The sequence below is a fragment of the Mytilus edulis genome, chromosome 5 (assembly GCF_963676685.1).
Source record: "Mytilus edulis chromosome 5, xbMytEdul2.2, whole genome shotgun sequence".
Taxonomy (NCBI): domain Eukaryota; kingdom Metazoa; phylum Mollusca; class Bivalvia; order Mytilida; family Mytilidae; genus Mytilus; species Mytilus edulis.
The window spans coordinates 28,918,317-29,062,495 of NC_092348.1; the positions used below are offsets into that span (position 1 = coordinate 28,918,317).

The following is a 144,179-nucleotide window of genomic DNA, read 5'->3' on the forward strand; positions in this document are numbered from 1 at the left end:
TCTAATAAATGTTTTTAAAACTTTAACTGCATACTGTATGTAATGTTAAATGGAAGAAAAACTACGTCCATTTATAAGTAAAATACAGATACACTGGTACAAAATATTAACAAAATTTCCTTCCAGATACTGTGTTATGATCATAAACAAGCTTCTGCCCAAGTTTGGTACAAACCCCAGGATAGTCTAAGAAAGTAATTAAAATTTTAAAAACTTCAACCACAGAGTGAATGGAAAGTTTCCCCGCAGAAAACTAAGTCCATTTATAAGTAAAATACGGTAAAAAAGGATTTTTTTTTACAAAATTTACTTCTTGATACTATCTTTTGATTATAAAAAAGTGTTATAAATTTGTCTGCAATTCCAGCATCTTCCATAAGGTAGATAATAAATTAAAAAATTGTCTGAAATTCCAGCATCTTCCATAGGGTATATGAGAATGAATTTAAAATTTGTCTGTAATTCCAGCATCTTCCACAAGGTAGAGAATGCATCTAAAATTTGTCTGCAATTCCAGTATCTTCCATAGGGTATGAGAAAGAGTAAAAAAAAGTGTGTCTGAAATTCCAGCATCTTCCATACGGTATATAAAAGAATCAATATTTGTCTGGAATTCCAGCATCTTCCTTATAGGGTATATGAAAGAGTTATAATTTTGACTGGAGTTCCAATACATATCTATAGGGTATGAGACGCAATTAGTTTTTTTTAGAATTCCAGCATCTTCCATAGATATATGAAAGAATTAATAAAAGTTCGTCTGCAATTCCAGCATCGTCCATAGGGTATGAGAAAGAGTAAAAAAAGTATGTCTGGAATTCCAGCATCTTCCATACGGTATATAAAAGAATTAAAAATTGTCTGAAATTCCAGCATCATCCATAGGGTATATGAAAGAATAAAAAATGTGTTTTGAAATTCCAGCATCTTCTATAGGTTATATGAAAGAATTTTAAGTTTTTTTTGGAATTCCAGCACCTTCCATAGGGTAAATAAAAAACTGTTAAAAATTTGTCTGGAATTCCAGCGTCTTCCATACGGTATATGAGAATGAATTAAGAGTTTGTCTGGAATTCAAGCATCTTCTAGAGGGTATGAAAAAGAGTTAAAAATTTGTCTTGAATTCCAGCATCTTCTATACGGTATGAGAATAAATTAAATATTTGTCTGGAATTCCACCATCTTCCATAGGGTATATGAGAATGAATTAAAAAAAATTCTGGAATTCCAGCATCTTGCATAGTGTATTAGAAATAATTAAAAAAATATATTTAGAATTCCAGCATCTTCCATAGGGTATATGAGAAAGTGTTTAAAATTTGTCTGGAATACCAGCATCTTCCATAGGATATGAGAAAGAGTCAAAAACATTGTCTGGAATTCCAGCATCTTCCATAGGCTATATGAAAAAGTGTTTAAAATTTGTCTAGAATTCCAGCATCTTCCATATAGATAAGAATGAATTGAAAATTTGTCTGAAATTCCAGCATCTTCCATAGGGTATATGATTAAGTGTTAAAAATTTGTCTGGAATTCCAGCATCTTCTATAGGGTATATGATTAAGTGTTAAAAATTTGTCTAGAATTCCAGCATCTTCCATATATATATAAGAATGAATTGAAAATTTGTCTGGAATTCCAGCATCTTTCATAGGGTATATGATTAAGTGTTAAAAATGTGTCTAGAATTCCAGCATCTTCCATAGGGTAAATGAAAGAATTATATTTTGTCTGGAATTCCAGCATCTTCCATAGGATATGAAAAAGAATTAAAAATTTGTCTGGAATTCCAGCATCTTCTATAAGGTATGAGAAAGTTTCAAAATTGTCTGAAAATCAAGCATCTTCCATAGGGTATGAGAAAAAGTTTAAAATTTGTCTGGAAATCCAGCATCTTCCTAGGGTATGAGAAAGAGTTAAAACATGTGTCTGGAATTCCAGCATCTTCCATAGTAGGGTATGAGAAAGAATTTCAAATTTGTCTGGAAATCCAGCATCTTCCATAGGGTATGAAAAAGTGTTGAAAATTTGTCTGGAAATCCAGCATCTTCCATAGGGTATGAGAAAGAATTAAAAATTCGTCTGGAATTCCAGCATCTTCCATAGGGTTAACGAAAGAATTATTTTTTGTCTGGAATTCCAGCATCTTCTATAGGGTATGAGATTGAGTTAAAAATGTGTCTAGAATTCCAGCATTTTCCATAGGGTTTAAAAGTTAAAATTTGTCTAGAATTCCAGTATCTTCCACAGGGTATGAGATAGAAATCATTTGTCTGGAATTCAAGCATCTTCCATAGGGTAAATAAGAATGAATTAAAAAAAATTCTGGAATTCCTTCATCTTCCCAAGGGTAAATGAGAAAGAGTTATAAAAATTGTCTGGAATTCCAACATCTTCCATAAGGTATGAGAATAAATTAATTATTTGTCTGGAATTCCACCATCTTTCATAGGGTAGATGAGAATGAATTAACAATTTGTCTGGAATTCCAGTATCTTCCATAATGTATTAGAAATAATTAAAAAATATGTTTGGAATTCCAGCATCTTCCATAGGGTATATGAAAAAGTGTTTAAAATTTGTCTGGAATTCCAGCATCTTCCATAAGGTATATAATAATGAATTGAAAATTTGTCTGGAATTCCAGCATCTTCCATAGGGTATATGAGAATGAATTAAAAAATGTTGTCTGTAATTCCAGCATCTTCCATAGGGTATATAAGAATGAATTGAAAATTTGTCTGGAATTCCAGCATCTTCCATAGGGTATGAGAAAGAATTAAAAATTCGTCTAGAATTTCAGTTTCTTCCATAGGGTATGACAAAGAATTATTAAATTGTCTGGAAATCCAACATCTTCAATAGTAGGGTTTGAGAAAGATTTGAAAATTTGTCTGGAAATTCAGCTTCTTCCATAGGGTATGAGAAAGAATTAAAAAATTGTCTGGAATTCCAGTATCTGTTATAGGGTATGACAAAGAATTAAAAATTCGTCTGGAATTTCAGTTTCTTCCATAGGGTAGGACAAAGAATTATAAAATTGTCTGGAAATCCAACATCTTCAATAGTAGGGTTTGAGAAAGAATTAAAAAATTGTCTGGAATTCCAGTATCTGTTATAGGGTATGACAAAGAATTATAAAATTGTCTGGAAATCCAGCATCTTCCATAGGGTATGAGAAAGAATTAAAAAAGTGTCTGGAATTCCAGTATCTTCCATAGTAGGGTTTGACAAAGAATTATAAAATTGTTTGGAAATCCAACATCTTCCATAGTATGGTATGAGAAAGAATTAAAAATTTTGTCTGGAAATCCAGCATCTTCCATAGGATATGAGAAAGAATTATAAAATTGTCTGGAATTCAAGTATCTACCAAAGGGAATGACAAAGAATTATAAAATTGTCTGGAAATCCAGCATCTTCCATAGGGTATGAAAAAAGAATAAAAATTTGTCTGGAAATCCAGCATCTTCCATAGGGTATGAGAAAGAATTAGAAATGTGTCTGGAATTCCAGCATCGTCCATAGGGTATGAGAAAGAATTTAAATTTGTCTGGAATTCCAGTATCTTCCATAGGGTATGACAAAGAATTATAAAATTTTCTGGAAATCCAGCATCTTCCATAAGGTATGAAAAAAGAATAACAATTTGTCTGGAATTCCAGCATCTTCGATAGGGTATATGAGAATGATTTAAAAATTTGTCTGGTCTTCCAGTATCTTCCATAGGGTATATGAAAGGATAACAAATGCGTTTGGAATTCCAACATCTTCCATAGGGTGTGAGATATAGTTAAAATTTTGCCTGGAATTGCGGCATCTTCCCTAGGTTATGAAAAAAAAATTAAATGTGTCTGGAATTCCAGCATCTTCCATAGGGTATATGAAAAAGAGTTAAAAATATGTCTGGAATTCCAGCATCTTCGATACGGTATATGAGAATGATTTAAAAATGTGTCTGGTCTTCAAGTGTCTTCCATAGGGTATATGATAGGATAACAAATGTGTTTGGAATTCCAGCATCTTCCATAGGGTGTGAGATATAGTTAAAATTTTGTCTGGAATTCCGGCATCTTCCATAGGTTATGAATTTTTTTTTTTAAATGTGTCTGCAATTCCAGCATTTTCCAAAGGGTATATGAGAAAGAGTTAAAAAATTGTCTGGAATTCCAGCATCATCCATAAGTATGACAAAGGATTAAAAAAAAATCTGGAATTCCAGCATCTTCCATAGGGTATGACAAAGAATTAAAAAAATGTCTGGAATTCTAGCATGTTCCATAGGGTATGAGAAAGAATAAAAAAAAATTTTCTGGAAATCCAGCATCTTCCATAGGGTATGAGAAAGAATAAAAAAAATTGTCTGGAAATCTAGCATCTTCCATAGGGTATGAGAAAGAATTAAATATTGTCTAGAATTCAAGCATCTTTCTAATGGTATGATAAAGAATTAAAAATTTGTCTGGAATTCCAACATCTTCCATAAGGTATGAGAATAAATTAAATATTTGTCTGGAATTCCACCATCTTCCATAGGGTATATGAGAATGAATTAAAAATTTGTCTGGAATTCCAGTATCTTCCATAGTGTATTAGTAATAATTAAAAAATATGTTTGGAATTCCAGCATTTTCCATAAGGTATATCAGAATGAATTGAAAATTTGTCTGGAATTCCAGCATCTTCCATAGGGTTAATGAAAGAATTATATTTTGTCTGGAATTCCAGCATCTTCTTTAGGGTATGAGATTGAGTTAAAAATGTGTCTGGAATTCCAGCATCTTCCATAGGGTATATGAAAAAGTGTTGAAAATTTGTCTGGAATTCCAGCATCTTCCATAAGGTATATAAGAATGAATTGAAAATTTGTCTGGAATTCTAGCATCTTCCATAGGGTATATGAGAATGAATTTAAAATTTGTCTGTAATTCGAGCATCTTCCATAGGGTATATAAGAATGAATTGAAAATTTTTCTGGAATTCCAGCATCTTCCATAGGGTATGAGAAAGAATTAAAGATTCGTCTGGAATTTCAGTTTTTTCCATAGGGTATGACAAAAAATTATAAAACTGTCTGGAAATCCAACATCTTCAATAGTAGGGTTTGAGAAAGATTTAAAAATTTGTCTGGAAATCCAGCATCTTCCATAGGGTATGAGAAAGAATTAAAAAATTGTCTGGAATTCCAGTATCTGTTATAGGGTATGACAAAGAATTATAAAATTGTCTGGAAATCCAGAATCTTTCATAGGGTATGAGAAAGAATTAAAAAAGTGTCTGGAATTCCAGTATCTTCCATAGTAGGGTTTGACAAAGAATAATAAAATTGTCTGGAAATCCAAATCTTCCATAGTAGGGTATGAGAAAGAATTAAAAATTTGTCTGGAAATCCAGTATCTTCCATAGGGTATGAGAAAGAATTATAAAATTGTCTGGAATTCCAGAATCTTCCAAAGGGTATGACAAAGAATTATAAAATTGTCTGGAAATCGAGCATCTTCCATAGGGTATGAAAAAAGAATAAAAATTTGTCTGGAAATCCAGCATCTTCCATAGGGTATGAGAAAGAATAAGAAATTTGTCTGGAATTCCAGCATCGTCCATAGGGTATGAGAAAGAACTTAAATTTGTCTGGAATTCCAGTATCTTCCATAGGGTATGACAAAGAATTATAAAATTGTCTGGAAATCCAGCATCTTCCATAAGGTATGAAAAAAGAATAAAAATTTGTCTGGAATTCCAGCATCTTCGATAGGGTATATGAAAATGATTTAAAAATTTGTCTGGTCTTCCAGTATCTTCCATAGGGTATATGAAAGGATAACAAATGCGTTTAGAATTCCAGCATCTTCCATAGGGTGTGAGATATAGTTCAAATTTTGCCTGGAATTCTGGCATCTTCCATAGGTTATAAAAAAAAAAAATTAAATGTGTCTGGAATTCCAGCATCTTCCATAGGGTATATGAAAAAGAGTTAAAAATATGTCTGGAATTCCAGCATCTTCGATACGGTATATAAGAATGATTTAAAAATTTGTCTGGTCTTCCAATATCTTCCATAGGGTATATGATAGGATAACAAATGTGTTTGGAATTCCAGCATCTTCCATAGGGTGTGAGATATAGTTAAAATTTTCTCTGGAATTCCGGCATCTTCCATAGGTTATGAAATTATTTTTTTTAAATGTGTCTGGAATTCCAGCATCTTCCTTTGGGTATGAGAAAGAATTAATAAATTGTCTGGAATTCCAGTATCTGTTATAGGGTATGACAAAGAATTATAAGATTGTCTGGAAATCCAGAATCTTCCATAGGGTATGAGAAAGAATTAAAAAAGTGTCTGGAATTCCAGTATCTTCCATAGTAGGGTTTGACAAAGAATTATAAAATTGTCTGGAAATCCAAATCTTCCATAGTAGGGTATGAGAAAGAATTAAAAATTTGTCTGGAAATCCAGCATTTTCCATAGGGTTTGACAAAGAATTATAAAATTGTCTGGAAATCCAAATCTTCCATAGTAGGGTATGAGAAAGAATTAAAAATGTGTCTGGAAATCCAGTATCTTCCATAGGGTATGAGAAAGAATTATAAAATTGTCTGGAATTCCAGAATCTTCCAAAGGGTATGACAAAGAATTATAAAATTGTCTGGAAATCCAGCATCTTCCATAGGGTATGAAAAAAGAATAAAAGTTTGTCTGGAAATCCAGCATCTTCCATAGGGTATGAGAAAGAATTAGAAATTTGTCTGGAATTCCAGCATCGTCCATAGGGTATGAGAAAGAACTTAAATTTGTCTGGAATTCCAGTATCTTCCATAGGGTATGACAAAGAATTATAAAATTGTCTGGAAATCCAGCATCTTCCATAAGGTATGAAAAAAGAATAAAAATTTGTCTGGAATTCCAGCATCTTCGATAGGGTATATGAAAATGATTTAAAAATTTGTCTGGTCTTCCAGTATCTTCCATAGGGTATATGAAAGGATAACAAATGCGTTTAGAATTCCAGCATCTTCCATAGGGTGTGAGATATAGTTCAAATTTTGCCTGGAATTCTGGCATCTTCCATAGGTTATAAAAAAAAAAAATTAAATGTGTCTGGAATTCCAGCATCTTCCATAGGGTATATGAAAAAGAGTTAAAAATATGTCTGGAATTCCAGCATCTTCGATACGGTATATAAGAATGATTTAAAAATTTGTCTGGTCTTCCAATATCTTCCATAGGGTATATGATAGGATAACAAATGTGTTTGGAATTCCAGCATCTTCCATAGGGTGTGAGATATAGTTAAAATTTTCTCTGGAATTCCGGCATCTTCCATAGGTTATGAAATTATTTTTTTTAAATGTGTCTGGAATTCCAGCATCTTCCTTTGGGTATGAGAAAGAATTAATAAATTGTCTGGAATTCCAGTATCTGTTATAGGGTATGACAAAGAATTATAAGATTGTCTGGAAATCCAGAATCTTCCATAGGGTATGAGAAAGAATTAAAAAAGTGTCTGGAATTCCAGTATCTTCCATAGTAGGGTTTGACAAAGAATTATAAAATTGTCTGGAAATCCAAATCTTCCATAGTAGGGTATGAGAAAGAATTAAAAATTTGTCTGGAAATCCAGCATTTTCCATAGGGTTTGACAAAGAATTATAAAATTGTCTGGAAATCCAAATCTTCCATAGTAGGGTATGAGAAAGAATTAAAAATGTGTCTGGAAATCCAGTATCTTCCATAGGGTATGAGAAAGAATTATAAAATTGTCTGGAATTCCAGAATCTTCCAAAGGGTATGACAAAGAATTATAAAATTGTCTGGAAATCCAGCATCTTCCATAGGGTATGAAAAAAGAATAAAAGTTTGTCTGGAAATCCAGCATCTTCCATAGGGTATGAGAAAGAATTAGAAATTTGTCTGGAATTCCAGCATCGTCCATAGGGTATGAGAAAGAACTTAAATTTGTCTGGAATTCCAGTATCTTCCATAGGGTATGACAAAGAATTATAAAATTGTCTGGAAATCCAGCATCTTCCATAAGGTATGAAAAAAGAATAAAAATTTGTCTGGAATTCCAGCATCTTCGATAGGGTATATGAAAATGATTTAAAAATTTGTCTGGTCTTCCAGTATCTTCCATAGGGTATATGAAAGGATAACAAATGCGTTTAGAATTCCAGCATCTTCCATAGGGTGTGAGATATAGTTCAAATTTTGCCTGGAATTCTGGCATCTTCCATAGGTTATGAAATTTTTTTTTAAATTTGTCTGGAATTCCAGCATCTTCCATAGGGTATATATGCGAATGAATTACAAATTTATCTGCAATTCCAGCATCTTCCATAGGGTATGAGAAAGAGTCAAAAAAAATGTCTGGAATTCCAGCATCTATCATAGGGTATATGAAAAAGTGTTAAATGTTTGTCTGGAATTCCAGCATCTTCCATAGGGTAAATGAAAGAATTAAAATTTGTCTGGAATTCCAGCATCTTCCATAGGGTATATGATAAAGTGTTAAAAATGTGCCAGGAATTCCAGCATCTTCCATATGGTATGAGATATAGTTAAAAATATGTCTTTACTTCCAGAATCTTCCATAGGTTATGAAAAAGAGTTTTAAAATGTGTCTGGAATCCCAGCATCTTCCATAGGATATATGAAAAATTAAAAATTTGTCTGAAATTCCAACATCTTCCATAGGGTATGAAAAGAGTTGATTTTTTTTGTCTAGAATTCCAGCATCTTCCATAGGGAATGGGTAACGGAATTCGATGACACTGTTGTAAAAGTGAGAGGTTTAGCGCTATAAAACCAGGTTCAATCCACCATTTCTTCATTTGAAAATGCATGTACCAAGTCAGGAATATGACAGTTGTTGTCCATTCGTTTGTTTTGTCATTTGATTTTGCCATTTGATTATGGACAATTGCGGGCTGACAAAAAAAACCCAGAAAATAAAAAAAATAATTGTTAAAATCATTCATTATTTAAAAATTAAATAGCACTGGTTCTTAGTTTTACCAACAAGGTGATTAATCATAATGGCAGCGTGTTTTCGATATTTAAATCGGTTAAATATCTCTGAACGGTACCCAACTCCATTGCACACGTTATGCCAATGCTTTACAGATTTTACTTGCTACCATGGTATTTTTGTAACTTGACGGAGACTCTATTGATAATGAGTATAAGAATGATATACCATACCTTGGTGACTTGTCGCAAGAAGTTCACAGATGGAAAACTTTTACGTCTTTTAAGGAGATTGGGTCAAAATATACAATAGAGCAAGCAATCAAACACATGCAGTTCTAACCAAATATAAACAAATACTATCGCTTCTGCTAGCCTGGGTCTTGTGGTTGTGAGAGTTCGGTTTTTTTGCGCTACGGCACCTTAAAACATGCATGGAACAGGTCAATGACTGAAGTCAGATTATGTGGTCTTGCTATGCTACACATACATAGAAGTGACAATGTTGGCAATGTACAGAAGTGTTAAAGAGATGGGATTCGTCCGGTCACAGAAAAGAATCGCCTCTGCATTTGACAATGCCTAACCGAATAAAACTTTCAGTGTGAACAAACAGTGTTACGTTATTAACAGTAATTAACGGTTCTGAACAGGAGGCAGTATAACTGTTGCAATTTGTAATAGCACCAGCTTGTTTTGCCAGGTTAGCGATACCTTGCAAAGGTCCTATGAGCTTGTTTAGGTTTTAGCTTTAATAGGATTCTAAAATTGCACTTGCTTGTAACCTGGTTAAATTGCGGACGTATTTATTGTTTCTCTCAAAAGGTAAATGGCTATATGGTTGTATTTTTAGTGATGTTCAAGAGGGATAGTAAACACAAATAAACAATTATTCTATTTATTATCATCTTTCAAACTGTGATTACAGATTATGACAGTTATGAGTAATAATTCACAGATTAAGATAGTTGTATTGATTCACATCGGAAAGGATTCAGTAAAATCTACTGTAAATCATTTAAATTACAAATTTCATCCTGCTTAATTATGTCTATATCGAAATAATCTTGAAATTACAATAAAAAAGTGATAATGAAAGATTGAATTAGGGATTACTGACTTTATTTATCGGTTATATGATACCCAAGTATAAATTAAATGCTTAATAATTCAGAACTAGAGTCTCCAAGGAGTTGTTTTATTTCGCTCAAGTTTTTTATGCATAATATAGACCCAAGCAACCATTGAAACAGTTTTGGGTTTTCTCAATTAAAAAAATAATACTTGGGTCTGCATTGGTACTCTACTTGAATTTTGTATTGGAACTTAAATCAGTTGGCAAAGAAATACATTATAAGTTATAACCATCTTTAAATAGTACAGACTTAATCTGTAAAACAATATTATCGTTTAAGTGTTTATATATTTCATACCAGTGATATATAATTATTTGTATAATATGTCTCTGGTCACACATATAGGGGTTAAACAGGGAAGAAACATATGATATACAGTTACATAGATTGTCTCTAGACAGGAACAAATGACTGAGGGGACATGCAGTTGGAGTTGGGAGCTACCCGGGGAAAGGTGGAGTAAAAATAGGGATAAACTGGAAAACTGAGACTACTATAACAGTGTTATTATTTTATGTTTCTTTAATCACTATATGTAATGTTTATGTCATGTTGTAATTAATGTTATGCTCTTAATGGGCCCTTTAATTTGGAAAATAAAAATATTGTATTGTATATTGTATTGTATTGTACATAGTTTCAATAGAAATGTTTCTTAGATCGATTTTCGTTTTGGAATATATGGAAGGGAATTAAAGTAGCAGGGGGTCTGGAACCAGGGACCCCTGTCTATCCTCCCCTTTCACATGCGAAGCATTTAAAAAACACTGACATATCTTGATTGAATTCATCTATTGTTTCACACTGTGTATACTCAAACTACACTACATACAGTGAGATGTCAGCCTAAGTCATCGGACATTTTTTTCATTAGAGACATGAGACAAAAAGGCTTTATTTAGAGTCGGTATATGCAGTACAAGTACAAACAAGCAGTGACGTAACTAGCCTCTTTTGATAGTGAGGGAAAATATATTTGCCGAGCGTAGCGAGTCGAAAAATTTTTTGGCGAAGCTCTTAGAAAAATAACGCAAAATCGTGCATTCTGAGCGTTTTCTAGACTCTCCTTGCATTGAAACGGCTTAATTAATTTTTGGCTAATTTTTTTGGCTATTTTTTTTCGAAAATATTCTGGTCCCAAAGCAAAAACATAGATTCATTGTAATTTAAGACTTTAAGGTTCTAGATACAACATTGAAAGACCGATATGAAGGATAAAGCAAAAATTGTAATTCTCATAATTATTAAATACCGGATCTGTCTGTCTGTTCTTGTCTTGTATTGTGCTTAGACTTGGGTGATTTTTTTTATGACTAGATTTAAATATAGTGACAGTGCAGTATTATACTTTAAGTACTAGTTATGCTTAAGTCCACACTAGGGACAATACTTCACCTTGTTTTAAGGTATTAATGATTCTCTCAAAGTATTGTTGTAGACCCTCCAGCAACTATCAAGATGAAGAACAGAAACAAAAACTTTGACTATTGATCATTTGTATTCTTTCTATGCATTGACTTTGTGTGCGATTAGGTCCTCTGAAAGTGTACTCCATATTCCCAGTTTATTTTCTCAACACGACTTAATGCAAGTTTAACCCTTCAATGTAAAAGGTCATATATGGCAATACCTTGTTGTTTTTTTTTCAAATTATTTGATACCGGGTAATATGTGACCTTACTTTAATTCAAACCATATCAGCTATCTAGTTTTATTTACAAAAAAAACACCCTATTTTGTATTCTTTGATATCAATTATCCATGCAGAAAGGACCATTTTTTTTGTGTCCAGTAGCATCGTATATTCTAAAAATATTTTCTCGCACAATGTCTGAACATCGGTGGACATGCAACATTGCAAAACCACGTTTACAAATGAAAATCAACACTTAGACTATAGTCATAAAGTAGGACAATAAATGAACAAAAGACAAACCCGGGACACAGAAGTACAAACATTTGACCATTAACTCTGAAAACTCAGAGGAAAATAGAAACATGGATATAAAAAAAACATGCAGGGGCGACAACAAAGAGTGAAGAGAACTTGCGTCTTGAATGACACTTTCCGTGAAAAACAATTTGATATAAAGACAATCTTTTGTTTCAGTTTTTTTTTTTTTTTTGGGGGGGGGGGGGGGGGGGGATTTCTAACACGAGGCATTTGCCTCATTTGCCTCAATGAAGTTACGGCCCTGACAAGAAGCTCTTCAAAATTGGACCAAAGTATTAAGAAATAATGTGTACACTATCAAATGCATAAAACAAAATTAAAAAGATATTAATAGAGGGCGATGTGTGTATGCCATATACGACCATGAGACAACATCCAAACAAGGAAATCAAAATTTATATATTGTGCACCAGTCAAAACCAATAAGCCACAAGTGCTGATAAATTCGTGAATAAATCCACCAGGCGGTTAAATATTTGACACCACTATCAAATTTTGAAAAAAAACCCTGGGGAAAACATGTCGAGCGTGACAAAGGTAACTACTGACGAATTTTCCGACAGACTGCTCTGCTCTTTTTGTCGAGTCTTCGACTTTAGTCGAAAAAGCAAGACATAGCGATCCTTCATTCTGTCGGCGGCGGCTGCGTCCACAAATATTCACTCTGTGGTTAAAGTTTTTGAAATTTTAATAACTTTCTTAAACTATCCTGGATTTCTACCAAACTTGAACAGAAGCTTGTTTATGATCATAAGATAGTATCCAGAAGTAAATATTGTAAAAACAAATCCATTTTTTTCCGTATTTACTTATAAATGAACTTAGTTTTCCTGCCAGGAAACGTCACATTCACTCTGGTTCAAGTTTTAAAAATTTTAATAACTTTCTTAAACTATCCTCGATTTCTTCCAAACTTGGACAGAAGCTTGTTTATGATAAAAAGCTAGTATCTATAAAGAAATTTTGTTAAAATTTTGTTCTTGTTTTCCGTATTTTACTTATAAATGGAATTCAGTTTTTCTTCCAGTTAACATTACATACAGTCTGCAGTTCAAGTTTTTAAAACATTTATTAGATTCATTAACTATCCTGCATATTTATCAAACTTGGACAGAAGCTTAATACGATTAAAAGATAGTAGAGAGAGGAATATTTTATTTTTTTTTCACATTTTTGTTGAGCCTGCGATTAACAGTAAAAGTAGGCGAGACACTGGGTTCCGCAAAATTCTTACGAATTTGTTTCAGTGAAAATACCCAAATATCTTCGGGTCAGTCATTTTTTTCCATTATCAAAATAAAAAAAAGAATCTTTGAATTTTTTTTATTTAATGCTGTCAACTACGATCAACTAAAACAATCCAATGATAAAACTTCGTGGATTTTCGACATGTTTTAGGAGCAGGTATTTTGTTTTCAGGTACAAGTATAACTTATTTATCTCCAGATGTTTATTCCAAACATAAAAATAATTTGTGCACAGCAATAGCATGGTATATCTAAAATATGTCAATATATATGTTCCTGGTAAAAATTGGTTCCAGCCTTACAAAAAGAAGTTATGGCATGTTTGGACTGACCATAAAAGTTTGAAGTCTTTTGAGCCATGTATGACACGAAAGTCGCAGAATGTTTTTCACATAACCAGAACCAATTTTTCTGCACCAGATGCGCATTTCGACAATCAATGTCCCTTAACTGATGCCCCAGTCCAAGATCAAAATATATGAAATGCAAGCGGCTTTTTAAAAAGACGAAGGGCTATCAACCAAAAATGACCAAAATGTAGCCAAGGCCAGGCATTAAGAAATCAGAGCTTTGCAAGAGGGAGATATGCTGCTTAATCTAAAATAATTCCAAAAAAATTGTCACAGCAAAATTTTAGCAACACAAAATCCATATTTCATGCCAGTATCGAAATACTGCCTACCGGGTGATCTCTTGGGAACTACCAGTCCTTCAGCAGAGTCATCTACCCAGTAATAGCAAAATAATAAACGGAAACATTCTTTTCTGCACCAGATGCGCATTTCGACAATAAAGTGCCCTCTAGATGTCTTTCGATTAAACCTTCTGTAAGCGACTTCACGAAATTACAAAACGATACGCACAGCAGGGACTATCTATACTAAAGTCCCTGGATACAGATATATACAAAAGAAGATGTGGTATGATTGCCTATGAGACAATTCTCAACAATAGACCAAAATGATACAGAAATTAACAACTATAAGTCACCGTACGGCCTTCAACAATGAGCAAAGCCCATTAGGCATAGTCAGTTATAAAGGGCCCCAAAATGACAATTCAAACGAGAAAACTAACGGCCTTATTTATATTAAAAAATTAACGAAAAACAAATATGTTTTAATTACACTTAAACAAACGACCACTGAATAAAAGGTTCGGTTTGCTTGCTTGCTTTGTTTGTACGAATGTTTGCTCAAGCATTGTAATAAAGATTGACATCTGAAAATGATATAAAAAGGCGGAGCTAAACTTGTATAAACTATACTTTAAATTTGATTAGACATTTTCAAATAATCAAATTTACCTATATGCATGTTTAACTCTGATTACGTATATTGTTTACAGATGTCATTAGAGAATTAATTATAGTATTTCACTACAAAAACTACAACAATTTTAATATTATTTTTTAATTTATTAATTAACTCCTTCATTTTGGTAATTTTGAGATATCTACTATAGTTATTCAAGTTATGCTTTTAAGTCTGTTTTCTTTTATCATAGAGAAACCAATTTGTAAATAACCAACAGAAACATGTCGAAATTTAGTTGATTCAAAAGGTTTTTTTTTCTAACTCTACCAATCCATCATAGAGGGGGGATAGGACCTTTATCGGGACTCCGGGATCGAGTGTTTTTAAGCTCGGGATTTCGGGATTGACCCTTTCGGGATCCGGGAATTCTTTTTAGCGAATTTCGGGACCTCGGGATTTTGTGTTTTTAAGCCCGGGATTTCGGGATTTAGTTTTTTCAAGCCCGGGATTTCGGGATCAGGACCCCTCCTATCCCCCCTCATCATAGTATTAATAATCCTTAACGGACTTATACATAGTGTAACTTTCTCTAATAAGATCAACCGACCCGGCATTTGATAAACCTCAAACAGGTGCGCGCTGGTCATAGTCTTTAGTGCGTTTGAAACAAGTGTAAACAAAAAGGTCAAAAAGCGTTTGACCTTTATGCATCCGCGTATGGTGTATAATTCATTATATACCATTTATGATATCTTTTAGTCAAAATATTTGCAATAAATTACTTCCTTAATGAGAAGTTGGAAGTAATTTAAAGCGAAAAAATGAAACTGATAATTGATTAATGTATCTTATCGCAAACTATTTTAAGTGTAATGTTGTGGGGACCGATTTTTAACCCCTGACCATGTCCCTTTTCCCGCCATAAGCGTGTGTTTGACCTAGATTGAATTTGACGGCCATTGTTGATGAAATTTACTACGACCGGAAGAGTTGTAAATTTTTAACCCCGAAAATGGGTCTTTCAGAGGACGGCGAAGATGCCGTAGAAAGTCAGTTTGAAGAACTATGCCTAGATCTTAATATGGACAAGAAAGCAAGGGACGAAGCGTTAGAAAACTACCAAAAAATATTAGAAAATTATTCCTTAGAGGCATGTTTTCTTAGCGCAAGTTTAGACAAAATATTTATACACCCAGACACTGCTTACTCTCACACACACCACAAATCATCAGAATATTTTCATTAAATGTTCAAGGATCATGAAAAAACGATGAATTCACTCAATGTAAGGTGGATACAGAGAATTTCATATCTTAATTCTGATTGTTCTTCCCTTGTATAAAATAGTGCAGTATGAGTAGATCTATCCCCTCTCCATCAACTGTGGTGTACTCCCTCACCTCAGTTGATAAAGCGTAGGCTTGGTCTTCTATGGTCCAGTTTCAAATTCAAGCATTTTGAGGTAAATCACACCACATCTCTTTGTAAGTCCTGTGCAGTTGCATAATACAGACTTGGTACCTCTACCATCATTTGAAGAGGATCTCTGAAGCTTATTTTATCACATGCTCTGATGCTTAACATCTTTCTATGTGCTAAAACACTATGAACACAGAAATTGCCATCATGGTCTGTCACCGTCATACATGTCGATCACATTTTATCTGATGCCAAACATTAACATGTCTCTCTGACATGAATGACTAGAGAGCATGAATTTTATTACAAAATTGCTTGTCTCCACTGGGAATAAAAGCTGTGACCTCAGTGTTTTAAGGCAGCGCTTACACTAACTGAGCTAAAGAAGAACTTGCTAAGCTCAACCCCTTATGGCTGACTAAGTTTATAATACATTTACTAAGTGATCAATGCCATCACACTTTCCCCATCCCATTATGACTCTCCAACAAATACCTAGCTTAAATTCATTTTAAACCAGGGAGGATTTTTCAGTTCAGCCCACATGTAACTAGAGAGCATGCATTGCATTACAAAATTGCTACATTTACTAAGGTATCTGACCTTGACCTCATTTGTCTATGAACTTGAAAAATGTTAAGTTTATATGATTCTAGAAGTAAACCCTTCATCTTCAAGACTTTGAACATTAAATCATGTCATTTCAGCATGTGCAATCTTGTTATAAATATAATTAATTTCTATGTCTTCATATACATGTATCTGTCAATTTTATAAAACTTGAGATGGAATTTTATTTGTGATAGAAATCCCTGTCCTCCCAAATCATTCAAATAAATGTTTTTTTTTAATGGATCCTGATTTATATAGTTTGTTATAAAATGCATAAGTATTATGTATGTAATTGTGAAGAAAGCACATTGATATTAGCTTCATGTATATATTAAGTTCAACCTGTGGCTTTATAAATGTTGTTCTTTTTTTGTAGGGAAATCAGTTACATTGGTTGGTGTGTGCACTCTATGAAGCATGTAGAAGGAGCGTGATTCCTACAGTAGGAAGAGGAACTGTGGAAGGAAATTGTGTGTCACTTACAAGGCTATTACGTTCTTCAAAATTCAGGTAGTTATTAATTGTTATGAATTGTAAACCTATGGCTTCCTTTTACAAAAAGGTTGTTAGCAATTGTTTTAAAGAGGACATTAGCTGTCAAATTCTTGTTCACTTATTTGACTCAAAATCTCATATTTGATTTAAAACATGCTGAAACATATATCCTAAATTACAATAAAACCGAAATAAACAATCAACAAAGCATGGACTTGTTAAAATATATCTGCATTTTGTGTGTATTTTATTCTAGACTCCATCTAATTAACCATAGAGATGACCTCCAAAGACTGCTGTTGGTCATATAGATTGATATAAACATAAATAAAAATAGTGAATTCTTGTAATTGGATCTCTAGTTCCGTTTGATTTCATGTTGCAGGTTGAGACAAAATAAGTTAAACATTGTTTATAACTGTATAAATATGACTTTTTTGTAGATCGTATCAGTTAGCGAAATGGTTGTTTAGACATTCGTTTCCTCTTAATCATAGCCTTACAGAACTAATAAATGTGTAAATTATCCAATCTCTAACTAATGGGTTAAATTTAAGGTACATTTGTAACATGAATACAGATTCAATGAGGATGAATTATTCTCTTTCAAGTGAATATTTCATCAGCAATGTTTCTTGGCTTATTTTGACAAAATTGATCTAAACTTACTGTAAAAGTGAAGCATTATTTCACTTATTCACTTTCATTTATGATTGATAAAAAACTCATTTTTTTAATTTCGTAGAAGATGCTCCTTTAATGAAGCAAAATTTGTTAATTTATTGGGATGTATTATGAAGATAAGTAACTACTATTTTACAAGAAAATGTGAAAAAAAATAATTTGTTAACTTTTAGATTACATAATTTTGTAATAAATAATTGTAACCTAGAATTTTATTTGCAGTCTGATACAGTTTTTTAATAAGATGAAAAAGTGGTCTGATATGGCAAATTTAAGGAAAGAGTTCAGAGATAAGATAGATAGACTGGAGAGAAATTTTGCAGTTTCAACTGTTATCTTTAAGAAATTTGAACCAATATTTTTGGACATCTTTAGAAATCCAATGGATGAACCTGCAAAGCAGAATAGAAGTCGGAAACAGAGGTAAATTCTGAAATAATAACTATTATTTAGAAGAAAAGGTAATATCAAAATATACAACCCAGCTTGGCAAATGTTGGAAAAAGCTTTGTGGTTTGGATGTTATATTTTTGAAAAAGAATGTTTTTTGATTTATTGCTCATCAAATAAATCTGATAGACAAGTACATGTAATACGAGTTGCATTTTATGATACCATATTCTTCATCTAACATAATTACATATAAAATAATTCCAGCATTTTGAATTTTTTATTTAAACAAAATTAAAAAGTTGTTGTGCTTACAGCTTTATTTTTTGCATTATTCTTTTTAAGATTGGATGCATGTCACTTTGATTATTTTTCCGTTTGCATAAATATCTTAAAAACTAACACCAATGGCTTCCTTAGAATGAAGAAAAATTTGAATGTCATAAAAGGAAGTTTCAATAAACTTGTAAGTCGAAAAAAAATGAAGTACATTGACGAAAAAACAATCAAAAGACAAACAAGTCTAAACTACAAGTGCAAAACAGGACATGGAAAGCTTAAAAAAATAAACAATTGTTTATAACCTATGATTAAGTGGAGTTATGCCCCTTATAACAATTAATAAAAAATAAAATCTTTGAAATATCTTAATTAAATATATTTGAATTTTGGATACTCAGTGCTCTTCAACTTTGTACTTGTTTGGCTTTATAAATATTTTAATATGAGCGTCACTGATGAGTCTTATGTAGACGAAACGCGCGTCTGACTTACTAAACTATAATCCTGGTACCTTTGATAACTATTAACAGACTATTTTGTTTTTAGGAGGTTACCATGTTCCTCGTCAGAAGTTTTCAACTTTTGTTGGACTATGTTTGTTCATGTTAAAGGTAAGTTTTGAATAATAAGCATGATTATTGAGTTTATGGATGAACAAAAATATATACTACATGTAGTTGCAAAAAAATAAAAAATTGAAAATCTGATATTGTACCATTATTTAGATACCCAATTGTCTTATTAAGAGGTGATCCTACTTGCAGAGGCTCATAGTCTGTAGAGGTTAATAAAGTGGTGTAATTTTGTGGAGCTTGCAAATTTTTGCATAGCCATCCTACATTCAGTTAGTTTGTTCATAAAATTTAGACAAAAGACATTTTCTAAACGAAAAAACATATTTTAAATTTTCCCACTTCCCACAATTGGAAAAGTATATTTCCCACACAGCTTTATTTTGTAAAATTAGAAAAAAAAACCGACTTCAAGAGGTTTTTAGTCAAGAGTCAAATCTTGACCCTTTAAATTGTTTCAGCATTATTTTTCTGTCATTATATCTATGGTAAAATATGTACACAGGCTTAACAAGTTGGACACAGGGTTACTTTATGATGCTTATGTTTGTAATAAAATTTTAGATGCAGAAAACATTAATTGTTGGTATTCATCTATGAAATATGTACTTCAATCACTTGATATACAAAATTTAGATACAAAGCTCAATAAATTAGTTAAATTTGTAAAACGTAAACTTTGTAATAGTTTCAAAACATTTTGGTTGGTCAAAAGATCTGAAACCTTATCACAAGGTAATAGTAAATTAGAGAATTATTTCAACCTCAAGACTGACTTTGTAAAGGAGGCCTATTTATCAATTAAAGATTTTAGTATAAGAAGAGCTATATGTAAAATGAGAATAAGTGCTCATGATCTTAAAATTGAGAAAGATAGATATAATAAAAAATACATAGAGAGAACTCAACGTCTATGTCATCACTGCTTATCACATGGATCAAATTCTATTGAAGATGAGACCCATTTTACAGTAAATTGTCCATTATATGATGAACAGAGGAAATTATTATTTGATAAAGTTATAAGTTTTTGTACTAATTTTAAAGAACTACCTAATGATAAGAAATATTTCCGGCTGTTCACAAATGAGCATTTACCAACTCTCATGTGCCTAGGAAATTACATTATTAAAGGGTTAGAAATAAGATCTAGATGTAAACAAAATATATGAAGTAATTTAGTATTTTATTGTTATAAGATTTAATATAATAGTTACAAATATATAAAACACATGTTGTGTTAGGCTCTGATCCTGTTCATAACCTTAAAGTATGTATTAGTTTTCTGTTTTGCTTTTTCCAATCATATTGTGTTGTAAAATGATGCCCTTTATGGGTTCTTGATTGGACTAATAAAATTCTTATCTTAAAAAAAAAAAAAAAAATACCGATTGCTTATCAAAGTTGGGGACAATTATTCCCAAATTCTTGTTGATTTTTGTTGTTAGAATAAAGGAAGTAGGAGAAGTGTTGCCTTCAACTGTATCATTATTGACAGACGGAACAAAACTATCCATACCTGTTTCATTTTTATGCACCTGTCCTAAAAATAGTATAAAGACAATAAAAGCTAAGATTGTGCAGCTAGGTCTGAATGAATTGAAGATTTGACTCTGGTGCATCTCAAAAGATTTTTTCAAACAAAAGTATGTTTTAAATTGCTCGCAATTGTGTGTAATAAAATTAAAGTGAGAACCCTTAAAAAAAATAATATCATGTGGTCCGAGTACACAGTTATCGTCCTTTGATTTTCGTTGTCCACGAATATAGTCCTTAGTGTGGACAGTGTGTTACTTGCCAATTTTTGTTATACCCCTTCCAAATTTATTTCTCCATGTTTTATGCCTCATATAGCAAGTTGGGGGTTGAAATGACACTGTAAAAAAAATTGGATCATAAATATTGATGTAAAGTAGTGATTAGGTCTAGCTGAAAAAGGTCAAAAATTAGCACTTCGGAAGCTGTCAAAAGATTTCAAGACCCCCTTAACATAAAATTGTCCATATTTTGAGTTAGAGCTGATGAAGTTTTCTATAATTTTGATATAATTTGTCCCAAAAGTAGTACAACACACTGTAAAAATATTATTGAGAAAGCGCAGGTGGGATTTTTTTAATTTTCATTTATTGTCTAAAAGAAATGCACTACGAAATAACTGTGTACTCGGACCTAAGAGGTGAAATCAGGAAATATAGAATCTGTACTTTGGCAACTTCCCTGAATGATTTGATGGTGTCAATTTGTCAAATAGCATAAAACTAAAGGATTTAAACTTTTATTTGATAGAATTTCTGCAAAAATGACCAATTTTGGCATTATATGGTCAAAATAAGCATTTCATAGCTTTTTCAATGTTGATGCATAAGTGGCATTTTGACTTTCTATCTGACATGTTTTCATGTGTCAATTTTTGTGTTTCTATGCTTTAATCCAGTTTTATTACTCATTTGTGAACTCTGAATCTACAGAGAAGAAGATTATCTCAGACAATATGAGCAAAATGTGTTGTATAAATGACCCTCGTCTAACGCCCTGTTTGGATCAAGTTAAATGTGAGGAGCATGGCACATAAAAGTTGAAGTCCATAATAAAGCCCTCACTAAATTTGTATGAAAAGCACTTAACAATGTCTTTTGTACCTGTTTCATTTCACATAATATCTTTCTTTACTTCTGTAGGATAGCATGTGGTTCAAATATAAGCCTGTTGAGACTAAAATTGCATGCAAGTTTTTCACTAAAAAGTGAAAAATCATTGTATCAGACCATACTGTCTGGTAAAAAAGTTGAATGTAAGAGCCTTTTTGTGCTCAGATTTATTGTATCATGTCACCTGAGTATAGAAATGATAGAAAAGACACAAATTTTTATTTCCTATAGCTTCAATATGCATTTTTAAATGTAAATATGTGCTACGGCCTAAATTGACCCTAAATTATTTTTAGTCTTACTTGGCCTAAGACCCTTTTAAACTAATATGATATGTTATTTGTAAGTTTTCTTTCCATTTAAAGTACATTAAATACATATGTTAGGATTATTTATAATCAAAAAGCTTCACAAATTTAAAATTGCTGGAAAATATTACATCTTTATGTAAGGCCCCCCTTCATTTGAAAACCTCCATTTTTAGGCACAGGCTCATAAATTTGACTTTTGAATAATTATGCTAAGTCTGATATATCAAATGAGTACTCCATTGCTTTAAATACATGATATATTATATATTAAGGCATTTTAAAAGTATTTTTTTGCAATATTTAAATTTTAAAAGCCCCAAATGTTGATAGTTGAAATTTCTCAATTTTAACGTCTAAATCTAACACGCAAAGTTGAATATAGAATTAATCATATTGTCTATAATATATATCCTATTGCTATGAAACTTTGTAAGCAGTCTTATAATATATTAAGCTTTAGTCATACCAAGTTTTATTAAGATTGGTCAACTTTTTCTATCCTATTAGGTCCGAGTACACAGTTATCGTCCTTTGATTTTCGTTGTCCACGAATATAGTCCTTAGTGTGGACAGTGTGTTACTTGCCAATTTTTATACGCCCGTCGTCTTTAGACGGGATGTATTATGGTATACCGTTGTCCGTCTGTCCGTCCGTCCGTCTGTCCGTCCTTCCGTCTGTCCGTCCGTCCGTCGTCCACACTTCGGACAATAACTCAAAAACACTTTCACTAATTTCCATGAAACTTAAGTGAATTGTTTATATCTATTGACGTAAGCTCTCTTTCGTTTTTTTTTAATTTCAGATTTTAAGTTTTGGATTTATGGGGCTTTATTCATAAAAAAGGGGGGATTTTCAACACTTCGGACAATAACTCAAAAAGGCTTTCACCAATGTCCATGAAACTTTGGTGAATTGTTTATATCTATTGATGTAAGCTCCCTTTCAATTTTTATAAATTTCAGATTTTAAGTTTTGGATTTATGGGGCTTAATTCATAAAAAAAGGGGGATTTTCAACACTTCGGACAATAACTCAAAAAGGCTTTAACCAATGTCCTTGAAACTTTGGTGAATTGTTTATATCTATTGATGTAATCTCCCTTTCAATTCTTATAAATTTCAGATTTTAAGTTTTGGATTTATGGAGCTTTATTCATAAAAAAAAGGGGGATTTTCAACACTTCGGACAATAACTCAAAAAGGCTTTCACCAATGTCCATGAAACTTTGGTGAATTGTTTATATCTATTGATGTAAGCTCCCTTTCAATTTTTATAAATTTCAGATTTTACATTTCCGTGTTATGAATTTTTATGCTTAAAAAAGGGGGGATTTTCCAATTTTGGGACAATAACTAACACTTTCACAAAATTTTATGCAACTTTGATAAATTGTTTATATCTATTGACATAAGCTCCCTTTCCATTTTTATAAATTTTAGATTTTACGTTTTCTTAAGTAATGAATTTTTATACTTAAAAAAGGGGGATTTTATGAAACTTTGGTGAATATATTAATGTAACACCCCTTTAATTTGTATATATATTTCTAGTTGATCATATAAATTCATTTAAAGCATAAAAGACAAGTTAAAAGAGCAACGGGCGTATCATGCGCTAAAGCGCAGCCCTTTATTGTTATACCCCTTCCAAATTTATTTCTCCATGTTTTATGCCTCATATAGCAAGTTGGGGGTTGAAATGACACTGTAAAAAAAATTGGATCATAAATATTAATGTAAAGTGGTGATTAGGTCTAGCTGAAAAAGGTTAAAAATTAGCACTTCGGAAGCTGTCAAAAGATTTCAAGACCCCCTTAACATAAAATTGTCCATATTTTGAGTTAGAGCTGATGAAGTTTTCTATAATTTTGATATAATTTGTCCCAAAAGTAGTACAACACACTAAAAATATTATTGAGAAAGCGCTGGTGGGATTTTTTAAATTTTCATTTATTGTCTAAAAGAAATGCACTACGAAATAACTGTGTACTCGGACCATGTGCGATTGTTTACTGTATTTTCCTGAATAAGGTGGTTTTCCTGAAGCAAGTTGCATAAAAATAATGTGAGAAAACTTCAACAGTGTTTAATTATGACAAGATCACAAAAAAAAACATTGGAAAAGTTCTGACCATAAAAGGAAGGTTGGGTTTGATTTTGGGAGTTTTGATCCCAACAGTTTTGGAATAAGGGGCCCAAAGGGTCCAAAATTGAACTTTGTTTAGTTTCATCAAAAATTGAATAATTGGGGTTCTTTGATATGCCGAATCTAACTGTGTATGTAGATTCTTAATTTTTTGGTCCTGTTTTCAAATTGGTCTACATTAAGGTCCAAAGGGTCCAAAATTAAACTTAGTTTGATTTTAATAAAAAATGAATCCTTGGGGTTCTTTGATATGCTGAATCTAAAAATGTACTTAAATTTTTGATTATTGGCCCAGTTTTCAAGTTAGTCCAAATCAGGGTCCAAAATTAAACTCTGTTTGATTTCATCAAAAATTGAATAATTGGTGTTCTTTGATATGCCAAATCTAACTGTGCATGTAGATTCTTAATTTTTGGTCCCGTTTTCAAATTGGTCTACATTAAAGTCCAAAGGGTCGAAAATTAAACTAAGTTTGATTTTAATAAAAATTGAATTCTTGGGGCTTTTTTGATATGCTGAATCTAAACATGTACTTAGATTTTTTATTATAGGCCCAGTTTTCAAGTTGGTTCAAATCAGGATCCAAAATTATTTTATTAAGTATTGTGCAATAGCAAGAAATTTTCAATTGCACAGTATTCAGCAATAGCAAGAAATCTTCAATTGCACAGTATTGTGCAATAGCAAGAAATTTTCAATTGCACAGTATTGTGCAATAGCAAGAAATCTTCAATTGCACAGTATTGTGCAATAGCAAGAAATTTTCAATTGGAGTTATCTTTCTTTGTCCAGAATAGTAGTTGAATCAACTTAAATCATTGTTTTATACAATATACAATGTGTATTCACTTTTACTACCAACTGATCAATTTAAACAATCTTTACCATTCAGTGATAACAAGCACCTTTTGTTACATTTTAATATTTTATGATGTATTTAAATGAGTAGTTACTATTGCAAACTCCATTAGAAATTTAAATTGAGATCAGTTTTGGAAAAAGGGAAAGGGGGATGTGAAGAAAAAAAAAATGGGGGGGGGGGTTAAATTTTTCTCATTTCTGATTTCATGAATAAAAAGAAAAGGAGTAGGTCCGGTAAGGACCGATTTTGGCCTCAAATTTCAGGTTCATCTGACGAAAGATTTTGAAAACTTTTTAAACACTTAAGTGTCTATTTCATTTGATTCAATTAGTTAATGTGAAAGATTTTATCTGATTTAGTCATTAAAAACGATCCGATTCAAGCTCAAATATGAAAAATCTACCAAATATGCCGAAAAAATGTCACTTTTCAGATGGTTTTTGCCAAAAATAAAGTGGCCGCATCCGTGTTCATCCTCAACCTTTATATATGTTATGTATTATCATAAAATACAACTTGCATTTCAATATTAAGGATGAACACGAATGTGGCCACTTCCGTTTTACACGAAAACCGTCTAAAATTTAACTAAAATGGTAGAATTGTGAAGATTTCAGTAATTTAGCATGACTTAATGGTGCTAGTACCTGATATATGTGCATTCTATTGTAAAAAACAGCCCATTTTTATGTAGCAGATGCATTCTACTGTCCAATAAATAACTAAAAGTTTACATTTTAACAATTTTGTAAAACTGCTATATTTTGAGGCCGAAAAGGGGTCTTACTGGACCTACTCCTTTCTTCAAACAATTTTTTGAGAGGGTTAATATTCAACAGCATAGTGAATTGCTCAAGGGCAAAAAAAATATTTTAAGTTCATTAGACCACATTCATTCTGTGTCAGAAACCTATTTAATCACAATCCAAATTTAGAGCTGAATCCAGCTTGAATGTTGTGTCCATACTTGCCCCAACCGTTCTGGGGTCAACCTCTTTGGTCGTATAAATCTGCGCCCTGTGGAGCATCTGGTTTATTATGGAATTTGCTTGATTTCTTGTTATTGAAATTTTCAATAAATTCCACGTTTATTCTATACTGAAATGTTCTGTGCTGCGCACAACACTTTCTATTACAAAGAAAATAGTATTTTTCAATAGAATGTACTGTGCCGCGCACAACACTATCTAACCAAAATACATTGTATGGAAAGTGTTATTAACCGCTCAAAAGATCATAATACCAAATATTACATGGAATTTATCAAAAATTTAAACACAAGAAATTATGCAAATTCCATAATTAAAAATACTTCCAAGTTCAAATAATAGCCTGTTAGTAAAGAATTAATTTCCCTTCTGGAACAACTACTTCAATAGTGCGGATTAAGATAAAAAAAATCATGAACTGGCTGAATCAGCCATTTGCACATTGCCATACCCAGATCTTTTTTTTTCTAAATGGTCATTGTGGGGATTTTTGCGTCCTCCTTCATTAAAAACTGGCTACTTTGATATTGTTAAATCTGCAAAAAGTGGTGTTAAGCACCAAAAATCAATCAGTCAACCCCTGACTTATGAAGTGCATGTATTCACTGTGGCCTCCTGTCTGCAGGCTACAGAAAGCTACACTCATAAGCATATGATATGTCCTGCATGGCAAATATGATATAAAAATGGCATAAAGTTGTCAACGTAAAATCCTAACCACTGATCAACATGGCACCATTTTCACCTCATCCACCCTGCCCCATTATTCACTTATATGCTAGTTTTATAAGTACATTTTGTACCATTAAGCCCGGGCAGCAAGGTTTTACTTATTTGCTCATAATTTTGAGAGCTTTTTAGAAGTAAAAGAAAATTTTCAAATCGTGAATAACATTAAACATGTACAAAGATGGTGATTAGGGGTGCTAATGAAAAATTACTAAAAAATTATTATTTACATTGCATATATCATGGTGATAGAAAGATTGACCATGTTTCATTAGATGAAGGTCATCTTCAGTCTCCTAGGATGAAGATTGTTATCAATTTGGGTCAGTAGATGAATAATCAAGACTAAAAATAAGATAAAAAACAAATCTAGGGACATTATCCTAAGTGATTTTATTCTATTTTAAACAGAACCCTAAGGGCTCTCTAAAATGTTTTGTTTTGTATTTACTCATAAATAGTACCCATACCTTAAGGGCTCTCTTAAAGATTGTTTGTTTAGCATTTACCCATAAATCAGGCAGTACATTTAAAGTGAAATTTGTCAGTATAAATACAGGTATAATATAAATCTTAATGGTATCAATCAGCCCCACTAGACTCTTAATTGAATGTTAAATTCATGTAAATGAAATTTGTCTTATCAGCCTAGTAAATCAGGGTATGAAATTACAACTTATTGGTATGAATGAAGATAGCGACAAGAGGGAATTTCTTTAAGAGCATGTTTGGTTGATAAAACCTTGTTGATTTCCCGGGGACAATCAATGACTTGGTTTCTGTTGTGGATACAGTTAAAATATTGTCATCAGCGACTTTATAAACATATTGATTTGCTATTTTAAATGATCTGATATGTGCAATTAAATGAGAGAAAATTTTCAGTGATGGAAATTTTCCAAGATGTTAAAAAGTATGTCATTTGAGGGTAATACCTAAGTTATGTAGGTGAGCAAGGATAGATGTTAATTTGCAATGGAAATTGTTCTGTTTTTATACAGATTTGAATAATAGAATTGTACTTTTGTTTTGTTATCTGAACCAGGGAAAGTACATACATTTATTGTTTATATTAACCCCATATAGGTAACTGTGCCAAATCATTCCTTTATTGTTCATTTGGCGAATGAAATAATAGTACACAGCCAAAGCCTTTAATCTGATTGATGAAAACAGGACTTTATTATTTGTCTGAACATGGAATTGAATGATAAAATGAAAAAGTTTTGTATAGTTAGTTGTCCTTATAAGAGAATGGGGCAAAGCAAGAAACACATCTGATCCCAGTAATCCAGCTACATATACAGATACAGATACTAAAAATTCAGAAGTGTTTAGATGCATTAATTATTGTGAATGTTGAGCAGTGTATACCAATTCTTGATGAGTTATTGCAATTTCACAAAATATTGCATACCCACCAAGAAAAAAAGCTTTTAAAATTTGTATGCAAGTTTAAATATTTTAAACACCTATATTTGGGCAGTTTATGATATTGCAAACAAATACATTTTTTTTGACAGTAACTGGATTGTACCATTCTTGCTATACAAATTTTTAGTGTAAAGTTGAATGCACTCGACTAAAAATATCTTTCAATATTATCAGTTGTCAACTTGTGGAATGAATATTGCTTGTGTCAGAATACCACAAAATTTGCTTAGAATGTTTTTTACAGAATTTAAATTCTGATCCGAGTGATTGTTAAGATTTACCGTTTGTTAATCACAACGCTTTAATCCAATCGAGCTAGAGATAAAGGATACTACAGATACAGTTAAGTCGGCCTCATATCTTGACTTACATCTAGAAATTGACAATGAGGGTCGGTTGAAACAAAACTTTACGACAAAAGAGATGATTTCAGCTTTCCAATTGTGAACTTTCCATTTCTAAGTAGCAACATTCCAGCAGCACCTGCATACAGGGTATATATCTCCCAATTAATACGATATTCCCGTGCTTGCATTTCCTATCATGATTTTCTTGATAGAGGGTTGCTGCTCACAAGGAAGCTATTGAACCAAGAGTTCCAAATGGTGAAGTTGAAATCATCCCTTCGTAAATTTTACGGACGCCATCACGAGTTGGTTGACCGTTATGGAATAACCATTTCACAAATGATATCAGATATGTTCCTTACGTCGTAACTACAATCCCCTTCCCTTTCATGAATGTGACCTACCGAATTAGACTATTTACCGGATTTGTTATCACATAAGCAACATGACGGGTGCCGCATGTGGAGCAGGATCTGCTTACCCTTCCGGAGCACCTGAGATCACCCCTAGTTTTTTGGTGGGGTTCGTGTTGTTTATTCTTTAGTTTTCTATGTTGTGTCGTGTGTGCTGTTGTTTGTTTGTCTTTTTCATTTTTAGCCATGGCGTTGTCAGTTTGTTTTAGATTTATGAGTTTGACTGTCCCTTTGGTATCTTTCGTCCCTCTTTTAATATTTAAACTGGCAGATTTTTTGCAGAATATTTTATTTTTTAAAGATTTTATAAAGATTCCAATAAAAAAGAAGTGATGGTACAGGAGACACTCCTTATATATTAACTTGATCTTTTATTTTGATGTATAAACTTCAAATGTATTTTCTGTCTATATTTATAAATAAACTTTAGTTTCATATCAAAATAGAAAAAATAACTAATTGAATTCTTTCATCAGGTAATGAAAGATGTCTGATCTGTACTTTGTAATGTAAGACTTTTCATGAGTTAATTATGGTAATCTTTATCAGGAATTCTTGTACATGTGGAATTTCCAAGTTGATTTCAGATGATGCAAATAGGTTTATACTTTTGTCAACCTTTATAATTTCTCAAAGTCATCCAAATGTCGTTTTGAACGCTGATTCAATGTCTAAAACTATAGATTAATTTCTATGCGTCATTATTTTGATGCAATAATACGGTCAGTATATAATTTATATTTGGAAAATAATATGTATATACTTATAGATTATTGTTGGTTATCTCAACGAGATTGATTTTCTCGCTTGAGCCGGTAATGACGAAAGCGAGAATAGCAATCGAGTTAAGATGACCAATGATAATCTGTTTATCGCTATTTTACCTATGACGACCTTGTCAATTTCATTAGCAACGCCACATGGCTCCTTAGTTTTTTGCGATAATTTTCCATCTCAAGTGAGTAGCATGATATGAAAAATGATCAAAGGAAAAATGCACAAAATAGCGATAAATTAAAATTTTGTTCCACGCTTTTAAATCTTTTTTTTTTTTTTTGTGTGGGTGGAAATTTTGAAGCTTGTATCGAACAATTCTAAGTCAAATTTAAGGTACATGTATATAAAGTATATATTTAAAAGAATTCTTAATAATAATAAATTAATAGTATAAACAAGTTACTGTAATGAACAATAATGGGTTTCATTTATCTCTGGTAAAATCAACTACTTTTTCAGGAAAATAACATGCATGTGAATTCATACTATTTTACCTATATCACACATACATACAGGGTATAGTGATTATCTAGTGAATGGTAAGCCATATACCTATCACGATACAATATTTGTATGTATCATGTATGTAGCAATTTTGTATTTGTATGACAGTCCATCTGTAATTTTATTCAAATTCTTTTCTATTGTTGCAGGTCACTTCCCAGCCATTAGTGATGATCTTGTGAACTCTTACCACTTGTTGTTGTGTTGTATAGACTGGGTATATGCCAACAGTATACTGGGTGGAAGGAAAGATCTATTAAACTCAGATTTTCAAGGTGATTATAACTCCTGCATTCTTCTCTGCATTTCTCTTATAGCATAACTTGTCACCTTGTTTGAATTAATTCTGCATTTTCTGTTCAAGCACAGCCAGAAAAAAATCATTCTGAGATCCTAATAAACATTATTTAACAATGTACATAACTTTTACAAAAGTCAATCCAACAAATGATAGGAAGATAATATTGGTTCAGGTAGCCACAAACCTCAGGTCAAAATCCAAATTCCTGTTGCATCCATATACATGATATGTTGAATGATTCAAAATACTATTCAGTGTATCAATATAGGGTAATCATTGAAAAGATATACATAAGAATGATCTGTTACTTTGTGATGATGAACAGCAATAAAATTACTATTGTGTTAAGTGTGTGTAAGGATCTTGTCATTTTATGGTACGTATGATGGTACCTTTCTTTTGTGATGTTTACTATTGACATTGGGAAAACAAAAACACAACTTGTTATTATAAGTTAGTCTTAAGTCTTGGTTTCAGTGAGCAATAGCTATAATGTCAAAGTAGGCCACTGTTTCAGAATATTTTTTTTTTAAATGGATTATTACAATTTCTTGTTATTACAAATTGTTCACATTATATACTTCAGCATTGCCAGAAGATTATGAATCCAAAGACTGGAAACCTCCTGTAGACCCCCCTTGTATTATAAAACTTCTATGTGAGAAACATGAAGGTTTGGAAATAGAAGCCAAAGTTATAAAAGAACATTGGTGGAAACCACACATAAGAAAACTTTTTGAGAAAAAGGTTGGTATTCATTGTGTGTTATTTCCCTTAAATTCATTATCAAAACTGTTTTAATGATACCATGGAAATATTTTCGTAGCTACTTTTGCAAACCAGGGAAATATATTCATAAAACCTTTTCAATCTTGAAAATATAATGAAGTAAGTTAAAAATGGTTGCAGTTTTTTTTCTGTAAAAACTTCAAATAATCTGGTAATTGTTTTTAGGAAATTGTGTTTTAAAAAAAAGATCTCAAAACTTGACAATTGACTCTTTTGTAGGTTTTGAAAGGAAAAACAGACACTTTGTCCGCAGTATTAGAAATTGGTAATTTTGAATTTAATAGGTAAGTTCAAATACATGGATATTTATTTTGATATACATTTATGTAGTGTGGATGTTTTCTTATAATGTTACAGTAAAACTCTTTTTCAGTAAATGTAGTAATTCACTTGTAGTTCATAGATTGCACTGCATGTATCAAAATGTATTCAAAAGAACTCCATAATATACTATAAAAAAAAATGATAGTTTTCAAAAACTTTAAGATTATTCATATTACAGCTAATTTCCTGATGCTTGTAGAGTAAAACTTTGGTAGGCTTGCTTGCCCTGTTTGTTTAAATGTTAATTCAAGCTTTGTAATTAAGATTGCTATCTTCAAATGATATTTATAGGCATATTTTAACCTGTATATATCATATTTTATTAGATTGGACTTTATCCCAACTACAATTGTTTAATATACAAACAAAGCAAGCAAGCTAACCAAATTTGATTGGACTTTATCCCAACTACAATTGTTTAATATACAAACAAAGCAAGCAAGCTAACCAAAGTCTTGCTTAACATGCATCAGAAAATTACCTGTAAAAAAAGAATTTTACTGTTCTTGTGTGCTGTGGTGTGGTTTGCTACTTTTGATTGCTGGGATTTGGTTTGCTATTCTTGAAGGCTGTGAAGTTAGTTACTGTTTTGATTGCTTTGTTTAAATTGCCTTCATAAATAATACTAACTGACAATACCTGTCTTGACGACATTACCTTTGGAAAATATACATCATAACTTACAATTACATTATTCACTGCAGTTGAAATTTCCAGATTTTTTTTTGTGTGTATTCAAGAAATGCATAAGAAATGTGGTCATTTGATGAGGGGTTGTAAGGGGTTTACCTTCTTCAAATACACGTGTATCTCTTCTCTCAACTTCCAAGCAAGAACATTTTTTTTGCCAAAAGATTTTATTTATTTATCTTTTGTATGTTTTTGTTATATCAGTATTTAAGTCTAACGTATCTTGACACTATAGAACACATTTGTATTCCACCTTAAATATACTTTTCAAATATTATTTATATTTAACATTTTGTCTTGAAAGATAAACATTCAGATAATTATGTCTTAGTTACTGAGACCCATGGCTGTCAACTAATAAAAAATCGTTATTTCAGAATCCAATTCCTTTGTAATATTTCAAACAACAACACTTGATGTTTGGTTGAAAATGTCTTATATTTGTAAACTATGGAATTCGTCCAATGAGGTAACAATGCTTTCAAAACAATAAAATTGCCAATATTCCAAAAGATTCTATAATTGGCAATTAAGCAACAACTGACTTGCAGGCATTGCAGACATTTAACGTCTTAACAACGCAGCTTGCATGTTCATGTTGCTCAATTACAAGCTCAGTTGGTCTTTTTCTGTCGCCCAAATTGTAAATTAAAAAAAAAAAAAATTCTTCTCTAGAAACTACTTGTCCAAAGTTAACCCTTATGTTTTAACAATTTAATATAGCCAATTATCATACGGGTGAGAGGATCTGTTGTCATTTAATGGTATGTTTTCATCTCAAAAACATAAATGGATAGGTACAGTGTAACGATAACTGTAACCTGCCTAATCGGACACAGTTTCATGGTCCAAACATAAATGAACAGGTACAGTGTATCCTGCCTAATCCGACACAGTTTCTTGGTCCAAACATAAATGAATAGGTACAGTGTAACCTGCCTAATCCGACACAGTTTCATGGTCCTAACATAAATGGATAGGTACAGTGTAACCTGCCTAATCCGACACAGTTTCATGGTCCAAACATAAATGAATAGGTACAGTGTAACATGCCTAATCCGACACAGTTTCATGGTCCAAACATAAATGGATAGGTACAGTGTAACCTGCCTAATCCGACACAGTTTCATGGTCACAACATATGCCTATCCTTGCAGAAAAAAACTAGCATTCTGACACCCTGCTCAATCCAACATGATTTTCTGGTCCTCCAGCGTGTTGGGTTACACATGTTACGCTGTATAAACTAAAAAAATGATCCTCAATGCAAGACCTACAAAAAGGTCATTAAATAAGATCTTCAAATAATCCAACATAACTAATTTCCAGAAAGGAAAAAAATAATAAATATCAAAATAGCATGTTTTTTTTACTAGGGTCAGGAATTCAGGGTCTTTGGAGCCTCTTATTGATTTTATAAATAAGAGTGGTTAAGTCAATTTGGAAATAAAAATTTGGATTTACTTGAGTAAAAAAAGTTGATGAGAGAAGGATAAATTATAACCAACACTATTTGTATAAATGATAACTTCCTTCTTTGTGATCGATAAACGTTTTTTTATCAAGGGACTCTGACCTGTATAGAATTCAATTTTTATAGCATAACAATAAATATGTTGCCGCACATCCTTTGTAGAATTAGGTTTAAAAACTTTTTATATACAACAGGAAATTAATTGTCGACAATGCTTTTTACCTCATACAACTACAAAGTAAAATTATTTGATGTCAGAGAAAGAAAAAAACTTTGATCTGTTGACTGCATTAACAACATTAAATAGAGCAATGAAAATCACACACTTCATCAGGTTGATGAAAAAGTTTTTATTTGTTTATATTTTTTTTTATTGTTATATAGATTAGAAACTATCCATTTTAATGGGCTAAAGATTGCTGAAGCAATTAGGGCATAAGTTCAATATGTAGATTTTATCTGGATGGATAATTTTTTTCAAGGTTAGGGAAATAAATATTGGTAGAAATCAATAGATTTTTGTTTGAATTGTCTTCAGTAATATTACACAAGAGCTGCTTGAATTATTCCTCGATGGCATATTAGGTTGCTGATGAAAACATTTGGTTTCTGATAATGAAGTATTCTTCCAATTCCAGTGTTTTGTTGAGATAAAAATGTTATCTTTTGTTTGCTTATATAATTTGATTGGGAAAAAAACAATTTTATGACTTCAGTGTTCTCCCCAGAAATTTTGGATAGCATCACATTGGCGTAAAAAAATAAATTGTATTTTTTTCAATGTAATTTGTCGCATCGTGGCAATGCTCTATTTCCTTTATGTTATACGCTATTGTTTATTACAAAATGTATTATATTGTTTGTATGCTATAGGCCCTTATTTGGTTAATAAAATATTCTATTCCACCCTATTCTTTGTGTCTATATTGTTGAATTCATAACTGAGAACACAATTAAACTATAACCATGATAACAGTATTTTCAGTTTATGTTTTCTATATTCATTTATAGTTCCAGAATTATTTTTTTCCTCTTGGGCCAAATAAAAAATATATGTGTGGTTCCAGTTACCCTACCTACCCAGCTAAATGAATGAATGGTTTATTATAGTGCAACCTGTATAGATACGATTGCACTAAATACGTAGGAAAAAACACTGGTTCTCATAAAAAAAAAAAGGGAAGAGAAAGTATCATATAGCAATAAAAATTAAAATTAAAAAGTTTTTCTTTAACATGTCTATGAAATATATTGGTTCATGGTACTCAATGAATTAGTCCTAGTTGTTTCTTTTTATCAAAATGATACATATTTTTAAAAAAGTTAAAGGGATAGTAGCTACGATTTTGACAAAATTATGAACAAGTTTTAAAGCTGCTAAAATCAAAGATATGTACTAAATATAAGCAATAAGATCGCTAGAATGTTTTCATAAACTACTGAAGTGTTAATAACTGATAATTCATATCGTGTTGTGTGCCTATTCATCTCATTAATTATGCATCGGGTTTACTTCCCGAACTTTGCCGACATAGCGAGTGAGCTAACCAAGATATATATAGATACGAACACGTGCTTTTTGTTTTCTTACATATAGATAATTACTCTTTATTAAACGTACATATTTGACGCCATTTATCAAATTATGTAAATAAAAAATATAGCAAATACCGGCATATTATTCCAACCCAAGATTCTCCAACAATGGCGATATTATACACTTGTTATTACAATTGTATGACCAAACCATGCCGATAATGTACACACTTGTTTGTGTGTTAAATCGGGGCCTCCATGAAGGATACACTTGAAGAATAATTCTAAAGCTTAGTAAGTTGATTTCTAATTTCTTCTAAGGTGGGAGATTACTGCATGTTAATTTATAAACATATTTTTGACAATTACGAACACGTTGAGATTTTTTTTTCATGTGATCTGGAAAATTTAAGAAATGTAAACATTACGCAAACCGTCGGCTACTTCTGTTTGACTTTGCCTGCGTCGCAGGTGTTTTGAGTGATTTTAATGACCTGTCTCATCGACGTTTTTAATTTTTAATTTACAATAACTTGTCTGCATCTCTTTTTTGTTTCTTTTCTCGCTGAAACTGTAAATTAGCGTACCATTTCCGCGATAACTTTCCCTGTTCGACCATTTCCCTTCGAGGCACAATGTGCGATTGCGCATTGGGAACTGAAGAGTAAAGGTCATATGAATAAGGGTTGGGCTTAACATCGAATTATTATCTATAGACAATAAATAAATGTAGGTGTTAAACATTAAAAAGCTTCTAAATGCGTAACCAGTAATTGTTTTAATCATAATTATTTCACTTTTTGTACAAAATCCGGCATATAGATTAAAAAAGTAATTTTAATGAAAATTGTAGCTACTATCCGTTTAACAAATAGTCCGTTAATGCTTAGTTTTCTCTTTAGGTATCATTGTTTTCCGTCTACTGTGCCATTTGTGCATATGTAGTTATTATCTTAAAAAGCGTATTTTTTCATATCTGGTCCAGTTCCGATCAGTAGTTTACACTAAAATATTCAATGACTGCCGAAAGCAATGAAAAATACGAAAAAGAAACAATGTTTGACAAGAGATTGGGAATGAATATGGCGTTTTCAATGCATTAAATGGATGAAACATAAACTAAAGCCAATTATGATCACTTTCTAAAGAAAGTACAAAACTTATTTAGCTCAAAATCAAAATTTTAAAGTAATACTAATATTTTGAAATTCATAAAAAGATACGACTCAACCTCTTTTTAAAAGAGAAAAAATGTTTGTTTCTTCGAATTTTCATTTTGCAAACATATATTTCGATTATCATTTTGCAAACATATATTTCGATTTTTTTTATGATTTTCTGATTACATTTTCTCCTTGCGATTGCAGACCATGTGGTATTAATCATGTCTCACAAGTGACAGCTTGGGGTATTCGTATCCAAACAGTTATCACCCAAAGGGCAATTAACACCTATTTCATCACTCTAAATTGCCTCTATTGTCCTACTTGAGGGGATTACATTTAAAGGTGATAAAAATGTCCGACTTGAGGGGATTACATTTCAAGGTGATACATTTTTTTTATGATCACAAACGGTAATTAGATGAAAGTTCAAAATTTAGGACATGGCTTTACCATATAGAAACGAGAAAAATAACATCGTGAAAATAATTATAGCGTCGCGGAAATTATCAAAGCGTCTTGGGAAGAAAATATAGCGTCACGGTACCGCGACGCTAAAACGGCTGGGGAAGAACACTGGACCTGGTTCGATTTATGACCTTGTACGATCAGTGCGTTATGTTATTATCGTTATTTTGAAATTTGAACTTTTATTGACAATTTATATTTTTGTTAATTTGAAAACTAAGAAAGGGTAGTTAAATAAATGGTCCATCACATCACCATAAAATGAGTACAGGAGGTAAAGTGCAACTCCTCAACAAATAGAGAGATGTTAATGAAACTTAAGATATAAGTAAGAGGTTGAGCTAGCTATAAAATCGGGTTTAGTCCACCATTTTCTACATAAGAATATGGCTGTACCAAGTCAGGAATATGACAGTTGTTATACATTCATTTGATGTGTTTGAGAATTTGATTTTCCATTTGATAATGGACTTTCAGTTTTGTATTTTCCGCAGAGTTCAGAAATTTTGTGATTTTACTTTTTACACACTAGTAGAACCATACTTGAATTGACGAAAATGGCAGATCTTTGATTGTTACTGTCTAATTTAACCAAAATGTATATCAAGTCAGGCTTATTTATTATTTATAGTTTGACATTGTATAGACTTTGTTGCCCTCATATATGATTTGTTTATTTGTATTTTTAAAGCAATTGCTTTTATGCCGTCGCGTATGGCCATCTTTGTGACCCAGATCAGAGACTCCGCCCAGATCAAGCCATAGTATTTTGTTAAACAGGCTCCTGGTCAGTCATTCTTTAACACCTATGTATGTTTTCTAATGCAATACATAGCTTGAAACTTTAAAAAAAAGTTAGTTGATTTAAGAAGTTTCAGAATATGTTCTTGTAGATGTATTTTTGTATTTAAAGGGTCAACCGTTTGACTATCAAATAACATAGAAGTCCGAGTGAAAAAAAGTACATTTTTATAAATGCGATTCCGTTTTCCGCCGTTCGTACGATGTTTTAACAAAATATGGATTCATTTCAGTTGTTGATTTAGTATTGAAAATTTAACTGAATTATCTCCTAATAAATACGGTTTTTTATGTTTAATTTGTGTTTCTTTAAGAGGTCAGGTGCTCTTGTTCATTCAAAAAATTATCGTTCATTCATACATTTATCGTAAAATCAAAATCACTACACAGGTTAATGCGTAGTGTCAAATTATTACCTGTAATCTAAAAATAGACAAACTTTATTTGCGCAAATAATTTAGCGGAACGAAACCCTTGTTGAAAACACATAACAATAAGTTCGTTTTCCTTTTCTGTCAAAACTCCGTAATATTTATCGATCACCTTACTAATGAAATGGACCCGTCCAAACGTAGTAGATGCCAAGTCGGTCCAGATGAAGAGATATTTACAATTTGGAATTTTCTAGTTTATTAATACATAGATTGAAAAAGTACGTCTTTTTAAATATCATGATCAAAACTGGGTTTGCATAACAAATGTCAGATGAAACCATTATCCTCGTCTTTTCAGTGAACAAGTCTACTACGTTTGTTGACACTCGACGGTCCACCGTGTTAGCAATTTTATTTCACATGTTTTCGAAATATTGAAGATCATTTTTCGCAATGTTTCCTGAAAATTGATAAATATCAAAGCAACGTAGAGCTGTTTGTTCTTGTTCCTATAATAAAATTGAGAATGGAAATGGGGAATTTGTCAAAGAGACAACAACCCGACCATAGAAAAACATACAACAGCAGAATTAAGGTCACCAACAGGTCTTCAATGCAGCGAAAAATTCCCGCACCCGGAGGCGTCCTTCAGCTGGCCCCTATACAATATATATACTAGTTCAGTGATAACGATTTAATGTCATGTTTGTCTGTGATGACCCCCCTTTTCGGGATTGCATGAGAATTGTAGTTATCTCGTACCGCATCAGAAGGACACATATCAACTGAGCAATAATGTTTGGAACTTAGTTTTAAAAATGATGACAAAGTAACATTATGAAAATATTTTTATTAAGCTGAAATATACATTTATTCTTTACATGTTTATGTCTTGTAAGATATTTTATTTCTTTCCCGTTTTTTAACATTTGCGTCTGGAAAGTTGAAATGTTTTAACTTAATCATTTGTGTTAATGGTTAAATATGAATTAATAATGAAAATTGTTAAAATTAAATCAATAAAGGAAATTATTGCCAAGGAAGTTACAAACACTACCAGGGGATAATCCATGATGATTTCTTTTTGAGTTATATGTTTCAGCACATGTATATTTGACCCCAACTTTAGCCTGGTAAACGTGTTGTCTCCTTGTGAAATATAAAACATTAAAAATGACTTTCTGCTAAAGTCTTTTATTTATATAAAGTTAAAACCTTCTTACTTTTAACTAGACAACACTCATGTCAGGTTTAATTCTTGTATATATGTGGATGAAAAATAAAAGTCCCCAAACATTAACATGGCAGCAATTGCTTTTACAGCCTTTAAGGCTTTGATTTTTATTGTTGCCACAATTACTTTCACGACACATCTATTATTCAAATCTATCTCATTGGCAATGATGATGACCTCGGGTCGAAAGGAGTGCATGCCTAATTTGAACATTCATCATTTTCTTTTGATTTTAGTGCCTGTCGACCAACAAATATAACCTTTATTAATGATGGACCTGAATTTACATGATTTTACAATTACATGTATACTAAATATGATGACAAATATTTTGGTATAGCAAATTTTTTTTACTGTTGTGAGAATTATAACACTAGATAAAAAAATCAAATATTTGCAAAGCACTGACTTTGAAATAAGGAGCGGCTTGACACTGGAAACAGGGCTGTTAATTTACTGTGTGAAATATTCTATGCAGTTTCATGTTAGCCTCTATTTGTTATTTCTTAAATTGCCAAGTAAAATTTGTATTGCTTATAATTTGATATTTCTTAGGCAAATCAGTTATTGTACATGATATTTATGAACCTTTCACTGCTTATCTAAACTTGGCTTCTAAGTATTTTTGATAAGATTTTGTAAAAATCCTGCAGGATCTCTAGGCCTGCCATTGGGCTCTATTTATCTGAATGTGTTAAAATCCTAAATAGATACCATACTATCATTGGTAAACAGCTTTTTCTTAGTTTATTTAAAGCACTGTTTACAAAACATGTCCTTAAGAACTAGCAAAGAAAAACATTGTCTGCAAGGGGGGCAAACATTTGGTAATTATAAATTTTTGAATTTAAACCATCTTGAGTTATGTCCCTTAAACAATTTACAAATTGCACTGTTTATATTCCTTCTGATGATACTTTAAAGTATTTCTGTATTTGTGTTATTATTTTATTCTCCCCTTTCAATTTGAAGTCACATATCTTATAGGAAAAGGTATATGCATTACAAACAAATTTCTTCCAAAAAAAATTCTGGGGTGTAGCTATGAAGTTAAATGTAAAAGCAGGACAAAGATTATTATGAGATATATAAATAGAAATTGTAGAAAAATAATTCTTGCTCAAAATAAATAATTGAGAGGTAATTTACACAAGTATGTTGAGTTTGACATCGAGGGAAAATGTTGACATAGAACCAAATTACTTCATAAAGTTTTTAAAACAGACAAGAAAAATTATTTGCACCAAGGTGAGACATTTTAGTAAATGGTCCAGAATATATCTTTTGTATAAAAGTGATGGATATTTTGAGAATGAGCCTTGTGATAAAAGTTTACACCCTCTTTATAAAGTCAGATCGTAAATATGTCTGTAAATTAAAATAAAGCAAATAAAATTGTATAACATTATTTTTGAGACAGATTCTTTGGTTTTCGCAGCCCTAAGGATGAAAAGAAAATAGAAAAAGGATTGCATGCTCACATGAATTGCATCATAATTTACATTGAAAGATGGGAATGAATATACTCATCTTTAATTTGTAAAAATCAGAAAGCACTTTTATACCTATCTGTTAAATGAAGTTTTAAAATTAAAATTATCTTGAGTACATGTTTACATTAAATTCTTATTGTTTCTTGTCTTCCTTCCAAAATAAATATAAAGAGATATCTATTTATATTGTGTATTCATGAAGTCTGTTCTCCCATATATATACTATGGTCTTGTATCTCTAGTACAAAAATGTTGAATATATAATGTTTATCATCTGAAGGGTAGTTGGGTGTAGAAAATTAGGAATACTCAGTTTTGCCACTCATCTTTGATTGAAGCCCATCCCAAAGAGGTGGATCAGTTCTGTAGAGATTAATTTGATTGAAATCATTTACAGCCTAGTCTTGAGGGAAAAGGGTTCATGATAGAGATATGAAAATATTATGTCCATACAAGTTTTTTTTATGTTTTCATTGTTTAATCAAAATTACAATGCTTCTATAACTCAACCTTTCAGTCTAGAAGAAATTTGTAACTTTTTTTTTCTAGTCCATTATTTTAATTTATGATTTATTGACTTTTGTTTATCCTGAATATGGCCAAGTTAAAGAATTCATCATTTAGTTCATCTATCTTATCACTAAATGCTGATCTGTGTGAATAGGTCCATCTGTCCATGTTTTTAATAAAAATTCCACAAAGAGAAAACATGACGCAAAAAGACCTGTTCTACATACTGGATTTTTGTGCTCCGAGCACTGAGCAAAGTTTGATGACTTCAACCCCTGTTCTACATCATTTGTTTGCATTTTTTCTTAGTCTCTCTGTTTTTAATTTGGAGATTTTGCCAAAAAAAATCTGACCTTATTTAAAAGTATATCAGTGCTTTATGATTTAAAGTATATTTATTATTATTACAAATCAGGGTTTTATCAATATTTTTTTCTTCATTCATATATTATGAATAAATTCTCGTGTATGTTGATACTTACATAGAATGGAAATAAAAACAAAATTGTAAAATGATAATTATGTCTACATTTAAACATAATCAATAATATAGATCCTTGCAAGAGAAAAAAAGCAAGTCATACACCGTGTATAATATATATTGACAAAACTCTATCCAAAATTATGAAATAATACGCAAAATTATTAACAATTCATTAAGTAGTTATATTATTTGGATTGTAATACTTGTGTCAACATGCTCATGGTAAAGAGAGGGAAAAAGATAAATTTTCTTTGTTTCTACAGTTGAGAGATTTTGGCAAGGTTACAATCTTTAATTTTACCCATGAAGTAGGATCTTCAAAAGCCTTTCTAATTAAGATAAAATTTAAAAGGATAGAAATATTATATATACATGTAGTGTAGACACGTCTTTGTTAAAAACAACATACTGCTGAGTTCTAGGTTAGGTCAAGAGTCCGCAGTATCATAACAATGAGAGAATTAGGGTTTAAAGTACGAGAAGAGAATCATTGTCATATAGATAGGTAATGTCAATTCTCAGTCGGTTCTCAATGAGAACTGAACTAAATTTGATAGGTGTTTTAAACGACGGGAATCAATTTCATTTGAGAAATGCGCACTGTTTGTCAATTGGATTAATTCTTTGTTCAGCATTTAAATGATCATGAACATGCATAGATCATCTTTGAACCTGCCTTTCGTTCTTTGTCGTTCCTCTGTCTTCTCTTCAGATTTCTATCATAAAGATGTAAAAATGCTATTAGAATTTGAATACCAAGATTTAATCTATCACTTATAGTGTTTTCTTTGCTCATTTACAGAAATTCAAATCTGCCAGAAATAATTAATTTTCAATTAAGAATTCTAACATATGTATATCATTCTTTAGAAGTTACTGTCTTCCAAAATCATGTAAGTCTACAAACTGAACTGTAATAATGAAAGTAAGAATTGATACTAAGAAATTTAAGCCTTTTGAATTCCTAATAAATACAATTACAAAAGATGATATCAGTTCCAGCAAAATTGTAAAATAATCTTACATATACTGTAAACAGTATATTTTTCGTGATTTAAGTGCAAGAACTTTGCATACTGGGGTAAAATTTGTGCATTAAACAACAAGTTCACCTTTCACATCAATAGTGTTGCTTTCTACAAACTATTCATGCAGGGTATATCTTTGCACAGCTCATATGCTCGCCAAATAAGCTTATATAACCCTTAAATCAAATATCCATGTTTTTTGTAAGTATGAAGGTTATAAAAAATGAAAATATCAAGATTGGCTTAGATTGCAGCAAGCTTTTGCAGTTCTGCATATGACCATGTCTTCAGGGGAGTAGTTCATTAGGTGGAAAGGATTATTAGGAATATTATAATGTGAATATGAATGAGAATAGATAATTTCACACTTCGTCCAAAAAGTGTTGCTTTTAACAAACAATTTATGCAAGGGACATTTTTTTGCACATTTCGCATTTTCACCATATAAGGAAATCAGCCAATATAACCCTTGAACCAAAATTTCCACATTCTCAGTCAATCTGAAGGTCATTATAAAGTAAGATATCAAGCTTGTGTGCAGCTCTGCATATGACTGACTTGGTCTTCATGGGAGTAGTTCATTAGGTGGAAAGGATTATTAAGGATATTTGATTTGATAATGAATGATAAAAGACAAGTTCACCCTTCATGTCAATAATGTTGCTTTCCATAAATAATTCATATAGGGGATATTTAAGCACATTTCACATGCTCGCCAAATAAGCTTATATATCTCTTGCATAAAAATTAATTTCACAGTTTAAGTAAGTCTGTCAGAAGAACATAGAAAAAGTAAAATATCAAGCTTGTGCAGCTCTGCATATGACCGACTTTGTCTTCAGGGGAGATGTTGATTAGGTGGAAAGGATTATTAAGGATATTTTAATTGATGATAAAGTAGAAAACAACTAGGACAAGAGAAAACCAATCCTTTGTACAATATAAAAGAAAAGTATTATAATGACATAATTTTGTAAGATATGTGCCAGTTTTTTCCTTCCATACAAAGAACATAAGTATCTATTTGATAAGTATGGATTATATTACTTTAAATCACATTTTACTTATGTCTATTTTATATGCTGTATCATCTTTAAAAGTAACAAGTCTTTGACTGACAATAAGATTTTAAATCTAAAAGTACCGATCAGTCCCTATTGTCATGTATTGTCATGTTAGTTAAATATTCTGTCATTAAAGTTAGCTACCTTCAAAGGATAAACTGCAAATTATCTTTAATCAACAAAACGTTTGTAGTATTTGATAATGATGTGACTTTAAAAGATATAATAGTCAGTGGTATTAACGAAATATTTGAATAAAATGGTTTTTTAAAGAAAACATTACTGGTAGTGATAAGTCACAGATTATTTCTCTGTGAGAGGTGAATCTTTTGTTCTGAATTTCTATTGTCATTCTTTTGCGCTAATCTTTTATTTGGTGGGGTAATTGTTTGATCTGTTGATCAGGTCAATAGATCACTTAATTGCTGTCAATAAGAAATTTTGGTGCTCCTTTTAGATCCAGTTTCATGTCACTTGAAAATTAAAATTGTTGAAGTAGGAAATAGTGGAATTGATCAACCCTTTCTTTTTTGACATAATTAATGATTTTAGAAAGTTTCAACTATTTTTATTTTTTGCCTTTTAAGAGTATAATTTGAGTATTTTTAATTCATGAATTAATTATATTCATATTATTTCTGATCTAGTAAAATATTCAAGGTCAAAATCAAAATTTGGTTTATTATTGTGAGTGTGTAGCAGTTTGATTGCAGACCTATTTCCTATAGTACTTCAGCTACATTGACTCATTAACGACTTTGACAACCTGACACATTTGAAAGGTATATAATTGGTTCCAAGATATTCTAACCTTTTTGGAGCATCCTGTGTCACTCATAGTTTTGATAAGAGTTTGTGTGTTGCCCGACGCTGTCGTGTTATATATAGTTGAAAATTGCACGTCTTTTAGTGTTCACATGCATTGAGCCAGTTCCTCTCATAAGTGTTTTCTTGTGAATTTATTTTTTGCTTTCCCAAGCAAGTTGATTCTATATCTTTTACCTATTTGTTGTACCTTGGTCCCAGGTACAGAAATGTATATTTATTGAGATAATTAAGGTGCTAATTGCTGTCTATTACAATACAAATTTTACTAATAGATTTTCCGTAGATGTTAAAAACAACGATTAATAAGTTCTTTTCATCTCCGATTTCTAATTTTCTTTTATTGAAAGAGGAAAATACATCAATAACAATTTTAAATAAGTGTGCCTTTGCAGAGGGTGACACTGCATCGCATTTTATTTATCCATCAAATAACTTATTGATAAAGTATAAAAAAGGTGATCAATTTTAATGTATTTAAGCTGCGATAATGATGAAAAAGGCATTCAAAGGAAGTTGAATATAGATTTTACCTTGATAACAATAAATTATAGGAATATTTATGATTGATCTAATATCAAACTGCTAAAGTGATATTTATTACTGAATTGTCAGAAATGTAATGAATAATTGTGTAAATCTGCATAAAAAGAAATATTATATTTGCAATCAATTTTTGTCAGTGTCTTAAAGTTATTAAAACATATTAGTGGTATAAAGGTCAATATATACAAAATGGATTTTTTTTTTTTTTTTTTTTTTTTTTTTTAATATAGTTTTCCATTTCTGTAAACAATAAAAATTTAAACAAAATGTAGCTGAATGTCTGCATTTGATTTTTTTTATGATTATGTTATATCAACAAACTAAAGACTTGACCACTTCTTGCTCCCCTTTCTCTAGACCAGAACTCCCTTTTAAAATTTTTGGGATTGGCATGAATGCTGAAAATTCAATAAATTAGCTGGAGACTGGAGTTGAATAATTGTGTCAAAAGGAAAGGGCAAGCCAGTTTTCATTTCATCAATAAAACTCAGGCAGAGTATGCAAAGCTTTGGTTACATGAGAAGGCTTATAGTAACACATGACATATGACACCATACGTCACCACAGTCTTCTTCCTAGCAGAAAAAAATATATGACAAGTTGACAGCATGAAATGACATGTTGACTCAAGTTTCACAGCATTACAAAAGAGGAAAAAGCAATACTTTAATAATGATAAAAACTAAATGTTGCATTCTGTATGTGTCTGTTCCAAGTTAGGGGCCCGTTATTCAGTGGTTGTCAATTGTTGCTGAATATCAGATTTGTTTTTTTCGTTTGCTGTTATTTACATAAATCTGGCCGTTTGTTCTCTCATTTGAATTGTTTTACATTTTGTTATGTCAGGGACTTTTGAAGCTTTCAATGCAAGTATGGGCTTTGCTCATTGTTGAAGCCTTTATGGTTTAAATCTGTGATTGGCAATCCTGGGCCTGGGGTCACAAAGTACTGATCAGTGCTTGAAGTACAAATTTGTGCTCGAAACCCCAAAACCAGTCTTTTGATTGGTTAAAATCTGTGTCTGAAAACAATAATCGTCCTCCAAATGGCTGCATGGCCTGATCATACCACATCTCTTTATTCTTGACTTGATGGTTAAAAAGTTTTTTGCATATGAATATATTTCTCGTTAAGGTCCAGATCTATGATGGTGTCTTTATTTGGTCAGAATTTTGTCCTAGATGGAAGTGTGTTTATCAGATAGCATTGTTATTTAATTTCCTTGTAAATGTCCTTTGATAGTGTTTTAATGGCTTTGCTGAAATATGGGCATTAAGCCATCTTTTATTGCCAAGATAATGTTCAATTGATGATTGTTAGGATGTTTAATTTCTCTGACTGTTTTATCTGGGATGTATTTTATATCTTCTGTTGATTGGAAAAAGATTATATTTTAAGCTTATATGATGTTTACTTAGATTTTTATGTTTGAGAGAAGTTGCTTGTGGGGGGTTTTGGCAAGTGTCCCATTGAAAATTCTCAATTGCTGTTCACAGAAAAAACAAAGATGTAATTGACTTTTCGACAAAAACTGCTGACACAGCAGTATTATTATCCTTGATGCAAAATCGATAAATTAGTCATCATGAAATGTATTCGTTTAAATCTAAAAACTTTCAAATTAAACGTAAAATAGTATTACAAATTTTATGAAAGTTAATGCAGATCAATTATAGGTGTTAAAAAATTTCGTGCCATTTGAAGGATCTAGTTATAGCTTGTTGGTGTTGAATTGTATACAAGTTTTATGGTTTGTTTATGATTTTTGAGGCATTTCATATCATTATTGACAGTAACTTTTACATGTAGAAAGGTAAAATCAATTTTATAGGTTGAAGACTTACAAGCTTATTGCATTTATCCACATGATTACTAGAATGGGATGTTTAATAAAGTGTCATAAAAAGTATCTATCAAGATATTTTATTGAATATTGTAATATCGTCCAAATTGAAAGGTATTCTTAAGTCAATAAAAAAGATATTTATACGTTACAGTTACGTAGCAAAAGAAAAATGTACTAGACATGTAGATTTATTTTTTGCTTAATCGTCATCTTTTTTACAAATATAAATATCGCTAAAAGGTATTTTATTATAATCAAAATAATCCTCAACTTAGTCAATTAATTTAGTGGTTGCTTTATATCAAGGCTTTATTTGACGTATTGAATCTTTGTTAGGATCAAGTGATTGTTGTTTGTTAAAATAAACATTTGGATGAACTGTGAATTCATATAGATTTTCCCTTTGTCCCTGCAGGTTTCAAGAAGTTAGTGATATATTACTTGCATTATATGCCATGTGCCGTAATATTTGTTTCGTAATTGAAGTTTACCTTAAGGAACAATGTAACCCTGTATCCTAGTAAAAAAAGTAGTTCAGGTGTGGGCTGAATTCTACTTGTTATTGAGATGTGGTGCCGGGATACAGTAGCTTAATTCACTTTTTCATGTTCTATGGAATAAAGAATGAAATATCTGAAAGACTAGTATAACAAATCCTGTATAAAAATAAATACCCATGTATTGAAAGGTCTTTAATGAGTATTGTTGGTCTAAATAAATTGCCGAACCTCAACCCTTAAATTAACATATATATTAAATTTAGAAGTTTCGTATTATCTTTTAATTTTGCTGTACATGGATACAGTATCGTTTTAATTTCTAACGGATTTGAAATCTACGTTGTTTGTGATGTCTATGACTCTATCATTTGTTTACGTTTTGCAAGGAACTACTACCAAGGACATTGTCATTATTAAATAAGAATTCTTTTTAATCTTGTAATTTGAATTTGAATGTAAGAATTAGACTAAAGTCCCGTAGAAATATTATTAATTCTGGATTACATCTTGTAATCTGAAGCAACATTGTCGGTGAGGAGGGAAATTAAAATAATGGACAAAAGTTGATGCTATAATCACAGCAATTTGACAAAATTGACCTTGACTTATACATGGTATAAGACTTCATTAGAATTTATACAGCTGTTTTATTTATGTTTTTGCATGTTTGAAAAATAATCTTTGAATTGGTGCTCTGCACATTATACCATATTGCATGAGAGTTCACTAAAAAATGGAGAATTGTTAAATTTACAAGACGTCATGGATGTAAATTGTTGGCTCTTGGTCATAAAACCATACTTGGTACTAACTTTGTGCTCAACTCAGAATCCAGTTTATTGAGCAGTTGAATTCTGAGTCTTGGTACAAAATTTAATTACAAATTTATGCTACCAGAATCAAAATGTATCATTGTATTAAGACTTTTATTTTGAACCTCAAGCTGGGTCATTGATATTTTTCCCCTGGATTGAAGATGATCCTTCAAGCATCAAAATAAAAAAAATCATATCATGTATTTGTATGTTGTACTCTGCTGTCTCTTGTCTCTTCTTCATTGCATCATACTCCTGCATTTTGATGTTGTTCATATATATCATCATTGAGTTTTCACCTGCCTTATTTCAGTCTGGCCATCAACAAAGAACATCAAAAGCTAGCCAAGAGATTAGTCAGGTTAGTTAAGGCATGATGGTTCATTGCTAACTGTTCTCTCCATATTAACATCATCTTCAAAAGTGTACGAAAATAGCTAACATTTGTTACCTTCAGTTCATTTCATTTTGAGATATTGGACTTTTTCAAAGCTCTTCAACTTTGCACATAATTTGATTTTTTTTATTCAAGGGTCATTGATGAGTCTTTCAAAGAAGAAACAGGCGTCTAGCGTACAAAATTTTAAGCCTGATGCAGGTTTTTTTTAGAACTATTTAAGACAAACAATAATTGAATAAGCCACTGTGTTGTAGTTGGTAGTTAGCCATATCTCATCTATAAAGATAAATGTTGGTTAATTCAAGATTATAATAATGAAAATAATATTCCATACAAGTTACGATTTAACATTTGTACTATTTTTGTACACATTTGATAATGTTGACAATTTTTGCACTAAAAATACCCAAGTTTTCACATGTTTTGTTAGTATTCCAGACTGCAGCAAAGAAGTTTCTGCAATTGGATATTTCACATGATATTAAAATGATTGTTTGATTTGCATTTCAGTAAAGCTGTGAATAGCGAGTATGAAGAGTTTGTACTTAGTGTCGGAGATTTTGACGAAAGGATTTTCTTAGGAGACGACGCTGAAGAAGAGATAGGAACTCCAGCTAAATCTAAAACCGTGTCTGAAGAACTAGATGAACGAATAAAACTGAAGCAGAATTTAGAACAACATTTTGAAGAGGTGAGTTAAAATTCTAGTAGTGTTACACCACAGAAAATATTTGAATTATACATGAACATGAAGGTAATTAAAGTATCACTTGACCAAATCTTCTTTCTTAAGTTGAATGCAATGTCATGAATTATAAAATACAAGTCAAATTCGATTTTGATAGTTTTGACTTTCACAAATTAAGAGTTAATTCCCTTAGTTACAATAAATTGTATAGGATAATGAAAATATTGTTTGAGGGATAGATAGATGGCTGTCCAATGCACCATACTAAATTTCAGACATATTAGTCATTTTTTGGAATTTTTGTTAAGACACATTAGAAAAATGTTGGAACATTTTGTTTTGGACTAGTTGTTCGAAAAGATTTAAGTAGAGACTAAATTTGAACATACGAGTTCCCAAGATAACAGTATGCAGGAAGACATGTCACTATACCCAGACACTTTATTCTTTAAGCTAATACAGTTCAGTTGCAAGAAGTAAATTTAGCATCTTGATTTTTTTTTAGCTTTCACTCTCAAATGAAATGTTAATCCTTATGAATAAAATGTTAAAATACAAATATCTGTTTACATAGAACAAACAAGAAAGAGACATCAAAGGAAAGGTCAATGAAATGGATATGAGAGAAAATTAATTAACATATTTTATCCGAACTTGTTCTCCTTTAAAAAAACTATTCACAATTTTCTGTGTTTAACTTTCTTATTAAGGATATCAAAATTATTTTTTCAGAATGTACTTGAAAATAATTATCTTATTTAATAAAGAAAAAAAAGCTGGCTTTGATTAGGTCAGTTTATTGTTCAAAACACACTTCATGACAAAGAACTTAAAAATAACCTCTTTATCGGGACTCTAAAGAGCAAGGATAAAAAGCATTTTATCCACTTGTATTTCTGTTTGTCTTTTTCAAGTTGCATGAACAAGTATTTTAGAGTCCTTTAAGTAGATAATGAAGTTAGAAATATTTTTAGTGTTTAGAGAGTATAATGTGAAGCCTAATTTTATGACACTCAGACTGAAAAAGGAGAAATATATATAGCTGGTTGAAGTTTTATTAAATATTATTATATTTTGGCTCGAGAACCTTGAAGTATAGCTTACTGTAAGCATTGGAGCTCTCAATCAATTTAAAATGAAGATAAACCCACATTTTCAAAACCCACAAAAGGAAATCAAGAAGACATTAATATATGATCAAGAAGTTTTTGTTTGATTTGGCGTCTGACAGTTGAAATATGACATGTATTTTGTCCACTCGTATTTGTTGATTTATAAACAAATACACGTCTTTATCATACGAATTTGATTGAGACCTCTGACAATTAGAGAACAATCGAATTGGTAAGATTTGATCAAGTGCCAGATAATCAGCTGATTTTGTAATAGTCAGTTAAACATAGCAGGTATTATCTTTTTATCTCCGCTGAAATCTCTAACAGTGTCAATATTTAGTTAAACAGATATTGTCAAAACAACAGTTATAAAGTAAACTTTATATTTGAAGAGAGTTTAAAATGTATGATTTGATAAATGATATTTCATTTTTGATTAAAAAGTTTTATATTTTGTTAATCTTAATAATTCTATGATCCAAGAGAATATTTTCCCTCCTTTATTTCTTTCCTGATGATTTTGACATTAATCCTCTTAAGATCTTCGAAGATCTATCACGGTTTGTTTAACAATGATAAGGCTAATTGATATGTATTGTGTTTTTTTCTCACTGGCATCAAGCCAGCACCTGACTTTTGCCTCCTTTTTCCATTGTAATCTATTAGACAAGCTTTTACTAGTTTTGGCGGCTAGGACCTCAGTCAATATATTCACCTGTTCTATATATTAGAAACGCTAATTTAGATCTGAATTGATTGCACTAATTCTTTTGGCAATATGTGATATTGTCTATTTTTGGCTTTTATGATTTACAAAGGTGTTTGATTTAGTTATTAATTGTAAATAATAATCATGTTCGATAAATCATGCATGAATTAAGAACACCTTTCTTTTTTGCTTACATTTGTATCGTTTATGTTGAGATCTCATAAATGCAATTACTTTTTTGTTGAATTAATGCCTTGTACCTGAAACTCGCTATAAACCATGAAGAAATTGATCTGTGCCATACATTATGTCATGTCAATATGACATCAGGTTGTTACGACCAGGTGATAGAAAGTCCTCAAATAAAAACAAAAATAAGAGAATACAACCCAGGTGTTTGATAGATTTATTTTATAAGACCACCAGTGAGTGTCTCAGTAATGTAAGATTTAGTAAAGTAGATACTTTCATAAAGGTCTAATATAACACTTTCTACTAATCTTTTAAAATAACAACTGAAAAATTCTTACATTTCGGGAATTGACAAAAGTTTAAATTTGGTTTTTACCAAAACATATTGATCCACTTTGGTGAACAAAATTGAACTGAATGCAGAGGCTCTACATCTGAGAGGAAAAAGGGGGAGGGGTGCACTTCCTATATACAAGGTAATAGGATACCACTTAAATAGGTAATCTTTTCAAGCTTTGTCTGTCATGTTTCTTGGTATTTTGGGCTGTGTTATTTATGAACTCAATTTTCTCTATTTTAACACTTTGGTATTCCAACCTTACATTTCAAACCCCCATGAAATCAAATTAATATTGGAAAAGGTATACATTTTCTCAAATCTAAATTATGTGAAAAAATAGTGTACTGTAGATTCATTATTATATGTCGGATACCAATTTTCGTGGATTTTGTGTGTAGACGAACCATGAATTTATAAATTTTCTGCAGGCCTTGCATGTACAGATTGGCAAAAGCATGAAATCAAATATCCACCAAAATGCAAGTTTTTTGCAATCCACGAAAACTGATACCCATGAAAATAAATGATTCCTCAGTAACAAAAGCCCAGCGTCACCCACCCCTATCAAGTATCGAAGATGATAGTTTTTAGGGGGGTGAATCTCAACTATATTATCTGTATGGCATATTCAAGTTCCAGATTTTACAAAAATGCATTGATAAAAGTTCTGGAACTGTAGCTTACGTTTTCTAAATGAGACCATATTGTTAGGTGGGTGTATCATTACAGTCCTACATACATGCACGCTTCAGTAGCTGTTATTAGGGAGCAACCTACAGAAATTTGACAAAAAATGTTGATGATTGAATAGAAAGCACCATTACTTATTATCTTGCAAGTTCAGTTTTAAAAGTACACAGGTTTAGACTAAAAGGAATTTCTCCCTACACATTATTAAGTTTTAAAGTAATTTGATATTGTGTAACATTAGCATGGCAAAATTAGTTTTAATATCTGTTTATATTGAATAACATATTTAGACACAATTTAATATGAATTGTTGTTATATTAAAGTGCATGCGAACTACATTAAAGTATTAATAAGCTATATATATATATTGATTGCACACCAACAATTGAGTATATGTAATAAATAATGTAACTATAAATTAAAGATTCATGTTAAATTTCTATAGTTGATATGCCATGGTTCAATTTTTCATTTGGTTATTATTTAGATTTAATATGTGCATTCAGAAAGTTCAAATACTGAAGAAACAGTAATGTATAGTTTTAAAATTTAAGATAGACGTAAAAAATCGGTCAATTGTATTTTAAAAAGAAGAATGAATTTAATACTTCTATATGAGTAAGGATTTAATCAGGTGAAAAATTAGATTGAACCATATTTTTTTAAAGGTGCACAGCATCCTACGCTGTTGAATACTGTCAAAATTGTAAATGCTTGTAATCTGCAACATCAAAAAAATTATATGCGTAGTTTAAATATGTGAAATTCAACAATTAATAAATTAAGTATAAAGGTCCACTGCCCTGCCACAATAAATGTAACAGTGGTTAAAGCATGATGAAAACAATTTGGAGTGTAATTTCCAATTGAATGATTGATGTGCAAATACTAAAATATTCTTTTGTTTTTTTATTTCACAAATTGCTATGTAGTACAAATTGCTTATAAAGCACTTTTTGGAGTGGAATTAAATAAATACTACTGTGAAATTTTGATTTTTACTACATCTTCAATTTAACAAATAGAATTCATTTAATTCCCCTTTAATTGAATATCAAGTTTGCAATTTGTAAAACTGACAGGTGCCTCTGTCGCTTAGTGGTTAAAATAGTGGAACTTCTTTATCACTGGCTTGTAAATATTTTTCGAATTTTGCATGTGGCAGTTGTGTTTTTCTCAAATTTTAATTGACTATGATTGTCAGTAATTATATCAAATTTTGGTGGTTCCCTCTCCAGCCACACCAGTTCCTCAACCAATAAAAACTGACTCCCTAAATAGTGTAAAAGTGCTGAAAGTGGTGTTAAACACCTACAAATTAATCTATCAATCAATGTAAAGCCCCTCCCCCCCAAAAAAAAATACATTTCTACAAAACATGCCCCCCCCCCTTTTTTTCCTCAAAAAAAAAATCAGATTTAAAAGTACAACTCTTTGATTTTCATATATGTTTAACTTTAAATAATACAACATATTTCCTTCAGCATTAAATTGAAAAGAGTCATTTTAGTGGTAAGATATCTCAAGTAAGATATTGCTTTAGGAAAATACTGAATCTGCCCTTTTCAATAATAATATTGAGAATTTTAATGCATAAATGGGTCCTTCAATTAGTCTTGTGAGTGCCAATGAGACAACTCTCCATCATATATCAGAAAAGATCTTAAGAATGACCTCTTAATATAATTTGTGTGGTTAAAGCAAACTTTAGTTTTAAAATAAAAGTTCCATGTTAGACATAGACTACCTGTGTAATGTAAAAAAATGTTTAATTTTTGTTAGCATTGCATAATGCTATTTATAGATTTTCGGTTTCCTTTGATCCTCATGGATGTCATATGCATTAGATAGATAAATATATATCCCTTAGGTAAATATATGTCAGAAAGGAGAGTCTGCTAAAAACTATAAGTCATGATGATTAAAATAGATACAGAAAAAGATAGATAAAATAAAACTATTAATAGTTAAATTAAGTTATAATTAGGCAATACACTAAAAAATCAAAAATGTATTTCTACGATTATTAAATCAAAACAGATAACATGTTGAGTAATCAGATTTGATATTTAATGACGATGTAGCACATTTAGAGAAAGCTACCTAGGTGTTACAAAGAGAAAGAAAAATAACAAGTTGTAACTTGTTTCTAGTTTCCCTCAATACTTTGTATATATAGTGCACTGGAACAAAGAAATACAAGTAAATGGTTTATATCTGTGATCGTGAAGGGATTTAAATCGTAGGGAAGCTGAAATACAATGGATAAATAGTGGAAAATTAAAAAATATATCTGTATAATTTTTTATGAAGGATGCATGATTAATAATTTGGTAACATATGGACTGGATAATGAGATTAATAGGAAGAAATGTAAACAAATTTAAATCCCTATGTATGAATGAATGAAAACAAATTGGTTTCGATTGAACATTAAAAATTGATTATTTGAGACAATTATGTGGATATTCCTGCTAATTTGTGGTTTGAAAACAGGACTTAAAAACTAGGACTTTGAACAATTAGTCATTAAAAAAATCAGATGGATAAAAACAATGCTAGTGCACCCGATAATGCGAAAGGTTTATTTTCGTAAACGTGACTTGTGTGTATGCCAACAGAAAAACAGCTGGCCTTATAGTAAAAGTCCATGTTATTCTTTATTTTTTGATCAGACCAAATCTTTGGCACCTCTAACGCCGCTGACGGGGAGAAGATATTTGAAAGACAAAGACCCTTCGATAACACCAGTGTCAACAGCCACTCAAAGCGTGGGTAAATTACAGTTGTTGTTGTCTGGCAGGAAGACTAGTCCTTCGGATGCACTTATAGAAATGTTCAGGTAAGCCAAATTAATTAGCTGTCTGTCCCTTTTAATTCCTCTTTATGTCAAAAGTAAAACAAATAAAATGGGTGAAGATCTGGTATGTAATAAGGAAGTTAAGACTCCAAATTTTGAAGTAGTCTGATGTGGTCTTATATAAATAAATGTATAACAATGTTCAAAAATGTCATTATAAAAAAAAAAGATGTGGTATGAGACAACTCTTCACAAGAGACCTATTGACACAGATATTAAAACAACTATAGTAATTAGTCAATTAAACATATAAGCATTTCAAACCATGAAGAAGTTGTATTACATCAAATATCATATCTGCAAGCATAGTATATTTGAAAGGCAGGGTCTAATCTAAAGAGAAAGGGACAAAATACATTTTATGTTGCACCCTCATCCTTAAAGCTTTGGGAGGCAGATTTTACGAAGGTTTATACAATAGCACTGCAAGACTGAAAAATCCCTATTTCATACACAGGAACTTAGTGTACTATATACAGAAGAAACATGAAGTGATGAATTGCAAAACTTTTTCTTTTTCTTTAACCATTGAAATAAAAAGTGTGGAAAAAGTCAGTCTCTCTAAAACCCCAGTTAAAAGATGCAATTCTACAATTCTCATTGTAACCTGTTAAAAATCAATATCAATTCCATTAGTTAATTGTTCAATCATTGTATGAAAGGTTGGGTGTCACTTACAGGATAGATTAGTATGTAAATCTAATGAAGGCAGGCGTAAATTGCTTCTTCAAATACATTTTTTTCCCATTTCTACAACTATGAGAGTCAGGATTTTTGTTACAAAGACTTAGGTTTTGGTTTTGATAACCTAAATGAATATTACAATACCCCAGGGGTTAAAAACCTAAATGAATTTAACAATACCCAGGGGTGAAAAAAATCAATGTGAGATCAAAGGTCCTGAAACTTGTATAATCTTGTTTAAGTACATTTCATCTTTATTACATGGAAGGTCAATATACCTTTTGAGTTTTGAACAGAGATTGATTTAAAACTTTGATTTTAATTTTTGGTGAAAAAAGTAAAATAACAAAAAATACCAATCTCTGAGGAAAAATTGAAATGAAAGTCCTTAATCAAATAAAGAACTGAAGAAGGCCAATGGTCTAAACGTCGTGAAAAATTGGTTTATTGATACAATTATATATAGTATGTTCCCTATTGGAATTTTGAAAACAAGGCCTTAATCAAATGGCAAAATTAAGCTCAAATACAACAAATGACAACAAATGTCATATTTTTTATGTAAAAAATGGAGGATTAAACCTTGTTTTATAGCTTAATTTGCTAACCTCTCACTTGTACGACAGTCGCTTGGAAGATGGAAATACCTTTTGAACAAAGATGTATCCAGAAACTTTGATTGAAATTTAATAACTATAACACAAATTCCCATATGTTTCGCCCATTACAGCCTTCTTCACTGGAATAAATTACAACAATATATATAGAGAGAGAGTAAAGTTTTCAATAGATTTTTTTTTTGCATTTTCAATTTTTTGTACAATTGCAAAATAAGGTAGCCTTAGGCTTTCTCTCCAGGAACAATTTAAAGTTAAAAATGAATTGATGCAGCTAACACTTTCAATTTCGACCTTGATACTGGTGATCATTGATATCATCATTCATATTATAGATTCGAAAAAATGCCTGGGTTAGATGGGAAAGTAAAATTAACATAGGAATTTGGTTCAAATCTTATACACTATTTACTTTTATTTATATACATGTTATAAGATAAAGATGGTTAACTTTTTGGTTTTAAATGTTTGTAAGATAGTCATTTAAATTTACAATTTACAAATTATAGTAGGAGTATGAAATTTAAAAAAATCAAAGGATAGGATGTATTTATGAAAAACATTAAAAAAAAAAAATCTATATTAAATATCTTATTAAACCTCAAGTTAAATAATCTTCTTCTTTGTGTTAAATTCTGATTAAAGCATTTAATTTTGTTCAGACTAAAAAACAATTTCCATCACTTTTCTAGAATATTTATTATGAAGGGACAACAATTTTCAGTTGGGAAATTTTTTTTTTATTTTGCCTTGGTCATTTGGAAAAAAGGGATTATACAGTGTAAACTTTGTATAAAGCTTTATATTTCAGAAGGTAGAAGACCTGCATACTTAACATATGTATAGCGATGCTAAAGCTTCTGTCTGGCATATTTCAGGTGTCCTTCATCTCATTTTCATGGTTTAGCAACTGGTTAAGGAACAGTTATTCATAAGTCAAACATAGTGGTGATGTAGAGAATCATTGCAAGGTACAATGTCAGACAAGGTTCACATGACCTTGACCTGATATCATTGATTTGTGATGAATTTTGATGAAGTTTTCATCATTAGTTCGGTCTGTTTTGTTTTTATTCCAATAGCAATATGTCAACTGTATTTAATACAAAGAATGATTGTTAGAGATTCATGGCCGTCTGTTTGAGTCATATGACTTGATCTCATTTTTATGGTCCATTGGTTACATTAAGTTTTTGTGATTTAAGTCTGTTTCTTAAGCAAAGATCAACTATGTTTGGTGTATACAAAGATTGTAAGGTGTAGTACATGTCTATTTTAAATAGTTCATGTACCTTGAACTCACTTTCATGGATCATTGATACTTTTAAAGGATGTGAAACCTGAAGTATGAACAGGGTTCTAAGACTTTGAAAACATAAAATGCACTAAAAATCAGTAAGATTCTTGTGTGAGCTTTTATTTTATGAATATGAAGGTCAAGGTCTTGACTAGTCAGTGTTCACACTATTTTCACAGTATCTTTTATGTTTAGACTACATTACATTGATGACCATTCATGGATTTCTGAATATAGTGTTTATACCATTTTGCCTGTGCATTTTTTACCAGCACATTGTAGGTGTTTAATCAAACATGCTTCTCAAATTCATGTTTATTGAATAAGTAGAATTGACCCTATTTATTTCAAATATGGAGGTCAAGTGTATGTCAGTCCAGTCAAATGTCTATGTACAATATCATCTAAGTTTTAAAGTCAACAGAGTTGAGCTGTGTATTTTAAGGTTACAGGTCAAACTTAAGTTGAAGGTCTAGTTTAAACTGATTTAGCACCATTCTGACTAAACACTTTGGTGTTTGTTAAACTCAATATATGAAATGTCTCTGTCATGACCTTTTGATTGTTAAGATATTTTGTTTGTGAATTCATGTAAGAAAAACACTTCATTTGACATTGACCGCAGGTTCAAATTTTTTAGAGTCCTAAAATATTTCAAATGTTATAGCAGGTGGGACATTTTAGTGTTGTTTATTCCCAGCAATCTTTTAAATGGATGAATTCCGATAGAGTTGTATTTAGATAAACAAAAGCCTTAGTAAGTAATGACAGGAGAGAGAAAAAAAATTAAATCCACCCCTTGTCCTTCAAAGGACAAAAGTGAAAACATGAATTAGAAAGCTTAATACAAAGTTTAAGGTTATGACTTTCATCTGAAAATCTTTATATTCATAATTGTAAATAAATACAATTGTTAAAAAAATTTGAAATTGAACAGACTAATGTCCTCTATGATACAAAGTTGAATAAAACAGAACAAATATGTTTTTCGCTCAAACGTCAAAAAATGTCAACAATTTGTAATTGCCAAATTGTAATTACTTATAGTAAATTGAGATTAAAAAGAAATATCTGTCAGTTGAAATTTTAATCAATTTCACTGTTTGAAACTTCTTAAATACTTTTTTTTTCTTTTGAATTGTTTTGTTATAGTAGTTAATGGCAACAGGTGCAAAAATTAAAATTTGATTCAAACGTAAATTGCTACTTTCCCACCTGATTGAGGATAAGTGTATAAATCTTTTCAAATCGTTACTCAAAAGAAACAGTAAACTTAATTTCCGATTTCCTTGAGACGCTTGGAAAATTTAATTTCAGGCATATTACGAAGATGAAAAGAAGATAAACCTAATTTCTTTTATATAAAAGAAAATAAATGTATCTTTAATATACATCGATATAAGAATGTGATTAAATAAATGATTTGACAGTACTGTGTTAACAGTTGTAATAGTTCGCTATTGAGTAAAAGCAGTGTCGTTTTTAAAGCCCTTTGACAGTAGTTTACAGGAGTTCTTATTCAATTGAGAAGTCCTTTGTTAGATGTACATTTAAATTAACAGCATGGAGAAAAAAATAGTGATTTATTAAAAAAGAAATCGACTTGAATTGAGAAGAATAATAGATGATTATAACCTTTAGATGACATAACATTATATTTTAAATTGGTTACTCGACTTGTAATATGATTAAATTGGTGAATATTGGCTAGTTTAGCATTGTCTGATTTAAAAGATACTTAATTCGTTCAAAAATCCAAACCAGAAAGAATTCTTTATACATTTCAAATAAAAATGAGGTTTTATTAAATGGATTTTACAGTAATTTGACTGTGGTTGGTTTTGTAGCAGTATGACTATGCCCTCTTTCCAATGTTCTAAAGATAATTTTTAATGCTTTGGAAATATTTCCAAAAGATCAGAAAAAAAAATCAGATGTTGGGAGAAATAAGGAGTGATTAGTGCATTTCTGCAAACACAACAATTTCATTTAGAAAATGTAGAATGTGCTAAACACAATTTTGGTCCCTGCCCATTATAAAATCCTGAACCCATACTATCTCTTTGGCGCTGATCATTTCTCCATGACAATGATATGAATTTTATAATTTTAATGTTCAGGGTCGAACTTTATTTGATAATCTACCACTTGGTCTGTGATAGAAATAGCAGAGATCAGAGGTTCAGAAATTTCTATATTGAGTGTTCTTTTCTTCATTTGAGTTGGCTTTCTTGCACTAATGGAAGTTCAGTGAAACATTTTCAGCCGATTCAGAAAAACATGAAATAGACTGTCTTCTCATATAATTAAGTCAAGCTAACAATTTTAGGTGGGCCTTTGATTTCCGATTTGAAATTCTGAAAGATTCTTGCAGAACAACATAGGTTTAGGACCTTTGGGCCACACATTTCAGAATATCTTATTGATGTAAATAGTCACATTAATAATTACCCTCAGCACAGCCATAACAATATTTATATAGAATTCACATACAAAATTTTACTTTAATTGCCAATGTTTTGTATATTTATATTTTTTATTGCTGTAGAGAGCTGTTTTAAAATCAATTCCCACTTGCTAGATAATTACTTGTATTTTATACAAACAAATTTATTGGGTAGTAGGAGGCAGTTAATTTATAAGATGTTGAAACTTTTCCAAAAGATGAAAAGGATTTTGTATTAGGTATGGTTAAATGTTTTGTTCCATGGGTTTTAAATGATTTTTTACGAGGAATAATTTATAGCTTTTCTCACAAGATGTTTTATTTTTTAGAAATGATTCTCTTTATGAAATATATACCAAAATAGATATTGCCTTCGGATCATAACTGTGAACTGAAATACTTTGTAATGGGGTTGTTAGTCTTCGAGACATGAAAATTTCTCACAGACATACAGGAAACGCCTGCTTTTGTTGTGTCTATGAATTGAAATTTTGTATCATCAAAATCAGTTGGTTATACTACAAAAATTTCCTCGATTATTGTACAAACTCAATGTTATCGAGCCAAATTTTAACCAATGCCTTATTCAAAATATATCTTTATTTTCTTAAAAAATACTTATTTCTGCATATTTTTTGCCGTTAATGGGTACCAGGACCAATTTCTTTAATTTTTAATTTTCATGGATATATGTTTTATTATGTTAATATAAATCAATTCATGTTTATTATAAAAATTTGAGTGTAAATTGGTGAACATGAATTTCACAACTAATGCCCCTTTAAATTAAAACATTTGCTTTATACTATAAAAATTACATGTATATACAGGTGAAATATATCCCTCTTTATTTTGAAGATTGCGTATATTTGGAAAATATTCACAATGGTGGGAAAAATATGCCTACTTAATGAGATTTGCTTAATTTAGAATCCAGGGGTCAAGGTTCTGTTTATATCAGTCAATAAATACATTGCTTGAATTTCAAACCATAGTATATAGAATAACAGTCATTGGCAACTAGAACTTTATATACCCAGACACAAGAATCAACAATTAAACTCCTAAAATAACATTTTATAATTCAAGCAGTTATAGTAATGAAAAGAACACTTTAAATTCAATGAAGAGTTTTAGATATGCAAACATTTTTAACGAAACTGTTGACTTGAAATTGTTTTTACCCAAAACATACAGATATAAATTTAGAGATTCTGTGACCAGAAACCTATAAGAGTATTTAAAAAAAAAAAAAAAAAAAAGATGCTGTGTATACTGGTACATTATATAGACAGCAAACCAACAACTCAATAACATTATTTACACTTGCACAGTAGCGGATGAAGAACAACATTAACAAATGCTATTCTATTGAGATATGGTTACTTTCAAGTATTTTACTTGTATTTTTGTTGAGCCTGCAACTTTTGTTGCACAAAGCTCGACATAGGGATAGTGATCCGGCGGCGGCGGCGTTAGCTAACTTCTTAAAAGCTTTATATTTTAGAAGGTGGAAGACCTGGATGCTTCATACTTTGTAAATAGATGCTCATGTTACGAAGTTTCTGTCAGTCACATGTCCAATGTCCTTGACCTCATTTTCATGGTTCAGTGACCACTTGAAAAAAAAAGTTCAGATTTTTTGTAATGTTGAATTTTCTCTTATTATAAGTAATAGGATAACTATATTTGATATGTGCGTACCTTGCAAGGTCCTCATGTCTGTCAGACAGTTTTCACTTAACCTCGACCTCATTTCATGGATCAGTGAACAAGGTTAAGTTTTGGTGGTCAAGTCCATATCTCAGATACTATAAGCAATAGGGCTAGTATATTCGGTGTATGGAAGGACTGTAAGGTGTACATGTCCAACTGGCAGGTGTCATCTGTCCTTGACCTCATTTTCATGGTTCAGTGGTTATAGTTAAATTTTTGTGTTTTGGTCTGTTCTTCTCATACTATATGCAATAGGTCTACTATATTTGTTGTATGGAATGATTGTAAGGTGTACATGTCTTTCGGGCAGATGTCATGTGACCATGACCTCATTTTCATGGTTCAGGGGTCAAATTTAAGTTTTTGAGTTTTGGTCTTTTATCTAATACTATATGCTATAGGTCAACTATATTTGGTGTATGGAAATATTTTATGATCTTTATGTCAGTCACGCAGGTTTTATTTGACTGTGACCTCATTTTCACGGTTCATTGCACAGTGTTAAGTTTTTGTGTTTTGGTCTATTTTTCTTAAACTATAAGTAATAGGTCAACTATATATGTTGTATAGAAGCAATGTTAGCTGTACATGTCTGCCTGACATGGTTCATCTGACCTTGACCTCATTTTCAAGGTTCGTTGGTCTTTGTTTAGTTACCTTGGTTAATGTTAAGTTTATGTGACAGTTGTAATAAAGCTTAGCTTTATACTTAGACCTATCAACATAATATCAATGACTAGTATAGAAGGCGAGACATTTCAGTGTGTGCACTCTTGTATATTTGTATTAGCAAATATGTGTTTGTAACTACTAGCTAGATCAAGTCTGAAAAGAAATTTTTGTTTAACTTCAGAGATCTTTTTTTGAAGCAATATTTTTTCAAAGTTTTTTTAAAAGTGGAAAAATTTTGATCATTATAAAAGCCATTGTTTATTTCTGATATCAAGGTAAACTTATATTATACTTAATCATCAGATTTTATGTACATTGAAATTGAAGGTTCAAATTTCAGATCATTGTTCGTTTAAATTCTTTGTTTATTGTTGAACAATACATGTGCATGCACTTGTAAGTGGAATTTTATGATTTTACGTATTTGGCACTTTACCCATCACTCCTAAGATCACCTGATATGCAAATGTTTAGCGTGACTGGATCCACTTTCCAGTATAAAGCTATTACAATTTAAATTGTAAAAACGATTGAACATTTTTAAATTGTTTTAGACCACAAGAAATGTAGAAAACCACTTTGAAGTCATTAGGTTCATTAGGACATTAAGTAGGAATGCATCTAAGCAAATAAGTACAATTTAATTGTTTTGTGAAATTAATTGGTGAACAAGATATTTTTTTTATGTTATTTTGCTGTCACAATTTAGAACAAATTTATAGTACATAAATATAAAAGTTGTTTTATGCCTAGAAAATATAAATCCTTAGCAGACAGGACAGCCAAGAAAAGGATTTAATCAGGTATCAAAAAAAAAAAAGAAGAAAGGCAGCTACTTTATAAATTATTTAACAAATTAAATCATTACTAAATTCCTTTCCAAGTGAGCTATTTAAAAATGTTTCATATTTCTTCTTAATTAAAAATATTGTAATTGAAAAGAGGAAAATTTCAATTTCAGATTAGAGATTATAAAATATAATTATGAGATGTTTAATCTGTATTATCTTTTATATTGCAGTGAATGTCCCAAAGATCCTATAGATGGCATTTTGTCACGTGTGCGAGAAATGGGAGAAGTTTTCTGTAACCAATATGTTCAGGTAATCTTGATATTTATAAAATATGATATATTACTTACTATACATTATCAGATCTTTAAAAATTGATATATAACAAGATGCACTGAATATACATATAAGAAATACAGAAACTTTTAAGGATGGAAATAAATGAAAATAAACCGCAAAAAAGGAAAAAGAACTATAAATAATTTTGGATTCTTAAAGGCACCTGTCAGACTTGACAGAATGAAGGTTGCATAAAATTCATTTCTTTTTATTCATCATTTCTTTTGCAAAGAATTTTAATTTTATATTAGCTTCTTTGAAATCATATTCTTAGGTTTCAACTTTTTGTGGGTTGAGAAATTGTATTTTCTTGGATATAGGATTTCATGGTTTAGCTAAAGTCAGCATACAATCCAATAGATAGTTTCTAAATCATTAAAATTGTGAATGGAAATTGGGAATGTGTCAAAGAGACAACAACCCGACCATAGAGCATACAACAGCCGAAGGCCATCAATGGGTCTTCAATGCAGCGAGAAACTCCAGCACCCGGAGGCGTCCTTCAGCTGGCCCAGAAAAACAAATATATATACTAGTTCAGTGATATGGACATCATACTTAACTCCGAATTATACACAAGAAACTAAAATAAAAAATCATACAAGACTAACAAAGGCCAGACGCCATTGAATATTTAATTTTATTTTTAACTTATACAATCCTCAATAATTGAACACCCTGTGAAATACAATGATCCACAGTATTTTTTCACATAGACTGTGTGGAAGGAAAGAGGTGCTGCATTTACATAAATGTAAGTTCTATCATTTTTGTAGCCAACAGATGAAAATCCAGGTGCCCACATAGACTTTGCCAAGAGACGGTTACAGCTTGGAGAGAGTCTTTATTATAAAATATTAGAAAGTATTGTAGCTCAAGAAAAGAGAAGATTAAGTAGTAAAGAGGCTATATTTGTAAGTATAAGCACCTACATACAATATTCACAAAATTTGTAGATGAAATTGTCATAAAAAAACATGTCCGAGGTTTATAGATATCTGGTGTCTGTTACTTGGATGATTATTCATTCATTCAACTTAAGAAAAGGGAGAATTTTACTTTTAGTGTACATTCTGTAATACCTGGTGACCATGATTGTGAAATATTTCACTTGCTGGAGTGTTCAATTCTTGTAAACAAAAACTAACCATGTTTTCACAAGGACTTTGAGGCTCCTCATTTAGTACATGTGTCAGTAGTAAATGAATTTATGATGTTAATTTTGTACATAAATTAGGCCATGAGTTTTCTGGTTTGAATTGTTTTACATTTGTCGTTTGGGTGCCTTTTATAGCTGACTATGCGGTATGGGCTTTGTGTTGTTATTATTGTTAAAATGCAGACATAATAGGTGTTGCATTAATAAAAAGGTTGCATCCTAAATTTTAATGACATTATTTGTATTTATCATTTCCTGAACTCACAATGATTAAACTGGCAGAACTCACAATGATTAAACTGGCAGTAGTGTTGATTGTTAAGAATAATAAATTTGCAGACAATAATTTTTGAATGTACCATATTTATTTAAAAATTAATAGTGTGTAATGAAAGTTCCTTTTATACCAGTGTTTAAATATATATTTACAGAATTTATTGGAACATGATGCCTTTCACAGATGTTTATTTGCTTGCTGTTTGGAAATTGTTATATTTTCTTATAATTCACAAAGGTAAGTTATTATTAAAATATTTCCTGTATTTTATTCATAAAAAATACCATAAACGCCTATGAGGTATTTCAGGGCCTTTTCATTACAATATATTAGGTCATATTTCAACCTTGAAATTCTATATCTCTCATTAAAATAAGGAGATGTGGTTTTACTACATATCGGATAACTGTCCAATATAGGGCCAAGGACAAGGATGGTATCAACTATAGGGTACCATACTGCTTCAACAATGAGCAAAAAATATACAGTACAGTAAGCTATATGACTTAAAAGGACTTAACATACACCCTAAAAAAATATGGCTTGACCATTTAGAATTACTTTTGTTTGTCCGCATATTTTACACTTATCATTCCCAGTTTCATTTCACTTCTGAACAAATTTTGTCTTATAAATTATAATTATATGGTTCTATATTTTCAAATACTTATATGATTTTGTAAACACTTAGTTGACATCACTGTGATGTATTTATACACAATACAGCAGGAATCTTGGGGTTCAACGAAAGTTGAAATTTATAGGGAAAAAGACCCAAATGTTCCGAGTATTCCTGATATATTGATAAATCAAATTGAAGAGAGTAACCGTAATATTTACATAAGCTTAATTTAATGCTTGATCAGAAGATCTTAATATATATATATATATATAAGGTCCGTCTTGTAGTGTTACTTCATATTTTTGTTTATAACTATCTCAGTTCATGTGTCTGTAGGTCGTTTGGGATAATAATAAAAAAAAAATGAGATGATTACAGCTGATTTCTTAATGCTTGTAGAGTAAAACTTTGGTTTGCTTGCTTGCTTTGTTTGTATAAATGTTTATTCAAGCTTTGTAATTAAAAGGGTTGACATCTTCAAACAATATATATAGGCATAGTTAAACCTGTATATATTATATTTAAATTTAATTGGACGTTATCCCATTATTATTGTACAAAATACAAACAAAGCAAGCAAGCTAACCAAAATCTTGCTCTACATGCATTAGGAAATTAGCTGTAAATATTCTTATTTCAATATATTTGCAGGAAATTTCCATGGATTGTAGAAATCTTTGATATTTGTCCTTATTATTTTTACCGAGTTGTGGAGATTATTATACGTGCTGAAGATGGTCTTTCAAGAGATGTAGTCAAACATCTTAACCATGTGAGTTGACATAAAAAATAAAAAAGTTACTGTATAATTTTACACAAAATTAATGTGCACAAGGAAGGCCTAATGAAGTAAATCAATAGTATACAATTGACAAAATCTCATATTATCTTTTTATGCCAACTGCTTGATATCTCTTTGAAGATGATTTCTGCAACATTGCAATATTTGTATTGATTGGAGAAAACTTAATAGTTAGAATATGACATAAGTGTTAGGATGAAGAAAATAAATTAATGATCATAAAATTAATACTTGATTGTCCTGAACATGCATGTTGTTTACTTATTACATTAAAAGAATTATTATTTCTTAAGAATTATGATTTCTTCTGGTACAAATGATGTGGAAATCATGGTTTAGGAAAGAACCTTGTGTATAATTATTAAAGTACAAACTTTCCTATTGCCCACAAACCTTAAATTCTAAAAAAAAAATTATTTACTGCAATATGTAGTATTTCATATATCTTGATTTATGTTATTGTTTATAAAAGGTAGAAGAATGTATTCTGGAAAGTCATGCCTGGAAACGGGATTCCCCTCTGTGGACAGCTATCCAAGAAAACAATGGGGTACCAGTTTGTGAAGAGGTTTGTAGATTCTTTGATTGCAATGAACATTTTGAATAGAACAATTTGAAAATTACACATATTAAGGCAAAAAGTCCTTCATTTTATTATTCTTAAAAAAATCTGTTTCTTTATAACAGAGAACACTATTGGACACTATATTCAAAGTTTTGATATATATTTATATTGTGTTTTAATTATTTTTATCAATGTACAAAGTTGCAAATGGATATTAAATTGAGAATGTGTTAAAGAGACAACAACCTGACCAGAGAGCTATCCAAGGCCACTAATGTGTCTTCATCACAGCTAGGAAGTCCTGCACTTGGAGGCAGACTTCATGTTCTCCCTAACAATAATGTATACTAGTTCAGCAAAAATGGACTTCAAACTAAACTCTGGAACATAGATATGAACTGAAATTAAAAAAAAAAAACAAACATACAACACTAACAAATGCCTAAGAATAGTTATAATTTGAAATTTTGAAAATCGATTCAGAAAAGAAAGGAAAAGGAAAAGCTACACACACATTTCTATAAACTTATTTATCACAAAATTATTTTTTTGAATATAGGTTATCTTGCCAAGTTTGATAGACAGCAATTTAAGTTCAGGGAATAAAGTGATGCAACATCCTGCAGTAAAACGATTGGTTGATGAAGGTCATGGGGGCAGAAAAGGTTTGTTCTGTTGTTATTTCATTATGCTTGAGTAAAATCATGATTTTAAATACATATGTCAAGGAAACCGCAACCGAATCACAATTTTTCAAAAATAGATGTCTATAATTGAATGGTAATGCTTTTTCCCCCATTAAGAATTTATTTATCAATTTTCTAAGCATTTATTGTGATCAGTTATTGTTATTTCCTTGGAAACCTACCAAAGATTGGTATGAACAAGAATATATTGAAGAGTTATGTTAATAAGCAACCACCATAATGAAATAAGTATTTGAAATGGTTGGAATAAGACATTATTTAAAGTCACTAGAAAGATAATTTAAACATTTGAAGAAAATAATAACAACCTAACTGATGATTTTAATTTAGTATCTTTGCGTATAGTATTTTCGACCTACTAACATATTTTTCCGAATTTCCCTATTATATGTTTGAACATAGACATACCTAATATTTTGAGTCACTAGTATACTTGTGCATTAAATTAATTGTATCAGAAATATATTTCGATCTTTAATTTATTTTTTAATTTGAGTTCATTAGATCAATGGCACCTTTGTTGACAAAAACAAGCGTATTGTGTTTTCGACCTATCTAAAAAAAAAAAACGGGTCAAAAGTCGGAAACGACATGTCGTACAAATCCGGAATTGGTTATAAATTTGATACCAAAGTTTATATCAAAGTGTTAGAGGCGATCAAACTTATGACTTAATGAATTAAATGGTTAAATATACAACTATAAGATATAAAATATTATTTTGATCAAGTTGTACACATTTTAGAATGAGGCACTTTGGAAGCCTTGCATGGTCTTGTTTGTTAATTACTTTGGTTAATGCATTGTGAAGTGAGGTTGGTGAGAATTGTCTGTAATTTCCTCTGACAGACTGTTTTTTCTGTAAATAAAAATTAATTAAATAACTGATATTTTATTTTTTCGGTAAAAAGCTGGAACGAGCATGCATATTTCCGTATTAAAATTAACTTTAAGTATTACAACTAACCACCTGACAGTCATGTGACTTAATGACCTTGAAGTTAACTTTGCATGCAAAAAGACCTCTGCCATAAGTTTAGAAAATTTGTTTATTTTAGACCGATTCTTTTGGAAGGTAAAACTAGTATTAGTGAAAGGGTACAAAAATGTAATATCAAATAAAAAAACGTAAATACTTAATTATAATAACTTTATTTGAAAAATCTTCACCACACGTGGTATGATTTGCTATTGTATAAAATATAGCAGCCGAATATGACTTCATGCGGGCATGCACAGCATACGGGAAGTGAAAGTAGAATTAGGTCGAAAACGTAAGTCAGTCGAAAACACAATACGAGACGATATGTTTCACTAGGAATGATGAAACATTTATGGAGGAAATTAAAATATTTTTTTTTTAGCTTTCATATTAAATCTTCTCACAGAGTAACTACATATATTTAAATTACAGAAATTCCTCAGTCTCCGCCAGGACCATCAGCTGCTGACAGATTTAGTTCCCCATCACCAGGGAGTGCCAAAAGGAGGCTGTTTGGAGCAGGTGGAGGTACAAGTTCTGCCACAACACAGACAGGCAACCAAGACAATCAAACAGTAATAGCATTCCAACAGGCACAGACGGAAGATGGCAGACAGGTAAATATATTTATAGATATAGACTTTACAGTAATTTTCAGTCACATATATAAAAATGAAATATGAGATACATAATAAGTTATTAATTGAAATGAGGTTTTACAAAAAATCCAGAAAATAAAACAAAAACTCTGAAAGAAAATTGATTAGTCTTGTTGCAGAAGGTTTTCAAGCAGTTAGTACACAGACCTAAACTGAATCCATCATATTTGATTTCTTTGGGAGGGTAAGATAGTTATTGTAGTAAAAAATGTATTTTATAATGTATACTCTAGATACAACCTTGTAAAAGCCTTGATTCATTTTTGAAATTGATGTTGGTATTTGCTGTATCTCAAATGTCATTGTTTTATTGCTTTTTCAGATACTGATACCTCTACATACTACTGTTGTAAGGACCTCAAACAATACAAATAAACAGGACCAGAACACAGCACCTACAAATCAGACAGGGAATCAGTCACAGAAACCTAAGAAAACTGGTTCTTTGGCACTCTTCTTTAGAAAGGTAAATTAGTTGCTTTAATTTTAACCCTTAGACTGCTACGCGTGACTATTGTCGTTCCGATAAGACAGTCCGCTACTGCTACTCGCGACTATAGTCGTTTTCCGTACTCGTTTGTTTACACAGTTACCATGGAATGGGCGGAGTCAATATTCGTGAGATTGCGGCAGTTTCGACTTGTATGGATTCTGATTGGCTTAAAATCTGCGTTCTTTCGAGTGTCTCTTGACTTTTAATCAGGTATAAGCGATAAACCGAAAGTGAAAATTTTTGATGAAAAAAGTGACAAAATGGCGGACATTGTTTGGAGAAATGGCCAACACGTTCAGAAGTATTTCAATGATAACGATTTAACAGCGGCGGACGATTAAAAGGATTTGGACGAGAACCGAAGATATAATAGACAGAAATGGAAGTATTCTATCAAAACTGCAAACAGAAGACTTTTAAAGCGAGAATTACAGGGATTCCCAGACATTGTTCAAAATGGATGACATGAAACAGGATTTGCGATGTTTATCATTTCGCCTTTCAAATGTGAATCAATATTGACTAACATCGATAGACCCGAACTTTAAGTTTGTCAAGATTTTATATTGATGAAAGCTTTAAAAATGAACTTGTCGTATAAATATATTTGTACATGGAAGTAAAAGTCGGTGCAGTGAAAGTTGGAGGAAAATACCGGAAAATATTTGCATAAAAAAGGCCGTTGGTCTGAGAAGAAACTTTTATTTTTTGATAATCACAATGGAACTTAGTTCTTAAAAGAGATTTTAAACTATATTGGTTCAATTCTGAAGTCATGGATACTTTTACATTGATGGATCGTTTAATAAAACATAAAAAAATAAGTTTACCTTTGTTTACCTATTTTCGCACCTGTACAGGTAAAACATGACCAGAGACTCACACAAAAATAAAATAAATTAAAAATACAGAATCTAACAATACTTTTTTATATAACTTTTATTGATGAATATTCAATATTTACAAAGATACAGCAATTGTAAGTGAACATGTTTATTTCATCAGTGATTAAAATTTTACTCAGCATTACACAAAAGTACAATAGAAATCAATGCAGCAGTCTAAGGGTTAAATGAATTATTATTTGACAAGATTGAAAATTCTGACAATAACATATATCATATTTCGATGCAGTGACCTAATTTTCTGAAGAAGAAGTCTTATGCTCACAAGGCACATAACATAATTCAATATAAGACATTAACAAAAAAAAAGAACAGTCTAGTATACATACAAACAAAAGAAAAAAACATTTTGGAACACCATGAACTACACACATACAAGTATACGTTCAACAGTGTTTCCCTCCTTCTCAGGTTCACGCCAAAGTATAGACCTAAAATTTTGATAGAAATTTCTTGTTCTTGAACTGAATTAATTTGAAGTTTGTTGTTTATATTGCAGTTATATCATATGTCATCTGTGAGATTAAGAGACTTATGTGAGAGGTTACATATTGAAGAAGAGGATGACCTTAGGAGAAAGATATGGACTTGTTTTGAACATACACTTGTGAATCACACTGATCTCATTGTTGACCATCACATTGACCAAATTCTTATGTGTGCAATATATGTGATGTCAAAGGTCAGTTATTTTCCTTGGAATTTTGGTGGTCAGTTATAGGACAGAAATGACTGTCTTTTTAAAAAAGAAATAGTTAACCCAGTGTTAATTGTCAGTCAAAAATCAACAACCAATAAGTTGATTGCCTGAACTAAATGTGGTAAATTATAAGTGGAAATTTTTCCAAATTAAGCTGTTCCTGCATGATGAAATTTTCCTGGTCATGTTTAAATTATCAGTTATTATTAAAAGTATAACAAAGAAGGCAAAAATTTGGCAATCTTCTGATAATTGATGATGAAATGATTGCCTATAACCAACCAGCATTTGTAAAAATAGTAACCACACAAAAGTACTTTTCAAAGGGAGATAAACTGTCTATTTATTATGAATAAAAAGTATCTGCCTATTCACTTAAGATTTGAAATATTAAGGTTGAGAAATATTTTTCCATTGGAATAAAACATGTGTAAGCTTTAATCGTCCTGAACATGTATGAAATATTTGCCACTAGATGTTCAGCAACCAACAATTAATCAATAAAGCTTTTACTTCATTTATTCCTCTGTTGTGGCTGTTTAAGGTTATCACTGGTTTGCTTGGTATTTTGCAGGTTACAGGGAACTCTCAGTCATTCCAGAATATAATGAAATGTTATAGAATGCAGCCACAGGCACAAAGTCATGTAAGTCAAGTAATTAATGCAACAATTAAATAATTAATATTATCAAGCAGACTGCAGTTAGAACTCTTGACACAGAAAATATGTTGGTGGAAGGATTTATTCCTTGGCACTGTTAATCTTCTAAGCATGCATTAAAAAAATCTAGATCAACAAGCAAGATAAGTACGAAGAAGGATTTATATTCATATCCAATAGAAAATATTCCACATTCGAAATTGGTTTAGATATTAAAGTTTCTTTGTCCACATATCTTTCTAAAATCTGAGAGAGGTGAACATTGTTTAGATTGAAGAAAAGTAAACTGATAGATTATTTATGAAAATTTATTGTTGTATTAGTTAACTGTGATGATATTTACATTATTTTACAATGAACCATCAACTTCCATTACAGGTTTACAGAAGTGTGTTGTTGACAGGTCGACGTAGACACACATCAGGTGGAAGTGATGGTAGTAAAAATGGTGCCAGTCGCTCGTCATCTCCCACAAATAATACAGGTACGACAGGTAAGAACAACTTCAGATGGTTGATTGACTATTGTGATTATTAATATTATTCTGTGGAAACTGTTTCAAGTTTTGGGTTACAAAGTAGTAAAGAAAATTATGAATCTACAGTGAATTAGGAGCAATAATGCCTTTATTTCGGCCGAATGTTAGTGTAAATTGAAAAGTTCCCATACATATTACTAATTTTGTTCAAAATTGCACTAAGGTACAAGGTATTCAGAAAATAAAAACATAATTTTTCATCAAACAAGTTTTTTTGCGAACTACAACAATATTTGTATATATTATAAAATTTCTAGATTATCTTTGTTTTACATCAACTTTTAAGTGTACTTGTATATTAGTTTGGAAAAGTATATGCACACCTAAAAACAACTATATTTGATGAGAGGATGTCAATAGTTGTAATAAAGCTTCACCTGCATTATTTTGTTTTATCGTGAATGTGCAAGATGTTTTCACAATGCCCCTGCTCACTACTTCAGAAGAGGAACTATTTTCCAAGCTACATATTAAGGTGGTACCAAACACTTTAACTAAAATTAATTTGGCTCGTTTAGTTTTCTTAAAATTTTGACAAAGTATTTACTTTGACCCTTTTACAAAAATATAAAAATTTCAAAAAATTTGAACCAACCGTTTTATCAGAAAAATTACACTGGTTATATAGCAGTTTGACAAACACTTATTTTGATCACTGAGAAGCTTAATATTCCCTTAACAACACAATGTAATTAAAACGTTTATCTGATTTTACAGAGTTATCTCCCTTTAGTGTTAGGTACCACCTTAAATTGGTACAAGATTCAAACATTTACCTTGAAAATATAAATTTTCTGTTTTAAAATTGCATACATGTAAAAGTTTTAGTACTTGTATTTAAGATCCCACATGTTTTGTATTTACTGATAGAATAAGTTTTATTCTTTGTTTTTTGCAGAAAAATCAGAAAACCGAGATTTGATAAGGTCCACAAGCACATTACCTGTGCCTCACCCTGGGAGTCATCCTCCTACGCCAATCCACCTGACTTTGGGAGGGTCAGGGTCTGAGGCTGAGGAGGAAAGAGGGGATCTCATTATGTTTTACAATCAGGTAAACTTTTAAAATAACTTTCAAACTTGCATTCATGTGCTGGTTTATCTGTGTGATGTTAATTTCTTTCAAGGTATGGGTAATTGGACAGCCTTACAGTATTTTTTTCTTCTCTTGTCTTTGATCTTTGAAATACAAATTTTGTAGGCCTTTTTTTTTAAAATATTATTGTCAAGGTTTCATTCTTATTTTTGAAAACAATGTTATTGTCACGTCTATTTATTATATTTATACACATTATGAAAAATTAGACATGAAATTGTGATTTGATTAAAAATGTCTGAAGGAAAATTGGATATTGATTTGGGGATGAACAGCAGAAGACGGCTGCCAAACAGTGTCCATTCATTAAGATGAAAATGCTTTGACATAATTTTTCAAAGTTAGATATGTAGTTGCCTGTGACTATATGGAGGTCGAGTTTAATTTTAAACTTTTCATGATTTAAGCTTTTCTCATTGTTGAGTTATATCTCTTTCCTCTAATAGTCGAAAGTGGTACTTGTGATTGAGTTATTTCCCTTTGAACAGCAATGGTTAATTATATCTTCACTTAGCTGAGTTTTATAGATTTTTATAAGACATTGTTAAATGTCTTTTTTTTTGGGGGGGGGGGGAATTGATTTCAACATGAATTGAATATATATTTTGTTCTTTGTAATGCATAACCTAAACCGGTACTTATTTTCATTATCAATTCGGAAATACCAAATTTTGTTTTAATCTATCAGAAATTTAATTTTTGGGGTTCTTTGATAAGCCGATTCTAACAAAATATTTAGTGGGTTCTTTGATTCAGTTCTTTGACCACATTCATTTTGTGTCACTAACCAATGTTGTGTCAAATATTTAATCACAACTGTTTTAAGCCAAAATGTCTTGTATAATTTAAGGAAAATGTTTACACGTGTAGCTATTATGTTTTGCAGATTTATATATCAAGATTGAATAGTTTTGCAAAGAGATTTTCAGCTACAGTTCCTTCTAGGGTAAGTAATTTACTTGAATACTTCAGGGCAAATAATTGATGGTTAAACATTTAGAAACAGTAAAAGTATTCATCTTTTGATATTTGGATTATTTCAGTTATTTCTGTTTAGTTATATACTTCAATTCTATGTCATCACCTGGTTTTTTTTATAACTTTCAATATATGTTAAATTTTACCTTTCACCCTTATGAAATAGACTAGTGAATATTTTTGTTGATTTACAAATATTTACTGATTTTTGAAAAAATGAAAAATTGAGTTGCTGAGTAGAAAATAAATGTTTTATCTGTTTTTGTATGGCTTTTTCAAATCAAGTAAAATGAATCATTTTAGGATTGTCCAGCTTTGTCTCCCTTACCGATGATGAAACCTCAGACATTGTCACCAAGACGAGTATCCTCGAAATATCCAGTATACATATCTCCACACAAACAGATTAACCTGAAAGCAACTCCTGCTACAGGGAGAATGCATTATTGTTTTAACCGAAGTCCGGCAAAGGTATGTAAAAAAAAATATCTTACATCTCTTAGGCATTAACAAAATCCTACCTTAGAAAATTAGATTGAACAATTAACATATAGAGAGTTAATGTTTTACTACATGATGACATCTTTTCCCTAATGCTTGATAAAGGTAAAGCAGGCTGTTTTGTAAAGCAACTTACCTACTGTTGATTTATTTATTTTCATGGGTATAATTTTTCGTGGATTCAGTAAACATAGCATCTTATGGATATTTAATGTCGTGGTTTTTGCCAAAGTCTACATACAAGTCTATAGAACATTTGTATTTCATTGCACATTTCAATTCATGGTTCGTTTAAACCAACAAAATCCACGAAAATTGATATCCCACGAATAAAAATGAATCCAGAGTGGGCAAAATATACAAGTAATTGAATAGAATTTCTAAAAGAGTTTATGACCCATAAATATCTACCACATCCATATTACTGTCCTCTTTATTTAGATGCAGTTCAAATTTCCAATCCATCATCGGTCAGAACTTCTCTCTGTGATTTATTGTTCAATTTGTTCTTGTTCTGAAGAGGCATGAAATTGCCACTGGACATTGCACAAACAACAATTAATCATGAAAAAGTTTTCCAATAGTGTAAAATAATTGATTTTATTTATTTACTAATCTAAATATTCTACAAAAAATTATAAAGAAAATTGAAAATGGAAACCTTGATATGTCAATTAGACAACAACCTGACAAAAGAGCTGACAATAGCCGAAGGCCACTAATGGGTCTTCAACACAGCGAGAGAAAAAACATCACCATCTAAAAATGCATAATTAACAATGGGAAAAAAATCATCTCTTTTATCAGAAATTCATGGTAAATATTTTGGTACATGTTATTGATTAAATGTTTTGGCTCTTTGAAGGATCTGCGTGCAATAAACAACATGATAAAGATGGGTGATAAGAGACCATCGTTTCTGGGCAAGAGAAGTTTAGGGGCACTTGATGTAAATGGCGATGAGGAAGGAAGTGAAAGTCCAACTAAGCTGAGACGACAAGGTTCCTCACCGATGTTCTTGAAGAAACTACAGTCTCTTGGTGTTGAGAGGAGAGAAGCCAATGGGAGCATGTAGCTTCAGTGAAGAAATAGTTAACTTAATAATGGATATTTTAAAACATTGTTGTTGTCTTTCAAAAAAAAATATCACTTAATTATTTTAAAATTTATTCATAAATCATTGTCTAGTTTACATTAACTTAAATTTGCCATGTTAGAACTATGAAATGAATTTATATATTAATCTGTTTAAGAAGGGGACTTTTTGTCTTTCTTATGGATGGAATTTCAATTTTCCTTGGATCACCTGCTATGAATTTAATTGCTAAAGTGAAATAGGCACTGCAAATTTAGTTAGACTAATAATTTGTGAAGGTATGACTCACTAAATTTCAGATTTAATTGTAAATTTCAATATTTTAAAATCTTATTTATGTATAGGTTGGATTAAAATGAATTTTGACCTGTAGTTTTGACTTACGCTGCTGACGATAATGTGATATACAGAAGATATAGTGCTCATATTTATTGTCTATATACTTAAAGATATTCCAATTTATTGAAGTTGTATATTAAAATAGTAACCATAGAAACCAATGTAGCACTATTTATTTACTCAAGGTCAAGGTGTTTCGAGCTGACAGAAAGAACTTTTTTCTGGTGCATAAAACTTTAAAAAAAACTGTGATAGATATGGCTTCCATAAATTTTTGATTAAGTTAATGAGTGATTGTCAGTAAACTTTACAGTATTAGTTAAAGATACTGTTGTGAATGTAGAAGTTGAGCATTTCTTTCTAAAATTCTGTTTGATCTGTAGCCAAAACTGTTTTTCTTGTAGTTTCAATTATTTAGATTTATATGGAATAGAAAAGTGATAGAATACTGGTAAAAAGTTTATTATCTAAATTTTATTGTCGTTTTCACTTTACAAAAAAGCAGATGCATTGCTAACGTGTTGATGGTATTAAGATGATAGTAAAAGCATTAACAATTCATTTATAAACAGACTGAAGATGATGAAAAATTGCAATAATTATTTCACAAGGGAAATAAAAAATTGTTATTTATTAAAAACAATTGATAAAAACCACACAGTTGTTTTATTTTATAAGAATATGTTTTCATCATATGTTCTTCTTTTTTTTTTACAAGAAGACAATTTTTGGTATGTAAAACATTTTATATTTATTCTTATTGAATCAAGATTTTCTGGAAATCCACTCATTTTAAGAATTCTCACAAAATGGATACCATATTGGAACAGAGTAAAGTTTCTATTCTGAGAAATTATGCTTTTTAGATTTCATATTATGATTTGTAATCTTATTAAGCGTTAATTTTTATAAACATTCTGAATTTTAAAAAACTTTTATATCTGCTTGCTTGTTGAATGTAATATTTTAGTATTTTATTTTTTTGATAGTGCAATCTTTTTGTAAATATCAATCTATGTGTAAATATCTATTGATGACAGATAGTCACATTTTTACAGCCTCTTTGTAACCTTACTTTTACTTGACCTTTCACCTTTAGATGATGTTTTACAACTTTCTAATATCTTATTTTCTTTTAAGCAGATATATATTTTAAGACTTTATACTGTTGCTACACAAATATTGACATTCTTATATATAGGTATAGTGGTGACTTTTCCCAGGATATTGAAATTTGTATTATATTTGAAAAATCAACTAAAGATTTTATTCTAGGCAATATCAATCATGTTAAAATAAAACTTTATCAACATCATATGCATTTCATATATTGTAAATTCTGAAATTTTTGCATGAAATTATTTTTGCAATTGTTGATTTATAGACAAAACATGGGAAATTAATTAATTTGACTTGAGAAAATGTATTTTTCAAACAATAAAATGAGAATGTAAAATGTATGATATGATAAACAAATTCCAATCCAAATCAATTTTCTACCATGTTAAAAAAACATTGCAGCAGTTTCTGAATTTACAGTACTTAGATGTTGTTACTTTAGAACTAGAAATTTCTTATTGACAAAATTGCATTGCAATTTAATAAACATGGTCAGCTTGGAGGGATGTGAATGAAAGAAATGTCTGAAAAATTAGTATTACCAAATTTTGTTGCCTTTATATTTAGAAAATGTTTCTGGACTTTTATATGAAATATAAGGGAATAAATGAATTTTAATATTTTTGACTGCAACAAGACATATATCTATAACAAAAAATAGGCATGCAATATTTATATATGCACTAGTGCAAATATAGCTTAAAATTATCGACATTATTAGGGAAAATATTTTTTTAAACATTTTTCTAGCTTTGCTATACAATATCAGGTTTATTGCTTTGATTTAGATATGAAAATTTTAAAACAAATATATGAAACAAGAATGAAAAAAGAATGGCAGCTAAATGGGTTATAACAGTTAGTATATAAAATTTAACTGAAAGAATGAATGAATCATCACTAAAAGGAAGAAACCATCCAAACTGACCGAGCCTTATTTAGGGTACATTGTTAATCTTTGTAACAATCTAGTCATAATTCATGGTAAACAATGTTATTTGTTGTTTGTTTTGTAGGATAGATAAATCATATCAAAACTTTATTGTTATGTAAAAAAAAATATGGCAAGTGAAATATAAATGAACTATTAAGATAACACATTGTGAATTTTATAAAATTTGTAATTTTGTAGATTTTAAAATTGGTTGATGATTTGTTTACTATCGTGGGTCAAGTTTGGGAGGTTGTTGATTAAATTTATAACTTTACAGAGAAAGTGAAAATTTGACATTTTATAGATCAAAATATTTTGTAAATAAAAAGCACACGCTGGAAGATTTTTTTACTATGGTAATATGATATAATGAATTGTATTCTTTAGTAATCAGCAATTTTTGAAAAAACCTTTTTATTTTGCTATCATTCGTGTGAGAAAAAAAACCCACTGAAAATAAGCAATAAGCACATTATATAACAAAATTAAATCAGTGAATATGGTATATAAGTAAGGATCTGTAAATATAAAATGTTTATAGAAGACTACATTATAAATGTAGATTTAAATATATATTTTGTGATGTCTGTGTTGGGGACTTTTTGTCCCTGGTCTGTTAGTGTCAAATTTTTAGATGCCAAATTTATTATTGTACAGTGGTTATGCATGCCAGTCATATTATGTACATTATTTTAATTTGTACAGATATAAATGTTGAAATACATGTCTACACATCAAATCTAATAAAAAACATGAAAACTTAACTGGATTTTATTTTTCAACTAAGCATCTTGTTTAAGCTGTTAATCCTTTGTCATATGGTATAATGCCTTACTTTTGATAGAATAATAGGTCAATTCTTATCTGGACTCTTTTATCTTCAATTGGAATGGGTGACATAAACACTGCCTAAAATGAGAGAGGGGATTGGGTTCAACCCTAGGACAGAATCAATTTCGTAAAAATTTCTGAACTGTTGTATTTGCTGCACTGTTGAGTACAATACATTTGGAATTTATATCAAAGGACATTTGGCTCAGAGTTCAGGAAGGGTTACATGTACTTCAGCAGATTGTTACCTAATGGGTTAGTATATTAAGTATCTGACCAAACATGTTGTCTAGTACCAGTGAGGAGAAGTATATTAAGTATCTGACCAAACATGTTGTCTAGTACAAGTGAGGAGAAGTTTATTAAGTATCTGACCAAACATGTTGTCTAGTACCAGTGAGGAGAAGTATATTAAGTATCTGACCAAACATGTTGTCTAGTACCAGTGAGGAGAAGTATATTAAGTATCTGACCAAACATGTTGTCTAGTACCAGTGAGGAGAAGTATATTAAGTATCTGACCAAACATGTTGTCTAGTACCAGTGAGGAGAAGTTTATTAAGTATCTGACCAAACATGTTGTCTAGTACCAGTGAGGAGAAGTTTATTAAGTATCTGACCAAACATGTTGTCTAGTACCAGTGAGGAGAAGTATATTAAGTATCTGACCAAACATGTTGTCTAGTACCAGTGAGGAGAAGTATATTAAGTATCTGACCAAACATGTTGTCTAGTACCAGTGAGGAGAAGTTTATTAAGTATCTGACCAAACATGTTGTCTAGTACCAGTGAGGAGAAGTTTATTAAGTATCTGACCAAACATGTTGTCTAGTACCAGTGAGGAGAAGTATATTAAGTATCTGACCAAACATGTCTAGTACCAGTGAGGAGAAGTATATTAAGTATCTGACCAAACATGTTGTCTAGTACCAGTGAGGAGAAGTATATTAAGTATCTGACCAAACATGTTGTCTAGTACCAGTGAGGAGAAGTTTATTAAGTATCTGACCAAACATGTTGTCTAGTACCAGTGAGGAGAAGTTTATTAAGTATCTGACCAAACATGTTGTCTAGTACCAGTGAGGAGAAGTATATTAAGTATCTGACCAAACATGTCTAGTACCAGTGAGGAGAAGTATATTAAGTATCTGACCAAACATGTTGTCTAGTACCAGTGAGGAGAAGTATATTAAGTATCTGACCAAACATGTTGTCTAGTACCAGTGAGGAGAAGTTTATTAAGTATCTGACCAAACATGTTGTCTAGTACCAGTGAGGAGAAGTTTATTAAGTATCTGACCAAACATGTTGTCTAGTACCAGTGAGGAGAAGTATATTAAGTATCTGACCAAACATGTTGTCTAGTACCAGTGAGGAGAAGTTTATTAAGTATCTGACCAAACATGTTGTCTAGTACCAGTGAGGAGAAGTATATTAAGTGAGGAGAAGTTTATTAAGTATCTGACCAAACATGTTGTCTAGTACCAGTGAGGAGAAGTTTATTAAGTATCTGACCAAACATGTTGTCTAGTACCAGTGAGGAGAAGTATATTAAGTGAGGAGAAGTTTATTAAGTATCTGACCAAACATGTTGTCTAGTACCAGTGAGGAGAAGTTTATTAAGTATCTGACCAAACATGTTGTCTAGTACCAGTGAGGAGAAGTTTATTAAGTATCTGACCAAACATGTTGTCTAGTACCAGTGAGGAGAAGTTTATTAAGTATCTGACCAAACATGTTGTCTAGTACCAGTGAGGAGAAGTTTATTAAGTATCTGACCAAACATGTTGTCTAGTACCAGTGAGGAGAAGTTTATTAAGTATCTGACCAAACATGTTGTCTAGTACCAGTGAGGAGAAGTATATTAAGTATCTGACCAAACATGTTGTCTAGTACCAGTGAGGAGAAGTATATTAAGTATCTGACCAAACATGTTGTCTAGTACCAGTGAGGAGAAGTATATTAAGTATCTGACCAAACATGTTGTCTAGTACCAGTGAGGAGAAGTTTATTAAGTATCTGACCAAACATGTTGTCTAGTACCAGTGAGGAGAAGTATATTAAGTATCTGACCAAACATGTTGTCTAGTACAAGTGAGGAGAAGTTTATTAAGTATCTGACCAAACATGTTGTCTAGTACCAGTGAGGAGAAGTCTGACCAAACATGTTGTCTAGTACCAGTGAGGAGAAGTATATTAAGTATCTGACCAAACATGTTGTCTAGTACCAGTGAGGAGAAGTATATTAAGTATCTGACCAAACATGTTGTCTAGTACCAGTGAGGAGAAGTTTATTAAGTATCTGACCAAACATGTTGTCTAGTACCAGTGAGGAGAAGTATATTAAGTATCTGACCAAACATGTTGTCTAGTACCAGTGAGGAGAAGTTTATTAAGTATCTGACCAAACATGTTGTCTAGTACCAGTGAGGAGAAGTATATTAAGTATCTGACCAAACATGTTGTCTAGTACCAGTGAGGAGAAGTTTATTAAGTATCTGACCAAACATGTTGTCTAGTACCAGTGAGGAGAAGTATATTAAGTATCTGACCAAACATGTTGTCTAGTACCAGTGAGGAGAAGTTTATTAAGTATCTGACCACACATGTTGTCTAGTACCAGTGAGGAGAAGTATATTAAGTATCTGACCAAACATGTTGTCTAGTACCAGTGAGGAGAAGTATATTAAGTATCTGACCAAACATGTTGTCTAGTACAAGTGAGGAGAAAGATACCTTAGGAACATTCAAACTCACAAGTCAAAAACAACAAACTAAAGGCTCTCAAGAGCCTGTGTCGCTCACCTTGGTCTATGTGCATATTAAAAATTGACACAGATAAATTCATGACAAAATTGTGTTTTGGTGATCATGATGTGTTTTTAGATCTTACTTTACTTGTCGTTCTTCTTGCTACAATTATCTCTATCTATAATGAACTTGGCCCAGTAATTACAGTGGAAAATATATTCTAAAAATTTACAAAAATTTATGAAAATTGTTAAAAAATGACTATAAAGGGCAATAACTCCTTAAGGGGTAAACTGACAATTTTGGTCATGTTGACTTATTTGTAGATCTTACTTTGCTGAACATTATTGCTGTTTACAGTTTATCTCTATCTATTATAATATTCAAGATAATAACCAAAAAACTGCAAAATGTCCTTAAAATTACTAATTCTGAGGCAGCAACCCAACAACAGGTTGTCTGTTTTGTCTGAAAATTTCAGGGCAGATAGATCTTGACCTGATAAATAATTTATCCCTGTCAGATTTGCTCTAAATGCTTTGGTTTCAGAGATATAAGCCAAAATCTACATTTCGCCCCTATGTACTATTTTTAGCCATGGCGGCCATCTTGGTTGGTTGGCAGGGTCACGCCACACATTTTTAAAACTAGATACCCCAATGATGATTGTGGCCAAGTTTGGATAAATTTGGCCCAGTAGTTTCAGAGGAGAAGATTTTTTAAAAGAATACTAAAATTTTAGAAAAATGGTTAAAAATTGACTATAAAGGGCAATAACTCCTAAAGGGGTCAACTGACCATTTTGGTCATGTTGACTTATTTGTAAATCTTACTTTGCTGAACATAATTGCTGTTTACAGTTTATCTCTATCTATAATAATATTCAAGATAATAACCAAAAACAGTAAAATTTCCTTAAAATTACCAATTTAGGGACAGCAACCCAACAACGGGTTTTCTGATTCATCTGAAAATTTCAGAGCAGATAGATGTTGACCTGATAAACAATTTTACCACATGTCAGATTTGCTCTAAATGCTTTGGTTTTTTAGTTATAAGCCAAAAACTGCATTTTACCCCTATGTTCTATTTTTAGCCATGGCAGCCATCTTGGTTGGTCGGCCGGGTCACCGAACACAGTTTTAGCTCACCTGGCCTAAAAGGCCATGTGAGCTTTTCTCATCACTTGGCGTCCGTCGTCGTCGTCGTCGTCGTCGTTAACAATTTTTCAAACATCTTCTCCTCTGAAACTACTGAATGGATTTGAATGAAACTTAGCATGATTGTTCCTTAGATTATCCTGCACAAAGTGTGTGCTTCGATTTTTGATCCGTCAAAAAACATGGCCGCCGTTACTTAAAATAGAACATAGGGGTCAAATGCAGTTTTTGGCTTATATCTCAAAAACGAAAGCATTTAGAGCAAATCTGACATGAGTAAAAATGTTCATTAGGTCAAGATCTATCAGCCCTGAAATTTCCAGATGAATCAAACAAACCTTTGTTGGGTTGCTGCCACTTAATTGGTAATTTTAAGGAAATTTTGCAGTTTTTGGTCATTATCTTGAATATTATTATAGATAAAGATAAACTGTAAACAGCAAAAATGATCAGCAAAGTAAGATCTACAAATAAGTTAATATGACCAAAATTGTCAATTGACCCCTTAAGGGGTTATTGTCCTTTAATGACAATTTTCCACAATTTGTTCATCACATTTGCTAACTTTAAAAAATCTTCTCCTCTGAAACTGCTGAATGGATTTGGATGAAACTTAGCATGATTGTTCCTTAGATTATCCTGCACAAAGTGTGTGCTTCGATTTTTGATCCGTCAAAAAACATGGCCGCCGTTACTTAAAATAGAACATAGGGGTCAAATGCAGTTTTTGGCTTATATCTCAAAAACGAAAGCATTTAGAGCAATCTGACATGGGGTAAAAATGTTCATTAGGTCAAGATCTATCAGCCCTGAAATTTTCAGATGAATCAAACAAACCTTTGTTGGGTTGCTGGCACTTAATTGGTAATTTTAAGGAAATTTTGCAGTTTTTGGTCATTATCTTGAATATTATTATAGATAAAGATAAACTGTAAACAGCAAAAATGATCAGCAAAGTAAGATCTACAAATAAGTTAATATGACCAAAATTGTCAATTGACCCCTTAAGGGGTTATTGTCCTTTAATGACAATTTTTCACAATTTGTTCATCATATTTGCTAACTTTTAAAAAGTCTTCTCCTCTAAAACTACTAAACCAAATTCAACCAAACTTCAACTGAATGATCAGTAGGGTGTATAAAATAAAGTTTGTGCTTTATTTTTTATTTCGTCAAAAAACATGGTTGTCATGGCTAAAAATAGAACACAGGGTAAAATGCAGTTTTTGGCTTATATCTCAAAAACTCCAGCATTTAGAGCAAATAAGACATGAAGTTAAAGTATTTATTAGGTCAAGGTCTACCTGTCCTGAAAATTTCAGCCGAATTGGATAACTGGTTTTTCAGGTATAATGCCCCTGAATTGATGATTTTAAAGAAATTTTGCAGTTTTTGGTTATTATCTTGAATATTATTATAGATACAGATAAACTGTTATAGCAAAAATGTTAAGCAAAGTAAGATCTACAAATAAGTCAATTTGACCAAAATTGTCAATTGACCCCTTAAGGAGTTATTGCCCTTTAAAGACTTTTTTTCACAATTTGTTCATCATGTTGACTTACTTTAAAAAATCTTCTCCTTTGAAACTGCTGTATCAATTTCAGCCAAACTTAGGCTAAATGAGTTTCAGAGTATCTAGTATAAATTTTATATTTCATTTCCTTGTATGTCAGAAACATAGCTTCTATGGCTTAAATAGAACATAGGAGAAAATGATTTTTTTTTTGCTTTTGAAGAAAATAGGACGATTCAAAGAACATTTAAATAAAATGAAAAGCCAAAATAATCATTGATGAGAGATTTAACCAAAAAAATTAAGGTGAGCGATTCAGGCTCTTGAGAGCCTCTTGTTTAAACTAGATATCCCAATGATGATTATGGCCAAGTTTTGTTTAATTTGGTCCAGTATTTTCAGAGGAGAAGATTTTTGTAAAAGTAAACGACGACGAACGACGACGACGCCGGATGCAAAGTGATGCTCTTTGGACCAGGTGAGCTAAAAAAGAAGCTAGTAATTCATTGTTCGGAGGGGAGATAGTAATTCATTGTTTGGAGCAGAGCTTGTAATTCATTGTTCAGAGGAGAGCTGGCTTATTATCTTTCTGAGAAGAGTCAACTATTTATCTGAAAAAAGTTGTTATTAGGAGGAAAAGTTTTGATGAGAAAAGACCTTGTAAAATTATTTCTAGTAGATCTTGTTAGCAATTGCTCAGAGAATGCTAATTGAGTTTTGTGCAAAAAACTTGCAAGCTATTGTTTGGAAATAACCTAGTAGTTGAGTGGTATATATGGGAAAACGCACTCACTTTACGGATCAACAACCTGTCTACTAGAAATCAGCTTTTATTTTGAGATTTAATAATTGGTACAGCATTGTGAAGAGAAATCCATGTCAATTAAAGTTTAGAGAGTACCAGGTAAGTTATTGAATGAAAACACTAGCAGGTTTTTAGGTAAAGATTGCATGAAATGCAATCAAAACCTTATGGGACTGACTTGATATCTAAATCATTCAAGGCTTATCACTACCTTTTTAAAACACAAAATATAGTGCATTGATCATAACATTGTATACATCCTATCCATGAACATTTCCGTGAATTATAATCGATGTAATATATGCTCAAGACACAAAATGATGTTACACGAAAACTACATAACTAACTTTTGCAAGGTGCAGGAATCTTAGGTCTGTTCTCAAAATATGATGTCATTGTTAAAGCCATTTTTGTCGAGCCTGCAACTTTTGTAGCAGAAAGCTCAACATAGGGATAGTGATCTGGTAGCGGCAACGTTAGCCAACTTCTTAAAAGCTTTATATCTTAGAAGGTGGAAGACCTGGATGCATCATTCTTTGTATATAGATGCTTCATGTTACGAAGTTTCCATCAGTCACATGTCCAATGTCCTTGACCTCATTTTCATGGTTCAGTGACCACTTGAAAAAAATTGTTCAGATTTTTTGTAATGTTAAATTCTCTCTTATAAGTAATATGATAACTATATTTGGTATGTGCATACCTTGCAAGGTCCTCATGCCCCTCAGACAGTTTTCACTTGACCTCCACCTCATTTCATGGATCAGTGAACAAGGTTAAGTTTTGGTGGTCAAGTTCATATCTCAGATATTATAAGCAATAGGTCTACTATATTTGGTGTATGGAATGATTGTAAGGTGTACATGTCTAGCTAGCAGGTGTCATCTGACCTTGACCTCATTTTCATGGTTCAGTGGTCAAAGTAAAGTTTTTGAGTTTTGGTCTTTTTTCTCATACTATATGCAATAGGTCACATTTATTTGGTATATGGAAATATTTTATGATCTTTATGTCAGTCGCACAGGTTTATTTGACCTTGACAGTTAAGTTTTTGTGATTTGGTCTGTTTTCCTTAAACTATAAGCAATAGGTCAACTATGTTTGTTGTATGGAAGAATTGATAGCTGTACATGTCTGCCTGGCATGGTCCATCTGACCTTGACCTCATTTACATTGTTCATGTTTAGTTTTTTTGGTTAATGTTAAGTTTATGAGACAGTTGTAATAAAGCTTTATATTTAGGACTATCAACATAATATCAATGATAAGTAAAGAAGGCAAGACATTTCAGTGTGTGCACTCTAGTTAAAAATTTGAGTTATCTTCCTTTGACTAGAATTTCTGTTAAATCACCTACAACCAATGCAATATTTGATTTTTCTCCCACTGATAATTGAAGCAATCTTTATCTTCAGTGCTTACAATCACTTTTATTGTAGTGTGTGTCATGTGATGCTTAAAGTACCGATAGTAGTCTTCTGTGAGGACAGTTGATGAAGTAAATTAAATCCAATTGCATCAGCAAAATCAACTCATAACAAAGGAACTGCATATTTTCCAAAATCTCAGATCAGTTTATATCCATGGACCAATTACAGAATTAACTAAAAAATAAGTGCTTTATCTGTAATATTAATAAATGTTCCAAATATCACATTAAAGTCCTTACTTTAAATGGTTGAAGAACATTTAAATTACCTTAAATTGTAGGTCCAATAAATATTACCGGTAACTGAAACAAAAATTTCAATCTATCTGATAAACTCATTACATAAATAAGGCTGTTAGTTTTCTTGTTTGAATTGTTTTACACTGTCATTTCGGGACTTTTATAGTTGACTATGTGGTATGAGCTTTGCTCATTGTTGAAGGCTGTATGGTGACCTATAGTTGTTCAGTTCTGTGTCATTTCGACTTGTTAAACTTTGTAACTGAATAATTAATTTTTTTATTTAATCTGAATTATAAGCATTTGCTTAAATAATTCGACAAATGAATCGTCTATCTTCAGATAATATTCTCCTGTCTGGTTTGTTAATCTACCTGTACAATGCTCAGGTACAAGTGATTAGCGATCTTAATCCGGATATCCCTCAGACGTTAGAACTGCATTGGATTACACTATAAAAAAAAAGCCTGAGGGTTATGCAATTACATGCATTTGATTATAATTGCTAAAAAAAAGGCGTCAGGCTATAAAAACGATCACAGTTTTGAACGATGGCGGAAGACATTTGAACGATGGCGCGAGTCATTTGACGATGGCGGGGCGCCATCGTTAAACAGGCAATGGAGATCCCTGGTGTTCAACGTCTTGTTGAAACTTTTACACAAATATAAGGACAAAACATGTCAATGCTTCAATGCTTGTTATACACTTATATCTTAATGTGCTATTTGTCATGGTATCAATTCAAAGAAAGACATGTCAACCTACCTAGAGCACTATTCCGACTCCCAGCTGACCTTTGCTGCCAAGCAGAGAAGTATTATTTACCAATAATGAAGCTTTGAATGACCCACCTGGAATCATGATTGTGGCCAAACACTCTTCAACTGGAAAATTACTACTCTTTATGCAAAACTGAAGGCAGCACGATATTTGCAAGAACTGGTAAAGGTTAGGAAAACAGATTTTTATAGAAGACTTTTAATCAAAGCAAGTCTTTCAACAGAAACAAAAATGTAAAGTGTAGCTTCTCTGGAAAACTATGAACTAAATGATACATTTGATTCCAGCTATTTTCATAGCCTATTTGTCAGACAAAATAATGCAATTAAGCAAATTATGCTTAAAAATTAAATGAAAGAATGGTTAAGAGATGTGAACTACATGCACAGGATTGAATTTCAATTAAAACCAGGTGCTCTGCAGGGCGCAGCTTTATACGACTGCATAAGTCGAACCCTGAATGTTGGGGCAAGTATGGACACAACATTCAAGCTTGATACAGCTCTGAATTTGGTTTGCAATCAAGTTTTTGACATAATATGAGTTTCTGACACAAAACAAATGTCAAGATCTTACAAATCTATTGCGCAATATTGTGCAATTAATGATTTCTTCTTTTAACTTTTCAAAAATTTGGAATTTGAGAAATTTGAAGAAAAACCAGGTGCTCCGCAGGGCGCAGCTTTATACGACCGCAGAGGTCAACCCTGAACAGTTGGGGCAAGTATGGACAAAACATTCAAGCGTGATACAGCTCTGAATTTGGATTGTGATCAAATTTTGACATTACATGTTTTTTTTTACACAAAACAAATGTCAAGATTTTACAAATCAATTAAAGATTTCTTCTTCAAACTTTTTAAATCTAAAATTAAATAGTTGACACAGCATAGGTTTCTGACACAGAATGAATGTGGTCTAATGAACTTAAAATATTTTTTTTGCCTTTGAGCAATTCACTATGCTGTTGAATATTAATCCTCTCAAAAAAATGTTTGAAGAAATTTTCTTTTTATTTATGAAATCTGAAATGAGAAAAATTTAAACCCCCCCCCTTTTTTTTCACATCCCTGTTTCCCTTTTTCCAAAACTGATATCAATTCAAATTTCTAATGGAGTTTGCAACAATAACTACTCTTTTAAATACATCATAAAATATTAAAATGTAAAATAAAGTGCTTGTTATCACTGAATGGTAAAGATTGGTTGGTAGTAAAAGTGAATATACATTGTTTATTGTATAAAACAATAAAAAAAACTTCATCAGCAACATTTTATATTGGCAAATTTCCAATGAAGTTATTTACATAAAGTTATTGGCAAATAAAAATAGAAAATGACATCATAGTCATGTCTGGCAAATGTCCAACATACATTATCTAAAAACATTTTAGATAAGATAAGGAAAAAAAGCTTCATCAGCAACATTTTATATTGGCAAATTTCCAATGAAGTTATTTACATAAAGTTATTGGCAAATAAAAATAGAAAATGACATCATAGTCATGTCTGGCAAATTTCCAACATATATTATCAACTTCTATTCTATACAAAGAAAGATAACTCCAATTGAAAATTAATTGCTATTGCACAATATTGTGCAATTAGATATTTCTTGCTATTGTGCAATACTGTGCAATTGAAAATTTCTTGCTATTGCACAATACTTGATATGGAATCCTGATTTGGACCAACTTGAAAACTGGGCCCATAATCAAAAATCAAAGTACATATTTAGATAAAGCATATCAAATAAGCCCAAGAATTTAATTTTTGTTAAAATCAAACTTAGTTTAATTTTGGACCCTTTGGACCTTAATGTAGACCATTTGAAAACTGGACCAAAAATTAAGAATCTACATACACAGTTAGATTTGGCATATCAAAGAACCCATTTATTCAATTTTTGATGAACAAAGTTTAATTTTGGACCCCCATTTGGACCAACTTGAAAACTAGGCCAATAATTAAAAATCTAAGTACATTTCTAAATTCAGCATATCAAACAACCCCCAGGATTCAATTTTTGTTAAAATCAAACTAAGTTTAATTTTGGACCCTTTGGACCTTAATGTAGACCAATTTGAAAACAGGACCAAAAATTAAGAATCTGCATACACAGTTAGATTCGGCATACCAAAGAACCCCAATTATTCAATTTTTGATGAAATCAAACAAAGTTTAATTTGGACCCTTTGGGCCCTTTATTCCTAAACTGTTGGGACCAAAACTCCCAAAATCAATACCAACCTTCCTTTTATGGTCATAAACCTTGTGTTTAAATTTCATAGATTTCTATTTACTTAAACTAAAGTTATTGTGCGAAAACCAAGAATAATGCTTATTTGGGCCCTTTTTTTGCCCCTAATTCCTAAACTGTTGAAACCAAAACTCCCAAAATCAATCCCAATCGTTCTTTTGTGGTCATAAACCTTGTGTCAAAATTTCATAGATTTCTATTAACTTAAACTAAAGTTATAGTGCGAAAACCAAGAAAATGCTTATTTGGGCCCTTTTTGGCCCCTAATTCCTAAAATGTTGGAACCAAAACTCCCAAAATCAATACCAACCTTCCTTTTGTGGTCATAAACCTTGCGTTAAAATTTCATAGATTTCCATTCACTTTTACTAAAGTTAGAGTGCGAAAACTAAAAGTATTCGGACGACGACGACGACGCCAACGTGATAGCAATATACGACGAAAAATTTTTCAAATTTTGCGGTCGTATAAAAATGAAAATTACTACCACCCTCCCTTTTTTTTGTGCAACAAGTCCAAAACCTAACATTTTTTTATACATAACATACAAGTAGTGTAAGGGAGGTAAATCCGAACATACCCAACAATGTATGTTAAATGTTTTAGAATTACCTCCCTTACACTGCTTTTAAATTGTCTTAATTGTCCATTGACTAGAAATACATAGTGTTCCCCCTAATTCCGAAACATTTTGAGTCATAAACCCCCAAAGTCATTATTAACCATTCCTTCATGGAAACTAGAAAAATGCTAGTACATGATACCAATATACGACCAATTTTTTTTTAATTTTTGCGGTCGTATAATAAAATACCTGATGTCATATATGTTATCTGTTAATTCTTTCAATTAAGTTAAAAACAGATTTTGTTTGTTGTGTACCAACATCTACTTTTATACCCAGGATGTATAAAAAGAACCATTTGTTCTGTACTATAAATAGATTTGTTTCTGTGAGCCGTGTGTTCATGTACAATGAAATATTTTTACAATTGTTCAACAATGCTCAAGTTTATTGTCTTTTTGATAATATTTGACGGATGAGAATGCCAAACACACTTGAAAATCATTGATTGATTTTTTGTTGCTTAACGACCAGTGGCAATTATTTCCTGCATGTCCAGTACGATACTTGAAAATGAGATGCATGTATATTATTGCAAACAGTAACCCAAATACCATTACCATTTAAAGTGTGTTTTTTAATAAACTTGAAATTCTGCAGCAAAAAAGAGTACAGCTTCATATTTAACTTCAAACACCCAAAAAAAAAAAAAAAAGAGGTTTATGCTACAATCTACCAAATACAAAATTTGTGACCGGTCTTTGATACAATAATAAAAACAGAAGATCAAATTTTACTTAAAAAAATTTAATTTGATGATTTGCACTAATAATAAACAGATAAAAAACTTAACAAGAATTCAGCATATAAAGTATAGAACTACTCATCATAAGAAATAAAAATTCTATTACACATAAATACTTGAATAAATAAAAGGCACTTATAGTTGAAATGATATTCTAATTTGTTCTGCTTGAACAGGCACTCAACATAATTAAGTTCACACAATAGAAATTGTGCAAAATCTAATTAGACTTCAAATGTCAATAACAAGCGACTATAAACTGTAAATTAATTTTTGTGAATTCTTCAAATCCAAAAAATATTCCATTATTCATTTGAGGAGTCTGAAATTTTATCAATGTGATACACATTTCTTCAGGTTTTTTTGTCACATTAACATTGAACCAGATGCTCCGCAGGGCGTAGCTTTATACGACCGCAGAGGTTGAACCCTGAACGGTTAGGGCAAGTATGGACACAACATTCAAGCTGGATTCAGCTCTAAATTTGGATTGTGATTAAATAGTTGACACAGCATAGGTTTCTGACACAGAATGAATGTGTTCTAATGAACTTAAAATTTTTGTTTCTCTTAGAGCAATTCACTATGCTGTTGAATATTAATCCTCTCAAAAAAATGTTTGAAGAAATTTTCTTTTTTATTTATGAAATTTCAAATGAGAAAAATTGAACCCAATTTTTTTAATCACACCCCCCTTTCCCTTATTCCAAAACTAATCTCAATTAAAATTTCTAATGGAGTTTGCAACAATAACTACTCATTTAAATACATCATAAAATATTAAGATGTAAAAAAACTGCTTGTTATCACTGAATGGTAAAGATTATTTTAATTTATCAGTTGGTAGTAAAAAGTGAATATACATTGTATATTGTATATAACAAAGATTTAAGTTGATTCTGGACAAAGAAAGATAACTCCAATTAAAAAAAAATCTTGCTATTGCACAATATTTTGCAATTAGATATTTCTTGCTTACTATTCTGGACAAAGAAAGATAACTCTAATTAAAAAAAAAATTGATATTTCACAATATTGTGCAATTAGATATTTCTTGCCATTGCGCAATACTGTGCAATTGAAAAGACTTGCTATTGCACAATACTTAATATAATAATTTTAGATCCTGATTTGGACCAACTTGAAAACTGGGCCCATAATAAAAAATCTAAGTACATTTTTGGATTCAGCATATCAAAGAACTTCAAGATTTCAATTTTTGTTAAAATCAAACTAAGTTTAATTTTGGACCCTTTGGACCTTAATGTAGACCAATTTGAAAACGGGACCAAAAGTTAAGAATCTACATACACAGTCATGACAGTTAGATTCAGCATATCAAAGAACCCCAATTATTCAATTTTGATGAAATCAAACAAAAGTTTAATTTTGGACCCTTTGGGCCCCTTATTATGTTGGGACCAAAACTCCCAAAATCAAACCCAACCTTTCTTTTATGGTCATAAACCTTGTGTTTAAATTTCATAGATTTCTATTTACTTATACTAACGTTATGGTGCGAAAACCAAGAAAAATGCTTATTTGGGTCCCTTTTTGGCCCCTAATTCCTAAACTGTTGGGACCTAAACTCCCAAAATCAATACCAACCTTCCTTTTGTAGTCATTAACATTGTGTTTAAATTTCATTGATTTCTATTTACTTAAACTAATGTTATTGTGCGAAAACCAAGAATAATGCTTATTTGGGCCCTTTTTTGGCCCCTAATTCCTAAACTGTTGAGACCAAAACTCCCAAAATCAATCCCAACCGTTCTTTTGTGGTCATAAACCTTGTGTCAAAATTTCATAGATTTCTATTAACTTAAACTAAAGTTATAGTGCGAAAACCAAGAAAATGCTTATTTGGGCCCTTTTTGGCCCCTAATTCCTAAAATGTTGGGACCAAAACTCCCAAAATCAATACCAACCTTTCTTTTGTGGTCATAAACCTTGTGTTAAAATTTCATAGATTTCCATTCACTTTTACTAAAGTTAGAGTGCGAAAACTAAAAGTATTCGGACGCCGGACGACGACGACGCCGACGCCAACGTGATAGCAATATACGACGAAAATTTTTTCAAAATTTGCGGTCGTATAAAAACAACACAAAATTCTGAATTTACATAATGAAAACAATCAAAATGTTTATCAGCTTGTTTTGATTCCTTTATTTTACATTTACATTACCCAAATAAACTTTTCTAGTTTACAGTTTTTACATTTTTGTTTAACGGGAAAAAAAATTAAACGTAATAAAAAGGTCTACTTTGACGAAAAAAGCACAAACAATTAACCTATGATTACATAAATGTATGTACTGTGTAAAAAACCCAGCTACAAGACATTGTGAAAATTAGTATGTAGTAGTTGACAAAACCTAGTGTGATTAAATATTCTACTCAGCTTGCACCAAAACATGATTGTGAAAAGCAGTCGCTTTGTTACTTTTACATATATACATGTATGTCAGTGGTATATAAAAATATAATATACAAAAGTGAGAAACTTATTGTTGATCTTCTAATAAATAACAAAGTCATAATATAAATGATTCATATGAGCATAAATCAACAATCATTCTTGAATATCAAGATATGTGATATGAATGTTTAGGTCACTTGTTCAAAAATATACTTCAAATATACTTAATGCCTGAAATTAATGTATTACATCCCAAAATGCCTTATTCCTGTTAAAATCAATTTCAAACTATAATATACAAAAAATGGGATTGTAAAGAAATAAAGTTTACAAACAAAAATAAATAGTTATGTAACAATATCCTGAGAATGAAATATACTCAATATAGAATATGTCGTTTATTTTATTGACAAATAGGAATGGTTTGTATTCTGAACACAAAAAGTCACAAATAATATAACATTCTGTCATGATCTAATACAATATAGCCCGAAAAAATATCACAATGATTTATGAAATGATATGGTTGAAAAACAATCATCACACACAATAACTATGCAAACGACATCGGGTTTGGCATTGAGACTGGAAGATCTTGTTAAGTATTCGACTCTCACAAAATATACAAACGGAATTTCATATGGAAATTATATATCAGATCAAACAACATCTGGTTTGGCATTGAGACTGGAAGATCTTGTTAAGTATTTGACTCTCACGGAATTTTATATGGAAATTATATCATATCAAACAACATTCACTTATCTTCTCTTAGTCAAAATCCCAATTCATATTCTTGGATACAAGTATCATAAAGGGAAAGATATCATTTTTGTGAATGTATTATTTCTTCAAAATAAGTATACAAGCCTAAATTCTTCACTTGCAATCTAATATTGTGTCTATAAGTAATTCTTTCTTACATTTCTATAAAAAAAAAATCCCAAGTTACTACTAAACTAAGCACTAAGTTTTTTGTAGAAAACAGCTATTTGATAATTTAACTATCTGACAGCTTTCATAGAAGACAAAGAATCAGACCCATATCAATTAAGATAACAAATGTTGTCAAACAAACTTCTTCACACAACATAAGGTGCTTTATCAATATGTCACATGATTGTCACATGGATGGTTTATCGATATGTCACATGAATGGTTTATCGATATGTCACATGACTGTCGCATGGATGGTTTACAATACAAAGGTCAATCTGCATCAGTTTGGCCCCGAACAGGTTTCCAACAGTGATTTCGTTGAGGGTGATGATGGAAAATGGAATATCACAGATATTTGGCTTTTAATAAAAAGACCTAAGTTTCTTTATCGTTATAACGATCCATCTCTATTGAACAAAGATTCCACTTTGTGAATTGTGTGAAAAGTGTCTTTAGTAAAAGAGGCTGCCTCTGTCTGGAGTGTTTCTGCCTCTACTTTAATCTTCCTCACAACCCATTCTAAACCTTCTCTGCCCTGAAATGATCAAAGAGTATGCATGAGTTAACAGTTTAAACTTACAAACTGGATTTAAGAATGTTATGTACTCATTTTTACTAAATTCACTGTATTTTTCAGGTACTCATCAATTTTGGCTATGGCGAGAATCTAAAATGATGATATATGTGATGAGTTGATACAACATTAAATTTTATAATCTCAATGCATTCGGGCTCACAATTTTTTATATTAATCACAAGTCTAGATAGATTTTAACGAGTTCAAAACCCATCTTAGTGAGAACTCTGATATTATTATCAGAATAATGACTTGTCTGCAATTCAAGGAAAAATCTTAGTACAAAAGTCTCAATTATTTCTTGAAATAAGTCTCGCTTTGTTAATTTCTGTTCAAGCCTAGTACTGACTAAATAGAAACCTACCTTTTGTGCATTATTATTTATATTCTGTGTAATCATATTTTCTAAGTAACTGGACAATGGTACTCCTTTAATATTTACAACTGCTTCTTGTTTCAAATGGGTTCTGAAAGAAAGAATAATTCTGTTAAAAAGTATCCTGGACTATTTCAATAAACACAAGTCATATGAAACTTCAATTTAAGGATGTCTTCTTCTGACTTTTCAGTCTCGTTGAAATCTTGTTCTGGAATTATTTCTAAAATATGTGATACAAGTGGAAAATATCAATGAATTTAAAAAATGTTGTAATCAAACTTAACTCTGTGAAAAAATATGGTACTTTCAAAGGGCCATAGAAAAAAATGAAGTGCACCACCATATGATTCTTCACCAATTATTTTTTTACAGTCATATAAACCCAAAAAACAGTTAAGAAAAATAATTTAATTCTAAAACTTTTGGCTCCTCAGAGGTGTACATCCTTAAAAAAAAAGTTAAACATGTTTTATATAATTGAATGGCTAAGTTTTACTCTAAAAGAAGCGAGCGTGCACTTTAAAAAAAAAGAAGAAATTAATCATAAATGGACCGATATTGAATTATAGACTTTCCAGACAATAATTCGCCAATATTTTCCTGTATGCAGTGACCTTAACTACGAGACCTCTTGTCATAACTTTGGCCATCACACCGCAGAAGTGTAAGGGGAAAACTGTGAATGTGATGAACGAATGAAAGCGAAAGCGCTCTTAATGGAAAATAGAATTGAGATTCTTAAAAGAAGAATTTTGTTTCAATAAATTATTCACCAACTGTGAAGGAATAGCTTAATAATAAATGGGATCATATCAAAAAAAAAAAAAAATGTCATGACTCTTTCAATTCAATTCACTTATAATAAAATTGTAATCTTCCTATTAATGTCTCATGTGGTTTTTTATAATCTGTAATAAGACTTACTTAGAGCTGTCATCAGGGTGGGTTGCATACACTAGTTTTTCATCTATGGTTACTAAATTACACCAGGTTAACTGAAAAGATATAAAACTAGTGAGTAAATTTTCACAAAGTCTCACACAAAGAAATGTATGCACAAGTAATAGCTATGGGGACATATGTGTATCTTAAAACATTTTGAAATTTACTACATCATGTATACTGTTAACAACAAGGGCAGTTCATTTATTACATGCATGGTACTAAGGGGAGGTAATATAGAAATTATACATGTATGGTAACCCTCTATAGAGAAATTTTCCTAATTTCTCTATAGACTTTCACTGTACAAAAACATCCAACTGTAGTTTAGATTTGGAAGTGCCTGCTGTAGCCAAGGTCCTATGTATGTTTTTATAAAACAGTTGTAAATGAGCATCTTAGTTATGACAAAATGGTACAACTGCATTTTGTTTTACATGTATACATTTCACGTAGTTTTGCAACATCCCAGAATTGTCTGATAAGATTTGGTTCAAGCTTTTTAACCAAAAAAAGTATCTTTGTTGATTAGTTTTTATTTATTCAATGAAAATGTCATCACATTGGTATAACGGGATTCGACAGTCTGTAAACTTTTCTGTTGTGTTCAATTTTTCAGTAAAGCAAGAGGATTGAGTGTCTTTAATAACGGTTTTTTCATTCAGTAGAAATTTTAAAATACATTGGAAAGCAAATATCTGATATTGTGCAGAATTAAAAAAATAAATATGCAATTTTGCACATGCATAAAGTTAAAACAATACAAATCAAAAGGAATATTGAAAGTATATAACAACATTCTGATAAAAACAAGAAATGAAATACATATGTATGTAAGAGATAATTTGGTGAAACATGCCAATTCTTAGGTTTTTTTTAAAAAACAATAAAAATACATGAAATGTACAACAGCAAATACAATGTCAAATTAACAATCAGTGAAACTAATAAACTCAAAAATATTAAATTTAAAGCATAAAATAATTTATATATTTTAATTTTACAAAAAATCTTGGTCTAATAGCTGTATATATATATATATATATACATCATTCAAGTTTGTTCAGGACTGTGCCAGTTATCCCCCTTTGAATATGAAGAGAACAACAGCATTTTATTGTTGTTCAAAATCTGTATCTTCTTTATTCTTGGCAGAGTATTAAAATATTACTTCTCATTTAATAATTATAGACTTTCTTCACTTATGTCTTCAGGTTATGTACAGTATCTTTTCAGGAGACGTAAAGAATTAAAACTTCAATATAAAAAAGCTTTTAAAAGTGCCTTCTCACTTACATTTTTGGACTTAAGTGTCATGGTTTTAGCCTTGGGGTCAACTTCTGAATGTTCTGATCCATACGCATTTTCATCCTGTCCTAAAATCTAATGGAGAAACAAATAAGGAAATGAAAAGTGACATGCTAAAATAAAAGTGAAGTAAAAAATCCTGCAGCGTTTTATGAGACTTAATTTTTTTTGAAATTCTGGCATAAAATGCAAGCCTGCATCTCATTTTTCAAATCATTGTGATTACATATGAGCTGGGTCATATAGAAATCTACCTTATGCAAATGAATACCAATACATCTGTTAACCATGTAGGCTGACAAAATCTCAACAGAAAGTCTGTTTGAAAATTTGAGTTGTAATAAACACCCTACAAAACAGACCAAAAAAATCCTCTTTTTTTTGTCTTTTTCAAATGTTCCAAATTCAACAAAGTCTTTTATATTTACATGTGCATTTGCATTTGAATATAAAGGACACAGCTCTAATTTAATTATGTTTCAAACTGGATATTTCTGGTTCTGGACTCATTAAAGCTGCAAAATTTCATACGTAACTAAGCACAACAAAACAGAAAATACAAACATTTATTTTTGTTCTCACTTACATTTCTTGATTTGATAGACATAGTGTTAGTTTTCAAGTCAACATCTGACTTCTCAATCACATAACAATCATCAGATATGCCAACCATCTGTTTTTAAATACCAAAATATTATGCATGTCAATATTTAAATAAATTAAAATCAGAATAGCTTTTTTTTTTACTAATAGAGTTCAATAATAATCTTTTAATAATATGCTAGCATACTCAGCAACTGTAACTGAAAATTAAAGTAATGCATTTAATCAAGGTAAATAAAACCAGCTAGGGTTAAATGGACAATGCTTAGGTCAGTAGGAAATATTGGGAAAGCACCTGGTTTTACCAGGCAGTACTGGGCATTATGAACTTTAAGAGGATTTAAATTATCAATAACAAATACAATATATAAAATAAATAAGAAGATTAATACTTATTTATAAGTTCACTTGTTTAATTTGATATCTTTTCTTTTTAAAGTGTAATTTGAGAATATATAAACTATTTAACTTGAATGCTTACTTTATTATGTGAACACATTTTTTAAATAAAGGTACATATATTAGCCTCCTAAAATTTTTAAGTTGATCTATCTTAATTTATCAAACATGAAGCCTAAGAAATAAAATTGGATTTGTTTTTATGTTTCAACTCCATGTAATGAAAATCAAATGAAGGACTTTTCAACAATTTTTGTCCATTGCTTAAACAGCATAAAAGCTTACACAATTTCAGTCTATATACCACTTACTGTTTTTTTAGATTATAACATATATTTCCTTTAATAATCTCTACAAGCATGTGTATAAATGCATCCCTTAGGCAAAATGTTTCAGTGTTTATTTACCGATATGATTGAAACATAATTGTGTACACACTACACTTAAAAGCATTTGAATTCCTTAGGTAAATCTATATGAGCTAAAAAATAAAGTTACTATACACTTTTAAGATTCATCCCACTGTAAGTTGCTCCAAAATGATCTCATTTGACTCAAGAAATTCTTAATTTTCTTTTAACCTTTCAAGTCATTTATGCAATTTGCAATATAAATATTACCTTTTTAGCCCAGTTTGGTAGACCCCACTGAGTTGTCATAAGTCGATGTGTCTTTAAAACCCCTTTGTTATCAACCTTTCTGTCTAAAACATCAGTACCTATTACTGCAGGATTCAATGGATTAGGATATTTCTTCCATGCTGCCTGTACAATTGTGTCCCAACTGTGTCTATTAAACAAAACATATTATTAGGTACAAAATTGTAAAAACAAGTAATCTGAATTGCAACTACAATTCTGTTTTAATTTACATGAAACTTCAATTAACTTGTTGTATTGCTATTCTAACCAGTGAACTATTTCCACAGATTAAAAGCAATATTGTAACCAGTAGAAGTTGTTGCTGCAAGCAATTATTATTATTATTGCTTGCTTTACAGCTCCTGTGAGCAAACAACCATTCATTCTGATGAAAGTTTCACAACTTCTAACAAACTATAATCATCTGGCAGCATAAATCCTTATTTACTGTAAATTAAATTATTGGGATGTTTTTATTATTGTGAAAAATGCGACAGGGTTATAATCCCAATAATTTCAACTTGCATTTTGAAATATTTTATATGATATAAACAGGTTTTTTTTGGTGAAAAAGTTAACATGTTTTTTGTGTTTGATTGTAAAAATTAGTTAGTTAGCTTTCCATTAAAAAAGGTTGAATGATTGAAATAATTTCAAAAATTATATTAAATATACATGATATAAGGGGAGACAACACTGTAAACATCTTGGTTTTTTGGCAGTGAAAATTGAAAACTTATTTGCAGCCACTGTAGCTCTTTTTGGAGCAGGAGACCGTGCTCTGAAACAAGATTTTTTTGAAAATTTCATACAGTTTTGATTACGTAAACTGTGCATGGATCATGTCTTATCAGCATTTGAACGGGTGATTTCCATCTTTTGAAACGGCGACATTTCGTCGGGTGCCGGCTCTTATTGAAAACTCTGCCTTGAGAGATCACTCAATTTTTAAAATTTTCCATTTTTAAAAGGGCATAACTCTTAAAGTGACGCTACCAATATACAAACTTGATCTGTATTTTGTGGTAATAAGCATTGTGTACAAGTTTCATTTGGTTGAGGCAAACTCAAGTTAAAGAATGGAAACCAATTTTGGGACATACATACGTTCGCAAGTACAGATGGCCAAGGGTTATAGATAAAACTTAATGCTCCCTCCTCCAAGGCGAGGGCATAATCATGAATTTTCCAGTACATTTCCTATGCAACAAGGGTGTTCAGTAGATGAAACATATATTTAAAAAAAAAAAAAAATGAAAAAATTGAGGGCCGAATCATGTAGATCCAAGACTGTCAGTGGGCTTAAGAGGCAACAAAGAGGCGCATCCATTTTAGATGGGCAAATATTCACTGTTTGATATTAAAGGGACAAGCTCTGACGTTCCACGGCACCAACTTGCCTGTTGAACGTTAGTCATCTCAGACTAGGGTAACACTTCATGCCCCTCCTACATAGGACTAGGATATAAAATCAGCTGAAATCATTGTATACACCTTATCGCTAATCCAGGTGATACAGGACGTAACAGACATACTGCCATGACGTCCATAGGATGAAACGACCATACCCCGAAAAGATGAAACAGCCATAGTACAAAAACAGCCAGACTTTGTAAAGACGTATGGTCCATGTTTTTTTTTTTTTTTTATAGATGTTATACATGAAATATTTTGATACTTATAGATGGTTATTATAAGTTTTTAATAAACTATACTGTTTTTACATTATTTATCATGTTTAATTTTGTTATATCATTTGTTTACGCATTATACATGTATATATAAATATATATATAACATAGGAATGTGTTTGATCTAATAAAATATTAAAATATATATATCATTTTGTTTTCTGAATGATTTTTTGATATCTTGCGCATAACAAACAGAACAAAATGCACAAATATGAATGACTCAAAGGTTCCAACCCTACAAGTAAGACGCATCAGCACAATGGCACTTGAGACTTATAAAATTTTAAATAATTTGGCTCCTGTATGTTTACAAAATTTACTCCAAATTAAACACACTAAATATTCTTTTAGATACAGTAATATTTTTGAAATACCACAGCTAAGAACTACCACATATGGAAAAAAATCTTTTAGTTTTGCTGCTGCTTCTTTATGGAATAGTTTACCAGACCATTTCAGGCATGTCAGGTGGTTGTCGCTTTGACATATTCACCATTTCCTTTCTCAATTTTATGTCAGGACTGTTAACAGCTTCTCACATTTTAAGAGTCTTGTTCAGTCCTGGAGTGGAACAGAATGTTTTTGCTCTGCCTGTAGATAATTTGTGTTACAATATTTATGCTTTTTAAGCTGCATTAACAGCTTGCATTGCAACTGAAATTTTGTTTTTTTACATTTCAAAATTTGAAAGATTTGAAATTTATACTTTATAAATCATAAATTATTTAAAAAATAATGTCTTGGAAGTGTGGCCGTCACGTCTCGAAAGCAATATAGGTCGACCCCAGAATCTGTCCCACTCAAACTATTGTCTTACAACAATCACTTTTCCATGAACCTGAGTGATGTTCAGTTATGGCCGACAAATAGCAATTCTTCTTCTTTAAGTTTTCCATCTGAATAAAGATGATTAATAACTGATGCATACGTGGCCTATTTCTTAAAATTAAGTTATAGGCACTGGCTACGGTTACATGGAAATGTAACAATAATAAAAATATTATTGTTACATTGGAGACTAAATGCCGGAATGCATGGTTGGGTAAGGACCTGTTTAATTACGAATGTAACAATAATTATTGAGGCTACGGTTACATTGCGTTATTGTTACATGAAAAAAAGCAATGTACGATGGGACTAGTAATATATGTACTAAATAATAAAAGTTGAGGACATTTATTACATACATTTATAACATACAATTTATTTACTGTAATTTTTTATTTACAATGACAATTTCTACAAATCCAGTAAGTTGTTTTTAAAGTCCGACACATTTTTGATGAACGAAATTACGTCCTCCACGGATACGTGTACTGATGATACACAATTTCTTAGTATTCAAGTTACAGTTAGCAAACTTTGCTTTTGATTATCAATTTGCGTCAAGTTATAAAGCTGTATGAAATGTATGTCTTGATTTCGTTTAAAACGCATCCCAAGTTTTATTTTTTTCACCTTAAACAAAATTGGTCCAAAGTATAATGACAGTAATAAGAGTAGGTGTGCAGTTAAATACTTTTAAAAAGTGAAACCATTGAACTATATTTTTCGCCTTTGACAGTCACACTCCTAATCTTGAGTAGTATCTTTAAGAACATCAAAACCATCAATACGTAGTAAAACTATTCAAGTTGTACACCATTTGTTGAATAATAATATTTTATTATTTATCAGTATTTAATTACAAGTATTGTTTAGTACATATGAAAGAATGAAGCAATACAACTATAGAAGATTTAAGTTTAATCAATCTAGCGTACATTGCTGTTTTTCATGTAACAATAACGTAATGTAACCGTAGCCTCAGTAATTATTGTTACATTTGTAATTAATCGGTTCCTCACCCAACTTTGCATTCCGGCAATTAGTCTCCAATGTAACAATAATATTTTTATTATTGTTACATTTCCATGTAACCGTAGCCAGTGCCTAAGTTATATAATGAGGTGTATTAGGGCAGGAAGATGTAAAGAATAGGCAGGTGGAGTCAATATTGGCAGAGGGTGCACAAAAACTTACATAAATTCATAATAACAAATTGTAAAGAAAGGACAAGAGTGAGCTTCTTTAATTTAAGGACAACATTGACATTTAAGTTTAAACTTTTATCATGAAACATTGACGATTTAAAATTGCATAAACTAAAAAAATATACATGTTGCAAAAACGTGACCAATACCGGCCTGAAGGTCTTACGCAATCTGAATTATTCTGATAAAAGATCAATGGAACTCCAAACTATTTTATGGTTAACACATTCTACTTACTCGAAAGTGTGTTCGGACGTCCAAATTTTCATTTTGATTGGTTTATAAATGTATGAAATAATGCAATAAATACAGATGCGTATTCACGTGTTGTTGATGTCAAGGTTGTCAATTCAGGACCTTGTCACAACTAAACAAAAAGACCGGATAAGCATACGATATGATACATTCCTCCTAAGCATAAAATAGGAAGGGGGAAAAGTGTACAAATTAAAAAAATTAATGCATATATCTTAAATTCATCTCTTAACATGAAATGACTCATAAATTTAACATTTTCAAATGTCGAAATAAGCGAGTTTTAGAATTGCGTATGAATATGAATATTTACTTTTGTGAAACATTTTCTGATTTGTTAAATTTATACCGGATATTAAATGATTGACGAATTAAATTCGTGGTTCTTTTTCGCATAGGTATGCTGTTCCTAGCAACATTTATCCACAATGGAGTTTTGAATCAACATCTTATTGGTTGAACAGTATATTTTGATCGAGTACAGGTAGTTGCTTTGATATACTCGTATCTTTCATTAGTATTCATATTCTTTTTAATTCATACGTAATGTAACACGAATTAATGTACATAAAATTGAGATTCTCAGAATGGAAATGGGGAAAATTATGCATATCATAACATCAGTATGTCGGTATCTAAATTTTGCTCTCACTAATGAACACTATACACCTAATCACCATTTAGAAATCTGCGCCACTTGAACTATTGACGTCATACATCAATTACTTTTCCATTGTCATGCAGAAATTTTGTATTATTGCGTCAAAATCTGGGGGATGGAAACATGATGTCTATGACTATGTCATTGGCATTAAGCAAGTTTGGTTGTTTCGGCCATGTACCACTTTAGTCCGAGATTACTCTGACGTCCAACGGCTGTTTTGCCAGACAAGCTGGGGCCGTGGGACGTCAGAGCTCGTCCCATATCAAAAAGTGGATATTTGCTCACACCGAACAACAAGCTATAAAGGGCCCCAAAATTACTAGTGTAAAACCATTCAAACGGGAAAACCAACAGTCTAATCTATATAAACAAAAAGAGAAACGAGAAACACGTATATATTACATAAACAAACGACAACTACTGTACATCAGATTCCTGACTTAGGACAGGTGCAAACTATTTTGGAATTTTCCACACTTGAACTATTGGCATCATCAACAAACACTTTTCCTGTGGCATTGTGATATCAGACATTTTCTATTGTGATGTCAAAATTTTAAAGTCAAGTTATGGTGGACCAATAGTGATTAGGTGCAGAAGTGCATTTTCCAGTACATTATGTCACGATTCTCATGATATCACATCAAAATAAGAACTGGTTGTTCAATGATGTCAATTACTCTGAATAATATATGGTCAACTGGTGTAACAAATTCAGTGAGTATTCAAGAATTAATATTCAAATCATGTTGCCATTCCCATTTAGCGATTTGATGGGCTTATGTATCCCACATTGTTATGAAATATTTATTTTACAGCAAAATGTGTTGTAATGTTCAGAGGGATTACAAATTTTATTACTAGAATGTTTTTACTTTCATCAATTTAGTAAAAATGCCCCTTGGGCCATTTGGAGAGGTGGTGGGGACCACCAACACCCTAGAGGCTCTTGGTCCAGATGCTGCCAATTATAAAAGTAAAGTGATTGCTCCAAGAAATCCAAAACTGCTGAAGGGAGATGAAGAAGAAAACAAGGTATTAATATCATATATGAATGAGAAGCATCCCTTAACTGTTATTGGCTCTGGACATCAAGCCCATTTCTAAAAATGTCAAAATCATCAAATTCATAAGTGAAATGAACACAAATTTTTAACTTGCTTTCAAAGAAATGACCCAGTACTGGCAGTAGCTTTTATAATCAATTATTATATTTCCTTAAAATCATGTGTAATATTTTTTATGGCCCCGAGGTTTAGTGATATGTGAAGCAAAACATTTAATTGAATAATGAACAAAATACACTCAAAATTATGTTGAAATATTTTTGTCTCTATTTACATTGTATTTCTAATTGTATTTTTGTTAGTACTTAATTATCATTATTTGTATGAAAATGTTATTTTTGTAAGTATGAAAATGTAACAATATTTTTTTAAAAGAATTTACTACTTAAATTTATTTGTAGATGACACCTAGTCAGTTTATGTTTGACATGCAGATGGACACAGAGCAAAAGTTGGCTAATACTCATACCATGAAAATTCCAAGGAAAGTTGAACTACTTGACATGGCCGACACAAGTCTTCAAAAGGTAGCGAGCATACACACATAAAACACCTTATCCAATTAAAATTTTCTTTATCAAAAGTATCTGAAACAAATGATTGTTTTTGTGATCTTCTATTTAACAAAATATTCAGAAACAAATTTGATAATATCAGAAGTATTTTGCTATATGGAATATATTAGTTTCTAACCATAGATAAACTCCCTTAGTTCTCAGTCCAAAGGCTTCAAGGTTTGATTTGAATTGAAAAGTGTAAGCATGAAAACAAAGGAGCTGGGTACTATCAGCCTTGATATACATGTACTAGATAATTAAGCATTAATCAAAGTATATTTGAATACTAATGAATTAACTTTTATTGGCCATTGTTGCAGAAAGATGGTAATGTTTCTAAGCCAACGGTAAATTAAACTTGTTGTTTCATTATATACAATATTCATTATTTAAAGTGTTAATTTTGCATGTTTATAAGGATTTACTTATTTTATTTGTTTATATTTTAATGTTAAATTAAGGCATTACAATTTAAATTATCAGTATAAAATCAGTTATGTCATTATTTAAAGATCTTATTTTCCAATGAGAATAACATTTTAATTTAAAATGAAATTTACTAAAAAATAATTTCTCTTGGCAAAACCATGTTTGCCTCTTTTTTTCCAATTCTGTCATTTTTCATTATTTATCATCAACAAATAAAACAAAAGATCTTTTTTAGGTTTTGTTATGGACATGATTGATTTTGTATCATTTTTTAATTGTTTTGACTTGTATTTTAACTTTGCAATTCTGATTTGGTCACATCCCGAAAGATATAGGCAGACTTTTCCAAAAAAAAAAAAATGCCTGGTGTTCACTGAAAAAAATCAGCTTGTCATCACAATTTTTCTATTGCCTAATACCAAATTTTAGTTGGTCTTTGCAAAATTTTGGTGTTCAAAACCTTCCAACCAGCTTTTTTTCCAAGAACCTTGTTTAAGTGTTTACCATTGCAACTCCTAGCAGATGTTTAAATAGCTCTTAGAAAAATCCAAGTCAAAAGTAAATTATTCTATTTAAGAATAATTTTTAAAGCTAATCTAACAAAAAATCAAGCCATTTGATTAATGAGAAATTTTGCATATAAAAGTGGTTTTATTTCATTTACATTGTAATGCAACAAAATTTATCTATTGTGAAGAAAAATTGAATCATGAATTGCAGTATTGTATTCCTTACAACTATACATTTTCCTAGCATTGAAAACAAATCATCAAGTACATTTGCATAAATCTCATTAAGGTTATTGTAACTTAAGATTGTTTGCACCATATACAAATATTTCTGTGCTTGCGATAAATTAGTCAGTTGCTGTTAGCAAGAAAGTTTTTGACAGTTAAACCTGTTTGTATTTTCAGTTTTCACAAGTGAATATTGATGAACCAATGTTCCAACCATATCCATCAGAAGTAACATTCCAGAATTTTGAACCTTATCAAGTATATGAAGTACCTTTGATCCTTAGAAACAATGATAAGGTATGTATAGGCAGAAAAGTGTAGTTATGATCAATGGCTTAGGTGATGATTAGTTTCAATAGGGAAGAAAGAAACCCAACAGAATAAAACTTTTTGTCTCTGAAACCTCAAGTTAATATACATTAATTTAATGTTATATGCAAGCTGAGTTGATGCATATCATTTTATAGCAAAAGTTTAAAGGTAATCTGAATTTATTAGGTCATGGAGACTAAAATGATAAATTATATTACATTAAAATATCTTCTTCTACTGTTTGACTCATCATGGCCAAAAATGAAGTGAGTAGAGTCAAATGGCTGCCATGAAATTTTTTTTTGAACAACTAAAATAAGAAGATGTAAATACTGGTGACCTTCATGAATTAGGAAATATTATTAGTACAATGTATTGAACTTTGATATAACTAATTTTAATAGTCATGCAGGCACACAATAGTTAGTACTAACCATTTTACAACATAACATTATTAATGGACAGGTAATGTTTTGTTTTTTTAGGTACCTAGATTAGTAAAGGTAACACAAGCAGATTCCCCATACTTCAAAGTAATCAGTCCACATGATGTAGGACATAAAGTTGGACCAGGACTCCCAACAACATTCAGAATCCAGTTTAAACCAGAAGAAAAGAAGGTAATTTTATTATTTTTATGATTAAAAAAATCATTCATTTTATTATGATGACAATATGATAAATTGTTATATGCAACTAAAATAATGTTTTTTTTTCTTTTTTAAATTTTGGATTTGATTGTTAATAATCATTTCAACAATTTTTTCAAGTGCGTTCAAAGATATTATGACAACAGTATGAGAGTAAACAAATAATAATGAAATGAACTTTGATTTTATATGATTTAGGATTACAACCATGAGCTAGTATGCATAACAGAAAGAGAGAAGTTTGTGGTACCAGTCAGAGCTATAGGATCCAGAGCTGTCTTAGATTTCACAGACAACATCCACTTCCCACCTGGACCTGTTAAATATGCCCACTCTAGGACATACCTAGTTAGAAACATTGGAAACATGGAAGCCAAGTTTACACTGTCTACTGAAAAGTAGGAATTCTTTATCATTTTGAAACCATTTTTCAATGGGATATTATCATGAACCTAAAGTTGATATTGTTTATAGCAAAAGCTACATTCAATAAAAACATCAATTATTTTACAATTCTGTTTTAAAGATGCAATTCTGTTTTCCATACAACATGACTTTTTAAATGGTTTATTTCACCAATTAATAACATAAGCATTAGTATGTCAAATACTATATCCGCTGGTACCTGTTATGATGTCATGATAGTATGAATGTATTGGCAGATTTTCTGTAAGCATTTTCTGTATATTTTTGTTCACGATTCTGTTAAATATAAGTATTTTGCACATTCTGTTTTTGTACTTCAGACCCTTCTCAGTGACACCAGAAATAGGAACATTACCTGTTCAGGAGAGTATGCAAGTAACAGTAGAATATAATCCACAAAAAACAGGGGACCACAACTCTGAACTGGTTGTTAGCTATGATACAGGTAAGATTACAGAATATTATAGACAGAACGTCAGAAGACACCATTTTATATTATTCAAAGGAACTGTTTGTATCTTTACAATAGAAGTGGGTATATTCGTTTAACTCCCTCTTCAATTTTCCTTAACAAGTTCTGTATAAAACTATTTCACCATGAGTTTTTTTCCTGGATGGACAGTCACTGAGGTACACATATATTAGCTTAATTTATAATCATATTCCATGATTTATTTGCCAAGAACTAAATGTCTGTCTTCATTAATCACAGGTTTGTAAAAAGAAAAAGTTTTGAAACTTGACTGGCTCATAACCCTCCAAGGGAAGTAGCTATTACACAATTAGAATTATCATGATAATCTGATACTTCTGTTGTGAAATCAAAATAGGAAATCTATGAGATGAAATTTTCTAAATTAGTTTGGAAAATTGTTGGAAAACATAGCAGAAAAAAGATCAATGCTAGTTTACTTATTTGTTAATGCTCATGTACTTATAAAATGTTATTATTTTTATTTTTCTGCAGGAGAAAATGTATATATTAGTCTTTATGGTGCTGCACAGAATTCTAGTGTTAGACTTGACAAAAACACAATCAAAATGGAGAACACATATATTTCAATGGCCAATCAGAGAACTGTTACCATACACAATAGGTCAGATGTCATATGTCACTTCAGGTGGACAAAATATAATACACAGGAACAAGAGGATGAAGAAAAGGCTTTGTAAGTTTATATTTACAAAATATAATGTGTATAGCCTCAAAGGTTGTCCTCCTTCCAATTTATGATTTGTAACCCTATAGAAGTCATATCTCATTGTTGATAAATGAAGAGATTTCAGTTGAAGTTTGATTTTGGTTGCATGTATCCATTTCAAATCTGATTGCCTTATTTTTGTTATTTTACATAAAAACGACTTTCCTCATGCCATACTTGTGTGGATATACACAGGGTTTAAGCTAGGATTTTGAGGGCTTAAGTCACTTTATATCATATTTTCCCAGATAGTGACTTTTCTTAATAGATATAAGAAGATGTGATAAGAGGGTCAATGAGACAACCCTCCATCCAAGTCACAATTTGTAAAAGTAAACCATTATAGGTCAAGTACAGGCTTCAGCACGGTGCATTGGCTCACACCAAACAGCAAGCTAATTAGGGCCCTAAAAATGTCTAGTGTAAAACTATTCAAACAGGAAAACCATTCATTACATATACATATAAGAAGACACAAATCATAGCTTAATTAATTTATATTATCAAAATGATATCTTCTTCATATATTTAGAAATGATATTTAGATCACGATAAGTGAATGATGTACTGTATATATTTTCTACAGAGCCATAAGTGCAGTTCAGAGAGATGAGAATAATGACAAGAAAAGCTTCTGGGAGGAGGTTATGAAAGATCCTACATTACAAGACAAAGTATCCATTCTCACTCGAACATTCCACAATAAGAAAATGGTATGGATGTTTCTTAAAAAGATTTATCGGTGTATTAAAGACAATAAAGTAGAGATAAAGACAAATACTCAATTTGAAAATATAATAAAAAATCAACCTTATTTAGTTGATAGTACAACATTTTTCAAAGCATTTTAAGCAAATCAAGCAATTTGCAACTATATCAAGATAAGCAAAAGTATAGATAATACCACATTTTCAAAGCAGTGTAAGCAAACACAAATCAAGTTATTTGTAACTATTATTACTATATCAAGATGAGCAAACATTTAAACATAGTTTTAAGAATACAAATAAACATGTAATTTTTTTTTAGTGAATTAAAGTCACGTGCACTGTACAAGAAAGAAATGTTTGAAAAACGTAAATGAAGATCAGTGTATTGTCTGTATATCTCTCTGTGTATTTATTCCTAAGAAAATTGACCAGCAAATGAATTCCCCAACCGTACTTAATATTGCATTTTTTCCAGGTTATTGATAAAGACTCTATGTTGTTTGATGACCAAGAACTAAAAATAGAACCTGTGGAGGGTGATATCTGGCCAAACACATCATTTGACATCAATGTCATTTTCAAACCAAGAGAAGCTAGGAGTTATATATTATCAGCTTTCTGTGACGTTACTGGACGTGAGACATTTTTACCGCTGAGAGTAAAAGGAGAGGGAGTTGGACCAAGTGTGAAATTCTCCTTTGACACATTAGACTTGGGAAATATTTTCATTGGCTCTAAACATACGTATGAGATTATTCTAGCCAATCACGGTGACATTGATGCTATTTATAGTGTTTTACCGAAACATACAATATTTGGACCTTGTTTCACGTTTGATCCTTCAGAAGGAATTGTTATGCCAGGAGGTCATCAAGCTATTGCTATAAACTTTACTAGTCCATATCTTGGCGATTTTGAGGAAACATTTAGTTTTCAAGTCGATGGACAACCAGACCAAATCCAAGTCAAATTTTGGTAAGTTATATATTTTTATTAGAAATCCTCCATAAATATTTAACAATTATTTATTTGACTTATAATAAAAAAAAAGTAGGATATGTTTATTAAGACAAAGAATGTTATGGATTTACATGAGACAGTATCTTAAATATGCAGAGCAAAAACAAAAAAAACTTAAGCCTTTGATACTGTCTTCAACAATGAGCTTCAGTATGATCTTGGACAAGTTTTGTATGATATCATTATTAGTTTTAAACAATTAGGCATTGGTAGACTACATTCAGTCAGGTTTGCCGCGATATAGCCTTTTTGTGCTAATGCGGTGTAAAGCAACCAACAATCAATCAATCATTCAGTCAGGAAAATATAAATGGTCACTGATTTTGAGAATTAAGATATTTGTTTTTTACGAGCAACATATTTTCCTATTTATATAGACAAAAAAGTTTAAATGTACATCAAATTTTGGTGTTATTTTATATATAGGGACTAGATATTTATATATGTTTTGCTTTACATTTACAGTGGAACAGTAATAGGTCCAACATTCCAGTTTGATGTCCCTCGTCTCAAATTTGGAACTATATCATATGGTATTTGTTTTTTTCTTATTTTTCTATGAATGAGTTATTCAAAAAGTAATAATTTCATGTAAACCTTCTTTACATTATTATTTCAATCATAATTACAAATGTAATTGCAAGCTGCTTAAATCTGTACTGTAAAATGATGTGAACAAAACTGTCAAAGTATTAATTTTCAAAGGTTATAATTTCGGCTTGTATAAAATGTGTGCATCAACTAATTACTTTAATTGTTGCTGAGCATCAATGTTGTTCCTTTCTACAAATTATTTATGCATGGTATATTTTGACATATTAAAATTTATTGTGAAATACCTGAGTGAAAATTTCAATATTTACAATAATATAGCACAGAGAACCTGCAATGTTTTATTTGCTATAACTTTCCTCTTTACAAAATCTATTATATAATTTGTAGGTTTCTTAAACACACAGTCCTGTACCTTAATGAACACATCATTGGTTCCTATGAAGTTTACATTACGTGTACCAGGGGACGGCATAGCAGAGAGCATTTGTGGGACAAGTGATTTAGATAGCAACAGATCCCAAATGGGATCTCCCGCCCCTATTGCAACCAGAGCCGGACCACCAAAGGAATTTGAAATACTGCCAGAATCTGGAATACTTCAACCCCAGAGTGAAGTCAGAATCACTGTTAACTTTATCTCAAACACAATCAAGAAATATGAAATGAACTTAGTTGTTGATGTTGAAAATGTTGGAGAGGAAATCCTATCACTGCCAATTTATGCAAAGTATATACATTTCCTCTATATCTCTATTCATTATATTTTTTTATGTTAATTGTTGGTATTTTAAGAATATTTTACAACTTCCTTTACAATTATCCCATAAATCAGATCAAGAAATTAGTAAATTTACACTGAATTTAACAAATTTTTTCAGAAAAATATTGATTATTAAACAATTTGATCTTCTTTTGAGAACAAAAAACCAACACTGAATAGGTTTTTGGTATATTTAATAATAGATATTATAATATAATAATTTACATTACAGATGTGTTGTTCCACCAATAACAGTATTGAGTCCAATATTAGACTATGGAAGATGTTTCCTAAGACATCCATATGAACATTCTGTTAAGCTTCATAATGACACAGATTTACCAGCAAAATATGAACTTTTAACCCAATCTGTGAATGAAGATACTCCAATTACATACACAAGTCCTAAAATGAAGGTTTGTATTGAATATTCTAATATGACGTCCTTATTACGCTTTGTAAACAAAGCCGTGTTCTAATGAGCACAAAATATGTTTGACACATGCGCACCAACTTACTGTTTATATTAACGTTATTTCCATCGTTATCCTTTAAAATATATACATTTAAGCTGCTAACATAAACTTTTATTATATTTTTTTATGAAACAACATATATTTACCCTGCTCGTAGTTTTTAAACTTATCAAATTTGAAATGCAATGCACAGACTCCTCGAGGAGGAAACGGGAACAGCCAAACATTTTTACGGTAATTTCGTACGCTTCGACCTATAAAAATACTGTATTTGTCCTATTAGAATCGAAATAATTCCTTCATGTCATGCTCTATGCTCATTTTAACATGGGTAGGCATTATATTTGACCACATTTTACAACTCGCTAACGCTCAGTGTAAAATATCGACAAATATAATGCCTACCCATGTTAAAATGAGCATAGAGCATGACATGAAGGAATTATTTCTTAAATGACACTTTATGTACCTCAGACTGTCTAATTAGCCCAGTCTACTGCTGTAAATTGAGAAATTAAATCATGCCTTTATCATTGCAATTTTTGAAGAATGGACACAAATGGGAGATAAATTATTGCTATTTCATAAAAATCTGCATACATTTATTTATATGTATCAGATATCAGAATGCAAGTTCTTAGTATTGCTATTCTGACCCAGTTGTATCATTCCCATTAACAAAACCTTGCAATATTTTCTGAAGCAAAACAACTTTATTCACGATTAAGCAGACATAAATGAAATCAAGGTTCCTTGCAAGACACAACAGTTATGCAAGACAAATTAAAATTTCAATTCCAGTGACATGTTTTTAATATTGATATTTATTATTTTAGGGTATAGTTGAACCCCATTCCCTAACTGAAGTACCAATGATAATCCAATCCCAGATGTTAGATGAACAGGATATCATAGGACAGTTTGCCATATTTGGTAGTCCTGATCCACCACTGGTGAGTTATAGATTTTTTTACTGAATAAAAAGTGTTGATAATAACAAACTCATTTTTTTACTTTAAATTACTGCCATATTTGATTAGTGAAATTTAATGTTCTATGATCAATTATTGAAATAATGATAACCACACAGATTGTATTTCTTGTATTCCATATATTCATTTAATAAAAATGTTGTTATGTTCAAATATAAGAAGTGTTTTATAATGCAGTTTTAACATTTGATGTAGAATTATTGTCTTTGTTTTGAATTAAAATAGAAGATGATATGTTAATGTTCTCTTTACAGCCTGTACATATAGCCTGCATTGGTGAAGGACCTGTAGTACATATCTCCCCACAGGATATAGACTGGGGGATTATTCCTGTTCTCTCAGACAGACCTATGAAAGTTGTTTTATCTAATGAATCACTCATTCCTGCCAAGTTTACAGCACATATGGTCAGACCAAAATCTGCTTTCCGTGTTGAACCTCAAGAAGGTGAAATTGGACCAGAAAAAAGACTTGAGATTACAGTCACTGCTAACTTGGACGATTCTGTCAGGTAATTAGTGCACTAAACTTTTTCAAAAAAAGATGCAATTGAAAAACATTATAAATTTTTAGTTTTCTACTCTACAAATTCAAATTATTAAACTTGCACATAATAGTAAGGGGAGATAACTATAAAAATCAACTAAACGTTTAACCATGTTTTATTGTTTTTGCAATATTAAGCTTCTCAATAAGCAAAATTAGTGTTTGTCAAACTTCAATATATTTAATGAAATTTTTTTGATAAATTGTGTGGTTCATTTTTTTTTAATTTGTTATGTTTTTGTCAAAGGATCAAAGTTAATATTTTGTCAAAATTTTAGGAAAATAAAACGAGCCAAATTAATTTAAGTCAAGGTACTTGGTACCACCTTAACAGAAGTTAGACTTAAAATGTTAATACAATTTTACTAAACAGATAAAATTGAAATGCTGTAACTTATATATAATTTATTACATGACAAGACATATTTTTTTCAGATTCCAAGATAAACTACAAATAAATTTCATTGAGAGCCAAGTACGACAAATACCTTTAGTTGGTTATGGACAAGGAACAACTATAGTATCAGAACCAAAACTGACATCAACGTTTGACTTAGGACCAAACTTTAGGTAAATACTTATCAGCAGCTGATGAATTGAGCCTTATATATATTCTTGACAGTATTTTTTTTTTTATTTAATTGGTAGACTTAGAAAATTAGAATGAGTATTGAAAAAATTGAGTTAAAGATACAAAATTAATACTTTTGATAAATTTTTTATAACTATAACATACAAAATTAGTATATTTTGGATATCAACAAAATTGATTTTGATGACTATATTTTACAGTAATAGACCATTGAAAAAGACAATAATGTTGACAAACAAAGGGAGACGACACCAACAATTAGTTTGGAGTACAGATGGATTTCCTTCTCTTGGCAAGGGCAAGAAAGCTCTAGCAGAATACAAACCCCTCGACATGAAATTTAGGGTAAGTTTGTTAAATATGATACTGGAGCCTTACTATAGAATAGAAAACTATGTTCGAAATTTTATTTAGACTGTTTGGGCCTTTTATAATTGACTATTCATTAAGTGTTTTTCTCATTTTTGAAGGCTGTTTGGTTGTTTATAATTGTTTACATCCACTTTATTTTAACTTTGGTGGATAGTTGTCTCATTGGCAATCATACCACATCTCCTTAGGCCAACTAAAATTAATTAGTAGATTTTCATCCAAAGTTTTGAAAAAAATGGGGCGGGTGGGAGGATTTTATTTTTTAAATTTTATTCAATTTGAAACCTTCTTGTGGCGTGAACTTCATACATGTCATATATATGCAAGTGTTATAATTACAAAATTTAGCTTATACCATGTAAATGTTTAAACATGCATGTATAAAGAATCGTACATAAATCTTGAATAAACATCTCTGATTTGCAACGCGGACTGTTCTACATGCAATTGCTACTTTAGAAACATATTTTCAGCAAACATTAAAACCATGGAGAAATTCTCTATTCATTTGACTACCAACTCCAAATTTATTTTGCTCTCTAATTAAGCGATGGTTTGTAGTCCCCATAAACTTATGCAATTGCAATGGTATACAGCACAAGTATTATGAATGAAATGAACACTCAAACAAGTGCTGCAAGGAATAGTAAAGTTGGCACTTTTAAGATTCTCAAGTTATGCAAGAAGTGATGCATATATAATTACATTGTAAATGGTATTTTGTGTTTTCAAACAAAAACAATAGCCATAGGTAAATCTAAGGGTTTTCTAGTACACAATGTGTATGTTTGCCGACTTTTTGAACTCTTTTTTTTTCTACCAATTTGTTCCACGATTCTTAAACTTTGGAAATCATTCACAGCCCAAATTTGCTTACACAAAGTCAATGTATTATTAAATAAATCCACAATTTTCTGATGAAAGAAATCATATAAAGTTCCAATTTGTGACATACCGCGATTTGCGTTGGACACAGCGTATTTAATACTCGTAACCCGAAGATTCCAAGATTTCATGCCCTTCTGGTAATCTTTCTATATTCTCCGTAGATGATACTGTCATCATTGAGCAGCGGATTTTGTCAACATAATCGTTTTAAAGTACTCGAAACAAGAAATATGAAAACCGAAATTTTATAAACAGGAAGTTCGAATGAAACGAAATTATTGACGGTTACCGGTAACGGAAATGAACAAAATCCGGAAATCGTAAATTTTGCAAAATAAAAAAAATCGAGGCGGGACGATTTCAGAGGGGCGGGCGGGGATGAAAATCTATCAATTAATTTTAATTGGCCTTATATTTAAAGGACTTTAATATTGTTACAGTTAAATTTTTTAGGAAATACATAAATAATGGTCAGTGGTTGAAAATGATCAGCAAAGATGTTATTCTAGTTTTAAAATGCAGGAAACATGTATTTGTACAGAAGAAATAGAATGACATGTCAGATTTGAATTCTGAAATAAATTTTTCACAAGCTTATCAAGTTCAGACAACACTAAAATAAGATGGGCTAATTAGGTCTCTATATATATTACTACAAGATCGTGATGATGATTGTTTGATTGAACATGTTGTTATAAGTTATTGTTCTTTGTAGAATGTACCACCACCTCAAGAACCACCAAGACCAGTATTTAAAATAAATCCTAACAGATTTGATCTCCCACCAGGAACATCTATGGAAATGAACATTGAAGGCTTTGTTGAAAGGTCAGTAGTGTTTATACTTGGCAATAATTGGCATCAAGATAGCATATAATTTTGAAAATGAAATAAAGATGTTTGCAGTTTTAATAGAGAGTCAGTTATTGGAAATATAGGATTATTGACTGTATATACATACATTAATGGTTGTATACAAAGTATATAATTCTTCAAATTAAGATTTGACTTTATTTAATTCTATGCTTGAGTGTTTTGTAATTAAATTATAATGCATTTGAAATGGTAATTTTGTTGATGTTCCTAAATTAAATAAGTTTATTTCATGAAGAAAACCATGCATTCTACAGCAACTTTTTATGTAATTAACCTTTTTTGTTTGCAGTCCCAAGTATATTAAAGAGAGACTACTATGTCATGCCATCATTGGAAGACAAGGAGGAAAGGAACTGATCATGAGAGTAGACCTATCAGCTGACTTCATCAGCCCTCTCTTAGAATTCTCTACAAAATCTGTTTACTTCAGAGTTGACAAGGTATGGTTGACATTCTGAATTTAATCTTGATATACCTATTGAAGTAGATACAAAACTATTTAGCTTATATATTATTGTAGCAAACACATATTAGGGGTTAGGTGTTTATTGTCACTGTGGCCTGATGTGCTGTCCAATGATTATGAAATTTTCTGTTATACTTTCTATTTATGCCATAACAACTGCATGCAGTTTGATATATTGGTCAATCACTTTTATATTTGAAATTATTGTCCTTGATACGCATGCAATGTTTGCCAATGGAATTTTGCAAACAACACCCACACAATTTATAGCAATCTAGAGAAAAAATTAAACATAATAAGAGATATTGAGCGAATAGTATTTTTTGTTGTATCCACAATCTCTCATGTTTTGAATGAAATCTTTATCTATTTATAGAAACCAGATGATGAGTTATCCTTACAGACCAGAGAATTGAAGATCATGAATGTATCAACATTACCACTTACAACTGGTCTTAAATTAAAATATCCCTTCCAGATTATACAAGACGACGGGTCAGAAACGTCTGAAATGGTCAGTATTAGTGATAATATGTTTTGAATAACAATCTGTATTTGTGCAGTTTTCTCATATGTATAGATGTACTGGCTTTTAACTCTTTCATTGATAATTTAGCTTCAGTAACTGATTCTGATAGATAAACTATAGTCTATGATATATTACAATAACTTAGCTATTATAAACAACTTTAATTACTTTTTATATATATTTTATGTTTAGTAAAATGAATGGGTTTTTTTGGCAGTTGCAGTAAAAAATTACAGTTTTCAAAGCCTTTTAGATTTTTTTCTGCAAGTTCTGCAATAATTCAATTGATATCATTTAGAAATTTTTTACTTATCAGACTTGTCAATTATTTAAAATAGTGTGTAGATCTTTTAGATGTCTTTCATTGTTTTATGTATTGCTGGGTTAATGTCTCAATGATAAAATACCCCACATTTCCTTTTGTTCAGATAATTGATTTTGCTTTGTTTTTACAGGAAGTACACTTGGATGTTGGGAAGGCTTACATGTTGAGGATACAGTTCGACCCTGCCTATAAAGATGATCTACATATCAGAACTATTGATGAAATTTTACATGTTACTTATAAAGAACATCCTCATATTGTAAGATTATTTTTAGATGCTTTAAATTAATGATCAGGTTGAAAAGTTCAAACATGAAATTAAAACTTCAAAATTTATATGAATGATAATTTTTTTCATGATATTTTCTTAAATTATAAATATCACAGCTAATTTTGGGATCTTAATTCTGTCAAATAAGACAAGTTTTGATCAAGACAAAAACAAATGTATTAGAAAAAATAAATAAAGCTGATAATAAAGTATTCTTAAAATTATTTAAATTTGTGACATAGGTATGGTTATTCCTTAGAACTAATTTTACATTTTGAAATGTAATGATCTGAAATTTCAATTTGAAAAAGCCACAAACTTGATCTTTTATGATTGCTAGCTCAAATTTATTTAAAACAAAAAATTGACATAACATAACATTTGTTATAGGATTATATTGCACTAAGAGGAGAAGTCTACTTTCCCAATATAGACTTTGAGAAGAGTGTTGTAGACTTTGGCTGTATTTTGAATGACACAGAAGTGACAAGATACATTAACATTACAAACAACAGCCCTATGGAGGTCCACTACAAATGGTCCTTTTTGGTTGGGGACCAGCCTCTTACAGAGATCAGAGCCCCTGCTAAACCTACCACATTTTTGGAGGAGATTAAAGAGGAAGAGGATGCAGGAGGTGATGGTGACGCCAAGATTGAGGTTTTGGTCTCACAGCCGACTGAAGAGCAAATTAATGTTGATGAAAAATCAGAAGTTGAATCTACAAAGGTAATTTTTTTCAAATATCTCATTGCCCACCAGAAAAAAAAGATAAATAAGAACATAAGATTTAATAGTGAATTTGCTTGGTTTTCAGGATACAAAGAAAAAATCATTGAACTTTTTCAGTATATATATAATAAAGGATGTGGTATGATTACTAATGAGACAACTCTTCACAAGAGGCTGAATGACATATGCTATTTTTTACCTGAATTTTACCTTAAAACAAGCTCTATTAAGCTGAAGCATTCAAATAAAGTATGTATAAAAGGTTGTAATAACTTTTATATTCAGAGATGCAGAATGGTAATTTCAATGATAAACTATTGTATATAGCATATTTGCTCAATTTGTCAAAATTTATGACAATAGATAAACTGTACACAGACTTATCCTTTGATCCTTGTTGATAATTTTAGGAGGAAGACATTCCAAAAGAAACAGAGGAACCAGTCCAAGGCGAACAGGAAATCATCAAAGAACCTGAAACCCAAGATGACATCAGCGATAACAGAATGGCCCCAGATAGTCCTAGGGGTAGTCCAACTGGTGGTAGTCCCAGAGATGATGAGGACCAGTTAGAAAAGGGACAACTGGAATCCCAAGAGGCGCCAGAGGGAGGACTAGACAAAAATAAAACTGAAGACACAATGTTAAGTTTGGCTTCTTTGAGGGATATTGTTTATGAAGAAGATCCATTGAAGACAAACAGAGCTTTAAGTCAACTGCTTGAAGATACTGACACAGCTGAAGAAATTGGAATTGAAGAGGTAAATAATTTAATCAAAAACATTTGATAATTTATTCATGACTAAAGTTTTTAGCAAATTAAATTGAAATATGTAGAAAAGGAGAAGAGATGAAAAAAGATACAAATATACATGTTTACAGCCCTACACAGTCAATAAATGCTTTGTGTAGAAGAAATAATACATAAGTAAAATGATTTTTTTAAGTGACTTGTCAAATTGATTTCTATGTAGTAATGCATACAAACAACACTGAATCCACAATAATGAAAATATGTAAGTAGATAAGATAATATAGAAAAGAATGAAATATGATACAACTGGATGTGTTTAAAGCCTTACACAGTTATAAACACTGACATAAAAGATAGGAGAAATAATACATATAAACAATATATTTTAGGCACTGTGTCAAACTGTTTTTGTTTAACAAAAGTAACACCAGTTAAATCATACTTTTTATAAAATTGAGAATGGAAATGGGGAATGTGCCAAAGAGACAACAACCCGACCATAGAAAAAAACAACAGCAGAAGGTCACCAACAGGTCTTCAATGTAGTGAGAAATTCCCACACCCGGAGGCGTCCTTCAACTGGCCCCTAAACAAACATATACTAGTTCAGTGATAATGAACGCCATACTAATTTCCAAATTGTACAAATTATGCACATTTTATAATGCAATGTAGAAACTTTTGGTTCTATAGTGATGCATGGTTTTAATATAAATTGATTTTTTTCAGGTCTTTGACATTTTGCCACTTTATGGGTACTTACAACCTGGTGATACAGAACAAGTAACAATGACATTCTATGGACATGCACATATCTGGGGTCAAGTCAAGGCTATATGTGAAATTAAAGGAGGCCCAACTTATGAAATCATGCTGACAGGAGAGGCATCTCTGGTTGATTACAAGTTTGATTGTAAAGAGATTGACTTTGGTAAACAGATGTACGACCATGTGGCATCAGCAGAAATTAAACTTATAAATACAGGAAAAGTTGGTTTTGATTTCTGTGGTATTGGTATGGATCCTGCTCTAGCCAAGAAACCCAAGCCAGGATCACCTATTATGGTACCACATGCTGTAAGTTGTTTTTAAACTTGTCATATTTCATTTCCACCAAATATTTTAATGTAAAACATCCCTTACATGATGAATTTTGTTTAAGATTATAGATAAAAGTAGATGAGTGTTATATATCAATAGGTCATCAACCATCATATTCAAATTTTTGTAAAGGTTTAACTTATTTTAAGTAACATTGTACCAATAAGTGAACAAAATAATTATATCCCTTTCTTTGAGATGCAGAAGGGTATTTAGTGATGGGGAAGTCTATTGATCCCACTTTATATTGCCAACTGCTTTACTGCTCATGAACTGCTTAACAAAATTTTATTTGATTTCATTTTAGGGTTACATTGAACCAATGAGTGAGCAGACTTTGGTTGTTAAATATTTACCTGGTGCACCAGAAGACTTTAAGAAAAGTTTTGTCATCCAAGTGGCTCACTTTGAACCAGATGTGGTCACTATTAGTGGCACAGGAGTATTCCCCAGGATATCACTAGATCTTCCTCGTACTGTGGACTCAGAAGGACACTATGACCAATTGGTACAAAATGCCAAGGATAATCTAACTAAGAGTGGGAAGATCAAACTTACAGAGAGGGCACATACACCTGTTCTACCTTCCTCCAATAGATTGCAGCCTGAAATTATGGCTCAGGTAAAGTGAAAAAACAAAAAACAATATTTTTTAATTCATTAACTTTTAAATTTATTAAATCTTGTTCACAAATATCACAATTAGAAATGAAACAAAAAATTGACAATTGAATCAGACTCAGAAAAAATATTGTTTGACGTAATATAATGCCCTTTCATGATATTCTTTCTACTTCTGACTTTTAAATAAAACAAGTTAAAGAAAGCAGGAAAATTATTTTATTATTTGAATGCATATATTTTTTTTTAAATCCCTACATTATGTCCACATTTTAATAGTAACTTTGCCTTAATAATTTTTATGTATTTTGCACTTTTTTTGTTTATATTACAGGGAGACATTATTGCTCAGCCACATGAGATAGATATACAAATGGAAGTAGAGAATCTCACTGTCAAAGAATTCTCCCATGAACTTTCTCAACATACATCTCGGCCAGATCTCTATGATCCAGCACCTCCAGATAGTAATGAAAGTAGGGACACACAGACTGAACATAAACCAAAGAAGAAGAAACAAAAGTGAGTTCTTTTTCCTCTAGTTTCCTGGAATCCATGCCCTATTGACGGTGTGCTTGTTTGCTTTTTCATTTGTTTGTTCATAATTTTTGTACCATATTCTTCAGCTTGTGACTTTTAAAAGGAATGATTTGATATTAAGTGTGGGAATTGATAAAATTGAGTGGTACGATATGCGGTTTTAAGAATTGTTTTACAGTGACTTCCTATTTGAAGACACTTTGAAATTTTTTCATACATTAAATGTAAGCCAACTTATTTCATGATTAGCCCTTTCTAGTTCACTTAACGGCAATTTATGTAGTAAATTTTAATCTTTTTATAGAAGTTTTTATTTTTTTGTCAAAAACTGTATGAATACCTATTTATTTTACAGACCAAGGCTACCAGAGTATGTTTTGGACTTTGGATATGTGGTTCTGGGAACAGTAAAGGACCATATTGTGAAAGCCTCTAACACTGGATGGTCTCCAGTCTCATTCCAAGTAGAACATGATGACATTCATCACTATGGTTTCCATGTAGAGTTAGATAAAGTAAAGAACCTACCAGGAGCACCTGACCATGAGACGGTTGTATTCAATGTCAACTTTGACCCTCGTGGTGCTAACTTGTCACTGGGTTCTGTAGAGACTGTTGTCAATATAAATGTAAGTAGTCACATGACTTTAAGTGTTTGAATGGCATGTGTCTGATGAAATGGATTTTGTTTCTCTGTATTAGGCCTTTACATTTAGAGGTATCACTTTATAATTCTGAATTTTTCAATTGTTTTGATGTATTTTTCAAAAGTAAAGAGCATACATTTATCTTTTTCTATTAATTATATGCTGTATGGGTGGAGCGCTACACCCCCTTTTAACTTTGTGAAATAAAAAGTAGGTATGTGTTCAATATATCAATTAAACATTTTTAAAGTGACCTGATAATTTGAGTTGCAATATTTTACATAGCATTTTAAAGAGAAACTCTACTTTAAAAAATAACCTCCTTTTATCTCTAATTGACTTTTTCAGATTATCAATGGCCCTATTATTCCAATCAGACTAAAGGCCAATGTTACCATGCCAGATATGGAGATTTCTGAGGATACTTTGGATTTCTCAGATGTAAACTGTGGTGAATGTAAAGTCATTACTGTACAGCTATACAACAGCCAACATGTCAAATGTGAATGGAATTCTAATCCTACAGAGAAAGACAGAAAGGTTAATATCTAGATTGTTTGTACTGGTTTCTAGCTAGAATTTTCATGACAATGTATTTTGATTGTAACTGCTAATTGTTTTTTCAGTTTAATCATCTGATTTACATGCAAAAATTTGAAGATAAATATATTTTTTGAATAAGGATAATTATAAACATTAAGTGTTAACTTATACAACTTAAACAGATGAACTTTGTTAAATCAAACTGAACTGTATCATGTAGCGAAATATTTAAAGTCATTATGTCATGATATATTTAACAATGACTACTTATTATATCATTCATTATATAACAAATGTTATATGTTGTAGGCTGACAAACATGTCCCAATGCATTTAAGAAGGAAGATGAGAAATGAGAAACAGAAACCCAGACATTTTGAGATAATGCCTCCTACTGGTGTACTGATGCCAGGTCAAAGGCTAAATGTACAGGTTAAATTTATGCCTACTGAAGAGGTATGTCAAATGAATTTTTCCTCATGAACTTTGTATTGTAAAAAGGAAACACAACAGTTGTATGCATTTCAAATCAAACCTCTCATTCAACCAAACTGTATGAACAGCGTTTGACTTTACAAAATAATGAATAACGCCAAAAACAACAATGGTCTAAATGCTCTTTTTTGGGGAACAATAATAAAAAACTATATTGAGGTGACTAATACAATCCTGGGTATTCGAGTTAGTAATAAAATAGACCAATTATTCTATGTAAATTTTCATTCACAATTTGAAATTTAAAAAAAAATGCAAAGTAGTCACCTTCAAACACAAATCCTGTATTTTTTTAATAACTATGGCAACCCTGAAATGCATATAGGAAACAATATCTTTATACAATTATTTTTCTCTTTCTAGAAATTCTATGAACAAAGAATTCCGATTAGAATTGCTCAGAGTAGTCAGAGAATTTTGTTGTTGTGTAGAGGTCAAGGACTTGAGCCAAGGTTAGAGTTTGAGAAAAGTCTGGTAGAATTTGGTCCTATTCTACCCCACAGTGTTGGAGATGAACAAGAAATCACAATAAAGAATCCTTGTTCTTATCCAATCGAATTCTATAACTTGGAGTTCGATTCACAGTATTTAGAAGAAGAAAAGGTAATTATTCTGTCATATTCATATGTATATACACAGTACTCCATTTTATATCATGATTTGTTACTGTTGCTCTTGTTTTTTTTCGTCCAAAAAAAGTAAAAAAAAATATTTGTCAAAGCTCTCTTCTGATATCAGGTTAATTAGTGATAAATAAGAAATACCTTAATTTAGTCACAATTGATATGAAAATAGTGGAATCATTTTAATTTAGGATTTAGGAGTTGTTATATTGTTTAAACATATAATTTCAAAGTTATATTTGCTATTGGATATATGATGAATTTGTTTTGAAAATGATAAAATTCTAAATGTTAATTAATTCAGGTTTTGAGGTTAATGAAAGGTTACGATGAATACAACACCATCTTACTTCCTCCAAGAAATTCAGGAGATAGGCTTCCACACGAACTTCTAGATTATTATGATGGTAAGCTATCTGATTTTACACATATTTACATATATATATTTATTAAAAAGCTATTTAAATCAGTCTTGTAGTATTTTTTTCCAGAAGTTATAATTCAATGTTCATTAGTTCAAATACATAAATTGAGATAGAGAAATGATTTTTTGAAAACATATGGGGATGTATTCACTTTTGAATAAAATTTTGGAATCTATCATGTAAACAAAGAAATTGTACTATTGTAGAACAAATGAAGAAGCTTGAGGAGTCAGAACGTGCCAGAAAAGAGGCTCTTGAGGCTGCTGAAGCTGCTCGTAAGGAACTGGATGATGGTAATATTTTTTTTTTATTTTAACAGTAAAAACATGCTTCTTTTGAAATGTTTCTATGGTTTCATTTTCTGTTAGAATCTGCAATTTTACCCATTCTACTGTTGATCAAGAAAGATCAGTTACTCAAGTTTTCTTTTTTCTCTTAATTTCTTTAAGCTACTTCCATTATAATTTTTAAATTGTAATATCTGGCGTTATACTGTTCTTATAATTGTGTTCTTTCCATATGTAATATCAATTGTTTTGGACAATTTTTATTATAATTTTTACTGATAGCATATATAAAGTAAATTGTAACCATATTTTTTAACATTTTTTATTGTTTTACTTTAATCTCTAAGCGCTTTCAGTGAAACATATAGGTAAATGGGTTGTATTTTATTTTATTGTATCTGTCATTTTATTATAAACGTTTATTATTGTTCTTAGCATTGGAATTAAAATTATTGTATTGAATATTTTATGCATGAGTTTTTAGTTAATTTCTTGAATATTTAACTAAGTTATAACAAATAAAATTGACTGAATTTTAACTGTGCTGTGATCCTTTGATTTTTTGTTAAAATTAAAAATAATGTGAATTCTTACTTAAAATATGATTTAATTATGAATATAGGAAGTTATTGGACATACATCAGTTTGTAGGTTATTTTCCAATAAAGCAGCAACCCAACAACCAAATAGAATTAAATATAAAAGACATCTGTCGTTTTAAAGTCTGTACTTTGTTACTGTGAGTTTCCAAATACAATAAGAATGCTTATCCAGCCTTATTAAATCATTTTTGTCGAGCTTTTGACTTAAGTCGAAAAAGCGAGACATAGCGATCCTACATTCTGTCGCCGTCTGCGTCGTTGTTGGCGGCGGCTTCCACAAATATTCACTCTGTGGTTAAAGTTTTTGAAATTTTAATAACTTTCTTGAACTATCCTGGATTTCTACCAAACTTGGACATAATAAGCTTGTTTATGATCATAAGATAGTATCCAGGAGTAAATTTTGTAAAAATAAAATTTCATTTTTTCTGTATTTTGCTTATAAATGGACTTAGTTTTACTGCCAGGAAACATTACATTCACTCTGTGGTTAAAGTTTTTAAAATTTTAATAACTTTCTTAAACTATCCTGGATTTGTACCCAAACCTGGACAGAAGCTTGTTTATGATCATAATATAGTATCCTGAAGTAAATTTTGTGAAAAACAAAATCATTTTTTCCCTTATTTTACTTATAAATGGACTTAGTTTTTCTTCCAGTTAACATTACACACAGTCTGCAGTTAAAGTTTTAAAAACATTTTTAAGGTTCTAAAACTAGCCTGGATTGTTACCAAAAATGGACAGAAGCTTCTGACAATCAAAGGATAGTGGAGAGGAATATTTTTATTGATTTTTTTCATCATTTTTTGTTGAGTGTGTGATAAACAGCAAAAGTAGGTGAGACACTGGGTTCCGCGGAACCCTTACAAATTTTTTATTTTGCTTATCCAGCCTTATTAAATCATAGTTTATTTACAGGAGAGGGTAGTGAAGGTGATGATAAGGATGATTCTGATGAGAGAACAGAAGCTGCTCTTGGTACATCACGTCTGGGGTCAGAACCAGCAGGAGATCTTTTAGATTCAGCAAGGAAAGAAGAAAGTGATGAAGGTATAAACACTGTTGTGGGAAATTTTTATCTGCTAAGAAAATTTGCAAACAAATCATTTTTTCTAGAAAAATAGAACACAGTTCTACAGTTCTTATTTTATACCAGTCTTGTTTGTATATGACTCAAGTATTCCAGTGTGATGGATAGCATCTGTTATTTGGTACCTGTAGCTATCAAACTAGAAACATGAGGTTAACACAAAGCAACGTCAACAAAAAAGTTGCCCTTTTTGATGTATTTTCTTCTAATGTAAAATAAAATAATTTATATAATTGTTATTTTTCAATGAAATAGAAATAAAACCACATTCAAAATTAATTAAACATGAAAGACCTTTTCATAGTGAAAAAAGTTAAAAAAAATATTTTTTGAATATATTAAACTTATTGATATTTGCATTTTCAGCACAAGACTCGGCTAGCAGTATAGGTGTAGGAGAACTAGAGATAACACCAGTATCAGCTGCCATTGCTAGACATCTAGGTATTGATCTGAGTCCAGAGGGGAAAGCAGCTCGTAACAGGAGGGGTATTTGTGTCATTGTACATGGAGCTCCTATGTCAGGTAAGCATATATTATAAACTGTAAGTTCAAAAGTGTGTATGTATATATATAATTTTGATTATAAAACAATAGAAGAGAAAGTAAAATCAGAAAAAATATCTTTAAAGAATGACCTTTGATTATGAATATTTCTTGCTATATTAAAGGAACGACTACATAGACTCATATTTCAAACAGTGCACTTGTACATTGTAAATGACCAATGGTGACCTATAGTTGTATACACCAACGTATAGTGGTCATTGGTGTATATTAGTCTAATAGGTACTCACACAATATCTCATTATTTAGGCGGCTTCCTTGGCTGTGTAGTCTAGGTAGTCATCATTATAGAATAAGAAAATCTACATTAGAACCCTGAAAATTGGATGCTACACAAATCAGTACTTTATTTGATTCAACGATGGAGTTTCTCTATAGTATTTCACTTTAACAATTTGCTATATTTCATTGAAGGAAAAACAAGTACAGCTATTTCATTAGCTAAAAAATATGAAGCTGCCATTTTAACAGTAGACCAAATAGTTGTTGATGCTATATCCAGTGGTAATACACCCTCTGGTATGAAGGCTCGTGCTCTATGTCAGGAGGCAGCCAGAAAGAGGCTTGAAGAGCTTAAATTATTAGAAGGAGATGAAGCTGAAAAGAAACCTGGTGGTCTTAGCATTGAGCAACTGACAGCTCACACACAGGGAACAAGTATGTATACATATACAACACATTACAATTTTAGAAAGAGATGGGTGATATAAGTGGAACGCTGTAAAACAAATTTGATGTCTATGTAGAAATTTGAATTTGAATTATTTTATTTATTGTGAGAGAACTATTGCAGATTACCAGCCAATAAAATGTGTTTTATTATATTATTATGCTTCAAAGTGATATATTTATTTTAAAGATTTTATCAAAGCTAAAGATGGAGCATAACTGATTTGTAATTCAGCAGACATTTCATTTTAAAATCTACATCACATGAAGTGATGATCATTTTCATATTCATACTCAAAAGCATGTTTCTTTGGAATCTATAATATTGAAGAATTTTCTAATGATTTATAAGTTCTGTCTTGCAGATTTGTAGCCCTAAGACTCCTGTGCTACTAAATGCATGTAAATTTCTATATATTAACCAGAGAGTGAATTATTTAATATTCTACTAATTATGATTTGAGTACCCAAATTTGTGAAAGTTTCTTGTATGCTTTCTTTATTTGTTTGGAGCATTGCTTATTGAAATATTTGCATGTGGCTTTGTTGTTAAACAGACTAAGATTGTAATTTCTGAAAATGAAATTTTGGAATTTGATGAAAGATATCTTTTAACAGTTATCTCCCCATTAAAATTCAATTTTAACTGACATAGGATTTTTATATGCATAACATGCTAACACTTAACAAATATGAATGAATAATAGCATGCTGTGCACTTAACTTATGTCTGATCATTAAACATGTTTTGTTAGAGAAATCATTGTTTCCTTAAAAAATATAATTTGTTATTTGACTTCTGTCGGTTCTGAGATCTCCAACAGGAAAATTAATTAAAATGATTGAATATTCTAATTTTAATGCATATTTTACACATTACTTACATGATAATGGTAGTTCTGGGGACAAAAACTCCCTTACTGCTTTTGAAGATCAGTAACCCTATTTTCCTTTGATTTTTTAAAAGCTACAACAGATTTTATTTGAATTTTGTATGATATTGTCTGCAAACCTTTCACATAATTGTGTTTATCCGTATGGAATCAGAAGAAATAAGGGAATTTTCAAAAGCTGTAGCTTAAGTATAGATTTAAAACACATATATTTTTAATTCTACCACTTTCAGTAAAACGTAAAGGTAAATTGAGAATAATTTCTTGTGTTTGTTATTCTTTTAATGTTCAATTTTGTTATAGGCGTTTGTATTTAATTATTTGAATATATTTTTTGCATGAGTTCACAGTTCATTTATTGAATATTTCACTTAGTTCTAACACTTAAAAAAGAAATGGACCATAAAATTAAATTTTCTGACAATGAAAGCTTTTACTACCGATTTAAACAATCTAACCAGAACCATAATCATTATCACATGTTCATCATAGTCACATGACTAATTTTGTATTGTTTTGTTGTATTTACATCACATCATTTATTGTATTTTAGTGTTTTCCAAACTTGAAATGAAAGAAATGCAACTTTCAATTGAACCTTACAACTCTGTCTTTTTACTCATAAATTTGTGTACAAGAGTATTTGTGTAGTAATAATTTGTTTGTTTTTACTTTTTTGCCCCAAAAAAGATTTTAACTAACCGCATTTACAAATATCCTTTTTTGGTAACATGCACAGAATATATGGGTACAACAATTGTCAAAATACTTCCAAAAGGCAAAAACATTTTTTTTTTTAAAATTTGAATATTGTTTGAATTTATTGTATTCTGAAAAATTGAGTAAAGCACCATGTCCTATTCTATTGCCAAGGAAAACACTAGATGCATTCACACAGTTTATTAGCTTGCTTCACTTAACACTTGTGTTGTCTTCTCTTGCCTTCCATAGCCAGTAGCATTGGAGTCCCACAGGCTACCTCTGTCATTTCCAATCGTAAAACAAGTACCGTTTCAGACGTGAAAGGAAAAGATAAACACCACCAGGGAAGCTTAGCTGGAGCAAAGACTGGTATCAACACATCTTCCATTGATGGAGCAACTGGAAGTCAGGTAACATAAAATTAACAACCAGATATTATTTATCTCATTCTTGGTACCATGAAAGATGTAAGAAATAATTGGGTTGAAAAAAAATAGTATTACATTATCTTTAAAAACTCGAATAAAAAGTAAAATAACAAAAATACTGAACTCCAAGGAAAATTCAAAACGGAAAGTCCCTAATCTAATGGAAAATCAAAAGCTCAAACAAGTCAAACGAATGGATAACAACCGTCATTTTCCTGTCTTATAAAGCAAGACATGAATAATTACCATTATTATTTGAGCATATTTTTAGTTTCAGGGGATAGAATAACTAACTTTTTTTTTTGGGGGGGGGGGGGGGGGGGGCTTTGAATTCCAAAAGAAAGAAAGTCTAGAAATTTAAGAAAAAATTATTATTAAAGAATTGTGATTAGATATAAGAAGATGTGGTATGAGTGTCAAACCTAAAAATTTGTAATTAGTATACATTTATTTTGACAATTTACCATCAAATCATGTTTACCATTGTTTATTAAACCTCATTATCAGATGGGAAGTAGAAGTCATATAACCACAGAACCCAGTACCAAGCCTAGTAAAGGCCGTGGGGAGGTACACAGTGTGAAATGTAGAAGCATATTTATATACATAAGATCTAACATTTTGGAAACTATTGCTTACCTTTTTTTCTTGAAATTTGACGTAAAACAATGTTTTAAAAATCTTCTTATACTTACTAGATGTTAGTTTCCAAAGTGTTTTATAGAAGAGATAGTATTATTACTTTAGTTTTTATAAATGATAACTTATGTTCAGTTTATGCAATATCAATTTTTTTCCCCACTTTTATTTGAACCCTAGAAGTGTGCCTATTTGGTTTGCAGTTTTGCATTATTTTGTTTTTTGTGAAGCAGGTTAACATCATTCATTTTTATCTACTTTTTATGTTGAATAGTGACATCATATATTACGCATGTTTCCATTTTAGTTTTTTCGCATGAGTTTGATTTAGATTGGTTTTATTATTGTTTTAATAAATAGAAAGATTATGTGACCCTTGATTGACCCAATGAAATTAAAAAAATATATACAGATTCAACATAGACTTATTTTAGCAGCATTCCTATTTAGCTAAGGAAATAGATTTTGATCTTTAGAACCATTGGTTGAAATATGATTTGAGTAGGGTGCATGAACAATTCAATTAAATTTCTTCAGCATTGTTCACAATAATTTTAATCATAAGTCTATTATTTACATAACATGGTTTTTGTAAAGGAGATTCATTTGTTCTTCAGTTTTCAAATCTCAACTAGTTTTGTGTTGTCTGATAATTGAATAAAGATAAGTCAAAATTAGAACATCTTTAATATTTTCTTTGGATTGATTATGATATTACCTAAAAAAATTTACTTGTATGTAAAATGATAAGATTTAAGCTGATGTGATGAATTTCTTATTAGCAATGTCATGTTATCTGTGCTTTTGACTTTAGTGTGTTTTAGAATTTGATTCTGATAGTGCTTGATTTAAATACACAATTACAAGATGGTCATTACCCCTTTTTTCAACCTATCAGTTTTATTCATTTTGCCAAAAAAGGGGCATAGGGTTGTCTCTAAGGCAACATAAAATTGAGAATGGAAATGGGGAATGTGCCAAAGAGACAACAACCCGACCATAGAAAAAAACAACAGCAGAAGGTCACCAACAGGTCTTCAATGTAGCGAGAAATTCCCGCACCCGGAGGCGTCCTTCAACTGGCCCCTAAACAAATATATACTAGTTCAGTGATAATGAACGCCATACTAATTTCTAAATTGTACACAAGAAACTAAAATTAAAATAATACAAGACTAACAAAGGCCAGAGGCTCCTGACTTGGGACAGGCGCAAAAATGCGGCAGGGTTAAACATGTTTGTGAGATCTCAACCCTCCCCCTATACCTCTGGCCAATGTAGAAAAGTAAACGCATAACAATACGCACATTCCTGAATGTACCAGACCTTAAAAATTTTGGCTATGCTGGAACACTCACATCAACAAGTTAATATATACTCATTTTGTCACAAATTATTTCAGGTACCTAGCAGCCCTCCCCCTCTTGCTGCCCCTATTGCAAGAAGATTAAGTGTAAGTGCCAGTGTTGCTGGAGAGGAAGGCCTGATGAGCTGTGTTCTCCCAGAGGATCTGTTAGTAGAGATATTATCTGAACGACTCCAGCTCAATGACTGTCACCGTGGAGTAGTGTTCGATGGACTTGAGACATTGTTTGCTCAGAATTTATATACCACAGCTCATGCTATTCTGAGATCATTGAACAATAGGAGATTTATTTACTTTATATCACTGAAATTGGATTATGCTAAATTAAAAGAACAAGAGAAGAAATCTCAGGAAGAGAAAGGTAAATTGTTTGTAGAAATTGTAGTTTTTCAAAGCAATAACATATTCTTGTAAGAAAAAAAAAAATAGATTAACATTAACAACTTTTTTGTAAAGATTTGCTGTCTAATCATTTTCAAACAAACCACAATTTTCTTAATGTATTGATTCAAGTATGTGTTTCATTTTAAAAGTTATTCCCATGTAAAATGCATAGTTGAAACAATATGAAAAGATCTTTAAAAGTCCTCTCTTTACTGCAATTAGAGATCAAATGTTATAAATACTGTAAAATAAGCATACAATTGATACATTGTAAAATAAAAGTTACATTGCTGAATTTTTTATAAGTTTAACTTTCTCATTCTATTTTTACAGAGAGGAATGAACGTTTGAAGGAGGAGCAGGATCGTATACGTTTGGAGGAAATGTCAGAAGATGAATATGATGCTCTCTCAGAAGAAGAAAAAGCTGCTGTGGATAGGAAGAGACTTGATATAAAGAAAGAAAGAATAAGAAAGTATGTTGTACATGTATTGAAATTGAATTGATACATATGTTTGTACATGAAAATAATGATAAGAGAAATACATTTAAAGAGGGGAATAGCATCATTTTATATGAATAAAAAGATGTGTTGAAAATTTTCCTGATGGTATTGTACAACTATGTGTTTATTTGTTATTTGTGTAAATATCATATTAATTTGTATTTCACACATGCTATATCTTATATATGTAATATATATTATTGTAATATCTTCTCTGTAACTATGTATTTGGTTTATGAGAATAAAGATCATTCATTCATTCATTCATATATTTTTAGATGCATGTTAAGATCAAACTATATACCAGATACCAAATTCTGTTGATTTATGATAGCGTTTTAATTGTATTCTATTTTATATTTTCAGAGAGATGGAAGAAAGAATGGAAAGAGAACGTATCGAAAGAGAAAGAGAAGAGGAAATCAAAAGAATTCAAGATGAGGAAAAGTAAGCTTTTAAAATTTAATTTAACTACTTGTTTTATTGATAGGAGTTATTGTCATGCATCAAGTTATTAGAAATGTACATTATCAATGTTTTTTTGAAACCTGAGATTACTGTAAATTATTTCCCTTAAAGAAATAAATCGTCTAAAAATTACTTGCTGATGGTAAATTCTATTCAGATTGTTACATGAGCTATGAAATTAGTGTAAATCTATTTAAATTGAAAGATTCAAGAGGGGTGGTGGGGTGTAGGAGTCCTGATCCCGAAATCCTGAGGTCCCGAATTTAAATAAATTTAAATCCCAACATTCAGAAATTCGTAAAAAGAATTCCTGGATCCCAAAAGGGTTAATCTCGAAATCCCGAGCTTAAAAACACCCAATCCCGGAGTCCTATCCCCCCCTCATTCAGGCTGACCTTTAGGTATATTAAGTCTAGTCACCTGAATTAAACTGTATAACCTTAGGAATTTGATTTTCAACAGTTAACAACTTTTTAAATAGTTATCTACACACATGTTTTAAAAAATTGTAACAAATTTTGTTTTAACATATGAGTGATATTTACTGCAACAAAGAATCTGTATGAGTGGAGGTCAAATTAGCTGTCATAATATTAATTTCAATCTTTTTCTTGTAGATCTAAGAAAAAAGGAAGAAAAGGTCCAGCAAAGGAAGAAGGTAAACAAGATGGAAAGAAAAGTGCAGCCCCCACAGGGCCAGCTGGAAAGAACAGTAGCATGGATCGTGTTACCAAGGGTAAAGGTGGTAAAGACGATGACCACCACGTCGGTAAACAGGCATCACAAATAGAAAGGCCAGAATCTCACCAAACAGAAAAGAGTGACTCTAATGTTGATGATGGAAAGTAAGTAAAAGTCAAAGTTATTGAGGAAAAATAGACAAATTACTGAGTGTTCAGTCTTTATATATTATGTCATCATCTTGACAGTGATGAGTTGTAAAGTGTAAGCAGTTTTTGCAACCTAGTCTCTATTTCAGTTTCTTTGCATTCAAAGCTCATTATTATTATTTAGCAAAGTAATTTTGTAAAGCAATAGATAAGAAAATGGGAGAGAGAAGATAAACCCTTCAAATCAACATAACCAATTTAGAAATAACCAATGATATTTTAAAGAAACTCAGTGTCATTACAATATACATGTACATTTTTTGAAATATTACAGGAAAGGGAAAAAGAAGGATGGTAAGAAGGATGGAAAAGAAAAGGGAGACAAAGAGAAAGTTGATGTTTCAGCAGAAGAACAACCAAAAGAAGTACCAAAGGAATCGGACATTCTTCTGATGCAGAGGTTTGTATAGCAAATGTTTACTAACATTTCAGTCATTGTAATTTTGAATAATGTCTTCATCTAAGAAATTTCAGCAATAGTAAAAACTTGTTAGATTGAAGATCTGTTGAGAAGTAGTTTAAATAAAATATCATCTAAAATAAAGGAATATATTCAAATATTCATTATAATAAATATGTTATTTTGTTTAATATTTTACTATTATTGTTTTTCTTCTAGATTCCGTACATTTGAGCATGGTCAAAAGGACATTAACGAGATGCTTGAATTCTGGGATAGAACAACCTTGTCACTAAGGAGACCTCCAACTCCATCAGAAAAATCTGAGGAAGATCAACAACATCATCCACAGTCTGGCAAATCTAAGGGAAAGAAAGGTATGTCTTGTTGTTCTTTAATTCATAACACAAAAGTAATTCTATTTTCTACTATGATATGCTTTCAAATATTGTATTTTCGGCCTGTCCCACTTCAAAGTTACCAAAGTTTTAAACTAACTTTAAATATCACTTCGCCAGTATTTGGCATCTTAGTTGGTGCAACAAGACTTAATATTTTATTATAGTGAAGAAGATAATTTTGATTTTTCTTTTGTTTTAAGTTATCAAGTTAATTTTTCTTGTAAACTTTTTTAGGTGAAAAACATGATAAAGAAAAAGCAGAAAAAGAAAGACAAAAACAGTTACAGAAAGAAAATGAAGAAAAGGCAGCAAAAGAGGTTAGTAATTATCATTGGCGGATCCAGGGGGGGGTGGGGTTCTGGGGGTTGGAACCCCTCCTTTTTTTTGGCCGCTCAATGCATTTGAATGGGGACATATAGTTGGAAACCCCACCCCCCTTTTAAAATGGCTGGATCCGCCCCTGATTATTCTTGTATGGTCTAAACACTATAAATAAGAAACAATAAAATTTTCTTCTAGATTCTATTTAGAACTTATCCCACAAAAGATAAGTGTGGCTACATGCTTGTAATACTGATTTGTTTTTAGAAAAAACTTTTAAAACATCTTAATAAATCTGAAATGTATTTTAAAAGTGCAATTTCAAATAACTTTGTCATATTTTTAGGCTGCTGCGGCACAAGGTGAAGGTCAAGAACAGGAAATGGTTGTTGAAGAGAAAGAGGATGATGGGATAGGTCTTCCACATATTGTTGTTGACTGTTCAGACAAATCTACACCGGTCTACCAGAAAGTTATTGGATGTGGCAAATTCCCCAGTATGGAGGAGGTATGGACAATTTATTGGCAATTTCTTCCATCATTTGTATTAATAGTCTTCTTAAAATCATATTATGAAATAGGGTATTTTTTATGCAAATTTATCCATGTTTACAAATAGAATAAAATCTGAAGGTATTTTTCCAAAAAATGAAATTGATTCATTTATTCATATGTGCTCATTCTTTGGATTTTTTAGTTAATGTAGTTTTATACAAGAAGTCAAATTACTACTAAAGGATAAGTTTTTACTTAGTTTTATTAATATCATCAGAGTTACATGAGTTTGATTTCCAGAGTGTATGATTTTTAGAGAGGATTATGTTTTTATGAGTGTTATTGTGAATGAACAAGAGTATTGAAACTTGATTAACAAGATGGCATTCTTATATCAAAATATCAAAAAATCATGTTCAGCTATAAATAATGTGTTAAATATAATTACAGGTATTAGACGGTCTAGGTATGGGACCAAAAGGACCACCTGTTCCCCCACCAGCTGATTTCAGTGTAATTCCATATCCAGTGAAGAGAAAAGCTCCACCTGTCAGTGAATTTGGTGGGAGATACATATTCATTGCCTCATCCGCTGATGATCCGTAAGTAGATTAATGTATAGGATATTTTATACTTATCTTAATTGAAGGTTATTACATTGAGCTCTTTTATATTGGAATTCTAATTAATGTATGGGGTTGATGTCAATTCAAAGGCAACATCACAATCAAATCAAGAATGACATTTGAAGGTCAACATATGTTTGTAATGATCATGATGATAGATTAGTATTCTACCAAGTGTCAAGTTGTTTCTTTCATTGTTATTTCCCTTTGATTTGAAATGTTTCGAAGAACAGAGACCACTGAAGATCTTTTGTCCAATTCCTTATTGGGCAAAAAATGAAATAATGACAACCACACATAGATTTCTGAAAGTCCTCTGTAAGGACTTATTTACATGGTTGGATGAAAATGGGTATATCGGTGGAATTAGAGATCAAATCTCAGAAACTTGAGGAGGATCGAGGGTATAAAAATTCAGCAAAAATTGAAACATTTTTTTTTTCATTACAAATTTTTATTTCTTACACTATTTATTAATTGTTACTTTATGATATGGTTAAAAAATCAATTCGTTTTGGCCTCAGATGACTTTTGAAATGTTTATATCATTGAAAAAGCTCCAAATTATCTCCCTTTGATGAAAAAAATTGCAATATAATTTTTAACTCATAGGTAACCTATATTTTTTATTATTTTTTTTTCAAATAAGCTGCACTCAAACTAACTATTGTAAAATTTAAGCGATTTCTGTAATTAAGTTTTTTTTTTATTTCGACATCAACTTTTTGTCTCCTATTAGTTCAACAGAAAAAAAGTAACTTAACAAAAATGCATGCTTCTTTCGAAGGCAGATTGTGAGCTTAAATGAACGGTGACCCTATCCTTTTAATTTATTTTTCTATTAAGTATAGGATAAAGTTTATTTCTAGAAAAAAATAGCGAAATCCTATATTTAAAAACAAAAATTTAGTTATACCCGTGAGCCCCTTTAAGAATTAAAAACTAGCATTAGAAATAAAAAGTTTGAAGCTTTGATAGTGAATGTTGATATTTTATGCAATAGATAGGATAATGATATATACTAAGATATCATAAAATAATAATACATTTTTTTTTAGAAATGTTGGTGTACCCGAAAGCAGTGGAACAGAACCTGAGGAAGAGAAATCTGTGACCCCAGACAAGGGTAAGGAGGATCATACCACACCCACTAAGGGTAAGGCTTCTAAGGACAAATCTGGAGGAAAAGATACAGCTAAAGGAGAAAGAAAGAAAAGTGCAGAGAGAAAATCAACATCAAAGACAGAAAAAAGACGTCCATCTGTTAATGTACAATCTCCACCACCAGGGGCAGTAACTCCTGTCTCTGATGGCGACAATATCAGGTATGTTTTTGTGTGCCTTTTATGCATTTTAGGAGTATTAATATGTACATATGTAATTCAATATAATTTAATACAGGATTTTGGACTAGGTATATTTACTCGTTTTGGGGCAGGAAAATAATAATCTATTTTATTGCTGCAGTTAATATGTATGACTTTTGCATGTGTAAAAAATTTGTGTAGTACACACACTATCATGAACACGGTAAACAATAGATGCATGACATTTCACTATGTAAATGAAAAATAGTTGAGTGTAGCTAGACTACTGCATAAAGTACATACAAGTGTGAATTTCTTCTTCAAGTTCTATCTTTGTGTTCATATCTTCTTCATATTGCCTCAACATGCCCTCACATTGAAACCACATACATTAGTTGTCTATAATTTCTATCTAAATCTTTGTCAGCAACAAATATATTTGATAAATTGATTGACATTGGTACATATACTTATCATGTACAAGGTATGGATCCAGTTTGTTTCAAGTCAAACTTAGGTCAAGTGTCAAACAAAATCTTATCGGCAAAAAACAAAACAAATGACAGTCACTACACAAGGATTATGAGGCCCAATATTGAATTCAATGTCAAAGGTCATGGTCTTAACATGGCATATCACAGAATAGCTGTTAAAAAAATGAGGTCATGTGAGGGATGTTGTGCTTTTCGTTACCTTTCTCTGACATCCTACATGTTTGTGAAGAAATACCTTGCATTCAACCACATAATGTTCAAAATTTTTCAATATTTATTAAAATGACCCAATAATTTCAAACAAAATGTTAGTTATCTCTGATTAATATGATTCCAACAATTTTGACAAATAACCTTATATCCTGTTTTTCCTGTATGTTAACTCTTGCTATATAATTCATCTTCTATTATCTTCTTCGTCCTCGTTTGAAATGTTTACTTTTAATATTGTATATATGTATACTTAAACACTGTGAATTATCTTGTCAAAGACTAATCATTTCTTCATTGAAACGTCATTAATTACTACATCAAATCTTAACTGTTTTATGTCTTTTCATGCATGATCACTAACATAAACAGACATAGTCTGACACTAACTAACTTTACCAAAAAAACTTAGCAGCTTCAGCTTAAGTGGAACAGGTATTGCATCGATTTGGCTAAAAGTGGCAAAGTTGTTCTGTCAAAAATAAATTTATTAAAAATAAAAACATTTTTGTCTGAAAGTTCAGATAATCATTGAGGATTAAGTAATATCTACTGTGTAGTAAATTTTTCTGGGGATTAGCCATCTGGGGTATAGGGCAGTATTGTACATCTTGAGTATAGAAAAAAAGAATTATTTTTTAATTTTCTAAAACGGTAGATTCTATACCATTAAAAATTATATAATTTTCCTTGTAATCTTTGATTGCCATATAGTAGAATGATGTAAAGATCTTAAACTTAAGTTTTAGCTGACAAAGTTTAAACCAATTGTATATTAACACTCTAGTTAGCTTGCATGTCTCTCCTTACAGTATGTCAGGGGATGGGATGGCTGTTGGAGATTCCAAAACTCCCAAGTAAGTAGGACATCGGTATACATAAACATGGCCGTGGCTCTCATATCACATCTCTACATGTGCAGTTTACCCTATTAACTAGATTTTCTTCATTTACTTGTGCTTACACAATTTCTGAATCATGTGAAGGAAGACAGTTCTTTAATATGGATTTGAATATGTCACACTATAGTTAATTAGAAATTTGTATATAGTTAACTTTTCAGCTGTAATTTGGTTTATTTCATTTCAATATCTTTTACGTGAAATTTCATATTGTTCATGGCTTTTTTGCATTATCTGAGATTTAATTATTAAATTTCAACTCTATCTAGTCTTCTCTTAACAGGAAAGGAAACTGTACACATAATCATTTTAATTAAGCATTGTCCACATTATTGAATGCACACCTTCATTTTTTGAGAATAAACACAGTTTGTGTGAATGTTGCTTTCAAATGCATTTTTCACTGCTTCATGCACATTTTTTTTAATTTAGTAATGTGTGGTGTGTTTAAACTGATTTCGTTTCAAGTAAATAATAAATACTACAATTAGAGCATGGAATGATTTTATCATTACTAAGGTAAAATGTTTCAGAACATGGTTTTTCGTTTTACAGGCCAAAGAAAGACAACCCATTTAGTAAAAATTTTGAAAATTTTTATTCTTTCAGTTAATTTTTGTTAAAACTTAAACAACCTGTAAATTCTATTTAGTAAATATCTATAGAAAACGGTAAAAGAGAAGCCATGTTTACCGAAATTTATTTATCCATAAGCCATTTGAGTTCATCGGAAGGAGAGCCTTCATCATGTTTATGTATACCAACTACATACAGAATAATTTAACAATTGTCTTCTTTTAACAGTGTTCAAATTAACATTTCATGACTTTCTATTGCCGAAATATTGTTTTGATAGTCCTTGCCCTTTCAACCAGCTTGCCTTTTGTTCACTTATGGTATTTTTAAATATTTTCTATCAAATGTCATTTCTAGAAATAAATAAAATATGATATTAAAAAGGAAAAATTAATGAAGCTCTGCATAAGCTGTCTCTGTTTTACCTTTTTTCACTAAATTATTGAAAAAATATAGTATTGTTTAAATGAATAAAAAAAAAATTGTTCAAGATCATAAGTCGACTATTTATGTACCTACAACTTACACAAATACTTTTTTTTCGTACAGACTAACAATATTCCGCTGGATTGTACCCGCTAATGGAGAAGTTGTGGTACGTCTACGTTTCCAGTCAGAAGAACTTGGTCAGTTTGATCAGACCCTTAACTTTGAGATTGTTGGTACACGTCGCAGATACCAGTTATTTTGTAGAGGAGTGTGTGCATTCCCATCAATAAGTAGGGAGCCAAGGTGAGTTGACCTTCAATGATACAGTCTATTGCTATACAGTAAATGAATATTTATTTGAGACAGATACCAGGATTTTTAACCCTAAAACCTTGGTACATTTTGTATCCACTAAATTAACTACGTTGTAGTCAAGCATTTAAAATATATGGTTACCATGTGTTACGTCACATGTTGTAGATATAATGTTTCATCAGAGAATGTTGCTTGAGTTCTTAACCAGTCACTGAGTAGCTGGAATCATATAATAATGATAATAAATTGGTTTTAAATAATGACAAAAAAAAATTCAATAAAATTTCCTGAGTCCTGAAATATACCAATGAACAAGACTTATTTATGCAATCCTTTTCTGGCTATAACACTAGTACTGTTATTATATATCAAATACATCTTCTTTTTTTATAGAATTGTTTTCCCAAGTCGTAAGAAGACCAAGAAGACAAATGAAATTTGCCATAAGAAATACATCTTATCCACAGAAACATTTGAATTTGGACCCTTATTGAACTCAAGACCAAGAACTGGGTAAGTAATTGTACTCTGAGTATATTTGATATTAAAGTCAACATACCACAAGCATGCATATTTGAAATAACAAAGTTTTATGACGATATAACAGGAGAATTGTCAATTAAATTAAAGGGATGTTTTACAAGATGTTCATAAACTATTTGGTCTGACGATTGAAATTCAGCTTTTTGACGATTCTATTTTATTTTTCAAAAGCATATGTTAGAACAGTAGTGTTTAACCTTTGGATATTTAACCAGTTAAACAATATTTTAGTTTGTTCAATTCAAACAATATAATTACATATACATAGTCCTTTAGGTTTTAAAATGAACAATTGAGGTGTTAGTAATAATATCCTGTAATGTAGAGGATTTTTTGTTGTCAGATCTATTCCATGGATGATTGAAATCATTTTTACTATAAAAAAAAAAAAAAGTGAACCTAACTTGTACTTATAATAAACATAAAGAATTTGTCATGAAAATATGGTAGATGATATGTTTATTTGATAGCATTTAAGAAAACTTATGATATACGTTTCAGTATTCAATAATCTTTTGATATCTATTTCAGATACAAAGAAGGCAAGCATCCAGCATACATGGAACAATTAAATGTAACAAATACATCCCCACTGGAGGCTGATATCAGTTTCTGCTTCTTCAAAGACAGTAAGAGTGAAACATTCATTTTAGAACCACCAACTATGTTGCTTAAGTCTGGAGAGAGCCAGAAGCTTACGATTTGGGCGTACCCTTGTAAAGTAGGCAGGATTGATGACTCCATTGTGTGTTGTATTAGGGAGAATCCTGAACCAGTTGTATTTAAGATAGCATGTGATTCATTTAATCCTGAACTTGATCTGAACACCAAGGACTTTAGATTTGAATCTGTTAGGTTGTATAGGTATGTTTTTGTTGCTTGTCTTAGCCGTGTTGTTTCATTTATGGATACTATTGAACTGACCTTGACCTGTTCTCTTTAGGTCATTTTGCGTTTGTTTCAAATCTTTTATATATACATATATATGCTGTTGTGCATACTGAAAGTCAGTAACAAGCAGTGACATTTGGCTTTGAAAAATATTCTATTTAATGGCTTATCTGCAATGTAAAGGTATAGAAATTCACAGATGATTTCAAACTTTAAAGCAAAGAATATTAGGTAGAATTTCAATACAGCTTCAAAACAAAATTGAGAATGGAAATGGGGAATGTGTCAAAAAGACAACAACCCACCAAAGAGCTGAAAAAGCCATATCATCTGATTGTTATCTTTTAGAAAAAGAAAAAAAAAATCTTCAATTGAATGGTTTAGAACAGAATGTTTTATTACTAACT

At 30.9% G+C, this 144,179-nt stretch overlaps 3 protein-coding genes across 21 annotated transcripts in view; 2 read left to right on the top strand and 1 right to left on the bottom strand.

Annotated features, from left to right (window-relative positions):
* Positions 1-15,495: 15,495 nt before the first annotated feature.
* LOC139523381 (retinoblastoma-like protein 1) lies at positions 15,496-79,893 on the top strand. 4 transcript variants are annotated; one of them, XM_071317372.1, is made up of 25 exons: positions 15,496-15,711; positions 16,969-17,102; positions 17,994-18,194; positions 18,990-19,054; positions 30,325-30,450; positions 31,063-31,223; positions 31,485-31,549; positions 48,754-48,801; positions 49,351-49,531; positions 55,251-55,417; positions 63,889-63,970; positions 64,774-64,911; positions 65,588-65,670; positions 66,707-66,827; positions 67,330-67,425; positions 67,982-68,087; positions 69,544-69,728; positions 70,093-70,236; positions 71,668-71,850; positions 72,443-72,514; positions 72,908-73,022; positions 73,966-74,120; positions 75,049-75,108; positions 75,444-75,611; positions 76,507-79,893. In XM_071317372.1, the coding sequence occupies exons 1-25, from the start codon at positions 15,574-15,576 to the stop codon at positions 76,714-76,716; spliced, it is 3,204 nt and encodes a 1,067-aa protein (XP_071173473.1). In that variant the 5' UTR covers positions 15,496-15,573; the 3' UTR covers positions 76,717-79,893. The 4 variants fall into 4 exon arrangements, with proteins under 4 accessions (XP_071173473.1, XP_071173475.1, XP_071173476.1 ...); XM_071317374.1 differs by having other exon boundaries at positions 72,908-73,013; XM_071317375.1 differs by lacking the exon at positions 48,754-48,801.
* Positions 79,894-92,270: 12,377 nt separating this feature from the next.
* Positions 92,271-104,583, bottom strand: LOC139523368 (PRELI domain containing protein 3B-like). 2 transcript variants are annotated; one of them, XM_071317286.1, is made up of 7 exons: positions 104,449-104,583; positions 100,464-100,632; positions 98,830-98,916; positions 97,516-97,586; positions 96,577-96,679; positions 94,383-96,170; positions 92,271-92,663 (listed from the first exon to the last, which is right to left on the bottom strand). In XM_071317286.1, the coding sequence occupies exons 1-6, from the start codon at positions 104,478-104,480 to the stop codon at positions 96,027-96,029; spliced, it is 606 nt and encodes a 201-aa protein (XP_071173387.1). In that variant the 5' UTR covers positions 104,481-104,583; the 3' UTR covers positions 92,271-92,663; positions 94,383-96,026. The 2 variants fall into 2 exon arrangements, with proteins under 2 accessions (XP_071173387.1, XP_071173388.1); XM_071317287.1 differs by lacking the exons at positions 92,271-92,663; positions 98,830-98,916 and adding an exon at positions 99,428-99,514 and having other exon boundaries at positions 94,496-96,170.
* A 272-nt stretch (positions 104,584-104,855) lies between these two features.
* The window catches only part of LOC139523369 (hydrocephalus-inducing protein homolog), a 67,853-nt gene continuing 28,529 nt past the window's right edge, over positions 104,856-144,179 (top strand). For 5 of the 15 annotated variants that reach the window (XM_071317288.1, XM_071317297.1, XM_071317294.1 and 2 more), the window contains exons 1-52: positions 104,869-104,950; positions 106,020-106,165; positions 106,599-106,724; positions 107,075-107,101; positions 108,098-108,217; positions 108,718-108,852; positions 109,081-109,280; positions 109,629-109,753; positions 110,276-110,477; positions 111,097-111,223; positions 111,696-112,195; positions 112,706-112,773; positions 113,183-113,522; positions 113,788-113,971; positions 114,868-114,984; positions 115,278-115,534; positions 116,005-116,139; positions 116,362-116,506; positions 118,137-118,249; positions 118,587-118,737; positions 119,140-119,277; positions 119,748-119,876; positions 120,279-120,617; positions 121,031-121,381; positions 122,104-122,451; positions 122,783-123,097; positions 123,431-123,618; positions 123,992-124,265; positions 124,632-124,823; positions 125,136-125,282; positions 125,685-125,924; positions 126,249-126,351; positions 126,576-126,662; positions 127,004-127,024; positions 128,180-128,311; positions 128,718-128,876; positions 129,333-129,575; positions 131,432-131,592; positions 133,652-133,976; positions 134,333-134,474; positions 134,871-134,951; positions 135,590-135,817; positions 136,137-136,262; positions 136,482-136,639; positions 136,898-136,980; positions 137,331-137,492; positions 137,930-138,081; positions 139,164-139,430; positions 140,929-140,973; positions 142,144-142,326; positions 142,732-142,851; positions 143,413-143,745. In XM_071317288.1, coding sequence (XP_071173389.1) covers positions 106,025-106,165; positions 106,599-106,724; positions 107,075-107,101; positions 108,098-108,217; positions 108,718-108,852; positions 109,081-109,280; positions 109,629-109,753; positions 110,276-110,477; positions 111,097-111,223; positions 111,696-112,195; positions 112,706-112,773; positions 113,183-113,522; positions 113,788-113,971; positions 114,868-114,984; positions 115,278-115,534; positions 116,005-116,139; positions 116,362-116,506; positions 118,137-118,249; positions 118,587-118,737; positions 119,140-119,277; positions 119,748-119,876; positions 120,279-120,617; positions 121,031-121,381; positions 122,104-122,451; positions 122,783-123,097; positions 123,431-123,618; positions 123,992-124,265; positions 124,632-124,823; positions 125,136-125,282; positions 125,685-125,924; positions 126,249-126,351; positions 126,576-126,662; positions 127,004-127,024; positions 128,180-128,311; positions 128,718-128,876; positions 129,333-129,575; positions 131,432-131,592; positions 133,652-133,976; positions 134,333-134,474; positions 134,871-134,951; positions 135,590-135,817; positions 136,137-136,262; positions 136,482-136,639; positions 136,898-136,980; positions 137,331-137,492; positions 137,930-138,081; positions 139,164-139,430; positions 140,929-140,973; positions 142,144-142,326; positions 142,732-142,851; positions 143,413-143,745 — 9,185 coding nt within the window. In that variant the 5' untranslated portion in view covers positions 104,869-104,950; positions 106,020-106,024. Of the gene's footprint in view, positions 104,951-106,019; positions 106,166-106,598; positions 106,725-107,074; positions 107,102-108,097; positions 108,218-108,717; positions 108,853-109,080; positions 109,281-109,628; positions 109,754-110,275; positions 110,478-111,096; positions 111,224-111,695; positions 112,196-112,705; positions 112,774-113,182; positions 113,523-113,787; positions 113,972-114,867; positions 114,985-115,277; positions 115,535-116,004; positions 116,140-116,361; positions 116,507-118,136; positions 118,250-118,586; positions 118,738-119,139; positions 119,278-119,747; positions 119,877-120,278; positions 120,618-121,030; positions 121,382-122,103; positions 122,452-122,782; positions 123,098-123,430; positions 123,619-123,991; positions 124,266-124,631; positions 124,824-125,135; positions 125,283-125,684; positions 125,925-126,248; positions 126,352-126,575; positions 126,663-127,003; positions 127,025-128,179; positions 128,312-128,717; positions 128,877-129,332; positions 129,576-131,431; positions 131,593-133,651; positions 133,977-134,332; positions 134,475-134,870; positions 134,952-135,589; positions 135,818-136,136; positions 136,263-136,481; positions 136,640-136,897; positions 136,981-137,330; positions 137,493-137,929; positions 138,082-139,163; positions 139,431-140,928; positions 140,974-142,143; positions 142,327-142,731; positions 142,852-143,412; positions 143,746-144,179 lie in introns of all 15 variants that reach the window. The other 10 variants (XM_071317292.1, XM_071317300.1, XM_071317303.1 and 7 more) reach the window with 7 other exon arrangements.

What these genes read in the sequence shown, in the direction of transcription:
- LOC139523381 (XM_071317372.1), top strand. Translation starts at nt 15,574, where the DNA reads ATGGGTCTTTCAGAGGACGGCGAAGATGCCGTAGAAAGTCAGTTTGAA. An exon ending in TTACGTTCTTCAAAATTCAG is followed by an intron (nt 17,103 to 17,993) that starts GTAGTTATTAAT and finishes TTTTATTTGCAG; the next exon opens with TCTGATACAGTTTTTTAATA. An exon ending in GCACTTATAGAAATGTTCAG is followed by an intron (nt 55,418 to 63,888) that starts GTAAGCCAAATT and finishes TTTATATTGCAG; the next exon opens with TGAATGTCCCAAAGATCCTA.
- LOC139523368 (XM_071317286.1), bottom strand. Translation starts at nt 104,480, where the DNA reads ATGAAAATTTGGACGTCCGAACACACTTTCGA. An exon ending in TACCAAACTGGGCTAAAAAG is followed by an intron (nt 98,917 to 100,463) that starts GTAATATTTATA and finishes TTTCTCCATTAG; the next exon opens with ATTTTAGGACAGGATGAAAA. An exon ending in TAAATAATAATGCACAAAAG is followed by an intron (nt 96,171 to 96,576) that starts GTAGGTTTCTAT and finishes TGATCATTTCAG; the next exon opens with GGCAGAGAAGGTTTAGAATG.